Here is a 144179-nt window from a genome sequence, read left to right on the forward strand (position 1 = left end):
AAAGAAATAGGAGGAAATATTAAAAAGGTAGGCCAAAAACAAAGTGTATATATACAATGTATATATATATATATATATATATATATATATATATATATATATATATATATATATATATATATAAATATATATATATATATATATATATATATATATATATATATAATATATAAATTTACTCTTTTCGTATCTCCGTACTCTCTTTTGGTAGTCGTTTAACTTTTTACGTGATTAGTTATTATATTTTTTTAGTCTAATAAGATTAAATCAATACTAATTTAGATAAAATCAGTTATTTTTTGAGAATCTATGTGTATTATTAAATAATTAAAGTTCAAACACTTCATGCGTTAACGACGTGCCTTTCCTAATATATTCTAAGCGAAAATATGATATAAACAACTATCCGTATAGTATCTTTTGCATATTAAAACGGCGCTATTAACAACGATGAGACTAGGATCTGTTTATTCACATCAGATCCAGTTTACAGTGAAGTTCAAGGAAGTGCCCGGTATAAACCACTGCTATTTTAATACCACCGTGCGAATTTTCTAGCAACAAATAGCTTAGAATATAAGTATATGCGTGAGAGAAATTTTTATTAATGGTTATTTTACAATACGTGTCCTTAATATTATCATTAAGACTGGAATTATATTGGATATGATAATTTAGTCCTTCCGTCTTAGTATTGTCGTTTGGATAAGTGTGCTTAGAAAGCAAATTAAGTTAAAAAAAAGAAGAGTTTTTTTTCTTCTAAAAAACGTTGTGCATTTCTGCTTAGACATAGCAAATACAGTTCACCTACCTATTAGCTAAAATGTTCGATAGTTGGTATCAGATTACCCTCTTTCTGACGTTGCAAAACAGTTAACAGTTAACAGTTCAGTTTCCCTTTATTGACAAAAGATAAGCATTGACTTTTTTCTATCCGAGGCCTCGTTTACAAAGTATTTTTGTTTAAGGTATTATTCTTTGAAAAATATGGCATCCTTTCCGTTATACAGGGTGTTACAAAAAGGTATGTCATAAATTAAATCACGCATTCCGGGGACAAAAATAAATTGATCCATCCAACTTACCTTAGTAAAAAAGTGGACACAAAAAAAGTTACAGTCCTCCAATTACAAAATAAAAATTGTTTTTTTGCATTATCTTCTAAACTACTCAACATTTTGTAATAAAAATAGACACGTTACTTTCTTGTTCTGAAAGCATTTTTCGTACAAAAGAAACAACAAAATTTAAGCGCACAGAAAAAATTTAAGGGGGGTATGCAGCCCTAAATCCCCCCAAACATTTGAGTACGTTCAAATTAAATGAATTTTGTGGCATCATTAAACACACTATTAATAAAACTTTTTGCCTCCTATCACTTTTTCGAAAAACTAGTTTTTTCCCAGTTGGCCATAAAAATACAATTAGTTTCTACGGATACAATATTTACAAACAGTTCCATCAATAATAGTCAATAATTTGAAGCTATCATTTATTGTGTGTATTATATTAAATATCAATTAAATATTATATTATATTAAGTATCAATATTAAAAATTTTGATATTACAATGGCCTACACATTTCAGGAAATGGCCGATATGCATTTAAATCTGGGTAAGTTGGATCAGATTAAATTATGATTTCAATTAACCATCGGGAATATCGTAGGTAAATGTCAAGAAAATAGTGCAGCAGCCGTAAGTCGTTATGCAGTAAAATACCCAATCGAAATACACCCGATAGATGATTATTTCTGACCATTGATCGTCGTTTACGGGAAACGGGTACATTCCAACAGCAAGTTGCTGGCAATAGTGGTCGTCCAATAATGGAAGACATTTTAGAAATTATTGAAGAAGTCCCTAGAGCAAGTAGAAGGGTAATAGCTGCTAAACTAAATGTAAGGGTTTGGATGCGTTTGAAGGATCAGCTGCTTAAACCCTATCACTTAACAACGGTTCAAGAGTTATTGGTTGAAGATTATCCTAAAAGGATTGGATTTTGCGAGTGGTTGTAAATGGAAAACACTCGAAATGTTAATTTTAGTAGAAATATTTTGTTTACCGACGAGGCTACCTTCAGTAGAAATAAAATAACAAACCATTATAACGAGCACATTTGGGCCGACGAAAATCCTCACGCCAAAAAAACGACTCATTACCAAAGGACTTTCAAAGTTAATATTTGGGCAGGAATTGTATATAACAATCTAATAGGCCCAGTATTTCTTCCCAACAATTTAAATGGTGATAATTATTTGCAGTTCTTGGCAAACGATTTGGAAGAAGTGAATATTGCAATAGGGCAAAATATGTGGTTTCTACAAGATGACGCTCCACCGCATTACAGTAATGAAGTCCGGGAATACCTTTGCAGGTAGTATCCTGGTCGGTGGATTAAAAGGGGTCGTGACGCACCTATTTCTTGACCACCCAGAAGTCCAGGTCTTAACCTCATGGACTTTTTCTTTTGGGGGTTTATGAAAGAGAAAGTGTATTCTGTAACAATAGAGGACGAACAACAATTAAGGGTTAGAATAATTGAAGATGCAAATCAATTTCGTCAGAAAAATATGATTTTTCAGCGTATTCGGTTTTCCTTATTAAAACGATACCGAATATATATTAAAGAAAATGGGGGCCATTTTAAACATTTATTATAATATCATATTTATAGAGGTTATAGACATTTTTTGTACGTGTTAATTCATTTAAGCCATTTATTTAGTTGCACGTAATTTTAAAGGTTAATGAAAAGGGCCCTAACTCAATAACAGTAACTGCATGGTGTGCATTCAACCGTTCTCTACACAGCCCCAGTCTGGTATAAGGCGATGGAAACATCGCCTACCAGGAGCAGTTGGTACGCGTAAATAGGACCAGCCTACTACGCATAGCATGTGCCTATAGGACTGTGTCTACGGTGGCCCTGTGGGCGATCACAGGATGTGATTCCCTACACCTTATGGTGGTAGAAAGGGAACGCCTTCATCGGAGTCGCCCTGACGGAACCAAAGAGCGAGCCCACACGTTGCTCTTGTAACAGCGGGAGTGGGATGCAACGGTGGATGTTGCACAGTGGACGAAGTCTCTGATCCCAAACCTGAGCGGATGGGTGGCCTGTAAGCATCGGCGTTTAGATTATTATCTGACGCAGGTGATTACAGGACACGGTTGCTTCCGCAACTACCTGCGCAGGTTTGGGAGGGCAGCCTCTGAGGCCTGCCAGTACGGGGATGGCTCGGACAGTGTGTCGCACACACTGTTGCATTGCGCCCGTTTTACGCGGGACGCAATCGCCTGGAGCCTCCAGTCCGTAATCAGTCTTGTGGACAATATGCTCTTGGACTCGGGACTGTGGAACAGCATCCACAGGTTCGTCAGGGCGATTTTTCGGAAGAAAGAGGACGAGCGTTAAAGGTTACGTACACATGTGTGGTATTTATTTTATTTATTTGTTTTTATACTTTTATTTGTACACATAAATTTAGTATTTACATTATTTTTTAACATTTTATTTATAAAATTTTCTATATACACAAAATAAACAGTACCGAACCTGTAATTATTTTATTGTTTTATTTAAAAAATACATACTATTGACACTTTATAACATGTTCTAAATGAGCTCCTCCTCTCTCAAGTCAGACCTCATACCGATATTCCAGATTTCTCGTAATATTATGGAATAAAGGTTGTCTCAAGCCCACGAAGAAGGCTTTAACGGCATCCTTTAACTCGTTGATGATTTGTGGTGCACGTTTAAAAACGGCAGTTTTAGCAATGACCTAAATGTATGCGTCTGGAGATGTTGTGTCTGAAGAATGTGCAGGAGAGGGGAAGTCAGAGACAGAATTGACGTAGATAAAAGATAAAGCCTAATAAAATTTGTATGTACCTATGCTGATTAAGTGAGACTTGCCTACCATTTTCTTCTATAAAGTATGGACCAATGATTCCGTGTCCCAAAACTTCACACCAGACACTCACTTTTGCGCTATGTAAAGGAATTTCTTGAACTTCCTCTGGTCTGGCAAAGCCCAGAAATCGATTTGTGCGATGATTTACATGGCCTGACAAATAAAAATATGCTTCGTCTGAAAACCATACATTTTTGAAAAATTCAGTATTTTCATACTATAATGCAAGAATTCTGGAACAATATTCCACTCTACTGTGTTAATCCCTGGGATGTAATTGTTGATGTAACTGAATCACATACGAAAATGCACCCAGCTTCTTCAGGATTATGTGCAAGTAAGTTCGTTTTAAGCCAAGATGCAACGCTGTTCTGGTTTGGCTGGCTTTCGGATTTTCCAAGATTCGCTCAAAAACATGTTCATGGTTATCGTTGTTGTTAACTGTCCTGGGACACCCTCAGTTTCCTTTTCGTTGGCACAATACATTACCTGTACTTCTAAACTTTTTAACAACCTTTAAAATTACAGCATTACTTTTAGAACGTTTTTTAAACTAGGCTTTAAACTTTTTTAAATTAGACCTAAATAATTAATTGTTTAAGGATTACTTAACATGTCTATACTAGTCGCTTTGAATACGAACGCACAAAGAGACATCTATGTTTCAGTTTCATTAGTGTTTGTTTTGAGCAATACTGTATTTTACACCCATTTTTTACATTTTTACATTTTATTTTTACATTCTCTCTGTACACCAGTTACATTTATCTATTTATACAATATTTTATTTTACATTTATACATATACGTTGTCCTGTCCGTGTGTGTGTGCATGTGCATGTAACCAAAGAGAGGTATTGCCCAGTTAAATCTGCGCATATACCCAGAGTGTTTGTAGAGAGTAAGGACTTCGAGTGTTCGTGGTTTTTTCCAGAGCGTCGAGTGTTCATTCTATAGTAGAGAGTTGTGAATATGTACCTGTCAGGGGTACATCTTATTGATACCTTGCAGATTATTTGATAGAGCGAGGAAATTCCTGCAAAGAGGTGAGCGAATAAGTCTGGGAGGCCTCAAAGAGATGTAATATCCACACATGATGGTTCCATTTGGCGTTCTCTGGATAATACGGCGGTGGTGATTTTAGCTGGTAGAGAGCACTTTTGGCTCGAGTCCGGCACTGTTCTGCGGAGCCTTCAGCTCTGCAGTTGGGACATAAAGTCTTTCCACCACCGTAAGCAAGCAAAAAAAAAAGTTAGGTAAGGTTAGGTTATATTGGGTTAGGTTAGGTTAGGTTGGGTTAGGTTCCCTCCTGGAACTAATTTACCACAATGCTAGTGGGAGGGCCAAGCAACTGGTCTTGGTCCATAATATTGTGAAGGAAGCACAAACAGTGAAAAAAAGAAGGAAGCCCTCAGAGAGGATCACCCACGTGCGGATCTGGAAAAGCTTGAGAGAGATATGACCAAACTAAACGTGGCCCCATTTGAGTTGTTGAACCTTAAAAAGGTCCAAGTAAATACTAAATTGAAGATAAAGTCCGGTGTCAGAGGATTGATAAATCTAATGTATAGATTAAAAGGGGATATATTCCAGTATAAAGCGGCGTTGACGAAAGAACCCCGTAAGTCGGTCAATGTGTTCAAGACGACTATCGGCACACAGATCGACGTCACAATGATCAGACAAGTAACAAAAAACACGGATGTAGAGATGTTTCCCCTAGAGGATCCTGTGAAAATTGAACGCCGCGTCCAGAACAGTAGGATCCGAATGGCTAAAACAAAACCATGAGGAGATCGCTGATCTCCTAAGCAAGGATTGGCCTTGTTTACCCCGTATTCTATTATGGATGGCAGCCTGCTTGACTATCAGGCGGACGCGGCTGTGTATATGTCCGCCGACCAAGCTGATGAAAAGGTGCTGGGCCGTTTTAAAGAGAGGTATACAGACCTCCTGGTTACTCCTGAGGACGAAAAGGGTGAAGTTATCACAATATTGCAATATTGATGGTGATGGGCCAAGGGCTTGCTCCGAATGGTGCATTCACAAGCTCCTATCCAATAACCAAATGTACCTGAGGCGGTTAGCTTCTTAGCGGTGAGCTGTAAACTTTTGCATAAAATGGACGAGTTACGAAGAAAGAGAATTGGGCTCTTCGCTCCGACGTGCCTGGAGACAAACCTTACCTGAAAGCTGCTGGAATGGGTTTCTGACGGTAAGGAAGATAAGGCCGAGGTCTATGGACCAAGGAAGACCTGTGCAATGATGGTCAAGGGCAGAGAAAGCAAGGGAGTAGTGCTCACTAACTTGAAGGACAAGTCCTTCGATAAACTACTGTCGGAGGAAGAGATATGACGGAGACGGCGCAGGGCTTTGTCTCTGCTAGACAGGGCACCGTCACAATAGCAAAAAGTGAAAAAAGCGACCAAAGCAAAAAATGCACCACTGAGTCCGATGATTCAGTGGTGAAAAGTATTACAGCCAGACGGGCGCTTTTTGTAGATGAAGCACACGGCCTGACTAAAGATAGTGACATTGTTAGCGCAATTAACACTTTCGCGGGACGTAAGGGAGCATGTCAAGTCAGGAGACCTTTTCGGAAGGCATACGTCGGAGATCTCAACGCTCCAGTTAAGGTCGATAAAGATATTGCGGCGCGCCTTATACGAATAAGATGTCTTAGGATGAGATTCATATCTTGCACAATTAGTGAAAAAGTCCGCATCTCCAGGTGTTACAAGTATACAACACGTGGCGCAGTTAGAATTACTGGAGCAGTTAAATGCGTGGATGTCATTGGATGTGAGGGTAAATGCGACTGTGCGCATGTGTATGTGATATTAATGTCTTATGTATACAATAGCTACCAGAATGGAGAGACCGAATCTGAGAATACTCCAGACTAACTTGGGTTTGGCGAGATTAGCACATACTCTCGCTATGGCTTCCGCTTCAGAGGGAATTTCGACATACTTATCGTGGCGAATCCGAATACTTCGCTAGTCAGGAATCGGGAATTCATCACGCAGGGTCGCATACATTTACTACACTAGAGGTCAAATGCAGAGCAAATAAATTCGTACACTGAATCTTGTTGTATTCAACAGGGGTTCAGAACCCACGTTTGTCAGAAGAAATTCTGTGACAGGTTCGTCTATCAAATTTACAAGGTAAAAAATTTTAATGAAGTGTTTTGACGTGTACCCTTCGTACGATATATCGGTGGATAAGAAACTCTCGGTAACGCAAAAGCTCTTTAACTCTGGCGAATGGCGTGAAGTGAGGAGGGATGCATTTGCTGAACAAGATGAAGCCTTTTCTTTAGAAGAACTCACTGAAGCACTGGGGGCCCTTAAGTCCAGCAAAGCCCGCGGCTTAGATCGAATACCGCCTTAGACGTCTGGATCTACTGGAGGCGGCATAACTTCTGGGATATATGAACACTGTCTTCGTTGGACAGAGCTTTCCTGCAGACTGAAAAACATCGAAACCGATACTCCCACATAAAGAAGAGAAATAATATCCATTTGTAAACTGTTCCAGATAATGAGGAAGAATTGATAAAGCAATTAAGAGGTCTGGAGGTTTATCCCCCAGAGAGTATGAGTTTTCTAAAAATGTTAGCACTACTAATGCGATTAGCGATTTTTGCATTTTTAAAGAGTAGATCCTCAAGATATTTGTGATCCTGGCAAAATTTATCATACTGTTTTGTCCACGCACTGCCCGACTCGAACGATAAACTAAGAAAACAACAATCCTTTGTACACACTTAGTGAAGTCGCAGTAAAATTATAACTTTAAATATATCCCGATATCTGCATTTTGTGCCGATTGTAGTTTATTGTATCTATGTAGATGCATCCTATATATTTTCACGTTTCTTTCATTGGAAAATGGTTTCAATGATTTAAAATTTTCATTATGTAGCAACACAGCTTTTAAATTATAATAAGATGAGTTTATAAATAAGCACTGCGCACAAAGAGATTATTTAATAATTATTTTCTGCATAAATTCCTCGAATTAACTGCACGTTCATAACTATTTATCCTTAGTATGATGTACAGAAATGTAAGTAGCATTTCGTTGTCGAAGTAAAGTCGTAGATTTTGTTTCTTAAGCTAATAAAGTCTACTCTTTAAGATTGGAACCAAAATGTTTAAACTTTTCTGTTTATGCATGAAGTTCATTGCAAATCGGTCGTAATTTAACTATTTGGTTTATTGTACATCTTTCATTTAATCATGATTTATATAATATCATTACTCAAACAAGTCCCACTCTATACAGGTATGTCTTGACTGGCGCATGTCCAGAAGGAACCGTGTTATGACATTGAGCTGATTACTGCTTGTTTTTGCAGTACTTTAGCCCAATTTATACATCGTACGGTAAAATATATGGATTAATTCAACAATCATGATTGATATGAAATTTTAATTAATATTTTTAAATGCTACGTTTTTGCAAAAAATTGGGAGCTTTAGTGGAACGTATAGGCATTTTCACTCTAGTTTTATCCCAACTTGTATTGGGCTTTAATGCGTTTTTTAGCCAAAAGTCTTACTGACTGACTGGATTAGCGCATTTTCTATCTTTTTCATCTCTGGATAAACTGTACAACAAATTTCTTCCATTCCATTCTATTTCTTGCTCTATGTTTGACTTGTCTGGTTTTCCTCTCGGTTTCTAGCTCTGGTTAAAATTTAAGTGCTTGTCTTGCTATGTTGTTCTGATCTTTTCTCAAGATATGACTAATCCATTTACATTTTTTTTCTTGATTGTAGTAGATAGGTTAGTTTTTTTTGTTCTTTTCCATATATTTAACAAGATGGCTTTTGGCCTATTTCACTGTAACTTTTTGAGACCTGCTGAAGACCTCTAACCCTAAATTATATTCTTTAGCCTGGCACTTTTTAAAAGTCTACTAACTATAAGACTGACCTTCCATGTATTTCTTTGCCGGTGGCTATTCTTCACCTAATGCAAAGAATTGCACATTTGCCAAGCTGTCATACTGATTGTCGACTCATGGATGGATCTTCGATATGCCAGAAGGAAGGGCTGAATATAGTTGTTCCAGTTATTTTAATGTTCATTGACAATAAATTAAAGATGCTGAAGTAAAGCTCGGCTGAATCTTTCCACTATTCCATCCGATTGAGAAAGGTGTGGTTCTGGTCTTCACAACTTCCAGCATCTGACACATTTTCTCGAAGAGATTCGATGTAAAATTTCGACCTTGGTCGGAGCGTGTTTTTTCTTGAAACTCCAAAACGACAAAACAAATTGTTAACCAGTACTTTAGCGACTGTCGATGCCTCTTGATCATGAAGAGCATATGCCTCCGGCCATTTACTGAAATAATCCATGGCCACTAAAATGTACAAGTTACCAGATATTGTACAGGAAAATGGTTCAGTGATGTTCACAGCGACCCTTTCGAAAGGAGCTTTGACTGAATATTTCTCATCAGGCCTTTGCTTCTCGTCTTAAGGTGGGTACACATATGCTCCGAATACCGTCTTGAACCCCGTCGCGTACAGCGACGCGATCAACAGAAGTTCGCGACGTTGTTACAGGGGGCATTGAAATAAGTAACGAACCGAACACCGCTTCGTACTTTGTACTAAACATTTTAGCGTTCCAGCAGTAATTGAGTTGAATTTGCATGTGCAAGATGCAAGATTTTCTCTTCGTAATCCAGATAGAAGATTGTTCATTTTTTTACACTCATCCACTGTAATTTGCATTTTAGAAGCAATCTCTTCCCATGCATCGTTTTTATTTTTATTTTATTGTAGTATCTGGGATTATTTGTATCCCATAATATCTCTTTTTCCCGATAATTTTCGATTAAGAGTAAACTATTATCTTCCGTCCATTCCATCCTGATGCACTCAACTTTAAAAACACCTGTAACCTTCAAAATAACAGACTGACTATTTTAAATGACTGGAGATTCGATAAAAGATTCGCAAGCTAGTCCAAACATGAATTGTGCGACGGGGTTCGAGACGGCATTTGGAGCATATGTGTACCCACCTTTAGGACTTTTACTAGCCGCACATTCTGTAAATTCACTGAACCACCTTTTAACATCCGGACGACATGTCATCCAGTGGAACGACCATTCAGGACGACATTTTGCTTAAGTCTCCGGATACACTGCTGTGGCACTCCAAAAGTACTTCATTAACATGTTTTTTTTAGGATAATACGTTGAAATTTGTGCGTGTACAACACCATCTACTATTTCCAAGGAATCCCATTGTGCCCAATAACTTTTTAGTATCACAACCAGTCAGAAATCTCACTCCGGATTGGTCGATGGTATCTTTTTCTATCCTGCGTCCTTATACATTTGGCTATAACTAAGGTTTCCTTTGCTTTAACTTTGCCACAGCGGTTGCAGTCTTCGGGAAAAGGTCGTCTACGTAGGGTATCGGTATTATGATGTTGAATACATTTACGATGTTCAATATCGAAATCATATATCTGCAGTTTTTTCAGGTGTTCTTGAATTAAAGCATCCATTGAAGAGAGGCGTGATTATTTCGAATAAATAACTTACGTCTATATAAAAACTTATAGAAGTGTTTTAATGTCTTCACCTTAGCAAGTAATGCTCTTCGTGCTACATGTCTTTTGGCTTTAGAGAGGACTTTATTAAATTATCAAATAAATCGTTTTATCTCATCCATATTTTGCGAAAGAACGCCATCGAGGCTTACGTTGCTAGCATTAGTGTTGACTGTGAAACTTGCATTGGAATGTGGTGATGACAGTATTGGTGTAGTGGTGAGGGAGTTTCGAGTATATCAAAAGCTTTTTGGCACTGTTTATTCCAGTTAAACTGTTGGTCTGCTTCCATTTGCTTATGTTAAGGTTTTTTAATGTGAAGAAATCCTCTTACAAAGCGACGATAGTAACAAAAGCACAGAATGGATCACAATTAATGTTTGTCTACAGGGACTCGCCACGAATTTTATTTTCTTAGTATTGGTGCTGACTTCCCAAGATGAAATCACGTGTCCAAGGAAGGCCACTTGCTTTTGGAATAACTTACATTTGTTAGGAATAAATTTTAGATTTACACTTCTCAATTCTTTGAAAACAAGTTGTAGATATGTTTATCAAAAGTTTGACTAAAAACAATAAAGTTAACTAAATAACTTATAGATGAGACAAATCTTCAAATTAAATCCCCTTAATACCGTCTTTATCAAACGTTCAAAGGAGGCTGGGACATTAAAAAACAAAAGGGTAGGACAATAAATTGCCATAGGCCTTAAACAGTTAAAAATGCTGTCTTGGCTTTGTCTACTAAACCCATTTCACTTGGCAATATCCATTTTTCAAAATCTGATGTTGAAAATCATTTCGCTCCAGTCGCAGCATCCAAGGTGTCATCAATACGTAGCAATAGATAACTATCCTTGACCGTAATATCATTTAGTTATCTCCTGTAATACACACAGAATCTAGAAGAGCCATCCTGTTTTTGTTCTCACCAAGACAAGTGGGAAGATCCATGAACTTTGTCATGGTTCTATTACAGCTTGTTTCTACATTTTCTTTAACATTGTCTCGACTTCTTCTTGTTTTGCAAAAAGGAATCTTCTATGAGCTTGTTTTATGGAAGCAGCATTACTACTACTACTAAGGATTTCCACAGTTTTCACTGTCTTCCTTCACTCAACCGTTTTCTCCAATTTTCCCTGTCATTCCAGTCTTCATCTCGCAGGGTTCTTTTCTCCATAGCCTCGTCGATTTCATCTCTGAAAATACCTTTGGGGTTTTCCTCTCTTTCTTCTTCCAATCGGGCTCCATTCTGTGATTTTGTTTATCCAGCGTCCTCTGTCCGCTTTTCTGACGTGGCCGTACCAGGATAGTCTCTTCTCCTCTATATAGTCGATTATGTCTGATTGCACTCCCATTCTCCGCTTAATCTCTGCGTTTTCGATTCTTTCTCTTTTTGTAAGTCTACAGCTTTTCCTCAGGAACTCCATTTCTACTGCTCTTATTCTACCTCTATTTCTCTTGTTTATTGTCCAGTTTTCGGACCCATATGTCAGGATACTTCTTGTCAGGGTATTATATATTCTCTTTTTTGTCTTTATCGTAATGTTCTTATCCCACAACACTGAGTTTAGTTGTCTTATACAGTTTTTTGTTTGTCTCAGTCTGTTGTTTATATCTTCTTCTGTTGTTCCCTGGTTCGATATTATGGTTCCTAAATACTTGAATTTATCTGTTCCATTTATTTGTCTTCTCTCGTCTATCTCTAGGTTTCTCATATCCTTGTTTTCTGTTGTTAGGTATTCGGTTTTCTCTAAGTTTATTTCCATTCCGTAGTTTTTATATTCTTCTTCTAGTTTTCTGAGCATAAAGCTGAGATTTTCTTCATCTTGTGCGATGACTACTTGATCGTCGGCAAAACTTAAGGTGTATAGGTATTCGTCTCTTACTGGTATGCCCATTCCTTCGCACTTTCTCCTCTATGGTTTGAGTGTCTTTTCCAAGAATATTTTAAACAGAGTAGAGGACGTAGCACAGCCTTGTAGAAGTCCTTTTGTCGTCTTAAATGGATTGTAGGCTTTATTTACACATTTAATAGCTACTTTGTTTTCTTTGTATAGTGCTTTAACTGCTTTTATTAGTGTTTGTCGGATTCCGAGATCATTCATTGCTTTCCATAATTTGACTCTAGGTATTGAGTCATATGCTTTCTTTAGATCAACAAAGGCCAGATGGACCGGTCTACCTTTTGCCATTTTCTTCTCTATCAGTTGTTCTAATGTGTACGTATGATCTAGGCATGATTTTCCTACTGTGAACCCTGCTTGGTCTTCTCCAATTTTTCCTATTATTTCAGTTTCTAGTTTTTCCTTAATAATTTTTCCGTAAAGTCTACCTACCGACGATATTATACTAATTCCTCTATAGTTTTCACATTTTTTCCTGTTTCCTTTCTTATGTATGGATGTGATGTATGCTTGTGTCCATTCCGCAGGTATTTCTTCTCCATTTAGTCCTCTTTCGAACATTCTATGTAGCATGCGGAATCACTTTTCCGTTCCGTTTTTAATTAGTTCGTTTGGTATTCCTCCGGGTCCTTTGGCTTTTTTGTTCTCCAATGTCTTGATTGCTCTCTTAACTTCTGCCAGGCTTATTTCTATCTGGTCGTATGCCCCATTTCCTGCATGTTCTATATTCTCTTCCTGAAATTGGGGACGGTTTTCTGTAAGTAGTTCTACGTAGTATTCTTGCCACTCGTTTTCACTAATTTTGCCGATCTTCGTTTTCTCTGTCTTATTTCGTTGAAGTGCTTTTAATATTCGCCATGATTCTGAATTTCTCGTTCCTCCGATATGTCGTTCTATCTCTGTGCATGCTTGTTTCCATCGTTCGTTCTTTTCATTTGTTACTCTTTACTTTACCTCTCTGTTTTTCGCTCTATATAGGTCTAAGTCTTCCTGTTTTTTGGTGTTTAGGTATTTTATGTGTAGTTTTTTCTTTTCTTTTATGCGTTTCAATGTGTCTTCCCTTAATTTGATATTCTAATGGGTGTTCCTTTGGTCGTCTTCTCCAAGAGCTTCTAAGGCCGCTGAAATCAGGCAGGTTCAGGAAGCAGCATTTATAGTGTCTATTTAATGTTGGGTTACCTTCATTCGCTCGTAATCATTTGATGTCAAGGAGAATACATCTTCAGGTTTTACAGTTTGTCCTTCCGATTTTTTGTCGAGATGTTCACTAGAATTATGGTAGAGGAGGTTAAGTGGCGCTATTAATTTTGAAGCTATCGGGGATTTTTGTAGTTGCCCAATACAATTTTTGATATTCTGGTACAACTTCTGATTCAAAAGTTCACCCAGGCGAAAAGTTGTATAAATTTTAAAAAAAAAATTGTAACCCTAAGGTTTTCGTGACAGAAAAAATTTTTTAGGGTTTTTGGATCATTATAAACAAACAAGGTTTAATAAACAAATCACTTATTGTAAGTTTTTTATTAAGTTGGTCGTTTTGGAGTCATAAATAATTTAAAATTGAAAAAAATCAATACGCAAAATAATGATTTTCAAGTCTCAAAAATACGATTAAAAAATATTATTTTTATAATCATCTAGTGCATAAATTCAAATTCATCACTTGTTCTGTCGCCTTTGGATAAAATTTTGGACTAATAAAATCCACATTTTTTATTTAGATGACATAGAAAACTTGGATAATACTTGCGCTACTTGCGATTTTACTTTGACTTATATATTAACTATATATATATATATATATATATATATATATATATATATATATATATATATATATATATATATATATATATATATATATATATATATATATATATATATCTACGGCATAAAGTGGACTCCGCCCATGTTAAAATTCAGGTTTAATTGAGCTCCGTGGTCAAGTGGATACCGATATACGGAGCTCACTTGACCATTCCATAATATTGGTTCTGTCGATTCATCAACATGTAGAGTTTAATAATTTATAAAAATTTTTTGGAGCCCGTAAATACCCCTGTATCATAAATGTATATCGTTTAGTTCACGAGTATATATTATAGGGGTCGTTCAGATCTTTTTCATTGTATATTTGAACCATACGTTTATCGGTTTAAGTAAGCTCTGAGAGTTTGGCAACTGTGCGATTATACCGTATATTTTCAACATATACCCTGAACGGTTTATATGGGCTCCTTATTTTTATCTACTATTTGTAGACAGTGTAATGTCATATGCATTACACTGTGTAACAGAGGATATCTTATTACCTGGTATAACTACGTACTAAAAGGTAACTGGTTCTTTAAAAAACAGGTATATAGATACAAAAGGATTTCGGCTTATTATTTAATGGAATGTTCGCTTGCATAGAAAATTTTATTTTTTCTGCATTTTTAGAAATATTGTTTTTTTATTTAATATAATTTATTAGTTCAATGCCGAATTCGATGTTTTTTTTATTACAGAAATTTCGTAATGTATTTTGTTTACGTGAGTATGTCTTTGTACGTTTTATGTAAGCACCCGATTAATAAAAACTACTTTTATTTCATCTACTCTTCTGCGGTATCTTGTATAAAGCCTTTTTATTATTGTAGTTCTGGTCTTATTTGAATACTCGATATCTCGTATACTATATCTCGATAGAAGGTTATCTCAAAATAAATATGGTTAAGTGCTGCAATAGATATTTTTGTTAAAATGGGTAGTAGTGCACAAAACGAAAGAATGGTTAATTTGTCTATCAAGGTATATTCGGCAGCAGAAGCATATAGTGCAAGCGTCTATGTTTTAAAGGCGGAAGGACGTACGCCTCATTTTTAGCTGACAAGCTTGCGAAGAATATTATTTCTAGTCCTCAATTTACCTTTTAGTTTTAAACAATGATCTGTGACTGATCCCGTGGGATACAAACTATTTTCAAGAAATTTATAGGAAGTCTACAGTTCAACAATTTCATGACATTATTGGATGTTCAGTTTGTGAAAGCGTCTATGTTAGGGAAATTGAGGAGCGCACATGAGTTTTTCAGGGGTTTTGGCTGAAAATTGATTCATAGTTTATTTTTATTGTGCAATAATAGGTGTATCGTCTTTATAATATTAGTCCTATTATCTACTGGTATAAGTTGATCGTTTGGGTAAATGTTATACAGTGTAGGTGCTTTTATGCTACCCCAAGCGAGACCGTTCTTCATCTGCTATTCTTAACATTGAGTGATACAAAAAATATTCTCTTGTATAGGCATACGCAAATAATATAAGTGAGTTTGTTATCTAAGGGAATATCATATAGTTTTTCGAGAAATATTTGGTAATTTAAGGTGTCGTAAGCGGCATTTAGATTGAAAAATACCACCCCTGATACCCGATATTTTTCGTACCCGTCTTTGATGTGTTGGGTAAGATTTAGCATTTGTAATGTACATGATCTTCCCTATCTATAGCCACTTTTGTCTTTTAATTTGAGCTTTTCTTAAAATATCGGTGAAATCATATTAACGATCTTGTGCAAAAGTATTTTAAATAGCTGATAAAATAAAGATATTGGCCGATAGTTTTTGTGTTCGTTGGAGTTTTTGCCAGGTTTAAGCGAAGTAACAACTTTGGCTTGTCTCTAGATTTTGGGTGTTTCCATAATTTGAATACAGTTGTTCATCATCCGGATAAGCCATTGTGGTGTTTTTGGTCTAGATTTCGTAATAAGCTTTGTGCTCAGATCCTCAATGTCGGTAGTTGTATTATTTTTCATTAAATATGTAAATGGTGGATCCAAGTAAAGAGTAGGAAAAGACATGTTTATGCTTTTATTTTTTTTTTAAATCTATTCTATTTTCTTTCTAGAGTTCCGTCTTTTTTGAGCGACCTGTGGTCTTTTTTCAATTGGACACTAGTCTAAGGCTATGACAAATACTCTGTCCTCTGATATTCTACATTAATATGACTGATTCATTTTCTCTTTCTTGCAGCTATTTTATTGTTTATCCTGTCAATCCTGTGTATCTTTTTCTTCTTCTTCTTCTTCTTTTTATATAGACATGACTCTGTCTGTTTTTCAATGTGTCTCCAGTAAGTTGCCGTTCCATGGTTTTCGTGGTCTTCTTACTGATCGTCTTCCTATTGGGTAACCGTCTCTTGCCATGTCTACTACTCCATTTGTTGTCATTCGGCTTATATGATCTTTCCATTCTACTCTTCTATTTCTTAACCAGTTCTTGATGTTCTTCACCTTGTATCTACATCTTATATCTGTACTTCTAGCTCTGTCCCATAGTGTCTTACCATCAATTTTTCTAAGTGTTTTTATCTCTGTTGTTTCTAACATCCTTTTTGTTCTCTCTGTGTCAGGTATTGTTTCTGCTGCGTATGTCATTATTGGTCTGATAACTGTTTTGTAAATTCTGCCTTTGGTTTCTTTCCCGATATTTTTATTTCTTCATATTGTTTCATTTAGGCAGCCTGCGGCTCTGTTTGCTCTATTCAGTGGATCTTTCACTTAAGTTTCGAGCTTTCCGTAGCTAGATAATATGATATCTAGATATTAAAACTCCATCACTTGTTCTATTATCTGACCTTAAAACTCCAATTAACATATTAGTAAACTTGCTGTTGTAACCATGCATTTTGTCTCTTTTGAGGAAATTAACATGTTAAATGTTCTGGCGGTTATATGAAATTGGTGTAGCATACGTTGTAAATCATCTTCACTTTGAAAGAATAGTATTGCGTCGTCTGCATAGCAGATTATTTTAATTTGTTTTTCTCCCATTTGGTATCCTCTTTTATTTCTTACTTTTTTAATATTTCATCCATAATCCGGTTGAACAATAGAGGACTCATTAAATCTCCCTGTCTTATCCCATTACCAGCTTCAATAGGCTCGGTTAGTTCTTCTTCTACTTTTACTTTTATTGTGTTATTTTGGTATATATATTCGATTGTTTTGATTATTCAATGAAATTGACATTATTTTGATAGTTTTCATTTTATTAGTACTGATGGTATATAACTAGCATCTGTTGGTACTATATATCAATTTGAACATGTGGAAGTAAGAGAACTCTCTTGTTAGTAATTTCGGTGTAAATTATGATGAAACCAGAACTAACCCATAATATTATCCCACACCTCAAAGGTCTGCCTCGCGGTATCTGGGAGACGCAATAATTCGCTTTTGATAGATAAAAACAAAAACCCACTAAGACGAACACAACATAAATCAAAAAAATCCGTCAACCTGTCAATAGGGACATACAATATTAAAAGAAGAGGTTAGTCTTTGTATGTGGGTATATTTTATTTTATAAAAACCCTTAAAAGGGCAACATTACAAGCACGAACGTTTTCGGAACAACTGTTCCATCATCAGGTTAAAATGCAGGTTAACATGCCTGAGCCACCAAAATATTTGGGTAAAAACCCTTTAAAATGAAAAATGTTACCAAAGATTGTACATGATGTTTATAATATTATATGATGTTTAATATTTTAATTAGATTTTACTTCAGGTAACATACACCCATGCTTAAGTGAGTTCCAGTGTCCGGAGAGTAAACCTCTTCAAACGGACCCTTCAAACGGCAAGAGATGGTCCGTTTGAAGAGGTTTACTCTCCGGACACTGGAACTCACTTAAGCATGGGTGTATGTTACCTGAAGTAAAATCTAATTAAAATATTAAACATCATATAATATTATAAACATCATGTACAATCTTTGGTAACATTTTTCATTTTAAAGGGTTTTTACCCAAATATTTTGGTGGCTCAGGCATGTTAACCTGCATTTTAACCTGATGATGGAACAGTTGTTCCGAAAACGTTCGTGCTTGTAATGTTGCCCTTTTAAGGGTTTTTATAAAATAAAATATACCCACATACAAAGACTAACCTCTTTTGTTATACGTGGTATACAGCCAGCTACAGGAATTATTTTCCTTGTGGATTTTGATTTTATACAATATTAGATCAATGTCTACGGATGAAAAAGTACATGAATTGGAAGAAGAATTAACAAACATAAAATGAGATATCATAGGCCTATCAGAAACTCGACGAAAAGAAGAAACCCGAATACAGCCTATGTCATACTTAAAATAAGAAGAACATCAATTAAAATTATCCAGGTATATGCCCCCATGACAGCTTATGATGACGAAGATATCGAACTATTTTATGAAGATATATCAAAGGCTATGGAAGAACATAAAAATCGTCTTATACTAGTAATTCGAGATTTCAATGCCAAACTGGGTAGAAAACTAAACAAGGAAGAAACTAAAATAGGAGATTTCGGGTATGGTCAGAGAAATGATAGAGGTGCTACTTTGATGAACTACCTAGAAGAAAAGCATCTATACGCAATGAACTCCTTTTACAAAAAGAAGCCCCAACGAAAGTGGACATGGATCAGCCCTAATGGATCCACAAAAAATGAGATCGACTACATACTGTCCACGGAACGATATATCATTAAAGATGTAACAGTTCTTAACAGATTCACAACAGGTAGCGATCACTGGTTGGTCAGAGCAAAAATTAGTATTGACGGTAACTATGAAATGAAAAGAAAAATAATTAAAAACTGGGATCTAGTAGATAGAAACAAACTAGGGCAATAATATAAAGAGATATACAAAGACCTATTAAAAGAACAACTTACTTAAAAATTAGACAGTGATGACAAAGATATAGATGAAATAGACAACATACTTACAGCAACGATGATTACTTCAGGAAAAGAAATAGCAAAAAAGGATCTAAAAAAGAACAACTATATATCAACAGAAACAAAGAAGCTTACACCTACATTCCCTTTTTAACAAGATATTAAAAGAAAAAAGAATCCCAAACAACTGGAAGGAATCCGTAACCATTATCCTACACAAGAAAGGGGATAAAGCAGACATAAAAAACTACCGTCTCATAACACTCCTCAATGTAATGTATAAACTCCCAACAAAAATTTTAACCAATAGATTGACGACAAAATTCGATGGATACCCAACAAGCTGGTTTTAGAAAGGGATTCAGCAAAAGTGACCATTTACTAAGTATGAAAATACTTATAGAACGAGCAAATGAATACCATATTCCTTTATATATAGCGTTCATAGATTTCGAAAAGGCTTTCGACAGTGTCGAACATTGGGCAGTGAAAAGTTCTTTGATTAACAGCAGAATTGACCACAGATATACGGAAATAATAGCCAATATATATAAGGAAGCCAAAACAACAATTAAAGGATATGAATAAACAAAATCAATACAAATAAATAGAGGCGTGAGACACAATATCACCGAAACTTTTCAATCAGGCTCTGGAAGATATTTTTAAAAGATTAGAATGGGAAGAAAAAGGTATAAAAATTTGTGGACAACGCTTGAACCATCTAATATACGCTGATGACATCGCATTGATAACAGATAAATGAGAAGAATTATTTGAAATGATGAAAGAACTGGACGTAGAAGCTGGAAAGATAGGCCTTATTATGAATTACAGCAAGACCAAAATTATAACAAATACAGATGAAAACATCACAATGAGGATCGGACAAGATGAAGTAGAACAAGTTCAGGATTATATATATCTGGGTCAAAATATAAAACGTAACAAAGAAAACCAAACAGCAGAGATAAAAAGACGAGTTAGACTGGCATGGGCGGCATTTGGCAAACTAAGCTACATTCTTAAAAACAAAAGAGGCATCTTAAGACTAAAGTATACAATCAATGCGTACTCCCTGTTCTAAATTATGGTTCTCAAACGTGGACATTTACAAAAGCAAACATGGACATAACCATAAAAACCCGAAGAGCAATGGAAAGACAAATGTTGCACATAAGACTAATGGATAAAAAGAGAAACGAGTGGATAAGAGAGAAAACAAAAGTGAGGGATGTTAGACAAGAAGTTGCAAAATTGAAATGGAGATTTGCCGGGCACAATATAAGACAAAAAGAAGACCGATGGAACAAAATTCTTATAAGTTGGAGACCGTGGGAATATAAACGAAGCAGAGGAAGGCCCCAAATGAGATGGGCAGATGATATCAAGAAGCACGTGGGCTCTAGGTGGATGACTATACCGACAGACAGAGAAGAATGGAAAAGGATTGGGAAGGCCTATGTCCAAAGATGGACCGAAAAAGGCTAATTAGATAGGGACAGATTCTCCCCGTGTGATCTTAGTATTTCCGTTGATTGAATAGTATAGGGTATCCAATATTTTAATTAACGGTATGTCAGAGTTTTATTAATTTTTATATATATTTGCAAAATGAAGAAGAAAGTTCAGTACAGGCAGTTAAACAGCTGATCTGTCAATTTAGAAGTAAGAGCAAGTACCAACTTGCTGAAAAGCATACCATACACAAAAGGGATAATAAAATGTGCTGCACAAACTATAGCGATATAAGCTATATATCTATTAATTATTAGGATATACAATATTTTTTCTAATACACCTGGAACGGTTGAGTGAATAATCAATTATTGACTATTAGGCAGTTAATTAGAAATGTTGGGAATACAAAAAAAAAAACATTAAACTAGTTATTTATAGATTTTAAACAAACACTGATATAATCATAAGAATAAAACTATGAAATACCATGGCAGAACTTACTGTCGACTTATTTTCAAATGTATTGCAAAGAGCTTTAAAAAATGTGAACGAATTATTAACAGCTGTTTTGAAAACTAAATATTATGAGACGAATTGGGGATATTATATTACACAAACTAAACCGCTTGCCTACAAAAATATTAGGAAAATATGATACGACGCGAAAGACTAATGACTTTACAGCTAATTGCCACATAAGTATCAATGTAACTATAGCTCGCAAAATGGGTTCAATTACATTGGAATTTTTAAATTTTTCGTGATAAAATGAAGTGATTGATTGTTGTTTTGAAAAGGTAAGTTGTTTTTTATTTTTGTATTCCTATCATCTGATATTGTAATATCAACAACATTTTTCATAATATATTCTGAAATGCGCTTTCTCTTACTGATAACGAACAAAAGTTTTATAAACTTCTCGTTAATATAATTATGAAGGAATTTAGATTTTTATCTTGTTCTTACTATAGTTCTAAAGCACAAATGTAGTCATAGTTTACCGTATATTTTTCATAGTGGTCATAGTTTTTAATTGTAGTATAGCTTATGTGTTTATAATAACTAGCGCATAGAAAATAATAAAAATTTTTACCCTGTGCTTTATGTTTATTATCCTTTATTGTATCGGAACATCTAGAAGTATAGCAATACATTTTAATTGTTGAACAAAAGAGAAAATAAAAACACTTTTTGTGGTGTGCCACTTAACCATACACAAAATTGTACACAAATAGTCAAATGGTAGTAAAAGTTTCCGATATAGGCCGCCAGACGGCAGAGGCACCGCCGCGCTCTATGTCTATACTATGAGATGTTTTTCATACAGTTTTCGGATCAGATTTTTTCAAAACATCAAATTACATCTTCTTTTTGCCTTTCTTTATTTAGGCTAACCGCTACTGTTTTTTTCTTCAGCGTTTCTTCTTAATCTACATTAATGTTTATATTTACAATTCTTTCTGGAACGAGCTATAATTTTTCTCAAATAACCATTTTGTGTGGTTTAGTCGCCTTAAGGTTTAGCATGCTTTATCAGATGCTCTTTAAAGTCCCTTTTAATATTAATATCGTTTGAGAAATTTTTCCCAGATACTTATATTTCGTTTTGATTTTCAATCTTCTTTTAATGTTAGTTTAAATGGTCCAGTAGTGTGTTCGTACAGTTCAGTTATAAGCAAAATTAGGTGTTGTTGTACACCTAATTCTTTTAGTATCAGTCATAAGTGTATCCATTTGACTCTGTCGAACGCTTTACGATAATCTATAAAACAAATCCATAGTGGGATATTGAATTCCCTAGACTTTTATACTTTTTTTTGGACTATTAGAATAATAGCTTTAAAATTAAATGTTTAGTGAAAATCTCTACGCGACTTTAATGCATTAAATATTTTAATTAAAAATCGACATATCTATTGAAATTAGGCAGTAAAAAAAGTATGTTATTAAAGATAGATTTATAAATTATTGTAGTTTAAATTCAACTACGCTATAAAACAAACATTGCATGTCTTAAACTGCAGGAATCCAAAAATTACAAAGATCTTCCTGTTGTTTGAGTTTTCTTTAATTATATTAATAGGAAAACAAGCATTATAGTCCTACCGAAGGGGCTTCTACTTTCATAAACTGTTACACGATTACTCTATCCGATGTACGTACATTTATGAACTAAATGTTTTAATGACAATGCCTTTTAATAAAAAATACTAATTAATAAAAATGGAAACTTAACTTTTCCACGTTTATAATAGACACTTTCTTATGTTTAAAAATATATAAAACAAGTAATATAAATTACCGCCTTGTTTATTAAAACTAAAAAGTAAAATAAAGGTATATGTCGGTTAACAATTTATATTTAACTACATAAATTAGCCAAATAGTCCTCAAATTCCTCCATGATTAAATTAATGGATATTTAAATAAATTTCCAGTTCCAGAATGTACCTGCTGTAAAATTTGAAAATCTACTACTAATACAATTATTGGCAACATCGCAGGAGTTTAGAAGTATATGCAATATCGTAAATACGGATCCCACAAATGGTTTATCCTTTTGTGGAGTCCACTTAATCCTACGTGTTGGTCGGAGTCTACATAAAGCGCTACTCAGATAATAAAATACACGGTGTATATTCTACTGGAGTTAGTATAATACCGTTTTAGAACGGAGCTTACATTAACCGCTAGATGTATATATATATATATATATATATTTATATATATATATATATATACATCTAGCGGTTAATCTGAGCTCCGTTCTAAAACGGTATCATACTAACTCCAGTAGAATATACACCGTGTATAGTATTATCTAAGTAGCGCTTTATTTAGACTCCGACCAACATGTAGGATTAAGTGGACTCCACAACAGGATAAATCATTTGTGGGATCCGTATTTACCATTTTGCGTACACTTCTAATCTCCTGAGATGTTGCCAATAATTGTATTAGTAGTAGATTTTCAAATTTTACAGCGGTTTTAAACAAGGCGGTAATTTATATTACTTGTTTTATATATTTTTAAACATAAGAAAGTGTCTATTATAAACATGGAAAAGTTAAGTTTCCATTTTTATTAATTAGTATTTTTTATTAAAAGGCATTGTCACTAAAACATTTAGTTCATAAATGTACGTACATCGGATAGAGTAATCGTGTAACAGTTTATGAAAGTAGACGCCCCTTCGGTAGGATTATAATGCTTGTTACCCTATTAATATAATTAAAGAAAACTCAAACAACAGGGAGATCTTTGTATTTTTTGGATTACTGCAGTTTATGACATGCAATGTTTGTTTTATAGCGTAGTTGAATTTAAACTACAATAATTTATAAATCAATCTTTAATAACATACTTTTTTACTGCCTAATTTCAATGGATATGTCGATTTTTAATTAAAATATTTAATGCATTAAAGTCGCGTAGAGATTTTCACTAAACATTTAATTTTAAAGCTATTATTATAATAGTCCAAATAAAAAGTATAAAAGTCTAGGGAATTCAATATCCCACTATGGATTTGTTTTATAGATTATCGTAAAGCGTTCGACAGAGTCAAATGGATACACTTATGACTGATACTAAAAGAATAAGGTGTACAACAACACCTAATTTTGCTTATAACTGAACTGTACGAACACACTACTGGACCATTTAAACTAACATTAAAAGAAGATTGAAAATCAAAACGAAATATAAGTATCTGGGAAAAATTTCTCAAACGATATTAATATTAAAAGGGACTTTAAAGAGCATCTGACAAAGCATGCTAAACCTTAAGGCGACTAAACCACACAAAATGGTTATTTGAGAAAAATTATAGCTCGTTCCAGAAAGAATTGTAAATATAATAACATTAATGTAGATTAAGAAGAAACGCTGAAGAAAAAAACAGTAGCGGTTAGCCTAAATAAAGAAAGGCAAAAAGAAAATGTAATTTGATGTTTTGAAAAAATCTGATCCGAAAACTGTATGAAAAACATCTCATAGTATAGACATAGAGCGCGGCGGTGCCTCTACCGTCTGGCGGCCTATATCGGAAACTTTTACTACCATTTGACTATTTGTGTACAATTTTGTGTATGGTTAAGTGGCACACCACAAAAAGTGTTTTTATTTTCTCTTTTGTTCAACAATTAAAATGTATTGCTATATTTCTAGATGTTCCAATACAATAAAGGATAATAAACATAAAGCACAGGGTAAAATTTTTTATTATTTTCTCTGCACTAGTTATTATAAACACATAAGCTACACTACAATTAAAAACTATGACCACTATGAAAAAAATACGGTAGACTATGACTACATTTGTGCTTTAGCACTATAGTAAGAACAAGATAAAATTCTTAATTCCTACATAATTATATTAACGAGAAGTTAATAAAACTTTTGTTCGTTATCAGTAAGAGAAAGCGCATTTCAGAATATATTATGAAAAATGTTGTTGATATTACAATATCAGATGATAGGAATACAAAAATAAAAAACAACTTACCTTTTCAAAACAACAATCAATCACTTCATTTTATCACGAAAAATTTAAAAATTGCAATGTAATTGAACCCATTTTGCGAGCTATAGTTACATTGATACTTATGTGGCAATTAGCTGTAAAGTCATTAGTCTTTCGCGTCGTATCATATTTTCCTAATATTTTTTGTAGGCAAGCGGTTTAGTTTGTGTAATATAATATCCCCAATTCGTCTCATAATATTTAGTTTTCAAAACAGCTGTTAATAATTCGTTCACATTTTTTAAAGCTCTTTGCAGTACATTTGAAAATAAGTCGACAGTAAGATACTTTATTAATTAGTTTATTAGGTAAGCCTAGTTCTGCCATGGTATTTCATAGTTTTATTCTTATGATTATATCAGTGTTTGTTTAAAATCTATAAATAACTAGTTTAATGTTCTTTTTGTATTCCCAACATTTCTAATTAACTGCCTAATAGTCAATAATTGATTATTCACTCAATCGTTCCAGGTGTATTAGAAAAAATATTGTATATCCTAATAATTAATAGATATATAGCTTATATATAGCTCATATCGCTATAGTTTGTGTAGTACATTTTATTATCCCTTTTGTGTATGGTATGCTTTTCAGCAAATTGGTACTTGCTCTTACTTCTAAATTGACAGATCAGCTGTTTAACTGCCTGTGCTTAACTTTCTTCTTCATTTTACAAATATATATAAAATTTATAAAACTCTGACATACCATTAATTAAAATATTGGATACCCTATACTATTCAATCAACGGAAATACTAAGATCACACGGGGAGAATCTGTCTCTATCTAATTAGCCTTTTTCGGTCCATCTTTGGACATAGGCCTTCCCAATCCTTTTCCATTCTTCTCTGTCTGTCGGTATAGTTATCCACCTAGAGCCCACGTGCTTCTTGATATCATCTGCCCATCTCATTTGGGACCTTCCTCTGCTTCGTTTATATTCCCACGGTCTCCAACTTATAAGAATTTTGTTCCATTGGTCTTCTTTTTGTCTTATATTGTGCCCGGCAAATCTCCATTTCAATTTTGCAACTTCTTGTCTAACATCCCTCACTTTTGTTTTGTCTCTTATCCACTTGTTTCTCTTTTTATCCATTAGTCTTATGTGCAACATTTGTCTTTCCATTGCTCTTTGGGTTTTTATGGTTATGTCCATGTTTGCTTTTGTAAATGTCCACATTTGAGAACCATAATTTAGAACAGGGAGTACGCATTGATTGTATACTTTAGTCTTAAGATGCTGTGGATATCTTTTATTTTTAAGAATGTAGCTTAGTTTGCCAAATGCCGCCCATGCCAGTCTAACTCGTCTTTTTATCTCTGCTGTTTGGTTTTCTTTGTTACGTTTTATAGTTTGACCCAGATATATATAATCCTGAACTTGTTCTACTTCATCTTGTCCGAACCTCATTGTGATGTTTTCATCTGTATTTGTTATAATTTTGGTCTTGCTGTAATTCATAATAAGGCCTATCTTTCCAGCTTCTACGTCCAGTTCTTTCATCATTTCAAATAATTCTTCTCATTTATCTGTTATCAATGCGATGTCATCAGCGTATATTAGATGGTTCAAGTGTTGTCCACAAATTACGCTGATGACATCAATGCGATGTCATCAGCGTATATTAGATGGTTCAAGCATTGTTTAAATAGGACTAGTTAGACAATCCTTATGGAACAAACGTTTGATTTTTATTCTGCCGTCATATGGCGGCCTCTAGTCATAAATTTAAAAAAACTATTCACAGAAACTTAATTCTCAGCAGGATTCTATTCAAGTATATTTTTACCTGTCTGGTAACTTATGCAAACCTGTACACGGGTGCCAGATTGTGAAGAAAATATAAGATTTTAATAAAATGCTTATTGTTATTATAGTTGTATGCGTTTTGTGAAACATAACTTGACTATTTCGAGCGAATATTTCAAATTGTTTTTCTACTTTGAGACTTGATAAATCTAAACCGGTTAGTAATCTATTTAAATGAAGCAGTTAAATGCTGCCTTTTTTTAATTTTCATTAGTTTACCAGATATTTAATTTGGTTATATGATTTGTTAGAAAAGGATTAAATATTTAATTGGAATAGACTCGACTGCTATCGTCTTAGAACACTCATGCGGAGGTTTATTTTTTAGTCAAGACTTGAGTTTTATCATTGTTTAAAAAAATCTTTTTAAACAATGGTTTTATGTATGTTTTAGGAAAATTAAATTTTCAATCTTTTAATCGTTAAAATGACGTTTGAAAATATAGTAAATTTATGGGTATGGTTTTTTGATAATGGTTTTGAAACAAATAAACAGATCGATATGCCACAACAAGAGGCAACACATATTTAGGGACAAATTAATCTATGTGTTGGGATAAAAGGAATAATAATTAACAAAACTTTAATAAATAGTACCCTTTATTTTATTTATTTATGTATTTTATAATATACACACCATTTTTGTATTTCTGTTTACATAAATGAGAATGTTTTTTTCAATCAACTCGCCCGATATGACTGTTTATGCAAAAATTAAATTCGCGTTATTTTAATAGTTAGATAACACTTATGAAAATTCTAATATCTACACCATAGACAATATTAACAAAATAATAATTCAAGGTAAAAAAACAAAACAAAATTGTTTACATTAATAGTTATAGAAATCGATTGTAACATTGTTTGCATGAACTAAAATAAGCAATGTATGAGTTGGATCTATGTATGAACCAGCAATACTAGTTTAAAAATATTAGATCGATGTTTAACTACAATGGTATCAAGTCCAACAAACGTTATGACAGCAAAGTGTTCAAGAAAAACTGCAGCAGAAAACTGAGTTTGTGGCTTTCGTGCAGTTTGTACAGATTTTGTCCTAATCTTAACCAGTCTCTTTTTTTAGTGCTGTTATGCGAGTTTTAAGAAGATTAATCCGTATTCGAGATGCATGTAATCTCCTTTAAAGTGTGTGATAATTATGAAATCTTTTTTTCTTGACCAATGGTGATAACGGCATATCTAAAAAGCTCATCAACAAAATCGTCAAGTTCAGAATTATCACTGTGCGAAACAGTATTGGCACTGGTTGATGGTTGTTTTTCTATTGAATACGTATGAAAAACGCGTGGTGTCGTTAACGAACCTTCCTCTTCTACCTCACTATATTTTTTTGGTATAGCAGTACTGGGTAAATATTTTGCATTTAGATATTTTTGGTCAAAATGCTTACTGCATAGATTTTTTTTTTAAATCGGGTAGCTCCAGACTTTCCAATGCAGCATTACCTACAACAATATTAATATTAACACAACTGAAAAAAAGCAACTTTCTGCACAATAAATTAAAAAAATAAGTTCTGTATTTAAGATATAGATAACTTGGCAGTTATGCCAATATATGTTTATATCTATATATATATATATATATATATATATATATATATATATATATATATATATATATAGGTATGTATATATATATATAAATATATATATATATAAATATATATATATATATATATAAATATATAATATAAATATATATATATATATATATATATATTATATAAGAGTAAGAAAAAAAATTTTTAGATAGGAAAAAAAAGAAATTAATTACTATTTAAATGGGAATAAGCCACAATTAAAGGTTAAAATACGTTTATTGACGTTTCAATTTCCACTTCGGAAATCGTTCTCAAACATGTTTGTTTTTTAGAACGATTTCCGAAGTGGAAATTGAAACGTCAATAAACGTATTTTAACCTTTAATTATGGCTTATTCCCATTTAAATAGTAATTAATTTAAAATGCCACAAGAAAATAGCTTCAGAACAATATTAGGAAAAAAAGATCCCATATCACTACCAAAAACAAATTTTTGATAGTCCTATGGGATCTAGTCATGGATGATGTTATCAGTGATTGTATCAACAATTACACTTTTTTCATTCCTTTTATTAAAAGATATGTAGATGATTTAGTTTTGGCACTTCCTAAGCACAAAATTAATGAAATAGTCAACATTTTCAACAATCATAATCAACATATACAATTTACAGTTGAGGAAGAGGTAGATGATTCTCTAGTTCCTTAGAGAAGGTTTCAAGTCCAGTGCTTTATACAGGTTGGTGAAATGTTTGCAGTCGGTAAGTTTGGTATGGTTGATTCGTAGTCTTCTAATAGTCGATGCTTCTCTTCTAGTTATGAAGTCTAGGGAGAGATGACCAATAAAAGATTGAAGTTTATAAAAAGTTGTTTTGCTCTTTTGCTATAAGTTTTGTCAAATATCCTCTACTGACTTTTTAAAAACGAATTTCGAGATTCGTTAGCTAGTTGAATTGGGGTGACTTCAGTCACCCCATGGTTGGTAGCTTCTTTGGCAAAATTATCTGCTGTTTTATTACCAGTAGTTCCGGTGTGAGAAGGCAGCCATATGAGAGAGAATTACATCGTAAGCAGAGAGATTTTGGTATATGTCATGAATGTTTTGAACTAATAGGTGGTCAGTGAAAATTGTATTGACTAAATGGATATATAAAAGTTAATCTGAACAAATGGCAATATGTCTGTTTTGATGGGAGATGCATTTAAAAGCCAACAGAATACTATATAGTTCACCTGTGCAAACGTTGCATATTAAGGGTAACCGAGATGATCTTACAAATTCATGTTTAGTGGTTACTGCGCAACCAATACCAGTGGTAGTTTTAGAAGCATCTGTATAAAAAATTCAACTCTAAAAATGCTTTCTTTATAAGAAGGTTAGAAGATTCAAGTTTGTTAAAAATGGTGAGTGAGGTATATATTGAAGAGAGATCTTTAGCCCAGAGGGGAAGTAAAGTTAGAGGAAATGAACTAGTCTGAAAAAGGTCAATATTTTTAAGTAGTGGACAAATTAATTGAGGTATAGGTTTTATGATAAGGTGTTGGTTATTGTTAGTGGAAGAAGACGCCATTGTGGCAATTAGGGAATGAACGGGATTAAATGGATTTGCGGATGTTGATGCAGCATACGAAAGTAGAAGTGATTATCGTCTTAGGGTAGGAGAAAGTTCATTAGATTCACGGTATACACTCTCAATAGGACTAAAGCGAAAAGCGCTCAGACCTAGAAGAAGTTTTATCGGCACCCCATTGAAGATGACTGAGGGTTTTAAAACAAACAAACAAACTTTTAAAACAATTGGTTTTAAGTTCAGAGATTTGACTCTTTCAATTTAATCTGGAGTCAAACATAAAACCGAGAATTTTACATTAATTAACAGCAGAAAGTAGAGAATTGTTAAATAAAATTTTGGTTAAGGGAGTGAAAATTCTTCTGGAAAATTTTACTAATTTGGTTTTGTTCTCAGTGAGTGATAATCCTAGTTCGTTAGGTCTATCTTGAAGTAGATTTACTACACTTTGTATAAGTTTATATGAGGTTAAGACCTCACCAGGGTTGAGTTACCAGTGGATATGATAACATTTGCCATGTTATTATATCCACTGGTAGCTTTAACATCCTAATATATAAGACAAAATAATGTAAACTAAATTGTAACATATAACTTTTAACGGGTTTTTACCCAGATATTAGCGGCTCAAACCATGTTCACCTAGACACCGATGATGGAATATAGATTCCAAAAACCTTTTGTCTTCATGACATAGCCCATTTGGGTTTTTTAATTTCTATACCTTTTATTTAACGGATTTTAACAAAAATTTTTTTTGTAATGATTTTTCTTTTATATTAGTATAGATTAGGCAAGATCTTTCATTAACGATTGTCAGCGGTATGTCAGTGGTAAATTTACTGGCTTCATTTGGAGGGTCGTTGGTGCCTAAGGAATTTTCGAGAAATTTTTCAAGATAATTCTAGAAAACCCTAATTTTTGTAAATTTATAGGATTTGAGTGCAGCTTTTAGTTCGAAATAGTTTATAAAAGAGTTCGGATAATTGGTATCTTGTGAAACTAAGGATGAATAAGGAAAGGGTGAAGGAAGAAAAGAGTATATATGGTTAGGTCCAGATTTGTTCCAAAACTTTTATTTTATCAAGTATAACCTTTTGATTAAAAAAGGGATTGGATATTTTAAGGTTATTTTTTATTAACAATTTATTTTTTAAACTAGACTTGGGCTAGTATTTGAAGTACATAAAGTTTTCTTACTTAATTAAATATCGTGTCTAAATTTGGCAAAAGATGAAGTAAAAATATACAAAGAGCAGAAAACTCATGATATATGCCTATTGATCATCTGATGTTCCGTATTTCTTAGGGACTGTTCGATTAGTGAATGCGGGATGGAAGGAGATACATTTGAAATAAGGATTCTTTTGGTCGCAGAAAGAAGCCTGCAGATAAAGATGACGATGAAATTAATTATGACGTTCGGTGTATTAGTTGATCAACGATGTCAGTAGAAGTGAGGAAAATGTAGATTCGATTATTCGAAATGCGAGATTTAAAAGTAATATTTTTTGGATAAACTATTTTACCAATTTCTTTAATATATTCAAATAAAACAGTATTCAAAATGGAGTGCATGACAATAACTTGTCCCCTTTTAGAAAACGAACGGGAAGGAGGTCTAGAGACTGCGGCAACGACATATGATTTTGGGTTGAAACTGGAGTTGTTTTGTGTAAATGTAAATATTTAATTACTGTTCATGATGTGTAGTTCTGGTTACCCAGACCGTAACACAATACCTAAACGTGAGTACCTAAAGGACCCTCTCCCAAACTGGAAAGAAAGAAAAAAAGGATCTCACCTATTTCTTGGGATTTTCTCTGGTTTTCTTTAATTAAACCAATATAGCCACAATTAAATTCGACTATTGAAATATAAAACCAAATTTGATACTCGTCTTCTTATCACATTGTGATTAAAGAACTTCGCTTCGTATTGTTAACTCGTCGATGAATTTATCTGTTTAACACTGTTTAAATCTTTAAAATCCATTAGGAACTTTAACAAGGGTGTTTAACCTTTGACAGTTATTTGATGTTTTTTGAATCGATTATTTAAAGCTTTATTTATAAACTTCACCATTTTATTAAACTTATTATTAAAAAAACGGTTTGCAAAAGTGCTTTTTAGCTTCTAAACATTTATACTACTTTTGATATTTTTCATGTCATACGGCTGTACGATGTACGTAGGCTCAATGAAAAGCTGGCGTAAAAGCACAATTTAAAAAAAAACAGAACTTTCTATAACCACTAACAAGAAACAAGCTGAGATATTGCAGCGGACAGATCTCCCTTGCATTTTTCTGTGGCGATATTGTACGAGTACCATTATTTTTTTGTTTCAAAACTAATTTACTTCTTCACTGTGTATGCTATTGATAAATGGAATTATAAAAATTAGATATTCTTTTACAATGTTCAATTTTCAGCTCTTAATGTTAATAAACAATGAAAATATTTGCAATTTCTTAAACAAGAAAAAAAAATGCTATTTGATTTTCTCTGGGCCATAGAAGGTTTTGGTTCTTTTTTTAATGTTTTTTTTATTAGCTTTATATTGAGCCTACATACAAGTGTATGACATAAAAAAGTCAAAGTTATTAGAAATTTTTATATGCTAAAAATTTGTTACTCTTCAAACTGATTTTTAAAAACAAATTTATTATATTCTTGATGTATTTTTTTAAATAATTTAAAACGAAGCCATAAAAAATCGATTGCTATTTACAAAATATCCCTAGAGTGAGTTTGGACAAGTACAGTTGTTTAAATAATCGGTCTCCTGGATAAACAAACTGAATAACTCATAAACTGTATGGTCGTTCTGTATGACATTGAGCACACTTTAAAAACTCATTAACTGCCATAATTTAAAATAGTTGTATTACATATCGTTATGCAAAAAGAAAGTTATTAACATTTATAAATTATACTTTAAAAATAAGGGTTTTTAAATTATCTCGGTCAATTCTTTATGTATTTTAATTATAAAAATATCAATATTAGAGAACATTTTATGATCTATAACTTTTATTTTAACGTTTTATGCGCATAAACTTTTTTCACTTTTTACGATTGTTTAAAAAAAAAAGCAAAGCAAAATTAGCTAAAGTCTTCACATAATTGTCATCAGCTACCCCTCATATACCTTTTAGAGACTTTAAATATCTGTTTAAGATTTTTTTCAGCTTTTTTAGAGTTGTAGATCATAAAAAGTAATGTAACTTTTGAGAGTATCTAAATTAAAATACAAGAAACTATTAATCGAAATAGTTGCAAAAAACCTTATTTTTGCAGTTATTTATAAATTAAAATAACTCTTTTTTGTGCAAAAACATATAACATAGCTCCTTGAAATTATGGAAATTAATAAGTTATTACAGTGCGCTAAATGTCAATCAGAGCAAATAGTTTATAGGTTATTTAATCTGTTTATAAACATTTATATCTTTGATATCGTTTATGCCACAAACTTATATAGAGGCTAATGAAAAACTGATGAAAAACACACTTCCTAAAAAAAAAAAAGAATCTTCTATGACCATTACGAGCCAAGAGAGCATTTTATATTTAAAACCAAAGCATTTTATTCTTAAAATCATACTTCCATTGTCTATTAACAGTAAAAGATGAAAATTGAAGGGACTCTAAATAAAGATCTGAATTGTGCGATCCAGCTTACAGATGGCATATGCGGTAAAGAAGTAAAAATTTATAACCCGTTAAAATGATGGTACTCGTAAAATACCTCTTCGGAAAAGTAGAATGGAGAACCATCTGAGCTCCGTTTTTTTTTAGATTTGAACTTTTTTAAAATAAATCGCGCTTGTAAAATTTGCAATATCTTGGCTTCTGTGGCACGTAAAACATAATTTTTTTTAACTGGGGTAGCTCAACAAAAAGTTGTTTAAATAATCGCTTTCCATGATAAACAAATCGTCACTATTTTTATTAGTTACATTACATACCATTATGCAAAAACAAAGTTATTAAAATTAATAAATTTCTGCAAAATCAAGGGTTTTGCAACTATTTTGGTGAATTCTTTATATATTTTAATTTAGAAACTCACAAAAGGAAGAACTTTTTGAGATCTACAATTTTTATTTTAACTATTTTTCTCTAAACTGGATAAAAAACGTTTTATAAGCAAAAGAATGACCTCTCACTTTTTAAAATTGTTTAAACAAAAACAAACCAAAATACCTGTATGTCTTCACAGATTTATTATTAACTAACACTCGTATATCTTTTAGAACCTTCAAATATCTTTATAAGATTTTTACGTGTAATCAATGATTTTTTTACAGATGGACTGGTGTATAAATTAGTTCTCCGATAAAGATGAACTTATTTCTACTTTTCAGTACAATAACTAAAAATAGGTAGCTAAAGAAATACATATTTAAATATCTAATATTTTGTTTATATATGTTTATTAACTTGATATTTATTCACTTATTTGTTTTTCCGAAGTTTATTATATCATAATTATAATACCAACGAAAACGTAAAATTCAAATGATGAATGAAAAAAAAAAATAAACATTTTTTTAAGTTAATTACGTAACGGAAACGGTGTAAAATAAAAGAATATAAAAAAAGTTTCTATTTACTTACCAGAGTGTAATATCCATGTTTGACAAGCCGAAAGGTTTTTTGTCGGAAATCTGAACATTCTTAAACCATGAATTTTGTAAGATGATAAACCACATTTGTAATAACAACAAATATTTCCAGCCATCTGTAAAAAACGATTTATTTATTATGGAAGTAACATTATTTTAATTTAAAATCACTTTTTTTAAATATTATCGAATGTATGTATTATCCGCTAAAATTTATTTCTAAATACCTAATTTGTTCATTTCTCATACAAATGTTTTTTGTTTTAAACACACAGAATTAAAATGTTTTACTTACCTCGGACCAAATTTTTGTAATACACTTCCAAATAAAATAAAATATTTAAATTCTTTAAACTTATTTAGATATAGGAAGATTTAGAAGCCACAGTACGTTTATGTACAATTTTAGTTGACACGATATTTACTAGTTGATAGTAATAACTCTATTTTAAATGAATATCTTAAGTGATTCAAGGTCTGTTTTTTGTTACATGTTTATTTTGTAAATAAACCTGTTGCTACTATGTCAGTGAAATATTGCAACGCTGGTGAATTTAATTCAATGGATCAAAAATGGACGTTAAGTTTAGTCTTTAACTTTTTCACATAGCACCATCTAGTATAACGTATATCAAACAAACAATGGTATATTAAAATCTATTGAGACAGAAAGAGTGGTGACATCTAGTGACTGTCTCAATTAGAATCAAACAAATTTATACATTGCGTTGGCTAACTAGTTCTATTTAAACAATGGTTCAAGTGTTGTCCACAAATTTTTATACCTTTTTCTTCCCATTCTAATCTTTTAAAAATATCTTCCACAGCCTGATTGAAAAGTTTCGGTGATATTGTGTCACCCTGTCTCACGCCTCTATTTATTTGTATTGATTTTGTTTATTCATATACTTTAATTGTTGTTTTGGCTTCCTTATATATATTGGCTATTAGTTCCGTATATCTGTGGTAAATTCTGCTGTTAATCAAATAACTTTTCACTGCCCAATGTTCGACACTGTCGAAAGCCTTTTCGAAATGTATGAACGCTATATATAGAGGAATATGGTATTCATTTGCTCGTTCTATAAGTATTTTCATACTTAGTAAATGGTCACTTTTGCTGAATCCCTTTCTAAAACCAGCTTGTTGGGTTTCCATCGAATTTTGTCGTCAATCTATTGGTTAAAATTTTTGTTGGGAGTTTATACATTACATTGAGGAGTGTTATGGGACGGTAGTTTTTTATATCTGCTTTATCCCCTTTCTTGTGTAGGATAATGGTTACGGATTCCTTCGAGTTGATTGGGATTCTTTTTTCTTTTAATATCTTGTTAAAAAGGGAATGTAGAGTGTTAATTACCACTTTTCCACCATATTTCAGCATATCTGCAGATATTCCATCTTTTCCAGGCGATTTGTTGTTTTTCATTTCTTTCAATGCCTTCTTTATTTCTGATTTGCTTATTTCTGGCTGTAGCTCTGAGTTGACATTTTTTACTTTAGCTTTAAGTTGGTTTTTAATTGTTTCTGGTGGTTCCTTTTTTGTTTTATATAATTCTGAGTAGAAATGGTGGATAATATTTATAATGTCATCTTTAATGTTTGTTTCTAGTCCGTTTTCATCTTTTATTTTGTTTATTTCACACTTACCTAATTTCGGTCTTAAGCATTTCATATTTTTGTTGTTTTGTATTACTTTTTCTATTTTTATTTCTTGTTCTTTTCTCTTATTTTCTCTTATCATTCTGCTTATTGTTTTATTGATTTCTACATATTCTATAGCTTCCTTCTTTTATCCATAAGCTTCTTTGTTTCTGTTGATATATAGTTGTTCTTTTTTAGATCCTTTTTTGCTATTTCTTTTCCTGATGTAATCATCGTTGCTGTAAGTATGTTGTCTATTTCATCTATATCTTTGTCATCACTGTCTAATTTTTAAGTAAGTTGTTCTTTTAATAGGTCTTTGTATATCTCTTTATATTGCCCTAGTTTGTTTCTATCTACTAGATCCCAGGTTTTAATTATTTTTCTTTTCATTTCGTATTTACCGTCCTACACTAATTTTTGCTCTGACCATCCAGGGATCGCTACCTGTTGTGAATCTGTTAAGAACTGTTACAACTTTAATGATATATCGTTCCGTGGACAGTATGTAGTCGATCTCATTTTTTGTGGATCCATTAGGGCTGATCCATGTCCACTTTCGTTGGGGCTTCTTTTTGTAAAAGGAGTTCATTGCGTATAGATGCTTTTCTTCTAGGTAGTTCATCAAAGTAGCACCTCTATCATTTCTCTGACCATACCCGAAATCTCCTGTTTTAGTTTCTTCCTTGTTTAGTTTTCTACCCCGTTTGGCATTGAAATCTCGAATTAGTAGTATAAGACGATTTTTATGTTCTTCCATAGCCTTTGATATATCTTCATAAAATAGTTCGATATCTTCGTCATCATAGCTGTCGGGGGGGCATATACCTGGATAATTTTAATTGATGTTCTTCTTATTTTAAGTATGACATAGGCTGTATTCGGGTTTCTTCTTTTCGTCGAGTTTCTGATAGGCCTATGATATCTCATTTTATGTTTGTTAATTCTTCTTCCAATTCATGTACTTTTTCATCTGTAGACATTGATCTAATATTGTATGTCCCTATTGACAGGTTGACGGATTTTTTTGATTTATGTTGTGTTCGTCTTAGTGGGTTTTTGTTTTTATCTATCAAAAGCGAATTATTGCGTCTCCCAGATACCGCCAGGCAGACCTTTGAGGTGTGGGATAATATTATGGGTTATTTCTGGTTTCGTCATAATTTACACTGAAATTACTAACAAGAGAGTGCTCTTACTTATACATGTTCAAATTGATATATAGTACCAACAGATGCTAGTTATATACCATCAGTACTAATAAAATGAAAACTATCAAATTAATGTCAATTTCATTGAATAATCAAAACAATCGAAAATATATACCAAAACAACACAATAAAAGTAAAAGTAGAAGAAGAACTAACCGACCCTATTGAAGCTGGTAATGGGATAAGACAGGGAGATTTCCTGAGTCCTTTATTGTTCAACCGGATTATGGATGAAATAATAAAAAAGTAAGAAATAAAAGAGGATACCAAATGGGAGAAAAACAAATTAAAATAATCTGCTATGCAGACGACGCAATACTATTCCTTCAAAGTGAAAATTTAACATGTTAATTTCTTCAAAAGAGACAAAATGCATGGTTTCAACAGCAAGTTTACTAATATGTTAATTGGAGCTGGAAGGTCAGATAATAGAACAAGTGATGGAGTTTAAATATCTAGGTATCACATTATCTAGCTACGGAAATCTCGAAACTTAAGTGGAAGATCCACTGAATAGAGCAAACAGAGCCGCAGGCTGCTTAAATGAAACAATATGAAGAAATAAAAATATCGGGAAAGAAACCAAAGGCAGAATTTACAAAACAGTTATCAGACCAATAATGACATACGCAGCAGAAACAAGACCTGACACAGAGAGGACAAAAAGGATGTTAGAAACAACAGAGATAAAAACACTTAGAAAAATTGATTGTAAGACACTATGGGACAGAGCTAGAAGTACAGATATACGATGTAGATACAAGGTGAAGAACATTAAGAACTGGTTAAGAAATAGAAGAGTAGAATGGAACGATCATATAAGCCGAATGACAACAAATGGAGTAGTAGACATGGCAAGAGACGGTTACCCAATAGGAAGACGATCAGCAAGAAGACCACGAAAACCATGGAACGGCAACTTACTGGAGACACATTGAAAAACAGACAGAGTAATGTCTATATAAAAAGAAGAAGAAGAAGAAGAAAAAGATACACAGGATTGACAGGATAAACAATAAAATAGCTGCAAGAAAGAGAAAATGAATCAGTCATATTAATGTAGAATAGCAGAGGACAGAGTATTTGTCATAGCCTTAGACAAGTGCCCAATTGAAAAAAGACCACAGGTCGTTCAAAGAAGACGGAACTCTAGAAAGAAAACAGAATAGATTTAAAAAATAAATAAAAGCATAAACATGTCTTTTCCTACTCTTTTAATATTGAAAATACGCAAATAGAACCTTGAATTAAAATGTAACCTTTGATATCTGTGATAAACCCATCATCACCTGAACAATGGCGCCATGTATGAAGTTGAAATTTTTTACACCTATTTTAACTGTTTATTTTTTTATTATCTATATATGAGTTACGAACGATATCACAAACTTATTTATTTTCCACAAACAGGCTCTTTAATACCTTAAATTATTACTATACAAATCTGATTCGAAATATCGTCAAAAAGTAATACACGGCATGTAAAATTTAAATTTTCAATAAAAAGTAAAATATTAGGCATTACTTACGGGGTTCAAAGAACGAGCCTTTACGAAAATTTAAGTACTAAGAAGATCAGAACAATCGGGCATACCCAGGGTAATGATTAAATAATTAATCGGCTAATTCGTCAGTCACCCCTTTAATATGATTTTGTCAAATTGGTCCTTTTTAGGACCAACTATTCTAATAACATATGTATATAACTGTTAAGGGTATATCTCGAGATCAAGAAACTTTATTTTACTTAAACTTATCAGACATATGCGCTAAATACGAATCTGACTCATTTCTAGTGCAGGAAACACATATAGGGCCTAACGTAGGGTATTTGGTATAAAGCTTATCGCTGAAAACCACATTATAGATATAGACATGCTATCTCTGTCGGAAAAAAAGCAAAGAATAACTCAAAGTAAGAAAGGACAACACCAGTCAGCTTTCAGAGAACCTTTCAACGATGTTCAGCTTGGATCCACCATCTACATATTTAATTAAAAATAATACAACTACCTACATTGAGGATCTGAGCACTATTACGAAATCTGTAAACAAAAGTGGCTATAGATAGGGAAGATCATGTAGATTACAAATGGTAAATCTTACCCAACACATCAAAGACGGGTACGAAAAATATCGGGTATCAGGGGTGGTATTTTTCAATCTAAATGCCGCTTACAACACCTTAAATTACCAAATATTTCTCGAAAAACTATATGATATCCCCTTAGATAACAAACTCACTTATATTATTTGCGTATGCCTACACAAGAGAATATTTTTTGTATCACTCAATGTTAAGAATAGCAGATGAAAAACGGTCTTGCTTGGGGTAGCATAAAAGCACCTACACTGTATAACATTTACCCAAACGATCAACTCATACCGGTAGATAATAGGACTGATATTATAAAGACGATACACCTATTATTGCACAATAAAAATAAACTATGAATCAATTTTCAGCCAAAACCCCTGAAAAACTCATGTGCGCTCCTCAATTTCCCTAACATAGACGCTTTCACAAACTGAACATCCAATAATGTCATGAAATTGTTGAACTGTAGACTTCCTATAAATTTCTTGAAAATAGTTTGTATCCCACGGGATCAGTCACAGATCATTGTTTAAAACTAAAAGGTAAATTGAGGACCAGAAATAATATTCTTCGCAAGCTTGTCAGCTAAAAATAAGGCGTACTACGTCCTTCCGCCTTTAAAACATAGACGCTTGCACTATATGCTTCTGCTGCCGAATATACCTTGATAGACAAATTAACCATTCTTTTTTTTTGTGCACACTACTACCCATTTAAACACAAAAATATCTATTGCAGCACTTAACCATATTTATTTTGAGATAACCTTCTATCGAGATATCATATGAGTATACAAATAAGACCAGAACTAAAATAATAAAAAAGCTTTATACAAGATATCGCAGAAGAGTAGATGAAATAAAAGTAGTTTTTATTAATCGGGTGCTTACATAAAACGTACAAAGACATACTCACGTAAACAAAATACATTACGAAATTTCTGTAATAAAAAAAAACATCGAATTCGGCATTGAACTAATAAAATTATATTAAATAAAAAAACAACATTTCTAAAAATGCAGAAAAAATAAAATTTTCTATGCAAGCGAACATTCCATTAAATAATAAGCCGAAATCCTTTTGTATCTATATACCTGTTTTTTAAAGAACCAGTTACCTTTTAGTACGTAGTTATACCAGGTAATAAGATATCCTCTGTTACACAGTGTAATGCATATGACATTACACTGTCTACAAATAGTAGATAAAAATAAGGAGCCCATATAAACCGTTCAGGGTATATGTTGAAAATATACGGTATAATCGCACAGTTGCCAAACTCTCAGAGCTTACTTAAACCGATAAACGTATGGTTCAAATATACAATGAAAAAGATCTGAACGACCCCTATAATATATACACGTGAACTAAACGATATACATTTATGATACAGGGGTATTTACGGGCTCCAAAAAATTTTTATAAATTATTAAACTCTACATGTTAATGAATCGACTGAACCAATATTACGGAATTGTCAAGTGAGCTCCGTATATCGGTATCCACTTGACCACGGAGCTCAATTGAACCTGAATTTTAACATGGGCGGAGTTCACTTAATGCCGTAGATATATATATATATACATATACATATATATATATATATATATATATATATATATATATATAAATATATACATATATATATATATATATATATATATATATTTATATATATATATATATATATATATATATATATATGTATATATTTATATATATATATATATATATATATATATATATGTATATGTATATATATATATATCTACGGCATTAAGTGAACTCCGCCCATGTTAAAATTCAGGTTCAATTGAGCTCCGTGGTCAAGTGGATACCGATATACGGAGCTCACTTGACAATTCCGTAATATTGGTTCAGTCGATTCATTAACATGTAGAGTTTAATAATTTATAAAAATTTTTTGGAGCCCGTAAATACCCCTGTATCATAAATGTATATCGTTTAGTTCACGTGTATATATTATAGGGGTCGTTCAGATCTTTTTCATTGTATATTTGAACCATACGTTTATCGGTTTAAGTAAGCTCTGAGAGTTTGGCAACTGTGCGATTATACCGTATATTTTCAACATATACCCTGAACGGTTTATATGGGCTCCTTATTTTTATCTACTATTTGTAGACAGTGTAATGTCATATGCATTACACTGTGTAACAGAGGATATCTTATTACCTGGTATAACTACGTACTAAAAGGTAACTGGTTCTTTAAAAAACAGGTATATAGATACAAAAGGATTTCGGCTTATTATTTAATGGAATGTTCGCTTGCATAGAAAATTTTATTTTTTCTGCATTTTTAGAAATGTTGTTTTTTTATTTAATATAATTTTATTAGTTCAATGCCGAATTCGATGTTTTTTTTTATTACAGAAATTTCGTAATGTATTTTGTTTACGTGAGTATGTCTTTGTACGTTTTATGTAAGCACCCGATTAATAAAAACTACTTTTATTTCATCTACTCTTCTGCGATATCTTGTATAAAGCTTTTTTATTATTTTAGTTCTGGTCTTATTTGTATACTCATATGATATCTCGATAGAAGGTTATCTCAAAATAAATATGGTTAAGTGCTGCAATAGATATTTTTGTGTTTAAATGGGTAGTAGTGTGCACAAAAAAAAAGAATGGTTAATTTGTCTATCAAGGTATATTCGGCAGCAGAAGCATATAGTGCAAGCGTCTATGTTTTAAAGGCGGAAGGACGTAGTACGCCTTATTTTTAGCTGACAAGCTTGCGAAGAATATTATTTCTGGTCCTCAATTTACCTTTTAGTTTTAAACAATGATCTGTGACTGATCCCGTGGGATACAAACTATTTTCAAGAAATTTATAGGAAGTCTACAGTTCAACAATTTCATGACATTATTGGATGTTCAGTTTGTGAAAGCGTCTATGTTAGGGAAATTGAGGAGCGCACATGAGTTTTTCAGGGGTTTTGGCTGAAAATTGATTCATAGTTTATTTTTATTGTGCAATAATAGGTGTATCGTCTTTATAATATCAGTCCTATTATCTACCGGTATGAGTTGATCGTTTGGGTAAATGTTATACAGTGTAGGTGCTTTTATGCTACCCCAAGCAAGACCGTTTTTCATCTGCTATTCTTAACATTGAGTGATACAAAAAATATTCTCTTGTGTAGGCATACGCAAATAATATAAGTGAGTTTGTTATCTAAGGGGATATCATATAGTTTTTCGAGAAATATTTGGTAATTTAAGGTGTTGTAAGCGGCATTTAGATTGAAAAATACCACCCCTGATACCCGATATTTTTCGTACCCGTCTTTGATGTGTTGGGTAAGATTTACCATTTGTAATCTACATGATCTTCCCTATCTATAGCCACTTTTGTTTACAGATTTCGTAATAGTGCTCAGATCCTCAATGTAGGTAGTTGTATTATTTTTAATTAAATATGTAGATGGTGGATCCAAGCTGAACATCGTTGAAAGGTTCTCTGAAAGCTGACTGGTGTTGTCCTTTCTTACTTTGAGTTATTCTTTGCTTTTTTTCCGACAGAGATAGCATGTCTATATCTATAATGTGGTTTTCAGCGATAAGCTTTATACCAAATACCCTACGTTAGGCCCTATATGTGTTTCCTGCACTAGAAATGAGTCAGATTCGTATTTAGCGCATATGTCTGATAAGTTTAAGTAAAATAAAGTTTCTTGATCTCGAGATATACCCTTAACAGTTATATACATATGTTATTAGAATAGTTGGTCCTAAAAAGGACCAATTTGACAAAATCATATTAAAGGGGTGACTGACGAATTAGCCGATTAATTATTTAATCATTACCCTGGGTATGCCCGATTGTTCTGATCTTCTTAGTACTTAAATTTTCGTAAAGGCTCGTTCTTTGAACCCCGTAAGTAATGCCTAATATTTTACTTTTTATTGAAAATTTAAATTTTACATGCCGTGTATTACTTTTTGACGATATTTCGAATCAGATTTGTATAGTAATAATTTAAGGTATTAAAGAGCCTGTTTGTGGAAAATAAATAAGTTTGTGATATCGTTCGTAACTCATATATAGATAATAAAAAAATAAACAGTTAAAATAGGTGTAAAAAATTTCAACTTCATACATGGCGCCATTGTTCAGGTGATGATGGGTTTATCACAGATATCAAAGGTTACATTTTAATTCAAGGTTCTATTTGCGTATTTTCAATATTAAAAGAGTAGGAAAAGACATGTTTATGCTTTTATTTATTTTTTAAATCTATTCTGTTTTCTTTCTAGAGTTCCGTCTTCTTTGAACGACCTGTGGTCTTTTTTCAATTGGGCACTTGTCTAAGGCTATGACAAATACTCTGTCCTCTGCTATTCTACATTAATATGACTGATTCATTTTCTCTTTCTTGCAGCTATTTTATTGTTTATCCTGTCAATCCTGTGTATCTTTTTCTTCTTCTTCTTCTTCTTTTTATATAGACATTACTCTGTCTGTTTTTCAATGTGTCTCCAGTAAGTTGCCGTTCCATGGTTTTCGTGGTCTTCTTGCTGATCGTCTTCCTATTGGGTAACCGTCTCTTGCCATGTCTACTACTCCATTTGTTGTCATTCGGCTTATATGATCGTTCCATTCTACTCTTCTATTTCTTAACCAGTTCTTAATGTTCTTCACCTTGTATCTACATCGTATATCTGTACTTCTAGCTCTGTCCCATAGTGTCTTACAATCAATTTTTCTAAGTGTTTTTATCTCTGTTGTTTCTAACATCCTTTTTGTCCTCTCTGTGTCAGGTCTTGTTTCTGCTGCGTATGTCATTATTGGTCTGATAACTGTTTTGTAAATTCTGCCTTTGGTTTCTTTCCCGATATTTTTATTTCTTCATATTGTTTCATTTAAGCAGCCTGCGGCTCTGTTTGCTCTATTCAGTGGATCTTCCACTTAAGTTTCGAGATTTCCGTAGCTAGATAATGTGATACCTAGATATTTAAACTCCATCACTTGTTCTATTATCTGACCTTCCAGCTCCAATTAACATATTAGTAAACTTGCTGTTGAAACCATGCATTTTGTCTCTTTTGAAGAAATTAACATGTTAAATTTTCACTTTGAAGGAATAGTATTGCGTCGTCTGCATAGCAGATTATTTTAATTTGTTTTTCTCCCATTTGGTATCCTCTTTTATTTCTTACTTTTTTATTATTTCATCCATAATCCGGTTGAACAATAAAGGACTCAGGAAATCTCCCTGTCTTATCCCATTACCAGCTTCAATAGGGTCGGTTAGTTCTTCTTCTACTTTTACTTTTATTGTGTTGTTTTGGTATATATTTTCGATTGTTTTGATTATTCAATGAAATTGACATTAATTTGATAGTTTTCATTTTATTAGTACTGATGGTATATAAACGTATGGTTCAAATATACAATGAAAAAGATCTGAACGACCCCTATAATATATACACGTGAACTAAACGATATACATTTATGATACAGGGGTATTTACGGGCTCCAAAAAATTTTTATAAATTATTAAACTCTACATGTTAATGAATCGACTGAACCAATATTACGGAATTGTCAAGTGAGCTCCGTATATCGGTATCCACTTGACCACGGAGCTCAATTGAACCTGAATTTTAACATGGGCGGAGTTCACTTAATGCCGTAGATATATATATATATATACATATACATATATATATATATATATATATATATATATATAAATATATACATATATATATATATATATATATATATATATATATATTTATATATATATATATATATATATATATATATATATATATATATATATATATAAATATAGTAAACTCTTAAATATTGGGGAAATCTGCAAGAAATACTCTAATGTGTATCAATTGTTTCGCCGAACGTTTTCGCCAAAGAGAATTAATTTGGCTTCTTCAGGGCTGAAAGAGAATAAATTATAATTAGCTACCATATATTATCTATTAAAACATTATTGATCTTACCGTAACTTAGAATTGTAGAGTTAGAATATTAAAAAACTTTGCTAGTAACATAGTGGTGTTTTTTGTTACTATGTGCAAAAAAAAAGTTTTTTATAAGGATTGAAATGTATGGTAGCTTCGAACTTGACACGTAAAGGCTTACCCAAGGTTAATCGAAAAACCCAATGCAACTACATTTAAACGGAGGTATAATAATTCTTTGAATTGTCGGCAATAACTAAATTTTTGATTTTTATATAGTTAAAAGTGAGCCAGAACGCCAGCGCAGACAACTTCAGTAGGTCGTATGAATCTTTATGTCGTTAAGGTTCATTGGTAAAAAACGAATGAATTTAAGTCCCAGTAAAGGGAAATATTATTTTGATTTTCTTTATTTAATTATATTATATTGTTCATGTATTATTGAATCTTATTGAGACGTATCTAAGAAAAGCAAGGGAATGTTATATATTTTTTGTTAATGAAAATTAATTATAAAGGTATGTTAGTTGTTAATGGATATATCAGTCAAGTTAGTTATCTGTGATATAGTATTGTTCTTGGTATCTGATTTAAGTAAAAGGTGGTATATATCGCTTAGATTCTTGATGTCACTCTTAACATTAATGGAGAAATCGTTAAGGAAAATATAAGACATTTCAATGAACTCTCTTTTAGATTTATTGTTCTCACGGTGGAGAATTGTGGTGTTAGTATAGTCCATGAGATGACCAGTGGAATGGACATGTTTGGCTAATGCACAACGGTCAGGGTGAAGTCGAGAATCACTTTTGTGTAGTGTAATACGTGATTTCAATAATTGAGATGTTTGACCGATGTAGGAATTGTTGCAAGAGAGACATGGAATGTTGTAGACAATATTACTAAGCCTATCTATGGGAGTCTTATCTTTTATCTTATAGAGCTTCGGGAGTTATTATTATTGCCAAAGCTATTTTCAACACTTTTCAGAATCCTTGTTAACCCCGGAGTGATATCTCTGAAATATGGTAATGAAAAATATTTGTTTATAGGAGTATCCGAGACTGGGTTCCCACTTAAGACATCAGGATCAGCATTGTTAGTCGCGAAGGAAGGTGAAATATCTTCGTCATGGATAGTATTAAACAAAATCTTGTTAACTAATGGTGTTGGATAAGCGTTTGAAATAAAAAGTTTCTGTAGGATTTGTAGGTTTTTTGTATGAAAAGAAGGATCTGATAGTTTTGTTACTCTATTTTTCATCTGTTTGATTAAGTTGACTTTGGTAGAATTATTATGGTATGAGTTGTAGTTAAGGTATCTACCAGAATGGGTCGGTTTTTGATACCAATCTATTTTGATGTTGTTGGTTATCTATGTTGATGTTAATATATATATATATATATATATATATATATATATATATATATATATATATATATATATATATATATATTAATAGGATATTGTAATTTTGAAATATGATAAAACAATAATTAAATTAATTTTGATGCAATTACCTAATTGAGACGAAAAATTTATTTAATGAATTTTATTACGAATATGTGAATAAATTTAATAACGACGCCGTTTTTGACGATGTTTTCTTATCTCAGGGTTCCTATTTGAGTTCAAAAAATACCTTTACCTTCAATAGTGTAAGAAAAGGAGTAAAAGGAATGAATAAAAATACACTCAAATTTGTGAAATACAATTAAAATATAATAGTAAAATAAACTTTTTAAAACGGTTTATACAACTAATGAAATCCCTTAGAAATAAATGTTCCCAAATCATATAGCTTTCACATATAAAATTACAATAATAAAAATTTGTCCAATCTATTGTTTCATCTCAATAGATTTTTCTCTGCATTTTATGAACATGATTCACTTTTTTCAACTTTCTATCGAAAAACTGCTTCCCTGGTTCTGCTTATAAAAATAGTTCTGTCAGTCAAAAGAAACGTCCTGACTCCCGTTTCTATCTCCTTTTTGGATTGACCCTATCTGCTCAACTATGAATCTCTCCGGGAATAAAAATCTGTTTGTGCTTACAAATTTTGCACCTTTTTCATCCGGCAATTCAGCTTTCAAAACTTGCTGACACTAATATTTCACAAAATCTATACTTTTCTTTCAAGGTTTAAAAAAAACAGACACTTTTCAATTTGATCTGATCTTTCCTCATTTGCCGTCCAAAGGCGGATGCTCCCTTTTTCTCCTTCAAAATTATTCTCGTCTCTCAATCCCTTCCGTAATTTTCTGTTGAGCTATCAACATCCTCGGCTCAATCCACCAAATGCCAATACTTTCCAATGCCCATACTTGGGTACAAAAATATCATTCTGTAGGTGTGCCAATAGAGGCTAAAATGGGTCTAACAGAAAACATTGCTAACTACAGATATTTTAACGAATGCATATAATTGTAATAATGAATACTATATTAAAGACTCATTTTAAGTTAATCAATTATTTAATAACATACAATTGCCAGAAGGCTACGTGACTGCAAGCCTAGATGTAGTATCCTTATTTAGCAATGTTTATCTGGATATATGTACACTTGCCATTAGTAATAAATGGGAGATTATTGCTCAACATTGTAACATTGATAAGGACACATTTTTCAAACTGTTAACTTTTCTGTTCGAAAACAATTATTTTTCATTTAACAACAAATTTTACAAACAAACTTTTGGTACACCTATGGGGAACCCTATATCACCAATAATTTCCTGTTATGTAATGGACCACATATTAGACACCATCATCCTTGTCCTACCTTATAAATTACATTTTATAAAAAAATATATTAATGACATAATATTAGCATTACCAAGCAGAGGGATAAATGATATACTTTGGTATTTCAATAGTTACAACCCCTACATTCAATTCACATTAGAATGTGAGATACTACAGGTTCAGTACCTTTTTTAGATACCAAATTAATACGAAAAGGTACCCATTTACTGGTTGATTGGTATAGAAAACCTCTCAGTTCAGGCAGATATCTCAATTATTGGTCATACCATAAATATTCAATAAAACTTAATTTAGTTAAAGAAATGAAAAATCGTATCCTTAAAATCAGCAATACCGCTTTCCATACAAAAAATCTAAAAATCCTTTAGAACCTATTCATTGAAAACTCATACCGAAGTATACTACTAAAGAAAATTTTGTTTAACACTCCACAAAATTTAACTAGTCATTTAAGAAACGAAAAAAATCTGTCTGTATCACAAGATAGAATTGGACCTGTAGATCCTTTACCAAAACAAACTACAATTAGATATGTATATCTTCCATACATTAAGAACATTGGACAGAAACTAAGTAGAATATTTTCATCAATTAATAATATCAAAATTGCACATAAAACGGTACTAACAGTTAACAAAGTTTTTTCTAAACTTAAAGACCAATCCGCACTCTTGTCTTTAACGGATGTTGTTTACTGTATACCGTGCGGATCATGTGAACAAGTATACTATGGTCAAACATCAAGATGCCTTAAAGACCGCATTACATCCCACAAGTCAGATAATAGACTGCATCCTGAAAAAAGTGCTTTGGGTGAACATGTATTTAAAAATGGACATCAGATAGATTATAATAACATCAAAGTAGTAGAACAGGAAAGTAACATCACCAAAAGACTTTTTCTTGAAATGGCCTACATTTGCCAAAATAATAATGCAACGAATCATAGAACAGATATTGGTCATCTAAATGAAATGTTCTCCTATTTGTTACTACTAGATAAATGCAATAATAACACAAACAATAATTTATCAATTGACATTTAAAATAATTTTGTCAGAATAATGTCATGTATTTATTTAGAATAATTAAGTGTTTTTGGATGTACAGTAATTTTTAAAATTTTTAAACATAAAAATAGTTTTTATATATTAAAAAAGATGAGAGACTATGATAAATTTTATCAAGATTATAGTACATCTTGGTTGATACAACCTCATTAAGTTTGTAAGTACCTAGTGAATTTGTTAATTAATTATACCAACGCCAACAATTTATTCATCACATTTGTAGCTCCCCGATGAAGGACATAACCAATGTCCGAAAGCTTGGAATAAAAATTTAAAAGAGTACACGTTTCATTTTTTATTGCTGCAAACCCACTATTTAACGCTTACGTCCTTACGTTGTCAGCAAATACTTCTGGTTCATTTTATATATATATATATATATATATATATATATATATATATATACATATATATATATATATATATATATATATATATATATATATATATATTTATATATATATATATATATATATATATATATATATATATATATATATATATATATATATAGCTTAAGTCAGCTTTTTCTGTTTATATATTCAAAAAGATCATAATCTTTTAACTGTAGGATGTACTTCCACATAGATACTTACATTCTGAAGAATAAATTGTGCAGAAATATATTCGTACATTTTATGAAATGCCAGATTATAATCTTTACACCTTCTCCGCCTGCCACTGCACGAACCCATAATACTTTGCAACTCACTCTGGCCATGGTATTAATTGTTGAACTGCATAATATGCTGATGCATCGTCAAACGGCAGCAAAAAGAACCCTAGAAGATAAGAACAAGAGTGCGAGGAAGATGACGGAGCTATCCAACGTGCAAGGTCGTTTAGTCAACGACCGCATTTACTACTTCCTTGAACTTGGCAGCAAACTGGATCTTTCTCATTTTATTTATAAGTATAAATAATTGTTTTATTACGTAAAATGAAATTGTTACGGTTCGCTGAGATTTTAATAGTATGCGTTTCATGCAGAAATTGTAGAAGACGTCTTGTATTTTGTATGTCTATATTTCATCAGATGTAATTGAAATTAAAAAAATAAGTGCAAAAAGGGATATATAGCAATATTTCAAAATAATTAGACGTATAGATACCAGACGTTCTGTTTAAAAATATAAAAGGTTATGAAAACTCAACAAACCAGTATACTGTCCCGCAACAAGCAGATAACACAGTCTCATGTACTATAGATAACCATAAGAAAACAAAAATGACTGAATTAGAATAAAAGTATAATGACTAATAGAATCAGTTAAATTAAGACGTGGCTTAACACAATTAACACACAGGTATATTTTAAAAAATGACGGTTTTTCTGGGAGTAAAATTCCTATTTATAATAGTCTCTATGTAGCTGCGATATGGTTTTACTACTATCAGTCAAATAAATAAATTATTGACTAGTCTGAGTTCTAAAATACTGGTTATTCACTTGCATTAATGTTTTAATATGCTTTTAACACGATTTTTCAATTGTCACCAATTTTCAAACCACCAAGTCAGTCACTAGTCAGCAAACTTATCTGAAATAGAAGAACCTGATTTGCCCAAATAAAATTGTGTAACAACAGAGGTATTTCATTTTCTGGTTAGTTTAGTAGAAAAGTTAATTGAATACCATCTGCACCAGTAGCGGATTTTATTCTTACAAAAAGGAATGTACCATCATTTTATTACACAAATATTATGTTTACTTAATCTGAAAATTAACTTATGCAATAATATTAATTCTTTAACTAAACTACCCTTTGTTATTTTAACCTCCAGTTGTATTTAAACCCGTAGTTAACCATCGACTGAAATACCAGGTCACTGATATACGGGACAAACAAAAAATAACTGGCTTGTACTAAACTCAGATAAAAAACCTCTATAATTTATTAACCATACTTGACATTCTCGTTTATTTTAACTAAAAAATTTACCCTTTAATAATTATAATTTTCAATAAACGTTTTTTATCCTTATTATTTATGATCTAAAATTGTACCTATACTATTCTGGTTAATTGGGTGGTAGCCGTATTTAATGCTTTTGATGGTGGTATGTATAATAAATTATTCTCCTTGGAAAATAACGGCAAAAAGTGTCATAAAGAAAAAATAAAAGAAACAGATTTATTTCTACAGACTTGGGTAATTTTGATTTTAAAATATTTATATAAATATCTGTATAAAATATAATAAAATAAAATTGAGTAAAATGAAATATATTAAATTAAGTAAATTCGAATCGAATAAAATAAAATAATTTAAATTAAAAACCATGGCTCACTACGTAGACAAGAAAGCTGTGCTTCCACTCCCAGAATTACAACATATAGTATCAATTTTTGATTTTTTAAAGCCATTTTAATAAAATCATAGGGCACTATATATATATATATATATATATATAATATATATATATATATATATATAAATATATATATATATATACATATATATATATATACATATATATATATATATATATATATATATATATATATATATAAATATATATATATATACATATATATATATATATATATATATATATATATATATATATATATATATATATATATAGATTTACTATGACTTAAGACTGAAAACAAAATAAACAATAAGAGACTACACTAAAGGGCAACTACACATCGCCTTCGTTATTAATGAACGTATAGCGACATACGACATATCACATGAAACTATGGATGATAATAGACATACTTGCTCTATATATAAAGCATAAGATAAATATAAGCTAAATTTGTTTTACTGGCCTGAAAGGGGCCTATGACTGATTACAAAATAAACAACTAGCCTAATACTAGCATCTAAGATAGATAAAAACATCAGAACTCGATGATAAGGATATAAGAGTGATATCAAACTTAAATCTACAACAAAAAGCAACAGTACGATTAGAAAATGAACTGTCCGAGATCTTCACAGTCGAAAAAGGAGTTAGACAGGGTTGCATATTGTCACCGGCATTATTTAACATATACTCTGAAAAAATCTTTAGAGAAGCCTTGGACGAATCAAAAGATGAAATTGCTGTAAATGGCCAACTTATAAACAACATTAGATATGCAGACGATACAGTGTTGCTGGCAGATTTTTCTACCAGCAACACTGTATCGTTTTTTCTTCCTAACATTTTTCTTTAATTTTTTTTTATTTTATCAGTATTTGTTATTTTATTGCTTCATCCCTTATGTTTCGTATACCAAATTTAATTTTCTTTTCTGTTTGCTATGTCGTCTTTGTTTATGACCGTCATGTGTCCGAGGCTTTGTGCTGGGGATTTTTGAAAAACGCATTTTTCGAGTGCATGTTAAACAGACTCTACGCCACAAAACCCCTTCATATCTGTTCCGGTTTTAAGCACCGGTAACTCGTCTTTTAGTTCCATGGTGTAAACCTAGTCACACAATTGATTTCTTTATGGTCATGGGGAGTACGTGGAGGTAGGATTCGTTGGTTAGGCTTTGTTATGCATGTATATTTCTTAGTGTTTCAGTGAATTCAGTGCGTCGACTGCTCTGAACCCCAACATAACCCAATAACAGTTATTTAATCACCACGTCTTTTACATACATTGCTAACTCTTTTATCATTTGGATCATTTGTTGCCTTCCAATTGTTTTCTTTTGGTATAATTTTTATTATCTTCTCTGCTTCTTTTCCCTTAATTATTTAAATATTCATCTGAATATCTAAATCTAATCAATTTAATTTTCGCTCACTCTTGTGCTAGCTGTCTCCAATGATTCAATACTTTTATGCCTAAGTAGAAAACAGAACAACGCGAAGGCCCTGACTATATGTTTACATTCTTTCTAATAGAATTCTACAAAACTTTTTATACTTACTATTCTCCTCTTTTATTGTTTGTTTTATTATTAACTTTTTTCAGTAATCGATAAATAAGAAACTGTGCTTACTTTTTGTGTGTGAACGCGAATTTATTTTTGTCTCTGTTGTCGGACGCACGTCTTTTCCTCCGACTGCTTAAGCCAAACTCTCTCGATTAATGTTTATCAAAACATTGCCTCAAGGTATGGTAATTTTTATAGACTTTTATCTGCGCAAAGCGGTTTCAAATTGCATCTTATGTAGCAAAACCAGAGGAGATTGTCTTTGTCATATATACTTTTTGCCACATTTAACCCTCCATCACTCGCACCGTTAGAAAAATCTAACATTTTTAAATATTTCGCCATAATTTTCGAAATATTGCTTCTTTTGTATTCTGCAACCAGGAATACTCCTATGAAGACTCGTATAAGACTATGTTAAAAAATGGTGGGAGTACCTATTATCTTATAGCCGACAGGCAGTTGTTAGTTCAAATCTAACACGCGAGTGATCGCGTTCGTCGGAGCGTTAGAAAAAATCTAAGTACACGAGTGTTGGCATGTGTTGATTTTTAGAGAGATCACTTAAGAAAAGTTATAATATTATTATAAAAGGTAAGATTTTTAGTGAAATACCTATAGATTGTTGAACATCCGTTATTATAAGGCTTTTTTGGTTTATTGCAGGTAAATATGGACAAGAAAATGGAAAACTAGTTACTAAAATGGTATAAAGAGATATACAACGATGTGGAACCACTAGAGTCTGATAAGGACTTAAGTCATTTTCGTTCTGAACACAGTATCCACAATACAGATTCTGAGCAGTCCACACAAGATCTACCCAGTGATCCTGAAGATGCCATGGAAGAAAGTGGCCAAGATGATGGTTATCCAAGATTTTATGGCAAAGATAAAACACCATGGTTGAAACATAAGAAACACATTCCCAAAGGAAAAACCAAAGCTTGTAATACTGTTACGAACTTACCTGGGGTAAAAGTAAGTTTATCTGCATACACTCCTGGATTCTATGTGACCATAGATGTAATGTTGGAAGCGTTCCGTGGTCGATGCAAATTTAGGCAGTATAATATATTAAAGCCAATAAGCCAGCGTTATACAAAGTCAAGATTTCTGCCTTGGTAAACGCAGAACATTTTTCACACAAAATCTCGAAATTTACCCCGGCAAACAACCTGAAAGACCATATCAACTACCAAACGATGCATCTAGTATAGTAAAAAGACTTATACTACCCATAAGTGGAACCGGTCGAAATGTAACTACGGATAATTACTGTTCCTCTGTACCCTTAGCCAACTCTTTATTGAACGATCATTTCTTGACAACGATAAATACTTTGCGTAAAAACAAACAACAAATTCCCCCTTAGTTGACAAACGTAAAACGAAGAAATTTATGTAGTAACATGTTTGCATATGGTGACGATGAAAACAAGTGTGTACTTGTATCATATGTGCCAAAAAAAAATAAGAATGTACTACTACTTTCAACACTACACAGCGATGGTTTCATTGATGAAAACACCAAAGAGCATACTATGAAGCCAGAGATTATTACTGATTAGCAATCGCTGACCGTTTACTGTTTTTTGCAGCCTACTAAATATTTTAACTATAAACAGCCAAATAATTTACAACAATAACACTAATATTGTAACATCTCGAAAAAGCTACATTGCGGAGCTTGGCAAGCAACTGTTAATGTTTCATCTTCAACGACGTTGCAATATCCCAAATCTGCCTTTTCAGTTGAGACTCAGGATCCGAAATATAACCGGAGAAAAGCCATCAGTTTCTCAAGGGCCAACTCCAACTATAAAAACAAGATGTTCTTTTTGCCCTGTAAGGAAGAACAGGTTTACCCAACATTATTGTACTAACTGTATGTTGCCGATATTTATAAAGAATACACTGGTTTAACAAATTTCACTTTCCACCACTACCTAGAAGAGGAAGAAATCTAATTTTATGCGTAATACGTACATTTTTTGGAATAAATCCCCTTATTGGTTTTGTTCTAGGTAATGGGTATATTTTTTTAGTTTACCTAGTAGTTTTTTTTTGCAGTTTTGTTTTAAAAAAATTTAAGTTTACCGTTTTTTGTGAGTTAATAGCCAATAAACTTATGACTCATTTATTTGACCTATATCCATATGTTAGATAAAATCTAATACGCGAGTGATGGCGTAATTTTTTGAGGTACGAGTGACGGAGGGTTAATCTTAGCTATTGTAGAATAACTGTAAATACCAAAATATAGATTTCATTCTTGCTCTTCATATAAGTATAAAAAAAAGCTGTAGTCGCTATAGCATTAAAAATAATTTTTACAAATAAAAGTTAATATGAATAAATTGAATAATAATTACAATGAAATTAAAATTAATAGCACTTGACCAAAAATTACTGGGTATATACATTCCAACTGATCACGTCACAAAAAATATATAAGATAATATTTTTAAATAATAAGGTAAATTTCTTTTAAAAGTCGAAGAGATATACTCTTATTTCAATGGATCCGTTGGAAGGAAAAAAAGAGAGGGGCAATAATGAAAGAACTCGGAAAAGATATACTAATTAATAACAGTGAGCCTTTTATACAACTGTTATCAACAAAATTTCTTAAGGTTACAAAGATTATTTGTGAATCATAAATAAAACCATAAAAAATTCCTAATACACAATAAACATATATGAAAACAGAAAATAAAAGTTTTAAGTTATAATATTAATTTTAGCTACATTATAACAATATAACAGTTAAGAAACACATAAAAACAAAAAAAAAACATCTCGATACACTAATATACATATGATAAATAAATTAAAGATTCTGGGCTAAAGGTAATGCATTATTTTAGGGGGAAAGTGGTTTTCAGGAGTACTTTAGTTTAAAGAGCTTTCCTGTATACGATATGTTGTAGGTTTTAACTATATAAGACTAACGTACTGGGGCCCGAGGATGAGGCAAATATTGTAAGCCTTAAAACCGGTAGCCCAATAATTTACCATCATTAAACAATAAAAACTACTTAAGATTGTGAGTATCCATATACTGGTATTAATTTCTAATAAACCAGCTACGAGTATCAATCCACAAAAAAATAAATTTATACTACTGTGAAAAGAGGTGAAGTATGTAAATGAAACCATTCTTTATACATAGTAGTTTTCAAAATTTGTGGTTTACTTTAAAATTGCCTGTCATTAACACCCTGATTTTGATAAGATTAGTTGTGAGCGCCCGGGTAGAGGTATGAAAATTTAAATAGGTTTCTGTTTGTGGAAGTTATTAATACTACCTATATTTCACTAACATTTCAAACAAACTAAAAAAATTATTTAAAAAGGAAATTCCCAGTCATTGTTTGTATACCATACTTTAAAAAACTTACAATAAAGTAAAAACTTTTTTTTCTAAAATAATATAAAATTTTATTAATAAAATTTTTAAAAATTATCCAAAATGGATTTATAAATGATCAGAACGTTTTCGACCCTATAAGATCATCATCAGTGAAAAACATCCATACAGTAGTTGGAACTAGCCACATAACCAGGTCAGATGACCCTTAAATTACATAATTTAAGTAACAAACGTTAAAATTATTAAGACACTAAATCAATAATAATATATTGTTTAAAGAAACATACAATTTCCCAGCTCGAAAAAGGGAATTTTATGTTCTGAGAACTAACGACTAACTGTTGTTGGTCCTTAGCATTAAAACCTAGTGTCTTAATAATTATTGTAATGTTTGTTACTTAAATTATGTACTTTAAGTAACAAACCATCTGACCTCATTATTTGGCTAGTTTCAACTACTTTATTTACGTTTTTCACTAATGATGATCTGATAGGAACGAAAACGTTCTAAAAATTTATAAGTCCATTTTGGATAATTTTTTAAAAACTTTAATAATAAAATTTTATACCATTTTACAAATAGAAGCTTAAATTGTATTGTAAGTTTTTTACATCAAAAAGTATCTGTATGCTCGCGAGTCTCAAAAGAGGTGAAGCAAATCCTGTCTGACCTAACCTAACATAAACGTACGTAAGCTATCCTAAACTAGCTAACTCATACATCACTTTCTTATTATTTAATTTTCGTTTTTAATTTACCCAACTACAACTCCTCATCAACAAGTTTAACTTATCAAACGATAACTTCTTACAGATAAGGTCGATTCTCCTGTCCTTCAGACTTGCAAATTTCTTGATGATGTCTACATAAAATAGGTGTGAATTTATGAGTTCGTTCAGTATATTCTTTTCTATGCAACTTTTTGATAAGTTTGAAAGTTTATCTTCCATCAATGTATTTTGGAGGTACGTTTTTATTTCCTTAAGGCTCGAAAACTTCGTTATATCGACAGACTTAACAATGAAATGCTCGCAGTCAAGCACATTATTTTTAAGCTTCTTTGAAAATAGAACTAGTTTCATTTAATGTTTTTTGAATATTTTCTAATTCCATTAATACGTACTAATCGTCGTTGTATATAATCTGCAATTTATTCTTTAGCCGATACAAATCAGTAAACAAATCCCGGTAAAACATTTTTAAATTCCTGGTAATTCTTGGATGATGTATCCAATATTCAAATAATATGATTCTTTTTAAGATCCGGAGAACGTAGAGTTATTTGTTGATTCAGAGTATCTAGAATTTCATAATAAAATGGTTTATATCTATCGAAATTATTTTGCTTTCAGTACAATGTTCAGTAGGGACCCTTGCTGATAATGCAGATATGTCAAAAAAAAATTTGAATTCTTCTTAACAACGTTTGTCTCTTAGCAGTGTAATCGTATTTCTTATCTGGCCAGCACAAAAGATTATGTCTAAAGATTTTTTCTAGAGCAAATCGAATAATATATCCATCTAGCCAAAGATATTATTAAAAATGATCACCTAGAGATCAAACTCAAAATTTTCCAACTTACTCCAAAAACCACTGAAACAATTTCACTGGCCAAGTATTTTGGAATTAGATGTCCATTGCGTTACGGCGAATGTATTATTCCTCTTTCCAATAATAACGTCAGATTGTAACAAATTTTTGCAAAAAAAATTAGCAGTTACAATTACAGTCACAGCTTTTTTGAAGCACCAAATTCAAGCGATGTCCTAAGCAGTGTAGGAAGAAAAATGGCCTGCGGTCCAACTTTTTTTATTTTTACCTTTTTACCTGAAGACCGTTAAGATACCCTTAAATTACACTTTCTATATTAAAGCGCTAGTCAATGACTTTAGATATACAATAAAAATCTCTGAAGGCAATTGGACATGAGGTTAAATAAAGTATCTGCACTCAGATTTCGTCTGACGTCGACGAACCCCAAAAATCGTTTTACTACTTTTCCAATAATTTCTGTATGGTTTTTGAGTTACCTGCAAATAGGGGTGCTATTTTTTTTGTAATACCTGTAGGACTTAAAATTCCCACCGTTGCTAGCTCTGGTTTCTTCGTGATGTCTACGAAAATCTAACTCTTGTTTATCTATAAAGTTGCCCGAATTGGTAGTTGCACAAAGCTAATGTTTACTATTTTTATTAAAAATAAACCATAATTTTACTTTAAAATAACTTTATTTTGACGTTTCGATTTCCACTTGGAAATCATTCACAAAATACAAAACATTCAATTACATCTTCGGTTATTAGCTACGTTTCCGTTTAAGCAGGCAATAAAAGCCTTGAACTTTCTTACATTATCAATAGTTGTTAAATTTAACATGAAACTGATAAATGTTATATTTTGGTGACCCGTTGAGACAGCCGCTGAATTTGCTTTACGTGTTTGTTCTTGCTTCCACTTTTGGCATTATGCATCCTACGGCAAAAACTCACTATGCCTTACACTTATAAAAGATTTTACATTATAGTTAAGTAGAAATTGAAATAAGATACCTTAATAAGCCTCAAATAAAAATAAAACTATAAAGAAAAAAATGCATTCTGTCGAATTTTAGGTGGTTAAGCATCGCTTCTCGTTCCTTAACTGAAATCTGATTAAAATTAATATGATTTACGGAATTACATTCTATATGTTAAAAAATTTTCGTAAAAACTAGAATATAGGTACGTTTTCAGTTTAAATTTGTAGATACTCTTATAGACAAACGCAAACCCTCAAAAAGTGCCTTGGTTTTTAATAAACTCACTTTTTAATAAAGATCTTAACACTTTTTTTAAATAAAATTCTTTGTTTGAAGTTTGAAAGAACATTTTAATGCACAATTTTAATAAAATTTTATTTAACTTGCTATATCTCGGTTCAGTTAAAATATTTTGATTTCCAATTTTGACAGAATATAATATAGACATTTTCACAAAAAATAAAATTTATCGGGTATCCTATTTTAATTATTATTACTATTGCTATTTTTTTTTAAATCATTTGCCATTCTTAGGATATTTTATCTATCTAAAAATTCGTGTTACAAATTGTTGAATCTTCGTTCTTAACTAATTCTACATTAAAATATATTATTTAAAAAAGTTTTGACTAAAACTAAAACACACATACACACACAGTGATCAAACCTGCTCCTAGGAATATGTGTGTGTATACCATTGTAAAGTAGGATCCACATGTCCGAAGATCAAACCGGTCACACTTCGCCATTGAAGTGGTACCTATCTGACCCCCAGGCGTTTCCTCCACCCCTCCTCATCGTGTGACTTACGTGAGGAGGCTTATGATCTGAAAGTTACTTTGGGTGCCCTGGATAAGGGAACACCCTGTTTTTATTGACTGTGGTTAAGCCATCTAACTGTAGGGGTAGCACACATATCGGCTTTTCTCCCTGTTTACTTTACTGACTCTATAGACGTTAATCTTATTTGACATCGGGACTGGTATCCCTAAAAAAAGAAAAAAGTGTGTGTTCCGAATAGGGAGCCACCAGCCTAGGCTAATGACTCTCTGTCTGAAAAAAAGTGTGTGCTTGTCCACTCAGTCGCCGATTTGGCAAAATAAATTTTGTTCTCGTCGCCGGGCCGGCTGGGTGTCCGAGTGGGGTCTGGCCACCGAGCCATGTATGCCGCACATGACCTGGGTGCTCAGAATTCGCGTTCAGATCTACATACAATCTGCCTGAAGAACTTACTAATGAGCGAGACTACCATTCATTTTTAGCCGATGAAACATAGAAACAAAAAGAAAGAGATAAACAAGTAGCAAAAGAAAATGAAAATGTCCAATGTTTAACGTTGGATCTACAGCAGTGCTTAGCTACACCATTCCTGTCAAATACCATTGTCTTTTACAAACGCCAGCTTTGGACCTATAATTTAACAATTCACGACAATAAAAGTAACCAATCACATTGCTACATGTGGCATGAGTCTACTGCTGCTCGCGGGGCCAACAAAATAACTTCATGTATTTTTAAACATATCCAAAATCTTTCTGATGGAATTACTAATACTATATTGGGATACGTGCGAAGTACAAAACAAAAACTCGTATGTAGCGGCAATGCTAACGTTAGCTTTGCAAAAGTCTTCAAGAATTTGCACAATGGAACATAAATTCATATTGCCTGGACAATCACACATGGAAGTGGATGCTGATCATGCTGTAATTGAAAGAAAAAAAACAAAAAAGCAGTATTTTGATACCCCATCCCCATGATTGGTATCATCTTGTCCGATCGTGCGGTCCTAGATTTTTGGTTATCGAGATGATCCAGGACGACTTTTTAGACTTTTTAAATATGTTGAAAGGTCCTTTAGTAAAAAGAAAAAAGACGTTGCACAGGACAATTTTAACTGAAAACCTGTGCGTACCTGAATGTACAGCAAACGGTTTGGTATCATTCAATTTAAAACTAGCTTGGATGATTATTAACCATACCAGGAGGTGTCGTTTGTGGGACAGAAAACATCCGAAAAATGGTTAGCTGATAGTGGCAACGTTCAAAAAATAATAAACACGTTACTGTCAATATCAAAAGAAAAGAAGGCTGATCTATTGTCTCTACTATAATTAATTTCACCTGTTTTTCATCAGTTTTATAGGAGCTTACTTTCATCCGACTCAACTGTATCGACAGATCCAGATTTGAATGAAATCGATTCTGACAATAATCAAAATTGAAAAATTCCAAAAACTCCATCTTTTGACATTCTTAATTAAAAATTTGGAATTTTTGTTTAAGTCTTTTATTGTTTTAGTTCTTATCACTAAAATAACTTACTTGTTTTGTGGTTAATGTTAAGAAAAGTATAGGGCATTTTTGTTTCTTACTGTGTGGCAGATCACATAAGTCAATATTATGTATTTGTTTCTAGTGCCAAATGCAACAAAATCAATATTTATACTGTTTATTTTATTTTAATCTAGTGTATTCGGTAAAAAATTTAAAAATGTTTAGTTCATGATGGAGTGTTAGTTTTATGTTGTCTTATTTCTGAATAAACCAGTTTTTTCTTCCTCTTGAAAAGTAACTCTTTGTGACTTATGTGCTTATTCCCACTATATGAAGATATAAGAACTACACGCAATGGTGGCAGTAGCTTGAAATAATCAAAATATCATACGATTAACAGGTCTGGGATTTCTAGGAGACCTCACATGGGAGATTAAATGTTAAAAAAAATAAAGAAATTATCAGTAAATAAAATAGTTTAAAATAAACTAAAAATTGTTTAATTCTATGTACTACGCCTCTGATTTCAATCAATTTTGAAGAAATGAACTTTGTCATTAGAATGTAGTTGAAAACCGCTTTATCCGTCGTTAGTACTGAAAACGTTTTGCATTTGCGATTATAGAAATTGCATCCTGGCAATGGACTTAACCAAACACGGAAATTCACAAGGACAATTGTTCGATTATTTTTATTAGATAGTTTTACAGTTAACCTCTTTTTTAAGTACATCAGGAAACATGAAGAACACAGAATATTTTACAAGAATAAAGTAAACAAACGAGCAAAAGGAAGTGCTAAAAACTATATTTTTAGATTTTATTCGATTAACTGTTATTGCTGTGGGCATACTATTCGACGAATATGGACGTAATTATACTGTTCACAGTTTGACTAATAATTTGCTGTTTTATTAAATCCACAAAAGTAGTTTATACCCCTGTCAATGAAGAAAATAATCTGAAAAAATCTTAGACAGATATTTGCAGGTTCTAAAAAGTATATGAGGGGTAGCTGATGAAAAATCCCTGAAGGCGTACAGCTGATTTTGTTTTGTTTTGTCTTAGAAAATCTTAAAAAGTGTAAAACATAGTTTTTTGCTTACAACAAGTTTATTATACATTCTAGAGAAAATTATTTCAAATAAAATATGTAGATCATAAAAAGTTCTGTATTTTTAGAGTTTTCAAAATAAAATATATAAATAATTGACGGAGATAATTATAAAAAAAACTGATTTTTGTAGTAATTTATAAATGTTAATAACTTTGTTTTTTGCATAAACAGATATAATATAACTAATTAAATATGTGGTAGATAATAAATTATTAAAGTATTCCAAATTTCAAACAGATCGACCAAATAGTTTATAAGTTATTCAATTAGTTTATCCCGGAGAGCGATTACTTAAACAACTGTGCTTGCCCAAACAGTCACTCTTGAGGTATTTTATAAATCGCAATGGATTTTTTAAGGCTTTATCTATAAGGTTTAAAAAAAAACTAATGATTTATTAGATTTGTTATTAAAAAACAGTTTAAAAAGGGCTAAATTATTAGCTTCTAAACATTTATAATAACTTTTATATTTTTTTATACTACACGGTTGGATATAGGCTCAATGAAAGCTGGTGAAAAAGCACACGTTCCAAAAAAAAACAGTACAATTATGACCAATAAGAGGAAACAAATAAGATATGGCAGGGGCAGTTCTCCTTGCTTTTTAGTAGCGGTATTTTAAGAGTACCATCTGACAACAAATCGAGATTTGATTTCTTTTCACAATAACTGCCAGGTATGCCCCTAATAGCGGCAAAGTCTAACAAATCAAGTATTTTGTTTGGGTCTGTTTCCAGTAAGTCGTTTTACATATTGAAAGTTAATTTATGTTTTTCTAGTGTTGTATAACTCTAAGAATATCTCTCCCTTTAGGGGTGGTTAGTCTTAAAAAACAAACCTATGATACCAATCTCTTACTTCTAAGCAGGGCCGCCGCTAAGGTATTGGCCGCCCGTGTGCAACTTAATATTTGCCACCCCCCCTCCCTTCAACAAGTTAGACATACATACTATTATTTAAAGAAATGTGCAGAAGATGCATAATATAACAAGAATTTGTAAATAGATAAACACTTACTTGAACATTTAGACTAATCTCCATGATCCAAAGTCCATTCATTGTCCTAATATATATCCTAATATCCCATCCTAATATCTCAATTTAAACGTCCTTTATCCTAATTTAATAACCATGATCCAACGTCAAGAATATGTATATCCTAATATCCTAATTTAAACGTCCATTTAATTAAAATAAACCGTGAATAGAAATATAAACACATAAAAAAAAAAAACTAAAAACGCACTTTTCGGGCTTTCATCTCGGAAAACTTTTTGACAATATCTTTAATGTCCAATGTCGCACACACTTCATGTTCTATAGATAACATTGCTAAAGCAGAAAGTCTATCTTGCTTCATTGAGGATCGCAAATAGTTTTTAATAATCTTAAGTTTTGAAAACGACCGCTCATCCGTAGCTACAGTGACAGGTAGAGTTAGGAATATACGTACTATTATAGTTAAGTTGGGAAATGTTGATACACGATTATTTTCGAAAATATATTCAAGAATATCACTAGGACTTTTTTCTGCGGAAAAAAATGGTTGAATAGCTTTAATTTCTTCATATAAATCGGTTGCACTAATGTAGGTCTCTGAGCTGTTTATGTCTCTAAGAGCTTGATTCACTTTCTCATAATTGGTTTTAAGTTCATCATCGTTTTTAACTTTGGTTATGCCATATATTACACTAAAAATGTCTGTGTGCTGTTGAAGTAATTGGAACCGTTCTTCCATTGCTGTTAGGGCAGCATCCGAAATCTTAAAATAAAAATTTATTTTAAATGACAATTCCGGAGATAATATAGGTTCATCAGCTCCTTCATACTCAAAATGCACTTTTCTTCTTCTAATTCGTTGGGTAGAGGAGCTAGGGAAATCTTTTTCTATGTTAGCTTTTGTAAATATCTCTCTGGATTCGGTTACAAAACTTTGAAAATGTTCATCAGAACGTTTGGTTATGAAATATTTACAAAATCGGTTATCAAAAGCGTGTCTAAAATCATCGAATTCTCAACCAAGACTGAACATAAATCCCAAATAACTGAAGTCCGAAAGCCGCCAGCCAGATTGAAGTATTCCCGAAACTACTTTATGACTGTACCTGCAAAAGGGCGGTAGTTCATACAATAAATAATATTTTCTTAAATTTTTTTTTTTTAAGATTAGGATGAAAAAAAGAAGTACCTATACATGATAAATGAAACGCATTTGAGTATTATCACGTATTGAATAATTATTATGGTTTTGAATATCAGAGTTCGCAGAATTATCTGAATCATTACTATTTAATTATTTGAATTTATTTTTGTTTTAAAAAAGTATTATCATCAGTGGACTGCTTTTGGCCGCCCCTATTGTTGGCCGCCCGTGTGCGATGCACACTTGGCACACATGGTAACGGCGGCCCTGCTTCTAAGTATGAAACAATACTTTTAGCCCAGTGGAAAAAGATATTTATTATACTCTTCAAATCAATGTCTTGGTGGAGAGTAGATTTCCTTTGTTACCGGTCGGTGGTTTAGTTTTAGACTTACTTTGTATTTTATCTGTAGCATAAGGTGCAAGTGCAAAGTGTTCAAAATAGATTGTCTGATGATAATTTCTGTCCCATCGTGAGCGCCTTGATCTGGTCATTTGACGCATTTAAATGGGTTAAAAATGATAGATCTTTGAGTGCTGTCATTTTTCGTAAATGGTTTAACTCGAACTCTTGTATAATTCAGAAATTCAATACCAAATATTTTTCTGTTATTGGTAAGTATGATGAACTATGCTTTTAGCACGTAGATGTCTGATTAGTTTTCTTTATACTTGTGTATGCTAGGGTTTATTTTAATTGTATTTTTAGATAGCTCCTTTGTATGGTTAGATTTTTTTTATGTTATTGTTACGAGGTTATCAATCATGGCTTGGTAGTTAGTAAGTCTATATAAAAAAATTGGAAGTGGCTTAGGGTCTTTAGTTTTTATGTTTGGACTTTATAATCTTTATGTGTTGTTTCTTAACTACGTTTTTATTCTTTTTTAGTAAGGGCTTGTTAGAAATCTTTATGTAGTTATATTATCATCCATGAAGACATCGTCACTTATTGATCTTCTTCTTCGATTTTTATATGTTTGTTTTTAGTTAATAAAATTTGACGACTATTAAATGGGTTCTACATTATTTGAATGCTTTTGGTTGAAATCGTTTGGTTATCGTATATCTGCGCTGCTGGACTTATCACTACGACTATGTTTGGTTATTATTTTGTGGTTTTTAATCAAAGTTGTACATATTACTTGCTCTTGGACCATTCCTACTTAAAAACGACACCGAAAACTTTTAATTTTCGCCGAATAATTAAATAATTTTTGTAATAAACTTCCCTACTATTTGTTATTGTGAAAAAGTTGGCTTATAAAAACAAATATGTACGTGTAAATTACCTTATTCTTTTCTATATAATTTTTAACTCAATTAAAAACCTTACACTACAATAGTCCTTATAATACGATAGCTTAGCATCCAATGAATATTCGTATCTTCTAAATTCGGAGATTGGATTATTTTTTATTATTTTGTATCTAAAGAATTATAAAGAAATCATCAAAATTTATTTCTTTTTGTAAATGAGCTTATGGGTCTTAATGACCACACCCTTATCAGTATGTAATAATAATATTAATAATAATAATGGCTTGTGGAAGTTTTTTGTCAGTTCTTCTATCAGGTGCGGCCCGCTGCGAATAGGGGATGCTCTGTGGGTATTCTTAGAACCGATACTCAAAGGGTTGCAGGAATACCTGCCGTGGAACAAAAACTGACACCTGGCAGTAGGTATAAAATACACACACATGAAGATGGAGTTAAATAGTTTGTGTTTAAGGTCGCTGCCTGGGCATCGCCATGGCACGTCTGGTGCCATGTGGCACGTCTGGTGGCAGGGTGTAGAGGAGACGGGCCCCTGTCATACAATCAGCTACAGCCCAACAACAACAAGAACAACCACAAGCGCGCCAAACCAAATTTAAGAGTTCAAGGGCTCGAATCGCTGGACTTTTAAAGTGCTGCGCTGGAACATCAGCCGGCGCTCAACCGGGACGACCAGTGCAGCGCATAAAATAGACTGCGTCCATAAATAAAAATATTTTAAGCTTCTATTACCAGGTGACAAACCTCGGTTAATAAAACGAGCGGGTATTGTCAAAATCTTTATGCCGAATTTTGCAGGAAGTACCCAGAAATTCAAGTAACTGAAAAACGAGTTGCTAACCAATACCGGGTAATTATTAGAAAAAATCTTATCCCAGAGTAGACGCAATACCATCAGAAGCGAAGTCGAACGGGAAATTAATCACCAAGAGGTAAAAGTTGATTAAGTCCCTAATAAAATACCTGAGCAGAATCCTGAGCTTGCCGTACAAGAAACTCAACCTGATAATACACAACAGGACAACGAGTTATGCGATACCCTGGTAAGCGAAATGGCACGTGCTGTACAAGAGTTTAATTTAACAAATCCACTTAGCAGACCACCGCTACCAAAAATTAACTCTTTTAAAAAATTAGGTGCTCTGTTACAAATTATGAATACTGAAGTCCTACCCAATTACGTCGTAGAAGTCCATATGCTGGAATATTTGCACATGCTTATTTACTATGCAGCAACAGCAACAGCTAATGTAATGGGAATTAAGATCAGAACACGACGGGATACCATCGTCGGAAGGACAGATAACAGAGTTGCATCCTGGGAAAACGGCTTCTACGGCACAAGATTAAATTATTGCGTAGGGACATTGGTCAAATGACAGAATATATACGAGGAATTACAAGTAGAAAAGGCATTAAAAGAGCTGATCAAATAATGCTAAGCACTGCAAGATACTCGCAATATGATCCAGAAAACAACACAGCTCAACAGTGCCTGGATACATTAAAACAAAAACTCTTGTTTATTTTTATTTAGTTTTTATTTTAGTTTAATCATACCCAAGCCAAGAAGAAATTCAGGAGTTTTGGGGAAATCAACTTTCCACACTTGCTGCTCTTAACACCATTGCTGGATGGATAGAAGATATGACGCACAACTGTCAACACTACCGTACAACTGTCTATGAACCCTTTACCACAGAAGAAGTCTCTTATACCATCAGAGAGCTTCATAACTGGAAATCTCCTGGACCAGACGGAGGTCAAAACTTCTGGCTTAGGAAGTTTTCGAGTGCTCATGAACACTAATTAATCATGTTATTTCTAATCCGCAGGAAATACCATCATTCCTAATTCGGGGAACAACTTATTTAATACCGACCCTGTATAAATTGGTCACATCCTGTGTAGTCCTGCATATCTACCAACACTGCGCTTGTAAATAAGAACAACTTATTATCGACTCAGTCATTCCTAACCAGGCATACACCAAAAACAGGAACTCTTTCACCTCCTTCATTAATTATAAGAAAGCGTTTGACTCAGTGTCACATGAATGGTTGGTAGATATGTTAAGAATTTATAAAGTCGATCATAATATAGTGACCTTCTTAAGACATAATATAATGACAGATTAGGACACTAAAATTCACCTCCAAATACCTGGTGAAAACAATATCAAAATTGAAAATATCGCAATTAACCGAGGCCCATTTCAAGGAAACTTGCTGAGACCATAATGGCTCTGTCTTGCTATGAATTCACTATCTCAGATATTAAACTCCACTGACTCAGGTTTTAGCATTAAAAACAACAATACTGTAGTGGCGAAGCTTAATCATCTGTTGTGTATGGATTATGGAGGACGACGCAAAATATCCTGCTTAAGAAATTTGAAAGAGTGGTTCGGTTGCAGCTCATTAGAATTATTCAGAAGCGCGTCCAATAAAATTAAAATAGCGATGATGATTTCCAACCTCTGATAGGAGAAAAAACCTGAAGAAGAAGAAGATTTGAAACTAATGGCTTCCACTCGAAATCACTTAGATCAAATGCTAAAAACTGTAGAAACTTTTTCAAATGATATCAGTATGCACTTTGGGTTAGACAAAATGGCCAAAACATCAAGGCTATTGGTAAAAATGACATATATAAATATCTAGGTGTAAAGCAAGCGCGGAAAATTGACCATTAGCAAGTGAAAATCGAATTAGCATCAGAGTTCATACGAAGGGTAAAACAGCTACTCCGCTCACATCTTAATAATAAAAATCTGTTTAAGGCAATAAACACCTACGCATTTTCCGCACTTAGCTAATCATTTGGGATTATTAAGTGGACTGAAACGGATATAGAAACTCTTTAGCGAAAAGTGCGAACCCAACTCACAAAGGCACGAAGACACCATCCTCGAAGTGCAATAGAAAGAAAGACATTACCACGGCATTTAAGAGTACGAGGACTTATGGATATAAGCGAGCAATTGGAAAAACAGATTACTAATCTAAGAACTTATTTTTAGGTGCAGGCGGAGACATCTACTCTTCATAGCGCAATTTGTGCAGTAGATGACATAACACCAATCAAACTGAGGGAATAAGAAATGCGCATAAACCATCTTACTAAGAATGAAAAAATGCGTATCTGGATAGGCAAACCTCTTTACGGGCGATATCCGAATAAAGTCAGTCAAGACTATGTCGACAATATTGGCAGCGTCGAACTATTGGCCGACATCAGAAACGATGTTCCCTGAAACAGAAGGTTCATTATTTGCAATTCAGGATCAGGTTGTACCAACCAAAAATTTACTAAAATATATCGTTACAGATCCTCGGGTCCAAAACGACAAATGCCGATATGGATGCCAATCCTAAGAAACCATCAAACATCTTACAGTGGGCTGTCAGGCATTTGCAGCAACTGAATATAAGGAACGGCATGACTCAATGAGGAAGCTCCTCCATCAAGAGATAGCTTTTAAAATGGGACTAAAAACAAACTATCTCCCATATTATCAATAAGTTCCAGGAGGTATGCTTGAGAATGACAACTACAAGCTATACTGGGATCAGATCTCGTGCTTATTAATAAACTAACGAGACAAACAACACTTATCGATGTGGCAATACCTAACAACAATACTCTGCGTATATACAAGCAATACAGAGATTTGGAAATACAAATAAGGAGACAATGGAAAATGGTGAGTACTTAGACGATACCTATGATTCTTTCTACCACTGGAGTCATTCCGAAGAACCTCTTAGGAAACATAAAAAAGCTGGGTCTAAATGAATCATGCAGAAAGCTGTGCTACTTTCGACGTTTAGATGCATGCGAAAATTTTTGAGAGATACACCGACGAACCAAGTCACCTAGGACTCTATAACATGGAAAGAGTCCCACCAGTGCTCAATCCTTTTGATACCGTAGGTATCTGGGATAAGTGAATTTTCCCCTTAGAAGGAGTGTGAGCCGTATTGCTAAATCTGTTATAATAATAAAAATTACACTCAAAAAGTTTTATTACTAAAAATTTTAAGCATAATGCATTTACAAATCATAATGTAAAATAATATACCATATGGGACACATTTTATAATAGGGCTGCATTTCTTAAGGCACTATTATGGGGGTTGTGTAAATTTTGTACAATAATATTTTATAATTCTCGTTTAAATCTGAGATTATAACTTTATCATGTATATTTACATCTAAATATAAAATATAGACAAATACATGTTTGTTTGACTATTCTGTCTACAATATTTTTATTTTCAGTTTTTTGTTGTTCCGATGTGAAATTTCGTGTACTTAATTTAAAAGCCTTTAGTTGGATTTTATGAGGTCAAAACTTTCACAGACTTACCATTACGGGCTTAAGATTTTATCCAGGTTATATATCAGCTAATTAAAGAAGCTCATTCTCCAAGATAGTCAGTACTTAACCGTAAAATCGAATGATCTCAATGAATCTACAGATGCTAGAATAATTAGTTTTTTATTTTAGATTATTTTTCAAAATGTTCATATGGGACCGAATCCTTGATTCACATAAAATTTCAAATTTTGTATAAATTTAAAATTCATTCAAAAACTTAAAACATACCATATACCTACAGGCAAATGATTTTTAGCATTGATTAATTTTGTTTATAAGTTTTATTATATTACTGGTAATATGTCTCCTATTTATTATGTTAAACTAGTAATCTTCCATTTAAATGGGAATAAGCCACATTTAAAGGTTAAAATACGTTTATTGACGTTTCAATTTCCACTTCGGAAATCGTTCTCAAAATATGTATTTTGAGAACGATTTCCGAAGTGGAAATTGAAACGTCAATAAACGTATTTTAACCTTTAAATGTGGCTTATTCCCATTTAAATAGTAATTAATTTAAAATGCCACAAGAAAATAGCTTCAGAACAATAGTAATCTTCCATTTGCCACATCCTTTTGCCCTCTCAGGGGTCCGACTGGGTTACCGGTTTTTGTTTTACCCATTTTTCTATAGCTTTCTGTTTTTCGCCATCGTCTAAATTTTTCAATATTTTTCCCTGTATTTCTTCCGATTCATTCGATGTAGTCTATTTATTTCCTTCTGGGTCTTCCCATTCTCATTTTTATTCTACTTCCCAATCTTAATATTTGCCTTGTAATTCTTTCTTAATGTTTTTTTTTCTAAACAATTGTTTAGTTTTCGCTTGCATGTGTAATTATTAATACTATTATCGTTTTGAGAATTTTTCTCTTGACTGCCATGCCAATTTACATCTTTGTGTTTGAGTATTGTTATATTAATTGTGTAGTATAATCATGTAGACTTATTTCATCTGTTTGTTATTTCCGCGTCTATTTTGCCATCACCATTTACAATGCTGCCCAGATATAAGTACATTGCTATTTTTTATAATATTGTATTACATTTATCCTCTTTATTATTTTGGTCTTCTTTCTGAATAACCATAATCGTTTTTGTTTTATTGATATAAACCTCCATTTTCATTTTTATTATTGCTTCATTACAAGAACTCACTAGCCGTTGCATTTTATTTTTCTTGTTTCCTACTAGTTCAATATCAACTGCGTAGAGTAAACTCTGTCTAAGAAATTTCGTACAACAGTAGAAGGTTGTTGATTCAAAATTGGCTGTGGATTTTGCTGACAGATAAGTTGGTCCAGTTTGCATTTCTTGGTTCGGATTTTTTTTGTCAGAAATTTGTTGGGCTTTTTGGTGGGAAAGGCAATCAAAAGTATTCCATAATAATGGATGTATATTATAAGAGTGGATGTCATTGTAGGTTATTAATAGTTTGGAAATCGTTGTTTCTAAGTTGCGTAGGGTGGAATGAATTGAATTTCGAAGAAGCAAAAAGCCTTAAGAATTTTGTAAATGGATAACAATTTAGTCTGGTGTATAAATTGAAGGGATTTTGGAATGACTTATTGGTCACGACATAATTTAAGAAAAGCATGGTTACAGAAAAGACGGTATGATTTATAACGGTTTATGATCATAAATCCACCCATACTAACACGACTATACACAATTTATCATCCCATCCTACATAACATAAACTGACAGCCTATCGTAGCATGTTATATCGAGTAATAGAAATTCCGATGTCAAAATACAACTTTGAGACATAATTAAATATCATTAAGCAAATAGCAGTAAACAATGGGTACAACGAACCAACAATCAATAAAATTTTAAATCAAAAACTACACAAGGAAGTCCTGATATTAGTATTTCCACCACCAGAGAAAAAACCCAGTACCTTCTGCTTGATTACATATACAGGCAAAATAACAACAAAAATAGCCAAACACATAAAAAAGAAAGGAATAACACCAGCTTTTAGAACGAACAACAACTTAGGCAAATATATTAAAAATAACAAGAGCCAAAATGAAAAGCGCTTACACAGTGGTGTATACAAACTTGCTAAAATGTGGCGACTGCCCAAAAACTTACATCAGTCAAACTGGTAGAATCTTTAACAAACGTATAGCAGAACATAAAAGGACTTTCAATAATAGGAAAACAGATTCTACATACACACTTTGTAGCATTTGTAAATTCCTTGGTATATTTTGAAATATTTGCATCGCCGAGTTGTACGCGATGTACATGTACAGATGATACATGTACAGATGTGTATTTTCTCGGCATTCTTTTGATCGAAAGCCACTTTTAGGATATTCTGCGCGTCAAATAAATAGTAAATTAACCGTTTATATGTTTTGTTTATACCAAGTTAAGCTAATGATTTTTAAGAATTTACTCACTCTTGCTGAAGCCCTTTATGGGGCCACTTGCTTACAGTGTTAGTCCAAATTTTTTGTCGAATTTGTAATGTTTTCTGTTTTTCATCCTTTTTTCATTGGAAAATATGTAGCAGTCTAAAGTTATTAGTTAGTTGAAGCAGTCGTATTTAGTTGAGTCGGAAAAAAATTGGCAAATTTGTTAGAAAAGTGATTTTTACTCAAAGTAATGTTTCTGCTCAAATAAGAGTAATCACTGGCTTTTTTGTATGCCGTCTGTCATACGAGATATTTGTTACACGGCGATTACAACAATTTTGAAAAATACTTACGTATTCCAGTTTTTTTTAAGAAGCCAAGTCCAAGGTTTGCATTTATTGCCCCTTAAACCTCACTTTTGTTTGTCCCTGGTCGTCGTTCCAGACTATAGATGAAGTTTTGTTCGTGTGTCAGAGATTACCAGTCCAGTTCCTACCCCCAGAAATTTTAGTCCAGTTCAGTTTACATCTTAAGTGCATTTTAGTGAAATCCAGGTATTTTTTTTTGTTTGAACTTTTCAAGTAAAGATAGACATTTCTTTTTCTAATAATAATAATTACTTTCATAACAAAAGAAATTGTAATAATTATAACTGTAAATTTTATGCTGTGGCCATGGCTGTCATATAATTTATTCTCTAGTCTAGTTTTATTTTTTGACATTGGTGTGTTTTGTTTTTAGAAAAAGGTTAACCCCTATAAATAATATCATTTAAAAAGATAATTTTTTATTTGCAATGATTTGTTTCTGCCACAAATTATAGCCCAGTAACATTGTAAGTTTTTGTAGTATCTCTAACTACTAGAGTTTGTAAACGGATTGGACATAGTAAGTTTTTCTTCTTTGTTATTTTGGTATAAATCTTTGTAACTTTAGTATTTTTGTGTCATTTATATTTGTAACTATTTGTGGTGAGACAACAATAAATGTTTAATTTATTTCTCTAAACCATTTTGTCTATTTTTTTTTAAAGTTCCTAACCCCCTTTTGTGTTTTTAGGACGGAAGAACCCTTTCTTTCATCCAGTAGGTTTACTCGAAGCGGCGTCCTTATTTCAAATAGCTAGAGGGAACTCTTGTGTTTTGTTTGTTTGTTTATTCCAGGAGATTCATGTAAGTACCCCTTTGTTACATTTTTGTAGTTGCCCTAATCTAACCCCCTTGCCATGCAACTTATCCACGACCCAGTTCTCCAAATAAACTCTAAGAGCCGTTCGCATAAGTTTCGATTTGTTTTGCTTGCTTTATATCTGCCCCAATAATTTCTGTCCCAATTTTTTAACCCCTGTAGTAATATCCTATGTGGTAGGCAAAAAATTATTCGTTACAACTTCACCTTCTAGATCATAATTATTCTTTTAATGAAGAATTTCAAATTCTTCATATTTAAAATAAAGGCCTTAAGCTATTTTTATTAGAATCTATGAAAATTAACAAATTATAAAACAAAGACATAATTCTGAATGACCAACTTGAGACAAACAGTTCTCCGCTCCTTAACCTATTTCGAAAAGACTATAAATTGTAAACACATTCAAAAATAGATCACTTAAAAAAGAAAGGCACTCTGCCGAAACAGCTGTAGTGATAAAATATTATACTAAATTTTGTGAAAGTTTTAAAAACAAAGTTTTCAGTATTTTATTGTTGTATAAAATAAATTTCCATCAAGTAACGGTCGAATTCATTACTCAAATATTTATAGATTATTGATAATTCACTTTCCTTTTCTGTTATGTGATTCAGAGCCCAATGAGAGTACAAGTCAATTTACTACACATTGGATAATATACAGCGCCACACCACTCCTAATAAAAGTGACTTTTCACATTTCCATTGGTGTCTCATGAATGGTTGGGTTTCCATTAGTATTCCTTGTCAGTATCATCTTGCATATTATATGGGAGCGACCCGGCATATAAAATGGATCTGTTGTCGTTTAGATTAGCGCCGGGTTTGCCATATTTGTCGTGTTCGTACCCTTTCGTTTCCTTTACGGTGCTATGTGTGTTTTTTTATGGCAAATATAATCATCTTTCGTTATTATTCTAGTATGCACTTCGCGGAATTTATTAATTGTTAATGTGAGTGTGTTGGTTTTTTGTCAAAGGAATTTTTAATATATACTTCTTTATGAATGATACAGCGAATTAATAAAATTTTTACATTTCTATTTTTAGACTATAAATATACACTGCTCCACAAAATTAGCTGATTACATAAAACTCTAAAGTTTTGTACTTCTGGTTTTATTGAATTGTCTTGTGTTTGTGTTGTGTAACTAAATATAATTATCAAAAAATAAGTTAACTTCAAACAATCGGTTTTTAAACGTCTGTCATTTTTTTGGCTGAAAAGGAATTATTGGATATTGGACTTTACTATATAGACTTTACAGTCTGACCTATGTAGCAAGAATTATATTCAGCACAGGGAATATGTTAAATAACATTAATTTATAGGAAAATAAGTTCCTAACAGTTTTATTGCTAATTTATTGCTAAGTTTTTATTGCTAATTTAACTGGCATATTTTTAAATAGTTTATTAAGTTTATCTGTTACTTAGGAAAGTAGGGTAATTAAGAATAATGAAATATTGACGCAGTCAAAGGAGTCCCATGGGTTATCCCTGTTGTTTGCAGAGCTATATTATTAACAGTGTTATTTGAAATTGAACTTAATTGCTCACGATTTTTCAAGATCAAGACACCCTTGTCCCTCCTAAAACAAATTGATGTTGTTTATTACATTCCCCTACCAATTCTTGTTACATAGATAATACTGGCGGGCACTTAAATGTAGATTAACTCCCCACTGCAGTAATACCAATTTATCTAAGCGCACTTGTGCTCTAACAGAAGATGCTATCACTACTAAACATAAGGTAAATTAGGAATACGTTAAAATTCTTTGTAATGAAAGAAATTTTAATAAAAGACAGTTTCTTTAAATGTATTACATAATTAAACATCCGAATGCTCTCAATAAGAGAACTGGCATTAGTAACTTGAATAAAATCTGTCATTATTTAATTTTGCAGAACTGATTTTAAATTGTGATTCTTTATACAGATTTAACTAACTGACATTTAATAATTTTTATAGATTTCATACCTAGTCGATTACTTAAATAAATAATTAAATAAATTAATGAATAATAATAAATCAAAAATTAATTAAATATTAAATAATATTCAATACGTACTTGTTAACTGCATGGTTGTTTTGTTGGATATAATAAACCAGAAAAAAACGATTATGATTTTTTTCACTTAAATCGGTAGTGAGGCGATGGGCTAGCAACTCATCCCTCGTTAAAAGAAATAAATGCTAAAAATTTCGATCAAAAGCTTCGGAATACAAATGATGGATCAAAACAAAGACGACTAATGCAACGGAAAAGGAAAATGATATTGGTTTCATGAAACGTACAAGGACTTACAACCAAACAAGCAGAAGTATTCAACAAATTAGAGGAAAGAAAAATAGATATATGTATTCTCACCGAGACCAAGCAAAAGCGAAAAGGAAATGAAGAGATAGGAGATTCCTAAGAGAGGAGTCTCCATTGCCATTCAAAATAATCTTAAAAACAATATTAAATCGTGGACTGAAGTAAATGAACAACTGCTAATACTGGAAATAAAACAAAATGGGACAACATCGTAATTGTCGAAGTGTATGCCCCAAATGAAGATGCAGATCCAGAAAGTAAAGACGATTTCTATAACAATGAAATACTCTTTGAAGTTAAAGAAAACTGTAAAAGCTTTATACTACGAGATTTAAACGACAGAGTTGGGAGAGAAGAAAATATCAGAGTCGTAGGAAGATATGGGGAACAAATAGCCAATGACAATGGAATGCAACTTAGAGATTTTTGTGAAATAATGTCTCTCAAAAGTATGAATGGATTTTTTCAATATAGAGACATCCACAAAGTTACGTGGATACAACCTACTAGGAATCTGCGGTCGATAATCGACTATGTAATCCAACGTCAAACTTCCCAGATGAAAACAACTGTCGTAAGGGTATACCGTGGATCAGAATGTGGATCCGACCATTGTTTACTTATGGCCAATGTGATAGTTAATTATCGCAAAAACAATAATACTCAGATACAGAATATTGAAAAGGGACAAGAAGTAATATCCCCTAAATATAACCTAGAAAGCTTAAAAGAAGATTCAACGAAATTTCTTTACAAATTACGACTAGCCACAAAATTACAAAATGTAAATCGAGAAAATATATCAGCGGAAGAATTATACCAGCAACTTAAAAAATGCATTTATGAGACTGGAAGTGAAGCTTTGGGGTATAAAGACAAACATGAAACAAAAAATCAAGAATGGTGGTCGGAGAAAATGCAAAAGTTGAAGGTTATAAAATCTGTGTATGTAAATTCTAAGAGATCGAAATTGAAGAAATATCAAAACGTACACAAATAATTGAGATAACAACCGGAAAGTTAAGCGATGCCCTCAAAACATCGAAAAACGATCGAGTTGGTAAAGTATGCACCAAAAATATCACATGAGATATTGGTTCAACTATTTAACAAATGCTTAAAAGGACAAAATATCCCTAATGATTGGAATGTTGGATACATCAGCTCAATATTCAAGTAATGCACTCATGGTATATTCGTTTTGCAGCAGGTAATCGAAAAACGGAAGGCAAGGAACCTATCTACCGACCTATTGTTTGTAGATTTAGAGAAGGCATACGATACGGTATCTTTGAAAAAACTGTTTCAAACATTGACGAAAGTAGCTCTCAGTAGAAAGTATGTGGATGCTAGCGCAAATATATACAAAAATTCAAGAAGTGTCGTTAAAGAAGGAAACTTTATATCCGAATCATTTCCAATAACAAAGGAGCTTAAACAAGGATATTGTCTATCTCCGACCTTATTTAAAATATATATTCAGTCATCAGTAGAGCAGTGGAAGAAACCAGTATCCGCAATGGAAATAGAAATAGGCGATGATAAATGTCTAACAACTTTATTTTTCTTAGATGATCAGGTAGTCATAGCGAATGATGAGGAAAACATGGACTACATGCTTAAAAAACTAAAGAAGGAATATAAAAAATGAGGCCTCAATATGAATATGCCAAAGACAGAGTATCTTAAAATAGGAGATGATGAAGAAGATCCACAGTTAGAAATTAGAAACACAAAAACATGTAATGAATATAAATATCTCGGATCTATAATATCTAAAGAAGGCACTACCAAAAGAGATATCGAAAACAGAACGCAGCAGGGAAAAAAAGCGGTAAACATTCTAAATTCTCTAATTTGGTCTAAAGATATTAGACAACAAACAAAATTGACAATCTATCGAACCTTGGCAGAGCCTATTATGACTTATGTGGCAGAAGTTTGGCAGATCACGAAAAAAGATAGAAAAAGAATAGAAGTAGTAGAAATGGATTTTCTAAGGAGAGCGTGTGGTGTATCCAAAAAAGATTATATCAGGAATGAATATATTAGAAGAAGGACAAATACTATATATTCCAGTGTAGACAGAATTGAAACGAGACAACTAGTGTGGTATGGTCACGTGAAACGAATAAATGAAGATAGATGGCCAAAGAAAGGTTTAAATTACATACCACAACAAAGAAGAAGAAGGGGAAGGCCTTCAGTTGCCTGGGAAGAAAACATACGGCACATAATGAGAGATAGAGCCATCAAAGAAGACGAATGGATGAACAGAAAACAATGGCGGTCGAAATGCGAGAAGCGGCAGGGGCTGTAGGAACCTCGCTTATATATATAATATATATATATATATATATATATATATATATATATATATATATATATATATATATATATAGATATATATATATAGATATATATATATATATATATATATATATATATATATATATATATATATAGATATATATATATATATATATATATATATATATATATATTTATATATATATATAGATAGATATAGATATATATATATATATATATATATATATATATATACATATATATATATATATATATATATATATAAATATATATATATATATATATATATATATATATATATATATATATATGTATATATATATATTGAAAAAGTTGTATTTTATTAATTTTATTTTTATTTATAATAAATGTTGTAATTTTTAAAATATGTGGTTCGTTGTTTAATTTAATATATACCTCAGCTAGCTCAATTATGTGTTCTAAGCAATCTGTCACTGTGTGACGTCGACTCTGTAGTCTCCTGGTAGAGTTCAAAAAGAAATTAAACCAAAATTTACTTTAGACTTTTGATAAATTAACCCAAATGAAGCACGTTATTTATTAATATTGAATAAATTTAATATAAACAATAAAATTCGTCTGCAACTTGGGTTGCCTTTAAAAATTTACAAAAATAGGAATCGTATAAATCTTAATGTGGTTTAGTGTCGTGACAATAAAATTTATTACAAAATGTGGAGACTCTCTACAAGTACTTAAAAACTAAATCAATATTGCAACTTTATAAAGTGTTTAAATGAACTATAAAGAAAAAGAAAATAAACACTTTATTCAGCTGACTTTTAACTTGCATTCAAATATAATCAAAATTTCAAATGATCCCCAAAATTATTATCCAACCTCACTTTAAAACAGTTCTGATTTATTTAAAGAAAACTAACTACTCGCAAAATAATCGGTGAAACTGGAATATCAATCCTCTCTTCGGAAGTTAAGGTACGTACTATTCTATTTTTAATTTAATGATCATTAATATTTTCTTTTTAAGGCCTATCGCAATTATCTTAATTCATGAATTTTAATTTTCTCAATTTAAATGACGTTTCTGTACTCCAATAATAATTTATAAGTCAAATTGTTTCTCTTACTCTCTGGAACAAATTCTGGATATCTCTGCTGTGGAAACTGTGGAAAAACTAAAATTCTAATTAGACGAGTTAAAAAAAAACACTCCCGACCTATTCCACAGTTTCAGGGCTCCTCTTCGTCGAAAAATCCTCCTCGGCCTCCCCAAAAAACCTATTATCCGTGGCTAACAGTAACCAACGTTCTTTTTCTTTTCGTCTTCTATTTTTTTTAAACCATAAAACTGTCCTGTTCTGACACATTTGTCAATCCACATTAATTTCTCATAATCACTTTAATCACATCTAATTTGGGAATTTATAAAAAAAATGTTCAGATATAAAACTTATTCTATTACAATGCTAATACAATTTATTCTTTTCATCTCCACATCATTGTAATTTCTTATTTAACAAAACCCCTATTAATTTAGCTCCCACAGACTTGCTTGACAGTTTATTTTCTGACGTTTTTTTTTTAAATTTCTATCTTTAAATATTTTTTAAGAATTCTTCTTTTTTTGTTCTTTTTACGGTTTAGACAATTCACCTATACACTAGGCAACTATACTATTCAGAAATTATTAACACTATACCAGGTAAGTCAAAATTAATTTATTTAACAATTTACTAATCTTTTTCTCTCTTTGATGGCTTCATGAAATTCATGAACAACAAACTCATATAAAAATCCATTTTAGTATCCTTTTTAACATATTGAAATCATTTCAATATATATATATATATATATATATATATATATATATATATATATATATATATATATATATATATATATATATATATATATATATATATATATATCGAGAAAAGGAGTACGACCGTCAATCCAATATAAATTAAGAATTACTCAGAAGAGTGGTGGGTTTTTTCGGTTAAAAGGTGGAGAAAAAAGACAAAGTTGATGGCTACTTCCTCTATTTATTGAAGACGTTTCGCTTTCTTAATCAGAAAGCATCATCAGTTTATCTAAAAAGAACAATATGAAAAAACCACACAAGCATGGAAAAGTTGTTACATGTGTTACCTTAAAAAGATATCAGTCAGTGATATTAAAGTTGTAAAGACACTTAAGTAAATGGGCATTATACGATTACGATGTATAAACAATAAATTGAACTAAATAAGTTAACAATTTGTTCAAACTAGTGTTATGTAGTATTAGTGCTAAACTGAAACTTTGTTTGTCTTTCACCTTGGATAAATTTTTTGTGTTTTGTTACTTCACTAAAGTTTTTAACATTTCTGTTCTTTTAACATTTTTGTTAACTTTTAAAAAACTGACTTAGTTCTATTTTTGATAACTTAAACTGAACATTTTGTACTTTTTAATCGTCTTTTTCTTCTTCTATTTATTAAACACGGCTGTCCGTTTGTTAATGTGCCTCCAATAAGTTGTAGTTCCATCGTTTTTGTGGTCCTCCTACTGATCGTCTTCCTATTGAGGAACCGTCTCTTGCCGTCTTTACTACTCTTGTTGTTGTCATTTGGTTTATATGATCTTTCCATTATACTTTTCTATTTCTTACCCAGTTCTTGATGTTCTCCATCTTGCATCTGCATCGTACATCTGTACTTCTAGCTCTGTCCCATAGTGTCTTAGCGATACTGCTATTTCTAACATCCTTTTTGTCCTGTTTGTGTCAGGTCGTGTTTCTGCGGCGTATGTCATTATTGGTATGAAAACTTTTTTGTAAATTCTGCCTTTCATGTTTTCCCCGATATTTTTATTTCTGCATTTTATTTTTTTATTCAGGCAGCCTGCGGCTGTGTTTTCTCTATTCACTTGATCTTCCACTTTAGTTTAGAGCTTTCCTTAGCTAGATAATATGATGCTTACATATTTAAACTCCATCACGTGTTCTATTATCTGACCTTCCAGCTTCAATTTACGTCTTAGTAAATTTGCTGTTGTAACCATAGATTTTGTCTTTTTTGGGGAAATTAACATGTTAAATTTTCTGGCGGTTATATTAAATTGGTGCAGCATACGTTGTAAATCGTCTTCACTTTGAGAGAGTAGTATTGCGTCATCTGCTTAGCAGAATATTTTAAGTTATTTTTCTCCCATTTGGTATCCTTTTTTAAGTCTTACTTTTTTTGTTAATTTATTCATAATCAGGTAATCTATATGGTTAGATAATTAAGCCATTTTTTTCACTTATCCAGCATTCTTCACCATCGTATTATTGCTGCATATCTTTTCTAAGGTAAACCATGTGCAAATTTTTCTGTATATATGGATGTTCGCTTATTTAAATAAATATTTTCTGACTCTTTGTAAGCTCTGTTCACAAAATTGTACAATTTTTAATGACAATAAGGCATATTTCTATTCTATTCTATCATATTTTTCGAAACAGGTCTCTTGGTTTGTTGTTTTAATGAACAGGTTGTTTTGAACATATTTCTATATAATTTTCTTGCATATTGTTGTAATATTGTTGTTTGTTTATCAGCGTTGCATCGCCTTTTTATTTCTTTGTTGAAGTTTTTTAAACAACTTTTTTCACTTTGTATTTGCACACTAGTGTAACAAAAATTTATTTTATTCTCAATTATTTGAAATGTGTCATCTGTTATTCACGATATACAAATTAAAAAATACTGTTCTAGAGATTTTTGTGTATGACTCGGTTTTTTCTTTTTTAGAATGTTTTCTAACAGTAAAATACTAGGACAAAATTATTAATAAAAAAAATGATATACTACATTAAACATTATTATAATTAATTAAATACACGGTCACAAATGAGTCTGCTTCTGAATAATAGTACACTAGCAGTAATCCTTGTGTATACATATTTTTACACCAACTTCTACCTACTATAAAGGAACTAACCATATAATTATAACGAAAAGCAACTTAATGTAGTTTTTGGAGACAAGAAAAAATGATGATAATGAACAATACTGTTTTAGGCAAATTACAGGAAACAATGCAAAGCACGGTAGCGCACAATTTTAAGTAACGGCTTAAATTTGTTTAATTCGATTGTTGTTTATTCCATAAAATACAATCACACATGCGGTTGTTTACGGTATTTTAACCTATTTTTTTATTGTTGCGGTATGTCATACTTTTCTTAAAAAACATATTTTATTAAGATTTACATATGTAAACGTAGGTCCTACTATGATAAATCTCTTCACATACGCATTCACTCTGATAGCTGATTAAAATTATTACTTTTTAAAATATTTTTAACAGGAAAACGTACTCTCTTATACAGGGTGGCCAGAAACTTACCTGACAAACGAAGACTAGGGATTTCTCAGATAATTTTAAAACGATTTACTTTAATTCATCTAGTCCAAAAATTCTTCTTAAGTACCTACAATAAAATTCGAAATGTGGACATTTAATATTTATTGTAGTCTTGTACTTACCTTTATAAATGATTTTAGTCCGTCGTAAACTGCCTTCAACACATCCGGCAAGAATTTTGAAATGGTACTCTTCGGTACCCTATACATATGCTCTAAGCTGCTAAAAGAGTTCCTGGTTGCTAAAAACCTTAATGTGATTTGGAGTTTTACCCTAGCTGGTAGGGCAGGTCTCATTATAGTATCCTGCTTTGTTATATTAGGTTCAACAGCATTTAATAATTCTTGGAACTGAGCTGGGGTAAGCCTCAGATGATTTTTAAATGTATCTGGGTCTTCTAGCTCTACCTATTCCAAAAATGTTGTCGAGGCACCCAGTACATTTCGTCGATTAACCCACTTACGGACCCATACTCTTCGTTTTCGCCGTTTTCTTGAATGTTCTTGCAGTTCTAACCCCGCAATTAACATTTCAGCAACTACCGATACACACTTTCTCACAATTTCCTCCATCTTTACTGGCTTAACAAACTCGACTACGGAAGTATCGTGAAAATAGAACAAACATGCGAGCGCACTCGGACCGAGTTTTCTCGGCAGAGCCAACTAGCACTGTGTCAACCAGGCTTAAGGGAGCTAAAGCTCTTTGAAGATGGTGCCTTGTAATTAGTTTTTGTAAATACCTTTAGAACGCTTTTATTTAGAAAAACCAAAATTGGTATGATTATTTATCCTCCAGAGTTGAATCGATTTCATAAATTGCTAATTTCTAGTACTTGTCATAGGCATCCGTTTTGGGTAGGTCAATGGTTATTTTAACGCATAACTTTTTTGTCTTTACCTTTTAAGCATCCGTGATATTAGATTATTAGATCTTCGGGTATTTTATTACTAAAAGGTACACTTTCTCTAAGTGGATAAGATACACCGTTGTCCAGAAAAATAGATTTGAAAATTTTTCATTTTTTAGTCGTGAAAGTTAAATTAATATTTTTTGCACTAGTTGGCTTTGACCTGTCAACAAAAGTATAACTTAGTGTTTTATTGTCAAATTGTGGGCAGTTCGCGAAGTTTATATTTTAGTCCTTCACTTTGTGGGATTCAAATATAATAATTTTAGTTCAACAAAAATGGTTTTTACTAATGAGGAATACGCTGATATTCTTTAGTTTCTGGCGAAACGAGGTATACCGCTCGAGCAGCACAACGTAGACACCCTGAAAAATTTCCCAATCGTGATCACACTCACTCAATATTTACAGCTCTTCATCAACGAGTAAGAGAAACAGGTTCAGTGGTCTTAAAAAATAATTAAAGAGGAAGACATGATTATGAAACATCAGCACATGAAGATGTTATTTCAATGGAAGTTGAGGAAAATTCAGAAATTAGCGTTCGAAGACTATCTACCTATGTATCCCACAATTTTAAAATCTTTCATAACGATTATTTACTTGGGCATGTGGAATTGCCTGTTTGTTTAATCGGTGCTGATTACTTACCTTTCCTGCAAAATGTTTTACCCGATTCATTGTGCCTTTAAATATTCGGCAAAACTTATAGTTTCTACATGACTGCTGTAAGGCCCACTTTAGCAGGAATGTACGAGACTTTCTTGATAATAACTCGAAGACCACTTGATTGAAAGAGGCGGTCCAGTTGCTTGGCCAACAAGGCTACCAGATTGGAATATTTGCGATTATAATGTTTGACATAAATATAAAAGCACTTGTTTATTCCGTTCCAATACAAAATTGTGCACAACTCTGGCTTAGGATCCAAGATGCTTGCAACGAATTTAGAAATAACTTTGGAAGTTTTGCAAGAACTCGACTTTCTCTAAGTAAAAGGGCAAATTTATGCATAGAAACTAATGGTCATCACATAGAGTAACTTTTGTAACTATCTACCTTTGACACTTGTTCTTTTTTGTTAGTTTCGTGTCATCGTAATAAATACTGCTTTTAAAAACCTTTAAATAAAATTTTGTTTTAATTTGATCTTTTGCTTCTTTTCCCAAACTTTTTACGAATTTTGTAATGGATTTTGTGAAACAAAAGATAATTTATAAAATTAATTAAGGTACATATCTATTAATTTAACTTTCAAGATGAAAAAACAAAAAATTGTCAAATCGATTTTTCTTGAAAAGGGTGTATCCTACCGACTTCAAATAACAAAACCTCTTGGTAATAGAATACCTAAAAATTTAATAATCTAGTATAACGAATGCTTAAAAGTTAAAGACAAAAAGTTTATGCATTTAAATAACCGTTAATCTATCCAAAACGGACGCCTATGGCGGCTACTAGGAATTCGCAATTAATGGAATCGATTCAACTCTGGACGATAAAAATATTCTTACCAGTTTTAGTTTTTACAAATAGAAGCGTTGTGGAGGTATTTAAAAAAACAATTACAAGGCGCCATCTTCAAAGAGCTCTAGCTGCATTAGGAAGCATTTTCGAACTAGGTAAATTGGGTTAAATTGTCTTAAAATTATCTGAGGGATCTCCAGCCTTCGATTGCCAATAGAGTTTCTGGACACCCTGTATACAGTTTTAATTTCGTCTTCAAATGAGTAATCTATTGCGGGTGATTTAAGCTGGTGATTATCTTGCACATTAGCCTTTTGATTTTGATATCTTTAACAACTATTATACGATTTTAAATCTAAAAATTTACACTCCTACTTAAGAGTAGCCACAGTTATGTTTTCACAATAAAGGAAATATTCTCAAAGAATGGCTTAAATCAACATTTTAGACATTACGTAAAAAATTGAATTATTATCTCATGAGTCACAAACCTAAAATATTTCTATAAATTTTAAGTTGAAGAAGTTGGCTAGCAAGTTTATTTAATAGAATTATGGAAATGGGTAAATGCTAGACGAATGCAGAAGTAGGAGATTAGTAACTATTTACAAAATCAAGGGAGATATACAACAATGCATAAACTACAAGTCAATAAAACTATTTAGTTATACCATGAAATATGGAAGAGAGTATTTGATAAATGGATACGTGAATAAACCGAAATATCTAACAATCAGTTTGCTTTTAGTCAAAGCTGCTCAACAACAGATGCAATTTTTATTACAAGGTAGCTGATGGAAAAATATAGGCTTAAAGAAACAAACAATCATATGGTATTTATTGACCTTGAGAGATCATATGATATAACTACTCCAGGGATTCGGTGGTAGGCGAGCAATAACAAGAATTCTTGAGGAAGATTGTGAGTGACACGTATAGGGAAGGAACAACTAGTGGTAGAACAGGTTTGGAAAAGACACAAATTTCATGTGAAAGTTGGATTGCATCATAACTCGGTGCTTTATTTTTCTCATCAAGTGTTGGTTGGGTAATCTGGAACCTACAAGATAACATGCCGTAGATTTTATTGCATGTAGTTTTAGTAGGAAATACTGAAAGGAATCGAAACAAAAACTAGAACAGTGGAAATAAGATCTCGAGAAAAAAAAATTGTAAACTGAGTTTGTATGACAGTTTTTAGTATGTTCATTTCTTCTGCTTTCAATGCCATGTCTGCTTTTAGATGTGAGCTATCCTTATGTTATTTCGTTGAATTGGTCCTGTTCATTACTTCACGAAACAACTGCTCTATACCTTTTTCCGATCCAATGTCGTATGTTTCATAACCAAGTAGCTAACCTTTCTGGTGTTGATAATATTTTAAATTTCTTGATACTTGTGTAGCTGTCCGAAAACTTACTCATTACTTCTATAGCTGGTCCAACACATTTCAAAGGCTCCTTTTTTATTTATGGCATTAGTTTTAATCGTTTTGTGTTTCACATCCGTAAATAAGAGTGATACATTTATATTGTAACATCGGAGTGTTCGCAATTGCGTTTAAACCGAGGGGTTTTTATACTTAATGGTTGACATCCATTTGATGAAGTGAAGCGAGTAGTGTGTTGTGTAATAGGAAGATTCCAGTAAAACCTAAAGAAAAATTCTATAATACTATCATAAGATCAGGTATGATGTACGGAACTGAATATTAGGCAGTTAAAAAGAAAGAGATACAAGGAATCCACGTGGCGAAAATGAGAGTGCTTAGATGGATGATTATATAGTGACACAATATGGCAAAATTAAGAATGTTTATATTAGAGAAAGTCGAGGATGGCACCAATTAAGGCCAAGATGAGATAGCATAAGTTAAAATGATTCGGGCATATCCATGAATTCAAGAATTGCTAATCTAAAAGTTCCTGGGAGGAGTAGTAGAGAGACCTGTTGGACACACTTAGGCAGGATATGTTGATAAAATGGTTGATATTAGTTTGACCCAAAATAGAGACGTATAGAGAAACGTAAATAAGAAAGACGACCTCGCATATGGATATTGACAAAGAGAATAATAATAATGATGATGATTATAGCCAACAAGATGAGGAAAAACATTATCCCAAAAATCTATGTACTGCCTAGAGATTTAATAACAAACTAAAGGAGTAGATTGAGATTTTTAGCAGATACAGTTTTACATGGTTACTCGTTTGAAAAAAAATTTAATATTTTAAATTAAATATTTCGCATTTTTTGCATTTTATTCAAGCTCCACATAAAGTTCTGTGATGATCTTTTACGGTTCGGTCCATCAAGTGTACATCAATATCTATTTATATTTACCAAAAAACAATTTTGAGCTTACAGATATTTTTCTTCCAGATATTCTATACAAGTACTAAACACAGTCGGAGCCAACCCATTTTTTGGACTTGTGCTTCTATGTGACTCATGGTGACGAACTAATCTACCAATTTCCTTTCTATACTAAATTCTCACATAATTAACTATTTATTTCTATATATAAGTATACAGGTGACAAAAATTGAATTAGAAAACTTCAGAGCCATCACAGCACGTATACGATGGATGATAATAGGAGACTTCAACGCTAAGATCGGACAACGACTTAAAAAAACCAAAAACTATATAGGACAATTCGGCACTGAAGTTAAAAATGAGAGAGGAAAAACCTTGGTTAACTTCCTACAAGCTCACAAATTCTATGCAATGAACACATGCTACAACAAAAAACCTCAAAGAAAGTGGAAGTGGCTATCCCCAGATGGAAAAACTTGGAACAAAATGTATTACATACTGTGTAACAAAACAGATATCATACAGGACGTAACAGTAATAAATACGGCATTATTAAGTATCGATCACCGAATGGTTAGATCCAAATATAGACACAGATAAACTAAAATCTAATACAAAACAATATAAAAACAAGATAAAACCCACAAAATTTTAAATCTAGATAAAATTAGCTTAAATGAAATCAATGCAGTTATAACAAAAGAACTATTATCTGCAAGCTCAGAAGGGACCACCGCTAACAGAAAACGAAAATCCAAAATAAGTGTAGAATCACAAAATATGCTAAAACAAAGAAAATATCTTCTGAGACAAAACAAAAGAGATACTGCAGAATTTAAGATACTTAATTGCGTTATAAAAACAGATAAAAGAGGACATTAAAAAACATCAAGAAGACCGTATAGGACAAGGCATAGGGAAAAACCGAAGTCTCAAATGCACCAAACCGAAACTAGGAAAGAAAAACATGATAGCCATTAAAAATGAACAAGGACAACTAGAAAACAGTAAATCTGATGTAGCAAACTCAATTGAAAAGTTATACGTCGATCTGTATCGTTACAGAAACGATCCCCTAACTCCTCAAAGCAGAACTTGCTCAAAAATGCTGAAAGACGGCGGAGAAGAAGCCATCGCATATCTAAAAATACTATTTAATAAATGTCTATTCGAAGGCAACATACCCGAACAATGGAATACTGCTAAAACAATACTAATACACAAAAAGCGAGACATCACAGACCTGAAAAATTATCGACCAATTTCACTTATTTCACAACTTTACAAAACCTTTACAAAGATCATTACAAACAGGTTAACAATTTTTGACGTATATCAACCAGTAGAACAAGCCGGATTTCGAAAAGGGTACAGCACCTGTGACCATCTATATACTTTGAACAGCCCAATAGAAAAGACTAACGAATATAATATCCCATTATGTCTGGCTTTTATAGATTATGAAAAAGCTTTTGATAGCGTAAAACTGTGGGCAATAAAAGAAATATTAGTCAACAACCGGATCGACTCCAGGTACAGAATATTAATACATAATATTTACGAACAAGCTAAAATGATAGTGACGTTGGGTAATGGAATCGAAACAAGACCAGTTAAAATCAACCAAGGAGTAAGACAAGGAGACACAATATCTCCAAAATTATTTACAGGTACCCTAGAATATATCTTTAAGTCAATAGACTGGGAAAATAAAGGAATACCTATAAACGGAAAATAATTAAACCATCTTAGTTACGCAGATGATGTAGTACTAATAGCCGATACATGGAATGCATTAAATACGATTATTGAGGAGCTACACACAGAATCACTAAAAAAAGAACTGAAAACAAATTTTATCAAAACTAAACTAATGTCAAACAAAGATGACAAATCTATGATAAAGATCCAAGGGACAGAGATAGAACAAATATACATATCTGGGTCAAAATTTCAAGGTACGCAAAGAAAATCAGACTACCGAAATAAGCAGACGTGTAAAACTGGGATGGGCAGCATTCGGAAGACTGTCATATGTACTAAAAATAAAATATACCTCAAAGACTGCGAACCAAAGTGTTTAATTCCTGTATCCTACCTGTCCTTACATATGGAGCACAAACCTAGACATTCACTAAAATAAACATGGAGAAGATGAGAAAAACTCAGAGCGCTATGGAACGACAGATGATGGGTATCTCACTCAAAGACCATAAAACCAATGAAGACATTCATAATAAAACAAAAGTAAAATATGCTGTCAAACAGGCAGCTAAACTGAAATAGAAATGGGCTGGACATAACGAACGTCTTAAGGATGGCCGATGGAATAAAGAAATATGAAATTGGGGGCCATATGAAGCCAACAGATCACGAGAAAGACCACAAATGCGCTAAAGCGACGATATTAAAAGAACTGCAGGACCAATGTGGAAACATCTTACAAACAACAGAGATGAATGGAGAAATTTAGGAGAGGCCTATATTCGGCAATCCGAATGGAGAGAAGGGCTTAAAAAAAGCCATAGTCCCCATCCGCTTTTTTGTACCATTAATTATCCGAGAAGTCATAGAAGTTGAAAAATGGCCAAATTGTCTCAATAAAAAAAATGACAGCATCTGGTTAGCTTCGATATGAAGACCTCTGACAAATTAAATATCGTCCGCTCCACCCTTCAATTAAAATCCCGCCGTCAGAAATGTTCTTCCCAACATCAGTGCCAGCCCCCATGCAAACCACGTCACCATCGACGGTATAAGTCCGCTGTTCCCAGTAGTAGTAGTGCATTGATCAGTTTGGTAGTATCTAGATGCTCGGGAGACTAAGATCTTGGAAGTCCTAAAGAAGACATCAGAGGGGATGTTTGAAAGCTCGGCGCATTCACGTGCATTCACATTAAATCATTTTGGCTAGCACATTATATACATATATATATATATATATATATATATATATATATATATATATATATATATATATATATATATATATATATATCTATATATATATATATATAATATGACATATGTCTAAAGAAGAATCATTTTTTTTAATCAAACTTAAGCTAACGGTCCGAAGACGGCAGATTTTATCTCAATTTCTCGTCTGCAACATTGCAGTTTATATACAAAAAATATAAATATAAGTTTTAAAGTAATGTGACTTCTAGTCGTCTCTATAAATAAGGATTTTATATTCACTGTGGTATTTTTATGGTTGTTTTAAAATACCAGAATAGTGTAATGTTTGTAGACTGCTATTCACTGCAAGTAGTTTTAGTAAATACGCGGCTAGAATAACTATCACATGTTTTAAAATATGTGAATAATTTTAAAAGGAAGTTAAGATTTATTGTCGCTGGTAAAATATGTTAAACGGAATACAAAATCAAGTCAAATATATTTCGTAAGGAGTAAGCGATTAATAATGCGATTAAAATATTTAAAGAAAATCATAGTATCTACAAAAATTGACTAAAAGATGGAAAATAAGAGAAATAGACTACCTAAGTCTGACGTCACAATGGGCGGGGCTTAGAAGACTTTTCCAAACAAATCTCGTTTACATGTATTTCTCCCATAAGACTTTGAAAACATTGAATTTTTAATATTTAATAGAATAAATAAGGATTTTCGCTTCCATATATCCATGCTGTGCGATTAGTTTTATGGCTTGTTCGTGAATTTGTGAGGTAAGAGTATCAAAGTATTAAGATATTTACTGTCAAAGTTCATATTTTGAGGTTATATTGTGTTCTTTATTTCAAGGTATTTTGTTGCTATTTTATCAGGGTTATTTTATAATGTAAATCAATAAATCATTGAATTTATTTATGAAGTTAAGAAATATTTAAATTATTTTTTTATTCTTTTTAGGTGTTAGTCATTTTATCCAGTAAAAGACTAAAGATATTCGTTTTCTCCTAGTTTAAGTAGTGAATAAAAAACTTTCCATTAAATTGCAATGAGTACTTAAAAATTAGTGAGTTATTTTAGTAAATTTTAATTGTTATTATTTTTTTGACCTTTTGTAAGCTTTGTCCATAAAGTTGTACAATTTTCAGTGACAATAAAGCATATCTACAGCTAGGCCATATATTTGGCCATTTAATTCAACAAACGGACAGCAGCTTTTACTAATAGAGATTTACAGCAGAAATAGTCCTACTTCCGTTGAATATTCATAATTCACCTATCTCTTTTGAATTTCAGTGTAAATCATGTATTAACAACCCTCGACTGACTGGTGACACTTTTTATAGAAATTTCCATGCGATGAACATCCTTTCTTCTTATGGTGCCTATACGTTTCGGATGTTGGACACTAACACTATTCCTGACTTTGTTGACTGCTGCCCAGAAAAGTCCGGTTGTGGTTAAGTTAAACCATTTTCGCAGGTTATGAAGCCAGGATATTCTTCTTCATCCTGGGCCTCTTTTCCCATGCACTTTACCTTGAAGTATGGTTCTAAGTAGGTTGTATCGTTGTTCATTGCGCATTATATGGCCCAGGTATTCGAGTTTGCGACGTTTTATGGTTATGACTAGTTCGCGCTCTTTACCCATTCTATGTAGTACTTCTTCGTTGGTAGCTCTGTCTATCCAGGAAATCCTCAACATGCGTCTATAGCACCACATCTCAAATGCTTCGAGTCTCTTCAGTGATGTTTCAGTTAAGGTCCATGACTCCACGCCATATAAAAGAACAGAAAATACGTAGCATTTTAGTAAACGAACTTTTATTTCCAATTTTATATCGTGGCTGTTAAAGATCTTTTTCATTTTGACGAAAGCTGATCTTGCCTTCTCGATCCTTATCTTAATTTTCGTCGATTGGTCCCACTGTTCATTTAAGTTTGCACCTAGATAACAAAAGTTGGTGATTTGTGTTATAGGTTGTTGGTTAACTAGTATTTGACCAGGTAATATCCTATTTTTGCTTATAACATCCTAGAAGTTACAAGTTTTCTTTCTCAATTTAATTGCGATAATTTGTTTAAAAATAAGTCTCTTAATGATATTTTCAGTATTTTTACCATCTTGTATACTTAATAATTGATCTTTATGTCCCTATTAAAAAGCATCCAATAAACAAATTTCCGGTTTGGTTTTCTCCAGATCTCAAAGTTAAAATTATTCAGAAGCAGAAAGTTCACAAAGAATATCTTCGAACTCAATCCCCCACTCTCTGTAATGAGTTTTCTATATATCTAAATGTAAATTCTTACAATAACAATGTTATCGAGATTACATTGTATTAACTCAATCATCTCTCAGGGACACTATTAAAATTTGTTGGTAATAAAAATAATGGCAAACCTAATATACCATTAAATTATACTGTTCATTAGTGAGACCTTACTTGGTTTACTGTTCACGTGTCTGGTCTTCCCACTATAATGTTTATATTCAGGCTATTGAGAGAGTTCAACATAAATTCCTAAGATTTATTTCATTTAAGGATCACCATACAGCTGACGATCCGTGTGGATGTTGTCTGTCGCCCATCGGACGCGTCCCTAGGTGGTGGATAGGGGAACGCCCTAACCAGTCCTACGACTGGCGGGTAGGTGGGAAATAAAATACCACCCGTGAACCAAAACAGACTGGTATGGCCCTCCAGGTTGGGGGTTAGGCTAGAGGCTAACAACCTCTTCCTGTAAAAATCATATGTTACGGAACCTCAAGAATTATTAGCCGGACGGAACTTACGACGACGACACTGCAAACGAAAAATGGAATTAAGATTAGGAACATGGAACACCCGAACCCTGTACCGAGCTGAAGCACTCGCGTCTCTACTAGACATAGTGAACATGTACAGAGTAGATGTTTTGGCACCGCAGGAAATGCGATGGACAAGAACAGTCATTCTTGACAAGAGAACCCACTCCATATATTACAGCTGCAATGAAAACCAACACATAGATGGAGTGGGATTTATAGTAAACCAAAGAACAAAAGGCCTAGTTGTTGATTTTAAAGCCTACAGTCAAAGAATGTGTTATTTACGCTTAAAAGGTAAATTCTTTAATTACAGTTTAATTAATGCACATGCACCAACCGACGACAAACTAGAAGACATTAAAGAACAGTTTTTCGAAGACCTAGAACAAGCCTACAGAAGATGCCCCAGAAATGACATCAAGATAGTGCTAGGTGATATGAATGCAAGAATAGGACGAGGGCGAGTTTTTATGCCGACTATAGGAATGCATAGCCTACACAACATCAGTAGCGATAATGGATTACGACTGATAAACTTAGCAGCAGCACTGAACATGACCGTCGCTAGCACCTATTTTGCACACAAGAATATACACAAGGTAACCTGGACCTCCCCTGATGGAAGAACAACTAGTCAGATTGATCACATCTTAATAGATTTAAGACACGGAACGGACATAACAAACTTCAGAAGTTATAAAGGCGCAAACATAGACTCAAACCATTGTTTAGTGATCTCAACACTAAGGGCTAGAATTTCAAACTCCAACAAAGAAATAGAAATAGATAGAAAGAAATGGAATGTACAGAAGCTGAGAGATGCAACTGTTGCAAAAAGTACTGAGAAAATATTACCAACAGGTTAAGGAATCAAAGTCTAGGCGAAGAAGACCAGAGAGATATAGACTCCTACTGGAACAGGATAAAGGAAGATATTGAGTCAGCAGCACAAGATGAAATAGGAACAGAAACTTGTACCCGAAAAAATCACTGGTTTGACGATGAATGCAAAGACGCAACACAGAAAAAAATGAAGCCTATGCAAAAATGCTTACCCGCCGAACTAGAACAAGTATAGAGAATTACCAGACAAAGAGAAGAGAAGAAAAGAAAATACACAGAATGAAGAAACGAAACTACTTAAAAAAGGAACTTCAATATATCAAAAACCTCAACAGAGAGAAAGAATTCAGAACATTGTATAAGAAAGTTAACATCAACAGAAAAGAATTTAAGGCAAACACAAATCAATGTAGAAGTTTAAATGGCGATCTATTAACAACAAGAACAGACGTACTAAACCGATGGACGGAATATTTTAACCAGGTACTTAATATAGAGGAAGAAGAAGAAAACCCGGAAGACGAAAGCTGTGAGGTAAGCGGAGCGGACGAGAGGGAGGAGGATCCACCAACGATCTTGGAAGTTAAAGACGCTGTAAACAAACTAGCCAGAAACAAATCACCCGGAATAGATTGATAATCTCCCAGCGAAATTATATAAAGAAGGTGGCCACGATATCATAATAGCGCTACAGCAGCTTATAAAAGAAACATGGATACAGAAGTCCCTTCCCAATGATTGGAATATTGAAATACTTCTTTCTTTGAAATCTTTGAATGCTCTAACCATCGAGGAATTACGCTCCTAAATGCAGCGTATAAAATATTCTCCAATATACTATGCCATCGTATGTCACCATATGCAGAGCGAATAATAGGACAATACCAGGCTGGTTTCAGAGGTGGTAAATCAACAATTCATCAGATTTCAACCCTGAGCAAATTCTAGAGAAAACACTGGAATACGGTGTAGACACGCACCACATATTTAAAGACTACCATTCAGCTTACGACTCTGTAAATAGAAGAGAATTGTTTAGAGCAATGATGGACCTAGGAGTACCAAATCAGTTAATAAGTCTAACCAAACTAACCCTTGAAAAAGTTGAATGCAAAGTACGAATCCAGGAGGAACTCTCTGAACCTTTTAAAAAAAAATAACGGACTACGTCAGGGAGACCCACTCTCCTGTATACTATTCAATCTGGCTCTGGAAAAAGTAATACGTACGTCACAAATCACAACTACCGGTTCAATATATAACAAATCTGTGCAAATCCTAGCATATGCTTGTCATCAAGTGCCACCAATCACGCACTTCGATGTTCATCGCCCTTCCTTCTGGAACGTATAATTAAATTTAATTGGTTGAGAAATGAAAAAGATTCATATAAAAGTTAATTTATCTTTAAATATGGGACATTTTCGGATCGCAAGTCAGTTGTGATAGTAGTGTCTAACTCATGGTTTTACCCGTGTAGGGTAGCTCCCTAGAGCACTTTGCTCGAAGGGCTCTGTTTCTTTCTAAGACTCTGAAGCTGAGTTTTTTTCTTCTTAGAAAGAATGTGTTTTATTTCCACCACCTAATAAAACCATAAAGGCATTGTCTCCTCAAGATAATGCCACAATAAGAGCGTACCGGCCAACTACGCAATATTACACCATATTGCGCAATAGTTGGACAAATTAATAAACATGGAAACTTGCACCAAGTTGCAATCGGTTTTTCATACGTTTATTAATTATACCGGAGACGACATGGCGCCCAACCTTCAACGAACTCTACCACGACTCCGAGGTGTCAGAGTTCTCATGCTCCGCGATCGAAAATCGCAAACAGTTCCAACACGATGCCTGCATCAAAACCACTCAAGAAAACAGCGGTGAGAAGCATTGGATGTTAGTACACCAAACTAACATGCCGATATCCACCTTCTGCAGCCCTGAAACCGTCGATGTGCCATATCTCCGACGAACCAGCCTACTTGATGCTAAGTACCTGATGCAATGGATGTCTCCGCAGTAGCCAGTCACTGCCTGCCCTACCATTATGTGGTCCAGAGCACCACGGAGGCCCAGACAAACTCGCCTACGACACACCGGCGACATGCAGATGGGAAATGTACAGCTAGAGAGGACGAAGCCGCCGTAGAACGAGGGCACGTCGTCGAGGATGGACCTGCAGATACTGTCAACAACACCGACCACCGCCTGTGAGTGTTTTTGTGCACTGCAAGTGCGCGCTACGCGAGTGTACGCGAGTGTAGTGTGTGTTAGAGGACTGTAAGTAGATTTGACAATATAGACATATTCATTTTGATATATTTTATGATATATTTGATATATTTTTCCTTTTCTATATGTGATTTGTAAAAAAATTGTTTTCTTAAGTTTTTTTAATAAAATCATCTTTTTTTATCAGCCTCAGAGTTTCCAAAGCAGGGGGATGTCATCAAGTGCCACCAATCACGCACTTCGATGTTCATCGCCCTTCCTTCTGGAACGTATAATTAAATTTAATTGGTTGAGAAATGAAAAAGATTCATATAAAAGTTAATTTATCTTTAAATATGGGACATTTTCGGATCGCAAGTCAGTTGTGATAGTAGTGTCTAACTCATGGTTTTACCCGTGTAGGGTAGCTCCCTAGAGCACTTTGCTCGAAGGGCTCTGTTTCTTTCTAAGACTCTGAAGCTGAGTTTTTTTCTTCTTAGAAAAAATGTGTTTTATTTCCACCACCTAATAAAACCATAAAGGGTCTCCTCAAGATAATGCCACAATAAGAGCGTACCGGCCAACTACGCAATATTACACTATATTGCGCAATAGTTGGACAAATTAATAAACATGGAAACTTGCACCAAGTTGCAATCAGATTTTCATACGTTTATTAATTACACCGGAAACGACATGCTGATGATATCAATATTATTGGGAGAACGGGAAACGCAGCACGAGAGGCGCACGTAGCACTAAAGGAAGCGGCTTCAAAAATAGGTTTAATAATAAACACCAATAAAACAAAATACATGAAAATAGGTACGCAACCACAAATACGACGGCCACTTGTAATAGAAAACGACGTCATCGAAGCAGTTAACGAATTTGTATACCTGGAAACGCTCGTCAATACTGAAAATGACACTACCGCAGAGATAAACCGCAGAACTTGCACTGCTAATAGATGCTATTTTGGGCTTAATCTGCTTTTTAAATCTACAGTTATATTAAGAAATACAAAAGTAAAACTCTACAAAACAATAATACGCCCACTCCTAACATATGGTTCAGAAACCTGGACTTTAACAAAAATCAATGAAAACATGTTAGGATGTTTCGAAAGAAAAATACTAAGGCGAATCTATGGAGCGGTACATGAAAATGGTGTCTGGAAAAGACGATACAACTTCGAACTCTATAGAATATACCAGGAACCAGATATCGTACAACACATTAAGATAGGACGTCTGAGGTGGGTAGGCCATGTATTGTCCTGTCCTCATTTATTAGACTCCCATAGTTTCAGTCCACAATTGTTATCCTCCATGTCCCTTTTAGTCAAACCAAGCTTATTAAACTTTTTCAAATTACCCACCATTGACCAAACTATGTATATAAATATTATCTATCCAGGTTTGCAAATGAGTATACAGATAGGATTGCTTTGAAAAGCAAAGTATTTTTTAAAGTGCAATTAATATCTTGCACATGATTTTTTGTTGTAATGCTACTAGCTGTGTAATTTAGTTTATTAAATTTTAAATTGTTTTTTTTTTGTTTATTTCTTTTTATCTATGTTATTTGTAAATTTTATGACATGTCATCAATTACGGTTTTAAAGTTGTTTAATTTAGTATTATAATATTGTATTTATATTGGGCAATTGCTTGTTGACAAATAAATAAATAGCATTGAGTAAGGTCTCATTGTCCAAAGACTTTTGTATTGTTGCATTTTCTATTTATTATTACATATAAATTTTAATAGCAAAACTTGATTATGTTTTCTATACTATTAAATGTAAATTTTGATCCACTGAATCAACCGGCTGGTCCATTGTATTTCATTTTTTTTTTATTTAACCATGAATGTATAGTTGTGTGGACATTTTTGCTGTAATATTATTTCTTTTGATGCTTATATTGATTTTTATTGATAAATTGTGAGAAAATAAATTTATTTTTATATATAAATTTTATAACATTAATAAACTTTTCTAAAAGTAGTGTTTCATTAAATATATACAAGGGTTTGCGCTGTGAAAAAAACACAGGATGAATTTAAAAAATATATTTAATATACCAAAAATTTTAATAATTCATTATTGTTGTAAACAATGTAATTATCTTCTCTACAGAAGAAGTAACCGCAGTAGCATAGAAATAGTTAGAATTTTAAAATTTTATCCGTCGTTTGGAGACAATTTATTGGAATAAGTGACAATATTTCATGTTAAAAGAGATCAAATGAAAAAATTTCATAAAAAATATTAGGAATTGATCATCCAATAATTTTTCATATTACAACAAAACTAGCATGTCCTAAATTTGTTTAACCGTTGATTTGTAAAGATATATTTATACCTTCAAGAGTTAAAGCTATAAGCAACATAAAAGATTCAAAACCAAGTTAAAAAGAAACATATTTGTTGTTAACTATAAAGCAATTTTTAAAGATTGCAGCAGGAGTAGCCGAAGTATGAAAAAATTAATATTAATATTATTATTATACATAAGCAAGGGCAGAGGGACAAGTCCCTCCCTATTATGCCCAAAAAGAAAAAAAATTCATTAGTAGGTAACCTACTAGTAAATTACAAAATTACAAAAAAAAATTACAAAATTACAATTTGTGGTTTAAAAGAAAAACAATATTTTAACTATAATACAAAACGGTAAAGTCTGTTTTTGAACGAATTGTTAGAAGGAGCAGAGACAATGTTATTAGTGTTATTCCAGCACTCAAAAATTCTATTTGGTAGAAAGTTCTGTCTTGATCTTGTAGAAAAGTTTTCTTTTTTTAGTTTAAACTGATGACCTATGAGGCGTTTATCTTGATTTCAGGTTCAGAAGAAAGAAGTTAGGTTAGGCATACTAAGTCTTCTCGGTCCCAAAGGAATTCGAGTGGCTTTTCTTTGAACGTCTTCCAACAAAGTCTTGTCTCGAACAAAATCAGGATACCACGTTGGTCCAGCGTATTCAAGTATCGGTCTTACGTAAAGAGTTTACAGAATGATTGCATTGAAACTCTTGAAAAACACCTCCGAATAAGAAACAGTCTGGAGTTTAAACGTTTACAAACAAAGGTAAAATTTTTTTCGGACCAAGTTAGGCTGCTGTTTACGATAACACCAAGGTACGATACACACACGGATACGAGAACACAGATTTTAATGGCTGTCTAATGTAAAGTGGGTTATTTTTACCAATTCAAAGCACTACACATTTTTCCGCATTTAAGGGTAGTAACCACTGAAAACACCAAATTAAAATAGAGTCCAAGTCCATTTGGAGGATTGGTTGTTTAGTGATTGGATTGGCTTATATTTTTGTGTCATCAGCGAAGAGCGATATTTTAATTGAAACATAATAAGAAACATCGCTGGTTTAAACCGTACAAAGCAGAGGTCCAGATAGCACAAAGAAAGCCCTAGTGGTGGGATGAACATATCGAAGTAAAAATAAAAATCAATGAATAATGTAATGAATACAACACATTTCTGAACGTAAAAATGGATTAAAGTAAATAAGAATACCAAACAGCTCAAAGGGAGGTACGAACGGCAATAACCAAAAAAAAAAACGAACGCTGGAAGAAAAACTCCTCAGGAATTAACACTTAACTGGAAAGTAGCTCCATTAACGGAGGTTGGCGACCACATTTCTAACAGTTTCTCTGTCTTTTGCAACGTGGAATAATTCGTCTACAGTCATGTTTGTCCAGTGTCGAACATTTCGCAGCCATGCCTTCCTCCTTTTACCTATTCCCTTTTTGCCATCGACTTTACCCTGCATGATAACCTGCAGAAGAATATATTTATCATTCCTTAGTAGCAGAAAGTAGCACAAGTACCAAAAGCTATAAAGTACTTTATTCTCTTTAAAAAACACAAGACTGAAGATATCATCTCTCCTATTAACCTACGTAAATGGGACGAATACTTTGGAGAACTGCTGATGAAGGAAAGGACAGAATATCTATAAACACCACAAACACATCCTTCTGTACAAATAAATACAATAGCATACCCACTTAAGATTCACAGTAGAGAAGAAAAACAAGTATGTCAAATGTTAAAAAACGAAAAATCATTAGGGAACAGTAATATCCCACCAGAACTACCAAAATACGGAACCAACAAACTATACAGGCATCTAACCAGGATGTATGATGCAGTATGATTTGGTTATATCAACCATACATAAAAAGGGAGCTAAAGATATACAATTTGTATGTGACAACTACCGAGGAATAGCCGTGCTAAGCACTATCTCGAGAGTTTACGGAAAATTATTAAAAAACAGAATAGAAGGAGAATACAGTGATATGGATGCAGAAGAACAAGCCGGATTTAAAGCAGCTAGATCGACTATTGACCATGTATTTACAGTTACTCAACCTAGAGAAAAAGGAAATGGCACGAAACCAAGCAATACACCCTCTATACGCAGATCTTCGAAAAGCATACGATAAACATCAATGTAACTTTAATCAAGGCAGTGCAAGAACTCTATAAAAATATACGAGTAAAATATATATATTATAGGCCAAGAGATATACAAAAGGTTTGTGATGGACAAAGGACTCCAACAAGGTTGCCAACTGTCCCCGACTTTGTTGAAGATCTACTTGAAGTAGGCGCTGAATACGTGGGAAAGAAACGTAGTGAGAGCGGCCGGTAAATCAAAATTAGATAGAGTAAGTAACAAAAGAATTTAAGAAATCATGGGCGTTAAACATACTCAAAGAACCTTCTGAATGACCGAGACCAATGGAATCTGAATATCAAAAAACGGCAAAGAACGTTATAGCTGATTGTATATATGAAAGCTAGACGCTCACTTAGTATTTATTAAAAAAACTGCAAGCTTTCAAAATGTGTGATTGTTTCAAGTGACAAAATTGTAGTAATTTACCGATATTATGCGACACCCAGAACGATATGGAGTCTTCCATTTTATAATTGGCAAAATATGATTGTGGAAAGACAGGTCTTGGTCGAAGCAGAACACCATGGATTCGTAACCTACGTGACTGATTTAATCAGTCTCTGTCACTCTTCAGATCTGCGGTGAATAAAATTGTGATAGCCAATATTACAGCCAAAGTTTAGTGATGGACATAATACGGAGAGAAAATGAATGAAACATCTCTAGAAATGGAAGAAGTCAAGATATATTATGATTTTTATCCTTTTAAAAATCTTTCATACTTACTAATTAAATGAATATACTGTCCCTTATTTGTTAAAACTGGGTATTTGGTTTCAGCTTTTACAGGACAAACTGTATTTGTTAAAATTATATTTGTATTTTGTGGTTTTATATTTTTATTCGGTTATATTGTTTTCGTTTATCTTCTCGGTCTTTATTATGTTTGTTGTGTATGCATTGTTTTGCAGGTAAGAGAATTATAGCATTATTTTGAGATTATACCTGTATTTCTTAAATTCGTTATACTTTTCTTTCCTTTCCTTAATAACAGCAATAGAGACTTAAAGGAAAAATAAAGTTTTCTCAACGTAGTTGTTTCAAAAATGTCAAAGGAAATAAATATATTTTTTATTATTACCTTTTTACTATCTTTTTCGACTTCTATTCAGATCTTTGTGTAACAAACCGTAATATTTCATTTTGTTCGTTGAGTATTCTTTTTCAAATGCCTAAAAAGTCCAATGCAATAATTGTAACTTTTCAGCACTTTACCTAAAAATAAAAGTTGGAAATGGTCGCAAGTGCTCGTAATTGATTCTGTGTCAAACTGAATAAAAGTTACGAATCATCGAGCAAAAACTTTTAGCCTTTAATTAGTTGTAAAAGCAGGTCGTCCAACTCAATCTATATCTGTCGGTTATGGTCCTTCTGAAAAGTATATTAAGTTTGGTGTGGAAAAGAAATGGAATTTTAAAGATTTTTACAATGTAGAAATTACTAGTTGTGCTAGTGTGGTGTCAGTAATAGAAAGTGACTCTAGTTTTTCCTATGTGATAATTCACATTCTATTTTTATTTACTATCTATGATGTAAATAAATCAAAATTTTAATTAAGAATACTATTATTTTGACGACTCGATTTCCACTTCGAAAATTAAGTCCACGACTTAGTACCTACATTTAATATAGTATTTATAGTGTGTTTATTTTGTCCAGCAGTTAAGATATTCAGTAGTTAGAAATAAAACAATCTTAATTTTTTTAAATGTCGAAATTCTTTTCTGCCAAGTGCCATTCAAAAATCCCACCGAGTGTCATATTGTCACAGTTACTGTCCAATTCTTTCAAATCTGATAAAATTCTTCCGGTAAGACGTCTCGCGATGTCATTGAATCGCAGTCACCGAGTCAACGAGTGATGTCAGTGTCTTATAGTGGTTTTTTTACGGTTACACAATTACTTCGGTGCTTGACTATGACAGAACAGAACAGCGTGCGCACATGCCACACGTGCCCACCAGGAAGTTATAAGATTTCAATTGGATTCGACCATAACGAGCAAATCGGGTAGTCAATTATGCATTTGAAACTTTCTTTATCTGATATTTGTAGCTCTCGGTTGCCTATTGGAAGTCATGTCGGATTATTATTATTTTTTATTAACAAGATCGTATTAGTTGAGGATACTACGGGAGTGATTGTTTTTTTAGATATGTGAATATACATTAGAACAATTCTACGGCTAGACAACAAACCTTCACATAATTGAAAAAAGGGAAAATCTTAAAAATTTTAATTTAATATTATTTTAATTAATTTTTAACAACGGTATACTTACAAAAATATTAACAAAACTTAGAACTTAAATAAACAGAACGATTTTTAATATATAATAATAATTGTTATTAGCCATAACCTTCTTCTGTGGTATTTTCTAATTTCTCTGGAATGACAATGCATTAGTGACCTTTAGGAAGATTTAGAATTGCAATGGTCTACTAAGATATGGTTCTATGAGTGATATCTTTAAACAAAATGAATCTTTTCGTTGTCAGATTTTGACGGTAACACAAATATAATATGAAATGGTTGACACAAATTGAATTGACTAGATCGTAAAATATGACTACTGGCCATCTCCTGGTTCTTTGTTAGATTAATATAAAGCGGTTTTGATATCTAAAAGGTCTGCTTTACCTTTTGTTCTATTATACAGATATATACATGTACATTGTTTCTTTGAGCAATATTTATTTTTACTATTGGTAGGTTGCTAACCTTGCCAATTACCCTCCACATTTTATCCGGCTTGGGAGCGGCTGTGGTAACCGCAGAGTTACTCAATCCACCCACAATCACCCCAGGCAGTGTTAACATCCCAAATGATGTTAGAAACAGCAGAGATGAAAACACATAAAAATTGATAGTAAGACACTATGGGGCAGAGCTAGAAGTACAGATATACGACGTAGATGCAAGGTGGAGAACATCAAGAACTAGGTAAGAAATAGAAAAGTAGAATGGAACGATCATATAAGCCGAATGACAACAAATAGAGTAGTAAAGACGGCTAGAGACAGTTCCCCAATAGGAAGACGATCAGTAGGGAGACCACGAAAACGATTGAATGACAACTTACTGGAGGCACATTGAATAATAGACAGATCCATGTGTATATAAAAAGAAGAAAAAGACATACATACATAATCGTTCCTCTTCTACCGTTAGGTATCGAGGGAGGTAATTCTAGCTTTTGATAAATTTTCTCTTCTGTTTTTCGCCAATTGTGTTGCTTCCTGCCAATATTTGCCGTTATTTTGTAATATCTCTGCTATCTCGCTATTTCATTCTTTTACTGGTCGACGGCTTCTTTTTTTGCCCCTATTGGTTTAGCTTCCCATACTCTTTTTATTGGTCTCTTATTGTCCATTCGTGTTATATGACCTATTAATTCTAATTTTTTTTCTTTATTGTGTCAAAGTGTCAAGTAACGGTTTAATTTTAAGTTTGTAATTTATTTCTAAATTTTTAAGTCTATCTGTTCTTCTTGCCCCTATCGTTCTTATAAAGTATTCCATCCCTTCTGCTTGCATCCTACTAATTACGGTGCAGTAACCACGGAGGTAAGCAATCCCCATTAGCAGCTTTGTCAGCATTTAATTTTTATAAAAAAGAAATACCATTGTAATTAAATTCAGTTATTTTCAATCAATAAAGCAGTGCAGTATAGTTGTAAAAGTTATTAAAGGGTCTTTTTAAAAAGTACCTTTGTGAGTAAAAAACCTTTAAGTTATTCTAGTATCTTCTGTTTAAGATCCAGTTTTTTGCGTCTTTGCGTTTTTTACGTTATGTCAGCGATGTCCTTTATATTGTTTCATATTTATATTGTCATCTTCTTTTTTCTTAATATTCCTGTGTTGTTGAGAAATCCTCTATTTAAAGCCTGGAATAGTTTTCCTGTAGGGGAGATCCTTGTACTTTGAAACGTTCGGACTTTTACAGCATACTAGCGATTCAGGTGCATTAACTAGTTAATTAACGTTCCTATGCGCTCACAGAGGGCAGAACACGTAATATGAAGCAGATCGTTTTAAAAACTCGACAGTTAAATTTGTTTGTTTGTGGCGTGACCATTGTTGTATTTTCGTATCCTCTGCCATCGAATAAAATAACTGTAAGTATATTAACCCTTCATTAGTCGGGTATAGGTCCAGTGGACTTAGACCCCAGTTTTTTGCCTGTAATTTAAAATAAAATTAATATATATGATTGAGCCTAAATGACATCTAATGATGATCAGTCTTCTTTTACCTGCCGAAGTAACATTCCAATAACCGCCGAGATTTTCCGGAAATTTGCGAACAAATTCGACCGTACACAGAATAGGTCCGCCGGCCGGACCTAGCCAGCTCAACCACGTCAGTGCTATTTGGTACGTCTGCTGTGGCGTATGAGAGTTATATACTAGTGCTTATTGTCTTTTACTGACGCTGAATAGTGTATTTTGTGAATAATCGACCTTAATTATTTTGTGACAATTACGTAAAAAAGTATTTTATCATAATTTGGCGACACTTTTGAGAAAATGAGTAATCGTATTTACAAACTTGAGAATCCGGCAGACGTAGAAGATGTTAATCGTCTTGTTCTCGAAGAAGGTGAATGTGACACAAATACTTTACCCCAAGAAGATTTCGACGAAGCAGATGAATCGTCAACAGAGGATTATCTGGAGACAAGGTCGATTGATTCTGATACCGACAGTGTTTCATGTGCCACTTCATTTTTTTTGAAATTCCTCTCGAATTTATATAATACATATAAAGTGTGACAATCGTGCAGTATATTTTTTATCTAAATACAATTACAAAATATTAAAAAAAAATGTTAACAATAAGTTATTCTATTATTGCAGGTCGAGATGGAACAAAATGGAGGAAGAGGCCCTGGGCAATAACTCAAACTCCTCCGCATAATATTTTAGTAAAATTGCCAGGTGTTGTAAGCCAAATCGCAAAAGGCGCCAGAAGTGAATTGGATTGTTGGCGATTATTTTTTGATGACAGAATATTGTCTATACTGGTGCAGAAAACAAATATTTATATAAATGGTTTGAAAGAAAAGTTTGCGCGTATAAGCGACTGTAGAAAAACAGATAGGAGGGAAATGGAGGCATTTCTAGGCCTTCTGTATTTGTTAGAGCTTTTTAAAGGTGGTCACCAAAACCTTTCAGATTATTTTTCAGCTGATGACTTTAGTATAAATATTTTTAGAATGACAATGTCTGAAAAAAGATTTATATTTCTTATAAGATGTGTCCGTTTCGATGAAAAAACCACACGGCCTCAAAGACAAGCAACAGATAAATTAGCTTCAGTGAGAGATATTTGTAACTATTTTTTGGAAAATTGCAAGACATATTATAGCCTTGGACAAAACACAACAATTGATGAAATGCTGCCAGGATTCCGAGGACATTGCGGATTTAGACAGTACATACCATCCAAACCGAGCAAGTACGGAATCAAGATATTCTCTTTATGTGATGCAAAACTTTTTTATACTTATAATATGGAAATTTATTGCGGGCAACAACCGGAAGGACCTTACAGGCAGAGTAATTCTGCGGATGCAATTGTATGCAGGTTGGCAGAACCAATTTTTGGCACAGGCAGGAATATTACTGCCGATAATTGGTTTACGAGTCTGAACCTTGTAAAAGAACTGGAAAAACAAAAATTGTCCTTCGTAGGAACCGTGAGGAAAAATCGACGAGAAATTCCGGCAGATTTTGCAGTGCCCAAAAATCGCAATGAATATGATAGCTTATTTGGTTATACTAAACATGAGACACTTGTATTATATGTACCAAAAAAAAAAAACAAGACAGTTATATTGTTGTCTAGTTACCACACGTCAAGTTCAGTTGTATCGTCTGAAACCGATAAGAAACCGGAGATAATACAATTTTACAATGAAACAAAATCAGGCGTGGATGTTGTGGATAAATTATGTGCCACTTATGATACAGCACGAGCTACGAGAAGATGGCCTATGGTGATATTTTACCGCTTGTTAAATGTAGCCGGAATTAACTCCATGATTATTTTTTTTGGAAATGGGGCAGAGTAAGGTAACTGAATACAATATGCCCATGTTAAGGGAATTTTGAATTTATTGCTACAAAAATATATTTTTCATATATTTTTTAACACTATACCAATGTTTAGGTGTTTAAACATCGCTAGTTTTTTTATTGTTTGGCAATTATTTTTTTTTTTTTCATATCGAATTTTTTTTTTAAACCCCTCAATCTGGGCATATTGCCAACCCCTGAAGGTAATATGCCCAGTCGAGTGAAGGTAATATGCGCTTACCTAAAACACTAAATGATGTGGAAATAAATATTAAAAAACATCATATACTTACAAAATTTTATATTTATTGACACTATAAAAAACATTTAACCAAACAAAGATATTAAACAATCCTTTTTGTAAAAACTAAAATGTCAACATAAAGAATTTTTAACTGAAATAACTTAAAATTAAGGAACATTATTGTGGGGTACAATCAGGACAGGTAAAGGATTCCTTATCGAATTTTGTCAGCCCTACACATTCTTCATGAACGTACTGTACACATATAAAGCATAGTCGCATGTCTTTTATTTCAGCTTTGTCGCAAATTTTGCAAAACCATTTTGCTACGTCTTCTGATTTTTTGTTTTTCTTTACCAAACACCTGGTAGAGTTTGTTTCGTGCCTTTATTTATATCTGTTCGTGGACCTGTGCTAGTGGTAGAAAATACATTTTTTTTTACCACTATAGCTCTGCTATTTATTGCCTTCTTTCTATTTTGTGTATTTTTTTTCTCAATTTTTGCCGGAGTCTCAAGCATTTCCGTAAACGATGTGTCCAAAGTTTTGCCCTGGCAAGTTTTTATTTCTTCAGTATTACTTTTTTCTTCTCGAAGATTGTTATTCTCTTTGTTATAAATCTCCAAATAATTTTTTTTAGAATTCATAAGGAAAGTTTCCTTTTTTTTATGAAACTGATTTATTGCCAATTCAACTTCTTCGCCGCTGTCTTCTGATTCCGAAGTATAACTGCCAGAACTCTCACTTGATGAAGTTTGTGTTTTAGACTTCTTTTTCATGTGAATTGGCGTCTTTTGGTATTGCGGCAAACAGTTTTGTTGGGAAGAGCTTTTTGAATAGCCTGCAGTTGGTGGTGGAGTTTTCTGGCGCAGATTAATGGGTCCGCTATCACTATCACTTGATGATGATTCAGTTCAAGGTTTCTTTTTTTTGTAATCTTGGGTCTTTTGATATTTTGGTACACTTTTTTGTTGAGAGGAATTATATGAACAGCCTGGAGTAGGAGATGGTGTTTTCTGGCGTAAATTAATGGGTCCGCTATCACTATCACTTGATGATGTTTCAGTTCTAGATTTCTTTTTTTTTGTAATCTTGGGTCTTTTGATAGTTTGGTACCCTTTTTTGTTGAGAGGAGTTATATGAACAGCCTGGAGTAGGAGATGGTGTTTTCTGGCGTACATTAATGGGAGTGGGATCAATGTTCTCAATTTCTGATAAAATACTTGGGGCAAAAGCAACTTCAGGTATAGCATCGGGGTTATAAGGAAATATTCCTGTTGTAGCAAAGCCTGATTTAATGTTAGAAGGTGTCAATGCCTTGTCCCACACTATCGAAAATATTTCCCCCAAATCGCTGCTTTGTTAAATCACGTTCTTTGTATTTGGTCTAATACAACAACACTTGTTCGTCCCAGTGGTGTTCAAAGGAACGAAACACAGCTTTGTCCATCGGCTGGAGTTCATGAGTTGTGTTGCTAGGCAAACACAGAAGGGTTATTTGATATTTCTCGGCAGCTTCGACAATTGAAATGTCTAAGTGACATGAGGCTCCATCAAATATTAAAAGACACTTTCCCTCCAATTTATATTTTGCTAAATGCTCCAACCAAATAATGAAGGTTTCCACATTCATACTGCCTTTAGGGGTCATCAACGCCAACGTGCCATGAGGCAAATTATCTTTCCATTCGTGCTTCATGCGCCGTCCTTTAAACAAAACGGCAGGAGGAATAGCGGTACCATTGGCGTTAGCACAGCTAACAATAGTTACATTTTCCCCATGTTCCGGAGCAACCAAATGTACGCGTTTCGCGCCTTTCTTTGCTAGACCGGTCTGTTGATGATGCAGACTGAGTCTGCAGCCTTTCTCGTCCACATTGTAAATGCTTTCAGGTTTGTCGATTAAATCTAATTCTTGAAGTACACCCCTTAATTTGTCAAAATAGTCTTTTACTATGAACTTGTTCAATTTTTGAGCCCGAGCAGGATTCATGTTTTGTGCTTTCCTTATCGATATTTCAGGGTGTCTTTGCAAAAATCCTTTTAACCAATAACGTCCAGCCGTTTTGGTTCCTTGTGAAAAAAAGTGTGGCAAATTGTTTTATTCACAATAAGTAAACACACATTTTTTTAAAGTTTTATTGCTGAGGGGATACCCAACTTCTGCCAATCTAACAATTCGTCGAGACAATTCGTTTTCTTGATCTATATTCAAAATAGTCTTTCTCCCCATTTTTGCCTTTTTGGTACTATTTTTTTCTACATAGCGTTTCAAAGTGCGTCTAGAAATATTATACCTTTGACTTGCCGCATTGTATGACATTCCATTCATTACTGCTGCAATTGCGGATTCTAGCTGTTGATTGCTCCATTGCGACCGTATTTCCTTATTTCTGACACGAGGCATGTTATCTAAAACAAAAAAAATCAATAAATTATCTGTTATAATTAGCTGGCAATATGCCCAATTGAGCAAATTGTCAGCATACACTATGGGCATATTGTTGACACATGATGATTAATACATTTTCTTAAATTATAAAAACATTTTGAATAATAATATATTTTATTTTTACTTACATTTTAAGTACTCTATGGCAGACTAAAATCACTTAATGTCGTAGACAAATTAAAACGTTTAAGTGCAAAACAGAGGTGAAAACTGACGTCAATTTTTATAAACACGCTCTTAAAAACTACGTACAACTTGACTGCACCACGGCAAGCTCACAACTAACCTTGAGGTCGGTCACGGGCTTAGTTATATTAGGCGTTCAGTGTGTCCAGCGCCTCCTTCCCCGAATATCAAATATTAAAGCAAAACATGGAAATGGGCATATTACCAACATGGGCATATTGTATTCAGGTACCTTATATTACGAGGAGGATCTTTTTGAAAAATTTGGCAAAAAGTTTAGTAACTCCACATTTACAGAGGAGATCAACAATACAAAGTTTACCAACTAAACTGAAAACTCTTTTAGAACCTCATAAACCTGAACAAGAAGAGACACATGAAAGGGATCGAGCAGCAAATAGTTCAAACCGAAGTAAAAGAAAACACTGTGCAGCTTGCTACAAAGAAACGAAGAAACAATGCAAGACCCAATATTCTTGTGAAAGGTGTAGCAAATTTTTATGTTTGAGTATCCATACTAAAAAAATGTGTGAGTAAATAATAATGAGATATATATTAAATCTGTAAATAAATATAATACACATATCTATGTTGTTTTTTTCACTTATTAAATATATTTTTATTAATTCCATAAATAGTTTTGTTTTTTTTTGTTTTTCTCCATATATGGACAATATTACGCATTCAAAATCTGTTTAATTATTTACTTCCTTATAATAGTATATTACTTTATGAGGCGGAGAAGCATGACTTTTCTTGACGCGCCCTATATTACTCGCCGAACGAAGTGAGGCGCGTAATAGAGGGCAAGTCAAGAAAAGTCGCTTCTTTGCCGAATAAAGTATTCTATTTTTTCTTCAAACGTAGCAATTTTCAACCATAAATAGTACAATTCATACGCTATTTTTACTCGAAATTAACTGTGACAACTATCAAAGTCGTCTAGATGTTAGAAATTAAAATAATTAAGTCGTCGCACAGTGTACGATTTGACTAATCTAAGTGGACAAAAGGTATTTAAATTTTATTGTTAAAACTACGTTTAATCACTTCCATTTCACTTTTAAATACATACTTTAACTGATGATACAAAACAAAGATCCCAGCAGATTGCAGATCTTTTAGAAACAATGGCCGAAACTACCTGCACCTTTTTCAGGTAGACGATCGGCCGCTCAGTATGACCGTTAACGCTAACTTGTGTACACGTGTCTTGGTTTTCAGTGCAATTTTAAGTGCTTTTTTATAATGGATTCGACATCTACAGGTAATTATGCATTTACTTAATGAACCAGATATAAACAAATATGCATTTGAAAATATATAATACCCAATACAAAATAGGTCATCAATTTTTTTTATTCATTTGTCATACGTAACATTCATTTAGATATATATTATGTTGTCAAGTGTAGTAAAGCTGTAGGTATGATCTTAAAGTACTCTCTATTTAGTACACTTTCATAATATAATTACTGTTTTTTGCGATTTTTTGCGATTTTTAACATATTTAGTAAATAAAATATAAACAGATATGTATTTTTAAATACTATACTTGTCTTAATACTCAATACAAAATAGGTCATCAAAATTATTTATTCATTTGCCATACGTATCTTTCATTTAGATATGCTATGTTGTCAAGTGTAGTAAAGCTGTATGTACTTATTGTCTTAAACTACTTTCTATTTCGTACACGTTCACGGGCGCCCATATTAAAAATTTAAGAGGGGGCTACACGTAAAGATGTTTCACATTATATTTTGTAAACTTTGGATAACCATATAGTTTAAAGCATCCGAAAAGCTAGAAGGGGTCCATGGTCTCCCCTGCTCATAGGTATGGGCGCCTATGTACACTTTCATAATACATTGTATAATTAATATTTCTTGCGTTTTTTAACATATTTTATGTTTGTGTTTACAGGTGCCCAAATGAAGCGGAAATTATTATTTGAATTTTGGCGTTCTATACCGGCTAATGGTCGATTAAATGCAGTAATCAACTTTGTGAAGATGAGTTTTGATGATCTGGATATTGATCAAGAACAAGAGAAGCAGTTAAAGGTGTTCTTAAAAAATGAATGCGAAAAAATTCGAGTCAAATGGGTTCAGAAGCAAAGACGACTGGATTGTTTTTAAGTGAATACGAACAATGGTTAAATAATGATTTAACTTTCGATATGCTGATATTAGCAAATCAATCTCCAAAACCAAGTACTAGTGGTGGTAGACCTCAAAAAACTTTTATGGATAGCTCCAAAAAGACAAAAAAGAGGAAAATTCAACATTTACTTAGCGACTACAGTAAAGACCAATTATCGTTTGCTGCACAATTAAGTGTCCGAGCGAGTGGCAAACGTAATGCTGCTATGTTGATGGAAGAAGTATCGTCAGCCTCACCAAAACGTGCTTCCACATATAAGAAAGCAAGAAAAAATTTAGATGTCCAAATGAAACAAAGACCCTATACACCTGAAGAAGCTTTGGCCTTTTTTATAGCAAACAATTTTACTGTCCAATCTTATAAGAATGTACAACAAGAGGCAAAAGAAAGAGGTTTTAATGCGTATCCATGTTATGATTACGTAGCAAAGGTAAAAGAGCAGTGTTATCCTCGAGTTGAAAATATTACAGTGACTGATATATCGGCGGAAGTAAGACTGTATGCTCTACTTAATCATACCGCACAGAGAATATGTAAGAACATTCTAGGAGAAAGGTTAGACACCAACATGCAAAATTATTCTTTAATATATAAGTGGGGGTGTGATGGTTCATCAGGACATAGTTTATATAAGCAACCGTTTGAGGATCCAGAGAGCACAGATGAATATATGTTTATAATCTCATTAGTTCCAATAAAACTCGTAAACAATCTACAAGAGACCATATGGCAAAATCCTCGGCCATCATCACCAAGATTCTGTAGAGTACTCAAATTTATTTATAAGAAAGAAAGCGAAGCACTGATAAAAGATGAATGTAGAGCGATTGAAAGTCAAATTCAAGAGTTAGTTCCAACTCTTATAGAAGTCCGAGGCGTTACCATCTCGGTCACGCATCAAATGATTCTGACAATGATTGATGGTAAAGTGTGTAATGTGTTAAGTGATAATAGATCAACTCAAAGGTGTTTTATCTGTAAGGCAACATCTAAAGAAATGAATACAGCATTAATAACGAAAGAGCCAGACGATTATATGTACCAGTTTGGAATATCTAGCTTACATGCTTACATTCGTACGATGGAATGCCTTTTAAATATTAGTTATCGTCAAGATTTTTGTGAGTGGCAAGTAAGAGGAGACAATAAAAAAGAAATGTTTAAAACAAGGAAAGACGAAATCAAGAAAAAATTTAAAGAAGTGGGTCTCATTATCGACAAAGTAAAACCAGGATTTGGTACCAGTAACGATGGGAATACCGCAAGAGCATTTTTTTATAATTATACGACCACAGCACGCATCATCAACCTTAATGAAGGGCTCATTCACAATTTTGGGACGATTCTTGCAGCTGTTGCGTCTGGTTATGAGATTGACTCTGTTAAATTTCAGAACTACTGTATAAAGACTAGGAAACTATATTTAAGTTTGTACCCATGGTATAACATGCCTGTGACTGTTCACAAAATATTGGTACATGGAGCAGACATAATCAAAAATTCACTAATACCGGTAGGGCAAATGTCTGAAGAAGCATCCGAGGCTAAAAATAAAGAAATAAGAAGAGTCAGACTGGGACATACAATGAAAATTTCAAGACAGCGAAGCAATTATGACTTAATTAAATATTTATTAATATCATCTGATCCATATATATCGTTGTTGCGAAAACTTCCACTAAAACAATTTTCTAGACATGATAGAGATATAAAATTTCTATTAAAACAATAAAAACTATTTAAAATTTGGTCATGCCTTTTATTTACCACAATTAACTATGATTTTATCATAAAATGTAATTTAGAATCACTTAAGAGAGTTTCAGAGTTTTGTCCACCTAGATTAGTCAAATCGTACACTGTGCGTCGGTGGGATTTGCGTCTCCCTGGTTACAGTTGTTTGCAATTATTAAAGACAGCTTATTGTTGTTGCAAGCGCAAATTTAGTGCAAAAATGGAAAACCTAAACGAAATTGAGTCCGCGGCTAATGATGCAGTAGCACGTTTGGGGTCCTCCAAGTCCGATAAGAACGATAATGCTCAAAAAATTTTAAACCCTCATGATTCCCAACATTGGGAATGATTGCTGAAAGTTGTTCTCGACCATCAGTATCATCAACAATTACCAATGCGTATCAAGAGTCGGGAACATTTTTGCACGGTTTCAATTTTGAAAATGCCTCATTAACTAATTGTAATTTTAATATTACTATAAATAAAAATGATGTTTAATTGTTGTTAATGACATTTGTATTGTTGCTTTGTGACATGTTTCATATTGTTGCCATGACAACATTTTTCCCTCCGCCGTAAAGAAATGGGAAAAAAAACTGCCGCCGGCGGAGACATCAAACTTTGACAGGATCAAGTTAGATAAGTAATGTCATCATTATTTGACGTTTTTGAAGAAAAAATATATTGATTTATGTTGTATCATTAAAATAATAAGGAAAATATTTTAAAAAATCCGCTAGTAATTAAATAGTTAATCATAGGTCCATTGGACCTACCCCGACTAACGGCGTTCGGGCAGGTCGCGCGCCTAATGAAGGGTTAATATTCTTATATTTTGTCAATGTTTACACAAATAAAGAAGTTTCAAGCAATATATTTTCTTAGTTTTTGCAGAGAATTGTGTTTATTTTGAGTAATAAAAAGCGAATATTTTAAACATGCGATTATCGTGTACTTTGAAACCTCGTCTGAATTGTACTTCGGACCATGTTCCAAAGTACACGGACGTAGTCCAAAGTACAAGTTGTATGGACTGTAGACGGCTATAAAAATTTAAACGCTTATTTTTTAGCTTACAGATGCCGAGAAGCAAAACAGACGTTAAAAGAATAAAACCTGTAGCCGAAAACGTCGAGAATGCTGCTGCAAATGCTGTATTGCAAAAAAAGCTCAGTCTAAGACAAGCCAGCGCAGACTTTAAAGTATCTAAAGCATCCTTATGCAGACATCTCAAGAAACACAGAGAATCTGGACAAGAACATTTTGTATATAGTGCATCACAAGACGTGAAGTTAGTCTTTACGAAACAGCAAGAGGAAGAGCTACTAAAGTATGTTCCCATTTGTGCCAAGATGCATTACGGCCTCTCAACTATCGAATTACGAAAGTTAGCATATAATTACGCACGTGTAAATAATATTAATTGTCCCTCTTCCTGGGATACAAACCAAAAAGCAGGAAAGGGGTTGTAAAGGTAAAAAAAGTTTTGCATTTTTTAGGTCATAAGGGTAAATAATTTTTTTTACAGGTTCTATCTGCAAAGACATCCGTCTGTATCATTACGTAAACTACAAGCAACAAGTCTAGCCAGATCGACAGCATTTAATAAAACAAATGTTAATTTATTTTTTGATAAAATGGAGAAACTTATGGTAAGATACACATTTAGTCTGGATAGAATTTATAATTTAGACGAAACCGGACTAACCACGGTGCATACCCCGATTCGTGTTATTGCAACGAAAGGAGTTAAACAAGTCGGCAGCATCACATCGGCTGAAAGAGGTGTAAATGTGACTCTAATTTGTTGTATCAATGCTTTTGGTAATTGTGTAACTCCTTTATTCGTATTTCCGCGTGTGTTTTTTAAGGAACACATGCTGAAAGGGTCTCCAATAGGTAATGTTGGCAGCGCGAATCATAGTAGATGATCTAACTCTACGATTTTTGTTGAATATTTAAACCACTATATAAAACATACAAATTCAAGTACTGACAACAAATCACTACTGATTGTCGACAATCATGAGAGTCACATTTCATTGGAAGCTTTAAATTTAGCAAAATCATAGGGAGTCGTCACGCTAACCTTTTCACCCCACACCAGCCACAAGCTACAACCGTTAGATAGGTCGGTTTTCGGGTCTCTAAAGAAATATTATAATACAGCTTGTTCTTACTGGCTAATTGCAAATCCTGCCAAAAATGTTACAATCTATGATATTGCTGAGTGTGTTGGGAATGAATATCCACAGGCATTTACACAGAATAATATCCAGTCTGGTTTTACCGTTTCTGGAATTTTTCCATTCAACAGAAACATTTTTGAGGAGCACGAATTACTCAGTTAATATGTTAAGGATAGACCACCAGTTGCCAAAAAGTCAAGAAATAATCAAAATACCTCCGAAACTAATAGTTCGTCGAATATTTCTGTAGAGGGTCTAGAAATGCCTTTAGGAACAACTAGTATGTTTAATAATCCCAGTTCTTTCTTAGTATCCAATGAATTAAATCAACATAAAAGCCCCGAACAAATTCGCCTGTTTTTCAAGGCAACTGCGAGGAAATTTACGAAGAAAGAAGGTAAGAAACTAAAGCGCTGTAGAATAGTTACAGATACCCCAGAGAAGAACGAGATTTAAATGATGGCGCTCCTTAAAACCAGGAAGAATTTTGTAGAAGTAACTTTGCCGCCAAATTTCTTTTCGAAAATGACACTGTCTATGACTTGCCTGACGAAGATATGGGGATGAAACTAGGAACACCTTCAGTAGTGGGGGGCACTGCCAGAAGAAATGCTGAGATGATATTTTCTATCGATTTATCTGCATTTAACGTCCAATAAATAAGCGTTTCAAAGTACACATACTTATGTTCCAAAGTACCAACCACGGTGTGTACTTTGAGACCTTTAGGATATGGTGAAGTTTTCTGTATTCAAAAGCATATTTGCCATTAGAATTAATATTTTATTTTTTTTTATTTACTTAAAGATACTCTATTAAAAAAAATCTCAGTTCGAAATAAAATTTTAAAACTCTCTCTATTCTATTGTTGAGATCGTCCTTGATGCTTCATCGGTTATTTATTACTGTTCTTAGGTATTTGTATGTTTTGCATATATGTTTATATATGTTTGTTTGAATTATTTTTTGTTGATTTATCACCACTTCGATCTGGTCACCAGTTTATTATCTGTGTCTTCTGTTTATTTACATTTAGGTTGTAGTTTTTTGCTTTAAAGTTTAATTTTTCGTAATTGTGCTTCAGTTTTCTTGCTGTTCCGGCGAAAAATACTATGTCATCTACAAACACTCATTTATCATTTTTTAAAGGTTTGCTTACATTCTTTTAATATCTTATCTATGCATTTTTTCATGTCTATTAAACTTATGCATATTTCTTTATTTTTCTTTAAGTCTTTTTCTATTATCTATTGCATAGTGAATATATGGTCTGGTGTGTTATGTCCTGTTTTGAATAAATATTTCTTTTTGTCGCATGATATTTTCGACTGATTAGTTGATTGTAGCATAGGAACATTTGTTTTACATAAATAATATAAACTTTATGTGGATGTGGAGATTATAAAGATATGGTCAACAATTTTTTTTAATGACTGGATAAAACTTTTAACTAGGTATTAGAATATTAAACAATGATTTATTTATTTCTGGTTTTTACGAAAAGTGGTAACATTCGCTAACATGACAATCATCATCATGACGTCATTTTCGTTTGCCGTTTAAGAATCATTCTGATTTGCTAAAAAAGTATAGCTCATACTGTTTTGGAATGTAGATAAATTTTGGAAATTTTTAAATAAAATAAGTGAATATTGTTCTGAAGCTATTTTCTGGTGGCATCTTAATACAATGTACTATTTTAATTGAGAATAAGCCAGAATTTTAGTTTAAAAATACAAAATAATAATGTTATTGGTATTATTTTGTAAATTGATATGTCAATATAAATTTATTTTAAAGTAAAATTGTGGTTTATTTTCGCTAAAAAATGTTAATTAAAATAAGTTGCTTTTACACTTCAATAAAAAAATTGACATCTAATATTTTTTCTCATTTGAGCATTAAATATCCCTATCCTCTAATTTCTCTATTATTCCCTATTCCCCTATTCCCTATTAAAGATATCATTATCATTAGTAAAGTGCTCCTTATTATAAATAAACATTATTTATTTTTGATTGTACTATTTTTTTTGCTTATTTCCTCAACCATTTAAACATTTTCCTTTCTATAACATGCATTTGTTGTTCTTCTTCCTTTTTAGCTTCTATTTTTTGTTCATGATTGGTAAAACAACTGTCAAATGTAGACCACAACATTAAAATTGATGCTACGTTATTTTTATTGTACAATACTTTAATATTTTTTCCATGTGAAAGGATATAAAGATAAACATTACCTAGACCTACAGAGATAATTTTGGCGTCTATTATACACCGCTTAGCTTAACTGCGACAAACACAAAATGTTTTCTAATCTAAGGAACAGGCATTCAAATTCGCATGATTCCCACGTACATCTTATCAACATCTCGTATCTATAAAACAGTTTGCTTTCAAATTAAATACCTTAAATTTAAATTTTTATTACAGTTTGCATAAAAGATATTGCCTAAATAAAAAACATGACGTGTTAGAAGAGCTTGTCATGCAACACGATTTTGGTACTTACAAATACCTTAGGGCTATCAAAAATTGATTTAAATATTGGTCTTAGTAACAAAATAGCTAGAAACTGGTGGGAAATACTAGGAATTTAATTAAATCCCAAAGGGAAAAACTAACTCAACTTTTCACTAATTTGACGATATTGCTAAAGTATATAGTTTGATAATACCAACGAGGTATTATCAAATTAATAATAAATTAAATAAATATAGTCAAAGATATACGTAAAAATAGATGTCGAGTAAGCATTAAGGCAATACAATTTCAGCGTTAGAATAATAGTTGATTTAACAGATGGGTATAAAATATTTGTTCATAAAATATTAAATAGTGAGAATGTTTAATAATTTTTACTAAATTAGAATGACGAAATTTGATTTAAACCGAAAAATATATTTTTAATGTCCATACATCTCTTGCCCCATAAAAAATCCGAGATATCTCGTGACTTACAATTGTGAATAAAATAATGAACCTGAGATATTTCGTCCTGTGCTATTTATTTAATATTTCAACGATTTCTCTCGTATTTTAACCCTCGAATAGGGGACAGTTCTTCTTCTTCTTCTTCTTCTTCTTGATCTGCCTATCCGTTGTGAATGTTGGCGATCAATATGGCAATATTTATCTTATCTGCAGCAGCGCGGAAAAGCTGCACAGATGTTGTGTTAAACCAGATTCTGAGGTTCTTTAACCAAGATCTTCTTCGTCTTCCTGGACCTCTCCAAATATTTTCCATGCAGGATGAGTTGCAGTTATTACCAAACGTAAATAGGGGACTATCCTAAATTTTACTACTCCATAGTAAAATTTAGGATAGTCCCCTATTTACGTTTGGTAAAATGAAAAAAATTTTCATTTTGAATTTTTTATTCAATACATCCTCGGTATTCTACGCAAATTGACTTCATGAACTCTTTGCAATAGTTGGTGGTCATGCGCCTGTTTTTGCTTGGATAGTAGAAACAAGTCTTTCTCTTCTTTTTCTGGATCATATCTGCATCATCTTCTTTAGTTATATTAAGGATTTTAGCTATGTCTTGGCGAATTTCTCGACGTAAACTTGCGGTGTTGTATCTGTTTAGCATCCATGGTTTTGCAAGACAAAGGCTTAACTAAATCATATATTAACATCTGGAGATAGGTTTTTCGCTTTTCTTAAACATATTCAAATTATAAATAACGTAACAGTTTTTGCTGTCCATATTTTTACCATTCCATAGAATACGCATAATGTCCACCTCCATGTTTTTCTGCTGAAACTCCTATTAGAACACATTTAACCAAAGGTGAATACACCTGCTTTGATTTTATTATAATTATAAATTATGGATATCTTTCCGGTTTCTTCTACTATTTTTGCTCCCTCATGCAGTGTTGCAAGTAACAAAACTACTTTGTTTCTCTTTGGCATGTAAAGCACTAACGTCTGTTTTCGATCGAAACAAATTACTGACGTATTACAGTTTCGGTCTTTTACTTTTAAGAACTCCTCTAAATCTTTTTATTTTTAAGCATGGTTCCTATCATGGGTAATTTGTAGCGATATTGTAACAATTGGTCAGCAAGAGAAACCGATGTGAACCAGTTACGTTGCGATGCCTACTGTGAATTGATTTAGTCAACCCTTTTACATAAAATTCAGCTAGAGACAAACCGTTGGGTTTTGTTTCTTTCCAAATAAGGACTTGCATCTCCCATATGGGTGTTCCAAACTTAAGCAATACCTGCATTTTTGTGATAATGAATATTTCAATACAAATACTTACCTAAGTCCGAAATTGTACAAGATCTGGATCAGTTATGAGTACCTGAATGCTAAGTATAAATCCTTGTATGACCAAGTGAGAGATATAGTGATTGACGAAACTTGCTTCTTTACAAAAAAGACTGGATTTGGTTCAATACTTACTCAACAAAAGAGCACGCGCTCGTATAAAGAATTATACGGTGTATAAATCGTCCTCCGAATATATTTTGCACGATATAATTTACCCGGTGAAAGACACGAAATGTGATAAACAATGTAAAGATCTATCAGCGTGAACACGTATTATATATATATATATATATATATATATATATATATATATATATATATATATATATATATATATATATATATAACGAAATCTTTGCTAGTGTTACTGTACTGTTTGACCACCACAACTTAAATACTTCACCGGTGTTAAATGTTTTTTTGATAGCAGCTCGCAAAGATACATACATAAGCATTTCAGAGGGGACAGTAGTAGGAAAATAAAAAGATAACCCGGAGGTTTGCGTTCTGTCGACAGTTCATAATTCGGACATTATTACAAAGGAAAAGACAAAAAAGAATGTAAATAAACCTAACATTCTTAAAGATTACGACATTACTATTGGAGTGTTGACAGGGTTGATCAATATCTTATTATCCTGGTACCAGGAAGCGTGGCAAGGAATATTACAAAAAATATTCTTCTGTTTTCTCAAAAACGCTGAGTGAAATGAATTCGTACTGTAGAAGAAAAAAGGAGAGACTGGAATCCATTTAGAATTTTAAACGGGCTTGGTCATATTTCCAGAAATATGATACGTAAGTTAATTTTTAGTACCTTTTTTACTTTCAGTTTTACTATCATACCTTATTGTGTAACCTTTTTAATAAATATTTCTGAATAACACTAAACTACTTATTTACAAACATCATTTTCCATATTTCTAGTACTAAACGACGTATCTCGAGATAATTCTTATTTGTAGTCATCCAAAAGATTTAGATAACTCAAAAATAAACGTTGACGCAAAAAGAAGTGTAAAAGCAAATATATTGTTTTTACATATAGGTATATTGTATGTTTTGTGACAATTTATGGAAACATAAATGATTTGTTTAGGGTTTAGGAAGTCAAGGTTAGGTTAACGAATAAGTGACAGCTCATAAGAGCAGTTGCCATAACCAGTTTTAAGTTTCCCCAGATTTTTAGGCACCTAATTCTTAATAATCCGTGCGAAGTAGGATGTATTAAGCAAATTAATGAGAGTGTTACTACAAAAAGGCAATGTAATACTAGAACCTTTTCTAAAGGAACAACAACTTTTCCAATTATACGATGTTATTGAAAAAAGGTTTCAAGTAACAAAGATGAAGATTTGGTTAAGAGGTAGGACCATTAGGGAAGACGTTAGAGAAGGGTCATAAATATAAACTGGTGGGTGGTGGCGATATGCGTCAAGCAGCGATAAGAGAACAATAGGACTTTCATGGTGCTTATCAGCACCCTGTGTATGTAAGCACAGATAGTGATTGTCATTTGTTTTCGAACAAAGAAGAACAGCGAATGAGCCGTTGTTATCAGTAAACCGTTGGAGACTGTTGAATTTATTGGCGCCTCCACGGATACCGGTAATAGCGGTAATTTCTGAAAAATACACGGGTTAACCACAGTGGGTCCGCAAGGGATGACACTGCGAGGCTTGGAATAGTAGCAATTCAAGTCGAGCAGCAACAGCCCCCTGCCCCTGTGGTATAGAGAACTGCAAGTGGAACCCTTCCTGTCAACACAGGGAGTGAACCTCCGAGTAGGCTCCTGGGACGGCACCCAGAATCCGGACTGGCAGCGGCCAGCACGGACGAAAAAAACAGAGTCTTCAAAGTAAGATACTTATCTTTCGTTTGAACTATTGTTCACTGCCGTAAGGCTACATGGCACGAGTAAACTCCCCCCCAGACAGTCCCGACACGTACGTGTCGGAACAGGAAGAAGAAGCCAGCGACAATCCCCTGTCGCCCACCCCTGAGGTCGTTGTATCCGAAACATACGAAATGCTAAATAATGAATTATCAGCACTAAGATCTGAAATTAGTAAACCGCTAGAATACGCACAAACATCAGAGGACATCATGGACGATGGTACCCAGAAAAAAAGAGCCCTCCCTGTCGATTCGGACGAAGACTCCGACGAAATGAAAAGAGTGAAAAAAGCAGACCTGGAAACAATGGAGAAGATGGATTTGTTCCAAGCCATCGAGAGACTAAACAGGATTATAGAAGTGCAGCACAAGTGTTACAGGAAAACACAAGAGGAACTGCAAGCCCAAATTAAGGAACTACAAAAAACAATAAAAGAAAAAGACGCTGACAACAGACGCCTAACAGACAAAATAATGGCCCTTCTCGAAACGAGAGAAAAAAATGAAAAGGTCGAAACCGTGAAGAATACAGAAAAATCAAAGAAGACGGAGATCCCGGTGAAAAAAACGGAATCCAAAACAACCAAAGCAACAAAACAACCCGCTAAGGAAACTGAGAAGAAAAAAACCGAAGAAAAACCAAAAACTGAAATAAAGAAGGTTAAAAACCACGAACCGGAAGAAAACAACGAAATGGACACTACCAAACAGGATGAATGGCAAAAGAATGCGGTTCAAGAAAATGACTGGCAATCGCCCAAATGCAAACGACCAAGGACAGTTGTCAGCGTAGCTGAACAACAGACAGAAATAATAAAAAGGAGAAATGAAAAGGAAATGGATTCCAACATTAAACAAATCCATGAAAAACGTCAAGATAAAGAAAAAAGGATGCAACCAGGCACCAGTAAAATACAAAACACCGAAGAAAATACAGAAAAGACTACAAAACCTGCGCCAAAACCACCGGCCATTATTTTGAAGTCCGTTAATGAACACCAGCGAGTTTTTCAAAAAGCCGCTGAGAAGAAAATCAGCTCCATGAATAAGTTTGCCAGATCGGGAAGGACGATCGTTATACAAACGAAAGCACGAGAAGACTACTTAGGAATGGTCAAGATCCTTGAAAATCATGAACCAAAATTAGAATTCGTCGCCTACCCAATAGATGGCGACATATTGAAAAGAGTAGTAGTCAGAGGGCTGGCCGCCACTACTGACCCAAAAATTATACAAAATGAACTACAGGGACAAGGCATAGAAGCCACTAGGGTGATAAACATCATCTCCAAGAAGGAAGACAAAAAGCCGCTACCTATGTTCTTGGTCACCATCCGTGAGGAAGATGATCAAAAAATTAAATCTTTAACTAACATTTGCTACATGAAAATTCATGTAGAGGATGAGATCAAGAACACTAGAGAAACCATGCAGTGCTACAACTGCCAAGGTTACTATCATAGCTCCAAGGCGTGCCATTGTGGAGCTAAGTGTGTCAAGTGTGGAAAAAACCACATCAGCAGCGAATGTGATATGGAAGGTGAATTCACTCCTAAATGCGCCAATTGCAACGGTGAACACACCGCCAACTACCGCGGATGCACAAAGGCACCGAAAAGAAGAGTCCCAGTCAGGACACAACAAAAAAGTAAACCCATAAACAGCAAACCCACCAGTAACGGAGTCAGCTATGCACAAGCAACAAAGAACCAAAAAGAAAGCGAATCCACAACTGCAGTTACAGAAGCTGCAGCACTCATCGCAAATTTTAACAACGACATCAACGCCAAAATGGCACACTTCTCCACAATGCTGGAGCAGCTTACACAAGTTATGACAGTAATAAGCTCCTTCGGTAAGCAATGTTAGTACACCAATCGGGAGATCTACGCATTGGGTCTTGGAACTCAGGTGGATTATATACAAAAATAAATCTTCTGGACGAAATCGCAAATCGATTAGAATTAGATATCATAGCCCTACAAGAAACCAAACTGGTGGAGAGGAAGAAAACAAAATTCCCAGGCTATGATATCTACAGGACAGATCACCGAGCGAACTCGGGGGGAACAGCCATTATGGTCAAAAAAGGAATAGAGCACCAAAACATACCTACACCTGATGGTTTGGTCACAATGGAAGCCACGATAATACGACTAATCGCTGGAAACGAGACACTAAAAATCGTCTCAATATACGTTAGGCCTAATGAACCGATCCTAGACGAGGACCTCAACAAAATCTTGAATTCAGAAGAACCCACGATAATCATAGGAGACTTAAATGCGAGATCACCGAACTGGTACGACAGAAGGACAAATCCGAATGGCAGACGGCTCTGTGCCTATCTCGAGACAAAGAATAACACTTACGCAGTCGGACCAACGGATCCAACATGCTACAACGGAGTAGCAGAACCTACTCATCTCGATATTGCAATCCTACACAACGTGGGTCAACAATATGAAATACACTCATTAAATGAAGGCGATTCCACTCATAATCTAATCGTCCTGACCCTAGGTGCTATTGATATCAATCAATTGCAGCCTCACAAGAGAAGCACAGTAAACTGGCCAAACTACAGAAGAATAGTGAGCGAAAACATCGGTGCGATACCCACTATAAACAACATCGCCGAACTAGAGGATAGTGTGGTTAAATTAGAAAACACAATTAAAAAAGCCATCGATGCCAGCTCAAAAGAAATTGTAGTTAACACGATAAGCGGAAGATTCAGGGACATCAGTACCGAACTAAAGGACCTGATCAAAGAAAAAAACAGAAAAAGACGTAGAGCCTACCGAACAAGAAACCAAGAAGACAAGAGGATTGCAAACGAGCTAGACAGAGAAGTCAAGAGGCAACTGCAAAACCACAGAAACGAAAGCTGGGATAACTATATTCAAGAGCTAAATCCAAATAAATCCGGTTTCTGGAAACTGTCAAAAGTCCTACGAAAAGATAAAAAACCGATTCCACCGCTACACGGAGAAAATGGAATCGTCTACACAGAAGATGACAAAGCCGAAGTACTAAAAGACGAATTGGAAAAGGCATGTCAAAACAACGAACACCCGCACGAAGACATCGACTTTACCATCCAAGTCGAAAACTACGCTAGGAGATTAAAAAAGAGAAAAGGAAGAATAGGACTAGACCACACGTCCCCCGAAGAAATCAAAAATCTGATTAAAATGACAAATGCGAAAAAAGCACCAGGACCGGATAACATTACCAACAAGGCCCTCAAGAATCTACCGACGAAAGCAGTAGTATACATCACGAATATCGTGAATGGCATACTAAAACTGCGATACTTCCCGGACAGATGGAAGGAAGCCCACGTAATGATGATTGCTAAACCGGGAAAAGACGGCACTTTTCCACAAAACTACAGACCGATAAGCTTACTCTCATCAGTAAGTAAAATCACAGAGAGAGTCATTTTAAAAAGACTCAATGATGAATCTCTAGCTTTGGGATCTATACCAGAATCTTAGTTCGGATTCAGATCCGAACATTCATGCGAACTTCAGGTACTGAGACTAACAGAACACATCACTAAAGGCTTCAACGAAAAGTTGTACACAGCAACTGCGTTCCTCGACGTGAGTAAAGCGTTCGATAGGGTATGGCATCTGGGTCTACTCTATAAAATGAGTAACCTAGGTTACAGTGAGGCGATGACATGTCTTCTTGCATCATAACTGGCCAACAGAAGGTTCAGAGTTAAGATAGGACCAACACTATCTAAGCTCGGGACTCTGGAGGCGGGTGTGCCCCAGGGGGCGGTGCTGTCGCCTTACCTGTACACTATCTACACTGCTGACACTCCGACAGACCCCAGAACACTGGTTAGTCTGTACGCGGACGATACAGCCATAGCAGCCAGTAGCAGAGACCCAAACCTGGCTGCAAACCACCTGCAAAGTGCTCTGAATAGATTCCAAAGATGGTGTATAAAGTGGAAAATTGCACTAAACCCCGACAAGACACAAGCCGTTATGTACAAACACAGAAAAAAGAGACCAGATAGGGAGATCACGGTAGGAAACACCCCTGTAGAATGGATGAACGAGGCTAAATACCTCGGAGTCACACTAGACAGTAAACTCAACTTTACAAACCATGTCAAACAAACTGTCTACAAAGCAAAAGCACTAAGAAGTCAACTCTCACCGCTAATAGGCAGAAAGAGCAAACTTCGCTTTAAAACAAAAATGAGAGTAGCTAACAGCATAATACTACCCTCCTTAACTTATGCATCTACCGCCTGGGGACACACATGCAAATCCAACAGAAAGAAAATCCAAACAACACAAAATTGGATAATAAGAGAAGCTTTGAACCTACCAAGCTACGTACCGCTAAGATACCTCTACAGGGACTCAGGAGAGAAAAGAATATTAAGAATCATGGACGAAAGAGCCCATAAGATCTTTAACGAAGCCAGAAACCATCCTAATACAAAATTAAGAGAGTTGACTAACTACGATATAAACCACAGACTGGTACATAAACGGCCAATGCAACAGCTCATATGATATAGGAATTAATAAACATGAAGAAAAGAGATAGCCACAGAGTAAACTGAAAGAAAAAGGTAGACAGTGAGCAACAAAAAAAAAATCTAGCCTTTAAGCACAATATACACCGAGGTGTGTGCAGGCACTATACACCCGGAAATGCACACCTCAAACACACCCACACATAGCAGGTAGAATAGAATTAAGTTAGATATAGGTATATACACGGAGTGTGTGAGAGCGTTATACACTTGGGAATGCACACTCCATAGTTAGGTTAGCATAGGTAGACAATAAAACAATAAAATGCTCACTGGCTAATAAAGCCACGCCAATAAAAAATAAAAAATTAAAAAACGCACCTTTCTTAACACCATCGTTAAAAACCGGGAAAAAGCTCACGAACTAACAACGACGGAAATTAGCATAACCCGCGAAACCGGGAATTATATCATCTGATTCTGTGGCTAACCGCCATATAGAACGGAGATAATTAATAAACCGATGAAAAAATGTTTGAAAAAAATAAAAAAAAATTTTTTTTGAAAAAACTGTATATCGATTTCATACAGTTACGAATTTAAAAATGATAAGCAATATAAAAATATAGTCATAGCCAATAGGCACAGGCCCTTCAGGCATAATAAATCGCGAACTCCGAGCATTGAGACCATGTGCGGCAAGCATGAGCTTGATGGCCGGACAATCCCATCGAGCGCCCAGCCGACGAGGAGAACAAAATCCATTTTTGTCAAATCGTCGGCTGAGCGAACGAGCACACACAAAACACTTCTGATCAGAGAGCCGCTAGTCACGACTGGGGACTCTCTGATCAGAACACACGAAATTTTTAGGGACTCCAGTCCCGACGTTAAGATAAATAAAAAGAAACAGTAAAGTAAATAGGGAGAAAAGCCGACATTTAGGCTACCCCTACAGTAAGGTGGCATAACCACAATTATTAAAAACGGAAGGTACTTCATTACCCAAAGTACCTTAGTAAATTCTAAGATCATAAGCCTCCTCACGTTATTAACACGCTGAGGAGGGGTGGAGGAAAAGCCTGGGGGTCAGATAGGTACCAACTCGACTAGCGAGGTGTGACCGGTTTGATCTTCGAGCATGTGGATCCCTCTCTTATATTGGTATACACATGCTCCTAGAGGTAGGGTTGATCACCTCGTGTGTTAATGTGTGTGTGTGTGTGTGGCGATATGCAAATTCGGAGCAATCTGGTTATATTTATAAAACAGTTTACCACAGTAAATATGTTTTTTTTTTTTTTTTTTTTTGGGAGGTGGAATCTTCTAAAGACCGTCTGGGATCGGGTGTTAGCCCTTTACCCAGGTGTGTCGGATTCAATCTCTTACGCTTCACCGCGTGACGAGACCGCCTACCGACTAAACCACCCCCTCTTTCTCCGACCGACGGGCCCGGAACCGCTCTTAGCGAGCATATCTGGCCCATCAGCCTTACTCTTAACTTCCTACTGGCACTTTTCGCGTGCATTACATGGATTTGACGGCCTCCCGGCCTCCCTCACCAGCACAAGGCTCGGGCGAGACTGGTCGGTGAAGCTACCGTCCTGCTCAATCCTCATTCTGGCGAGACAGCCTGGTTGCCACCCCTTCCACATTGAAACTAACGAGTAGAACCAGTTGGCAATTAACAGTAACACCATTCATTCGTACTTTCATCAATTCAGTTCCGCATTCATACCCTCATTCACTAATTTTCGGGGTATCGGGACATCCGACGGGATTGGATGTAAAAAGTCTTTTCCCGTCCCATGTCCCGCGGCCCCGACAATGAAATAAAATAAATAAATTAATAAATAAAAATAGATAAAAAATAAGTTAAAAGTAATGTAGATAAAATAAAAATAAAAACAACAGCTAAAATTGGTATAGATAAGATATAGTAAAAACGAAAGTAACTTGAATAAATAAAATGCAATAAAATAAGTAAATAAATAACACATTTTTTAAAACAGTAAATAAATATAGCGGTCAATCCATCTGCAGCCGCCTCTCTTTCTCTTCCTTGTGCTTTATGGTTTTTGTAACAAAGGCAATGATCAGTTCGAAATCGTGCTTGCTGTCGATGGCTTTATCGATCAGCTCGTGAGGCTCGCCTAGTGGAGATCCCAGGCTCAGCTGCAGTTCGTTTCGCCCCGTGTGGTATGCAGGGCAGTCGAAAACAACATGCTGCGCATCGTCCACCACTCCACACTCAGGACATAGATCGTCTCCGGACCTACCGATTCTGTGGGTGTATTTCCGAAACGATCCGTGCCCCGTCAGAAACTGCGTGAAGTAGTAGTTGACGCGCCGATGCCGACACCCGTACCATCTCACTACATCCGGGACCAGGGACCTCGTCCAGGCCGCCTTTTCGACTTCGGCTGCCCATTCCCTCTGCCACATCTCCAAGCTTCTGGCTCTTTCTTGTGTCCCTGAACCAACCGCCCCGTTGCTCCTCTGATACATTCGAGCTCTTTCCCTGGCCAGGATGTGCACGGGTACAGAACCAGCCACTACCTGTAAGGCAATGGTAGATACAGTTCTGTACGCGCTGCACACCCTGATCAGAGGTTTCCTTTGAGCCCTAAGGAGCATGTCCTTATATTTCTTCATCTGGAGGACCTCGTGCCACACGGGGGCCCCGTATAAGATGATCGATAATATTGATTGTAACATAACTGATCTCTTCTGAGATCCGGGCCCCCCTATGTTTGGCAATAATTTGTTCAATGCTGAGGTCCTCCCTTCCGCCTTTCGACATGCTTCTTGTATGTGCTGCCCAAAGGTAAGTCGGTCGTCGAAAGTAATACCGAGATACTTGACTGTCCTTTGGGGTCTTATTTCGGAGCCTTGATATTTGAAAACCAAGTCATCCCTTTTCCTTGGTCCTCTCAGAATTATTATCTCTGTTTTGTCTACTGCTAATTTTAAGTCGTTCTTCTCGATCCACGCCGCGGTCGTGTTTATTGCTTTATTTACCTTTTCTGTTATGCCCCAATTCTTATCATCCTCAACCAATAAGGCTAGATCGTCTGCGTATGCTATCGCTTTGACTCCTTGTCTCTGCTTGTGAATTTCTAGTACCCCATTGTATAACATGTTCCAGAGTAAGGGTCCCAGGACTGACCCCTGGGGTACTCCCGCGGTCATTTGTTTCTTTTTCTTCTTGGATATGCATACGGATCGTTCCGAAAGGTAGTCCTTTATTATATTGGACATATATTCCGGAGCCCCGCTTTCGACTATTCGGTCTACTATGAGGCCCCAGTTTGCTGAATTAAAAGCATTTTTTATGTCCAACAGAACAAGAACTACCCATCTTTTCTTGCTTGATTTGGCCGCGTTCCTTATCCAGGTCGCGGCGTCGATTGTCGATCTGCCTTTCCTAAATCCGTACTGTTGGTTGGATAAGACTCTCTCATCTTCCAACATGCCTTCCAGCCTCTTCTTGATAAGTCTTTCGTAAAACTTACCAAGGCAGTCCAGAAGGCATATTGGACGATAAGAGGTCGGTGAATCAGGGGGTTTCCCGGGCTTTAGGAGTAGAACTAAGTTTGCCTCCTTCAAGTCCTTGGGAAACTCTTGTTTCTGCAGTAGATCATTAAATATTCTTCTGATCAAACCTGGTTTCTCAGTTGCTATTATCTTTATTGCCTCTGGTGGCAGCCCGTCAGGGCCGGGAGCTTTCCCTGTCTTCGTATCCTGACCAGCGGTTTTCACCTCTTCTTCTGTGAACTCCTCTATCATGGTTGGGAAAACCTTGGTGAAATCTGGCATGTCCTTGGTGGGAAAGAGGAGTTCAGCTGATCTCATCCGCTGGTCTTCGTCGAGTCTATATGGGGCCATTATCTTTAAGGTCTTCATTGTGATTTTGTATGCATCACCCCATATATCCTCGTCGAGTGCTTTTATCAGGGTCTGCCACTTTTCTTTTTTCTCTTTTTTTATTGTATTATTTAATCTTTTCTTCAAATCCTTGTATGTATCTTTAAGCTCGAGGTTGCCCTGGCTTCTCGTATAATTCCTTCGAGATCTGAGGCATCTCTCCCGTAGATCTTCTATCTCATCTGTCCACCAATAGGGGGATTTTTTTCCATGTTTCTTCTTCTCGGTAGCCAATTTTGCCGCATTTTGTAGAGCTGTTCGAAGTTGGCCGAGGTCAGAAATCTCATCTTCATTTATTTTTCTGACCTCCGATAGGTACTTGTTTTTGTTGAAATATGATTTTGCTGTACCTATCGACCGCTTTATCCCCCCTTTAACCTTTACCTCAAATTGTATATATCGGTGGTAGGTGAAGAGCTGATCGTCGAGTACATCCCACCCGTACACATTCCTGGATAGCCCTTCGCTCGCGAATGTGATGTCAATGTGTGATTGGCTGGCCCCCCGTACGAAGGTTGGCTTATTGTTGTTCAGCACTTGGAGGCCAGCCTGGGCTATCCATTCATTCCAGAGTTCCCCCTTTTTGTCGTTTATGGGGGAACCCCATTGTCTGGACTTCGCATTTATGTCCCCGGCGATCAGTATTTTTTTTTCGTTTATAGCGGCACCCATTATTTCATTAACGATTGTTTCGTATCTCATCATAGGGATGTTTGGAGATACATAGCATGCCAGGAGGCTGAAATCCCTCAACCTAATGAGTAAATGATTTCCTCCCCTGACAATGCTCTGCACTCCGACATCCCTATTTTTAATGAGCACCGCTACATTTTTCCCCTCGTCTTGTATCCACCCACCGCCTGTCGTTATCTTTTTGTTAGGTTCGGGTACGATGAGCAGATCTATATTTAGCTTGCAGGCTTTTGCGTAGATGAGGTCGTGCGCTCGGCGCGCCCTGCCTACGTTCACCTGCAAAATCCTTATACCAGGTTGATCTTTGGGGTTCATTATGGTTCAGTTCCCTGAGGTCGCTTCTGCAGTGGATTCGCGTCTTATATTAAAAATAAAATTCTTATAGACTAGGATAAAAAAATAAATAAGTATAGATAAAATTAGTGTATAAATAAAAAGTTTATAAATATAATATGTATAAATAAAATAAGATAGATAAAATATATAAATAAAATAAGAAATGTGTGTATATATAAAATTTTTAAATAAATAAAGTATATAAATATGTAAATATAATAGATGGCATTTATTAAATAACATGGATATAATGTTGTAGTACTTGGATGCCTTTATCCATGAAAAGCTGAGAGAGATGGCTTCCTGTCCCGCCGGTGGGCTGTATAGGGGCCCACTCGCGTTCTCCAGGGAACCATCTCTCGCTTTTTCGTTTTCCTTGTTACATTTACCCACCCTTTGGGGGTTCCCTGTCTCCTCCCCTGCCATACACCCACCTTCTATAGGCTGGGCACTGCATCCTATCCATTCTATGGCCTTCCTCGTTACAGGTGAGGCAGTATGAAGTGCTGTCGCACTGCACTGCTGTGTGCCCTGATTTTAAGCAGTTGTAGCAGCACGCTGCCCTGCTCTCACCTTTGCACTCATATGTGCTGTGGCCATAGTGAAGGCACTTGTAGCACCTTGTTGGGGTATATCTTTCAATGATAGGACATGATACCCAGCCTATAATTATGGAGCTGTATCTTCTCAATTCTTCAGCTGTTGAGGGGCGTACGGCTACGGTCGCCACCTGCTCCCCATGTTTATTTGTTCGTAGCGTCTTTATGTCAATTTCTTTTTTCGGTATTCCTGTGTACATTTTTATGGCACTTTGGAGTCGTTCCTCCGTCACCCCTGGGTCCAAACCTGTTATGTTAAAAAAACATTCTTTGCGTCGGATTGCCATATTTAACCCTGTCATCCTTGTATCCATTTCTTTTCGTAATTTCTCTGCGGCCCCTTTGCCCTTTAGTTTTACTAGGATATCCCCCCCTTCTGTTTTTTTGAGTCTATCTACTTTAACCCCTATCTTTCCGATGTTAATTTTTTGGTTCATTTCCTTCAGTACTTCCGTATACGATTTGCCCCCTGTTTTGATTAGGAGGGCTTCCTCTTGCTCGTTCTTTACTCCTTTATCCATTTCTTTACCTCTTACTTGGATTTCCCATACGATGTTTTCTGCCCGGCCTACAAACTTCAGGGCTTTCCGTACCTCATCTTTATTTATCTCATTATTGATAACCACCCTTATTGTTTCAGGTGGCTCTTTCCTTTCCCTTATCCGTTTGATGGCCTTCTCGGCCATTTCGTACATACCTTGTTTTTTTGGTTTTGCCACATATGTGTACCATTCCCTTCTCTGGCTGGCTATGGAACTTTCGTTCCCGTTTTTTATATATTCTACATTTCCTTCTTCGCAGACCTCTATTAGTTCATGAACTTCCTCCCTGAGAGTACGTATCACGTCTTCTACCCCCCCGTCTTTTATATCCTTTTTAGTTATTATAAGGCATTCTTTTTTAGTTATCGTCTCCTGTAAGCTCACCTGTTCCCATTTTGTCTTTTCAAATACTTTTTCTTCCCATTTCTTTTTTGTATTTGATTGAAGTTATTTATATCTCCCCCTTTTTTTAAAGCGCTTATTATTTTTTCTGTTTCTTTTCTTTGCCTTTCTTGCAATAGTTTTATTTTACATTGCTCACACTTAGTTTCTTCGTCCTCCCCTTTTGCCGTTTTTATTTTACTTTGGCTGGTCTTAATCTGAATTGTGTTAATTTCTCCTATTAGTTTGCTTGCTTTGGCTTTTTGTTCCCCCTCGATGGGTCCTTTTCCATTTAGGATATCCATTACTTCTTTTAGTTTCCTCTGTATTCTTTCACATTCTGTCTCCTCTTGGTATCTCTCGTTTTCTCTTTCTTCTTTCTTTTCTTTCTTGAGTTTTTTATTTATCTCAAAACTGTCTCTTTTCCTCTTTTTCTTTTCTTTTATCTCTTCTTGGTCATCATCGTCGAACAACGAGGCTGTCAGGATACTTTCCTCCAAGTTCTGCCAGTTTGTGGTTCCTTGCTCTTCATTTTTTTCTTCTTCCTCTATGTCCACCACATCTGTGATTTCTATTGATGATTCCTCCCCCCCTGAATTTTCTTCTTTCCCTTTGTCTTTTTTGTTCATTGCTCTTAAAATGTCCTCTCCCACCAACGTTGAATGTTTTGGAGGACCTGACCTATTCATCTTCGGCTGACTCTTATGCCAGTTTAGCATCTCTTCTTCGAATTTCTTTTGTTCTTCCGCTTCGCTCAATCTGCCGTCTTGCGGCTGTTCTACCCCATTCTCGTTTTCATTCATCTTCATTTCTTCCTTGTTCGTTTGCTTGTGTTCGTCATTGTCTTTTCCGTCCTTCTTTTTGTGTGTAAAGTCCATGCAGTTCCCACGAGTGGGGACGTGCTATATGTCCGGCGCGGCAGTGCGCCCTTACCGCGCTAAGGCTAAGTTACTTCGGGAGGTCGCCAGGTATCCCGAAGGGATCGTTTGTGATGCTCTAACCCTCGCATCTCTCATATCTTTGGCACGATGCCTTTCACCGTGATAGTGGGGATTTTTTATCGAGCTTTACTCCTCTAGGCTTTGTTTTTTCACGGTTGCCTCCGGACGCAGTGGCAGTCTGTATGAGCAGGCTGCTTGGAGTTTCCACGTTACTGCTGCCTCCCCTGTTACGTGGGAATTGGAACAGGACGTGTGACGGAAAAGGTGACAGGTGGGGTAAACATGTAGACTACTCTTATGAGATTTGTTGGGGGGTTGGAAGAAATTTTTTTTTTTTTTTTTGGATGGGCGAGATTGAAAATTGGGATTAAGTAGCCCTAGGAGAGTTGGTAGGTAGTTGTATTGCTGAAGGCAGAAGGCGTCTCAGCTGCTCGCCTCGGTTGCGGCGCCTTTTTAGCGTCCAGCGGCGGTGTCCGGCGCCAACTCGGTGCACAGTCGCTGGACGCTGGGACTGTTCTTGGTTTCACCGGTCGTGCTCCCCTCACAATTTTAGGGACCACGACCCGTTACTCGGCTCTCCCACCGTCGTCGAGGTAAAAATACAGTCCCAGGGAGAGACAGTAAATATGTTAGGAATTTGGTAACTAATTAAAACGATTCTGGGTAACTAATGGAAACTTCGTGAATACATAGACCAAGTCGTGTAAAATTCAGTAGGTGAAAAAGTGTTCTAAACCTATTTTCCAAGAAATTTTAATCAATGAGTTAATTATTTTACAGAAAAAGATGTTTTAATATATGGATATGTGAAGCAAGTTATATTAGGTTTTATTTGAAAAAATATTTAATAAACCGGTCATACGACAGTCTATTGACTTTTGTACATGTATTTATACCTGACAGCCACTGAAAAACCCTAATTTTCAAAAAGTAATTATCGCCTACGATCTACTTCTCGCATTTATGCAAAATATGATTTTGCACAAGAAAAACACTATTTTTTTTAGTAAGAGTTATATTGTGTTCGGATCAAGGCTTTTTTCGTGTTGCGGAGATTGTTTCTGTTCACACCTAAGACCGACTCTGATCCAACGTATTTTGTAGATGTAGAGTATTTGTTGTGGAGCTTTTTTCGATGCCTCATACCAGTGTTACTTTTTAATATTTCACCAGTTTTTCAAGTTCTTCCTTAGCATTCCCATACCATCCTAGATACTACCTTAGGTGTCCCGCAAGTCCCCATAGCCACTTGAATATATTTATCCACTTAAGTTTAGAAGTTCACATGTTTATTTCTCTTGTGCAATGCAAGATTGTATAAATCTCCGCCTGGAATAAAAAAGTTTGTTCTTCTAGTGGAATGGAAATATTTTCATTATTACCATATCTAACACTCCATCCTGTGTTGTGTCTTCTCTCTATCCCATTTTGGACGTTCACTTGGAAAGGTACTTTAAGCCTGATCAGAGTACTATATATATTTGAAAGGCCAATATATTTGAAAGTCATCTTCCATACAGCATCCCTAATTTGATATAATGCTACTAACCTATAATATATAATTCTCGCCTACAGCTAATAACAATGTAGAGAGGAGTGAAGAGACCCAATGGCTTTTCTTGGTTTGTCCCTTAATGCCCCTTTAATTTCAAGGCTATCAGGTGAATACAGGTTGTTTAATGACGGCACTTTGTGCTGCACCACTGGTGCATATATTATTGTTGATTTTACCACCGTTATAAATTAAATTAAACATGTTTAGTTTTAAACCCCATATTTTTACCAGGGTACCTCTGGCTATAATTACAGCTGTCACCGCAATATATTCAATATTTTCCCATTTTTGTATATAGGGACTATTAAAGACTTGATCCAATGTTTGGACATATTTGACTCTCTTTGGAAAAAAACTTTTTTTCCTCTTTTATTTCTTTTTCTTCATAAGATAATATAATGAACAATTTGTGAGAAAAATACTAATCCCAACAATATCTCTAAAACAACCAAAATAACCAAAATGCAATACCTTTTTTTGCATAATGGTTTTGTATTAACTAAAAATTTGATTTAAAATAAATAAATTTCCATAGGATTCATATAAAAATTCAAGTATGCTATTTTACGACAATAATTTTATTCTAAAAACAAACGATAAAATTCTCACTGCCGACCCAACTCTGTACCCGTAAAGATATCCCTGTAATTTTAGGCAAAAGATGTCCACTTTTTGTCCATTAAGATATTCCGTGTAGGGTTAACCTAATTTGAAAGTGTCGGTCGAGCCATTTGGATTGAAAGCTTGGAGACCTTTAAAGTGATGCTTGTAATTTACATTAGATAAAAAGAAGACCAATGTCTATTTCATATTTTTAAAAAAATTATAATTCAACTTCATTTGAAGTGATATTATTTCAATTAACTGTGTATTTGCTTTAATATTGCGATCTTAGATTTCTCCTTACAATTTTTATACGGTAACTGGTACTACATAGGTTGCTATTATTATTCTCTTATTGTATATTAACTGTTTAGAAAACCTCTTATAGAAAGTAAATGAGTAAAATGATTTTAAAACAACTTTGCCACAATCTGTGCAAAATTTAAGTCTATTATTGACCGAAATATAAATTCCCTAAAAACCTTAATAAAGATAGAAGAGTAAAACCACGGATTCAGGTTAGAACTTCCTGTGAAGACTGTAACTACACGTAAACACATAACCTGTTCTATTGCCAATAAACCTATACTTGCTAAAAAAAAATTATGCGTACCTTTATTGCCAATTAAAATTTTCCAAAAATATAGTTACTGCTAAAGAAGAATTATTCAAAATTTAACTAAATTTTAATAATAAAATTTAATTGGTTATTACAAAGTAATGAAGTAAGCAGTACTACGATTTTATAATGCCTAAGTTGTTCCGTTTTGACAATCTGCATTTGGTTTATTGTGGGGGTTTTAATTTTTAGTCTAAGTCCAATGGTCGATGCCAAAGATAACAGTTCCTTTAAATCACGAGCTTGTCATACCGAAACCAATCCGCATTTATGCTATGTCACAGAAGACACTGAGGACCAATTTCAACACAAGTGCTTAATATTTTTCCACATTTCCACAAGGCCAACACCGCCTCATTATTACAAAAGTTACACATCTTAATTATTTACTCCACTCCTAGATTAAGATAAAACTTCAAAAATGCAAATAATTGTGTCAAGTAAACTAATAAACTGGGCAGAATTATGAGATCCATCTGCGTTCTAATTACTACAGATTTACCAACGCCATCATAGGAATTACCAAAAAACATTAACTCGTGGGATAGGAAGGAATACCGGGAAGGAATCGCAACCAAGTGCAACTCTACTAAGAATTTTAAAAGAGTGGTGATTCTGAAAAGGCTGATAAACTTCTTAAGAAGTTAGGCGACGCCGCAAGAAATGGGAAGAAATGACCAGAGGTATAGATTTCAAAAAATTAGGCAAAAAAGCGTGGAGTCTCCTAAAAAATTAGGCAGCTAATTCTTGAACAGCGGACCAAATAGCTGAGTGGGTGGTGAAGCGCTCCAAAGCATTAAAAGGTAAATAACAGCATACATACGGTAATTAAAAAGGAACGTAGAAACAATCGCCGAATAATCGAAGCGCACCCTCAATACTCCAAATCCTCTAAATAAAGTAAAGCATATCAAATCTGACAAAGCAACAGGATGTTACGAGTTTCACCCAGAATATCCAAACTCTTATGGAAGATATGCAATAATGTGGCTAATTAAAATAATTATCTCTACGAATAAAAACCTAATATTCTTACAACGGGTTGTCTGGCAGCGGGTTTCTTAGTGGGAGAGTATACTTTAAACATTTTATTATTATATCTATGTGCTCTAGATATATTGCCGACATTTAAAAAAATAGGACAGGCCAACATTTAAAAAGATCTATAAGAAACCATCTCTACTCTAATCTACAAAATATACATAAACTATATAACCAAAAAAATAAAGAGGGAACGAAGAATGCTTCTAATGAGGTCTAATAAAGGTTCTTGATAAGCAAATCTCCGACTTTTGTGTTTTCAAAATGCTAACAATTTTGCATTAATTTAAATTCATTGTATTTTACAGAAATTTGATTAAGATACATTAAAAAATTCATCAATGCCTGATTCATTCGTAATCTCATCCGACAACATACATATCGACTACTACATTTGCATAGACAGTATGAATTGCTCCAGATATAAGATAGTCGGATGGTTGGTGTGAATATACATAACCTTTACAAAGATAAACAAACTATCTAGAAAATTAGTGCATATAAGCAGCTGGCAGAATAATAAAAAAAGAAATACCAAGAATGTACAAAAACATTAATGGATCCGAAACCCAACACCATACGTATTCACAAATTAACATCAGCTATAAAGGACCAAACTACCTTCTTACAAACAAACAAAGAATCGCAGACTTCGTCGCAACCAAAAATACGCATAAAGCATTCTTTAATAATTGTAAGCAATAAAAAAAAATTCAGGAATCACCTCATGTTACTAAAAGACAAATTTCTACCTATCCCAAAATCCTTGAAAATGACCTACCTCCTACATTCCAAATGTTCTTCATAAAATTCAAGAACAAATCGGAAATGAAGACAAGTACTTCAAAACGTCACTCTACAATGATCTACTCTAATTGTATACTCTATTTACTAGCCTATATGCACATAACTTTATCTAAAAATTTAAAATTCCTTTATCTAAAAACAAACAATGTAACTCTGGGATCACATAGATTACCAACAGTCTTTCACACAACTGAAAGCTGGTCTCAAAACACGGGTTTTAAATTCTATGGTGAAAAGACATGTTATTTAATTTTTAGCAAAAGAAAAAACTGTTCTTATATTCAATTAACAATAAATGGATCTATCTTGAAACACATTGAAGAAATAAATTTTTTAGGCCTCTTTTGAACTACTTACAATGAGAGAGTCATATAACCAATCTGCTAATTGTTAGCTAATGCAACAACCTTACTTACTCTATACAGATCAATAATACGAATCATACGATCAGTAAATTATAATGCGATCAGTAAATTAGACTACGGTTCATAAGAGCCAGTTCAATAAATAGCTTACAAGTTCTAGCTACTAAACTCTCCTTAAGCCAACGGAGGCTACTTCTTCTTTTTCTACGGTACTTCAGCCCAAATTGAGCCTTGGCCTATTTTAGTTTTTGCCTCCACCCTTGTTTGTTTGTGGCTGATCTTCTCCATACACGGACTCCTAAAAGGACCTGTGCGTCGCTGTTTACTGTGTCTTCCCAGCGCTATCTTGGCTTTCCAACCGGTCTCTTTCCCTGTATTCTAGCATTCAGTGCTCTTTTTGGTAGCCTATCCTCTCCCATTGTTATCAAATATCCGGCCCATTTCAATCTCTGTTTTCTAATGAAGTCTGACAGTGGTGATTCCTTATAAAGTTCATTAAGCTCGTTGTTGTATCGACTTGTGAAGATTCCATTTTCTCTCACAAATCCTATTATTCTCCTCAGTACTTTCCTCTCGAATGTATCGAGTTTGCTTTTGGATGTTTTTTTAGGACCCATGCTTCACTGCCATAGCATGCTATTGGTCAAATTAACCCTACAGCAGGCGCGCCGACTACCGTTTCATAACCGGGCGCGCTGTGTATTTTTTACACAAAACACATTTTAGTTGATTTTACCAAATTTATTGCGTTTTAACAAAATGACAACCACGATTTACAAAAATAGTTTATTGTTACATAAAATAATAAACATAAAACATGTACCTACGGGTTACTTCACTCGATTTCTTCTGATTGCTGCCGTTCATTGTTCTTACATTTTACGCAGGTAATTGTGGTTTCTGAATGCATTTTACATACAAATATTCTACATAGCCCACATCTAACTGTTGTGCTGGAATTTTTTGAGCCTGGACATATTGCACAACGTTCACGTTTTCTAGATCTTTGCACTTCTATTCAAGTAGGTTCTTCACATGATTTATATTTCATTAGAAAACCTTGAATATCCTGAGGAAGATATCGCATTGTCGCTCTTTCTGAAAGATGTACTTTCATTAAACTCAAGCTTAAATTCTTTATAAAAATTCGGCTACACATTTTGGGATTTGTTTTATTGGCACAAAACAACACCTGCGCGTTGATACCCGCCATATCCATTAGAGAAAAAAATATAATTAGTGGCCATCTTCTGGTTATTCTTTTTACAGAATATGATGCACACATTTGGTCAATAGTATCCACTCCGCCTTTTGTGGCATTATAATCTAGAATAATTTCTGGTTTTTTAGTTTCGACGTCTACGGTGGCAGTGTCATGCATCGTGGATAAAAGTATGACCGACTTACTTTTTTTTGGAACAAATGAGACCAAAGTGACATTTTTCTGGAATCCAAAGAGTGACGTTCCCACTTCTTTTTGTTTTTGGGGTAAAAATTCAATAGGTATTTCCCTTTTGTTTTTTCTCAAAGTGCCAATTGTAGCTATTTTATTTTCCAAAAGGGAAATTGCTAAAAGATAACTGGTATACCAATTATCGGTTGTCAAATTGCGATTTGAACCTTTTATATAATCAATAAGCCTATCTACAATATCACTAGGAGAGTTTGATACAGCATAAGGCCCCTCAGGTTGCCGTCCACAATAAACCTCTAAATTTCCAACAAAGTAAGTTTGTGCATCGCCCAAAATGAACAGCTTGATACCGTATTTTGCTGGTTTATTTGGTAAATACTGGATGAAACTACAACGTCCTCTGACTCCCTCTAGTTTTTCGTCTATTGCAACAAATTCACCAAGATTATAGGAATTTTTACAGTTACTAACAAATGCGTCCAATATTTTTCTAATTGGTGCAAGTTTGTCATATATTTTCCGTTCATGTCTTGTGGTTTTGTCATCAAAGCGCATTGAACGTAACAAAAATAAAAATCTTTTGTAACTCATTACAGCTCTAAGAATTTCTATACCTGTTCCATCAGATGTCCAAAGTTCAAGTGCGTTAGTATGGTTAGCCTTTTTAGTACCTAGGAGGTAAAGCACTCCCAGTAACGCCATTATTTCACTTTTTGAAGTATGTTTCATATTTTGTTCTCTTTTATATTGAACAGATTCTTTTTTACTATCAATGTACAAATTAGTAAATTGTACGATGTTCTCTAATATATAAGAATCTGTAATTTTTTCAAAAGCTGAAAGTTCTGAGGTCACTTTTGAAGCCACTGCCTTTGGTCCTGGAAGGACCATTTTGATAATATTTTTCTTTTTAATTTTTGATTGCGACGACAGCGGAGTCTTACGCCATGCAGTTTTTTTATCTTTACCTTGAAAATATTCGAAAGCAGTCGTACTTACTGCAGTATTATCCTCGAAGTTACTGGCTCTGTCGTGGTCATTCTGTTCTTGTTCAGATTCAGAATTGTGGTCATCATGGTGTATTATTACTTCATCTGTCTCAGATTTATCGGAATATTCTATTTCACTAGTTTCTGTTTCTGGGTTTTCATTAAGAATTTTATATAACTCAGCCTCAGTTAAAAACTTCTTTCTAGCCCTGCAAAAATAAAAAAAAGTAACACACAAATAATATAACAATGCAACTAAATTCTTACATGATATTCTCTCAGCGTAGCTGTTATATTCCTTAACAATTATGTTACAATAGCCTGTTCAACCTAAAATAAAGTAAAACTAAAGTTAATTTAACTTTAATTTCGAATTACAACTTTTTATAAAGTAAAATAATTAATGGATAAAATACTTACACTAGAAGGCGCGCCGTGTATTATGTACACAAAATCGTCACACTCTCGTATTTTTAAGAACTCTCACAAAACTCAGCTGCAACAAAAAATATTACTCAACTATTCGAACGACAGATCTCTACTGGACGAATAGACGCGACGATATCGCCAGATTGACGACACTTCTATTTTTAGACGACTTTTTCTATTGGACGTGTACAAAATACACAGCTCGAGGTTAAGGTTTTATAGGTTTTCATTTTTGTATTTGAGTGAACATTTTTAGACTGAAATATATAGGAGAGGGCAAAATCAGCTCTGTTTGCCTGCGTTATTTTCTTCCGTATTTCTCTATCTTCTGATCTGTCGGCATATATTTCTACTCTCAGGTATGTAAACTTTCCAACCGTTTCCATGTCATTTTCGTCTGTATCATTATTTTTGTTTTTCTGTGTTAATTCCCAAACCTAGCCTTTTTGTTTGCGTTTTTAACTCTGCGTATGTTTCCTGTGCTCCTGTTGAGGTTCTACTCATAATATTAATATCATTGGCATAAGCGGTCAGTTGAACCGTTCGGTTGGTCAGTAGGTTTCCTCGTCCAGTTTGCATATGCCTAACTGCATACTCTAGTGCCAGGTTGAACAAAGTTGAGGCCAGCCCATCTCCCTGTTTTAGTCCCTGCGAAATTTAAAAAAAGACTGTGTGGTGGTTTTGTATTCGTACTTATGCCTGAGTTGCATCCATTGTGGCTTTAATAAGTTTAATTAGCTTGTGTGGTATTGCCAATTCAGCCAATATATTGTAAAGTTTGTTTCTTTTGACTGAGTCGTATGCCTGTTTGAAGTCTACAAACAAGTTTTGAACATCAATGTCATGTTCCGATGATTTCCTCAAGATCAGTTTGACTGTAAATATTTGATCCAGTGTCGATCTTCTTCGTCGGAAGCCCGTCTGATACTCTCCAATAATATTTTCTGATAGTGGTTGGAGCCGCTGGTTTATAATATAGGTGAGGACTTTATATGCTCTACATAGTAGAGAAATTCCACAGTAGTTATTGCACTAGAGTTTGTCTGCTTGTTGATAGATCGGGCATACTATACTTTTTTTCCAGTCGTCAAGTATTTTCTATTTTTGCCATATATTATGTCTTTGATAAGCGCGTAAATATGACTTGCTAGGTGGTCGCCACCTACCTTACACAATTCTGCTGGTATTTCGTCCCTCCCGGGACTTAATTGTTTTTCTCGGCCTTAATAGCTTCGAAAACTTCCTCTATGGTTAGAGCTTCTACTCCATTCTCTACTTTATTCTCTTTTACGTAGTTCGTACCCATTTCATCTTCCATGTCTACTTGTGTACCAAGTAGGGTCTGAAAATAGTGCTTTCAGGTTTCTGTGACTTTTGTTGATCACTGATTATTTGCTCACTTTCATCTTTACATAGACTTGTTTGAGGTTTATACCCATTTTTTATCTTTTGTAGATATTCGTCAGCCCATCTAATTCCGTTGTTTTTGAAATTTTCTTCCATTTTTTCTATTTGTCTATTTTCATAGGCTCTTTTTTTATTTCTACACATCTGGTCTGCTTTCCGTCTTGCAACTTCAAATGATGTTCATCTTTGCCGTATTCTTCTTGTTACATACATTTTGTGTGCTTCATCTCTTTCCTCTATTGCCTGTCTTCACTCTTCATTGAAAGAATGAAGCTCCTCTTCTCGCCTTTTTATTGTTTCCCAAGGTGGACGCTGCCACTGTAAGTACTGCTGAACGAATACAACTCCTGTCACAAAATTATGTTGCCAGAATTTCAGCAAACAAAACCAACATAGCCTACTCAGCAATGTTTTGCAGAACAAATGTATCTTCTGATCATTACAGAAACATTGAAAGAAAGGTGCTATGCTACCATTTTTTAAGCGAATAAAACGTATTAATCTTAATTTTAAACAATTCACTCTTACTATCCTTATTCGCAAAAATTTCTCTCCCTGGATAATCAAACTTCCAAAAATTTATACGTCTCTAAAAGAGCTGCCTAAGGATTCCACACATCTTTTCCCTGTCCAGTAAGCTTTTAATAATCTAATATCCAAATACCCAACAACCCTTTAAATCTTCACTGATACTTTTAAATATGATGAAGGTCATGCTGCAGTTTATATCAAGTTTACAGTACGAATTTCAATAAATTATGGTATACATACCGAAGAATTCACCAGACTATGAAAAAAGTAGTTTCATCCA

At 33.7% G+C, this 144179-nt stretch overlaps 1 protein-coding gene across 1 annotated transcript; it reads right to left on the reverse strand.

Moving 5' to 3' along the window:
* Positions 1-108687: 108687 nt before the first annotated feature.
* Positions 108688-109293, reverse strand: LOC140432550 (uncharacterized). The gene has a single exon (XM_072520517.1). It carries the CDS (start codon positions 109291-109293, stop codon positions 108688-108690), a length of 606 nt encoding a protein of 201 aa, XP_072376618.1.
* Between the last annotated feature and the right edge of the window lie 34886 nt (positions 109294-144179).

The sequence above is a fragment of the Diabrotica undecimpunctata genome, chromosome 1 (genome assembly GCF_040954645.1).
Source record: "Diabrotica undecimpunctata isolate CICGRU chromosome 1, icDiaUnde3, whole genome shotgun sequence".
Taxonomy (NCBI): domain Eukaryota; kingdom Metazoa; phylum Arthropoda; class Insecta; order Coleoptera; family Chrysomelidae; genus Diabrotica; species Diabrotica undecimpunctata.

What these genes read in the sequence shown, in the direction of transcription:
- LOC140432550 (XM_072520517.1), bottom strand. Translation starts at nt 109,293, where the DNA reads ATGAATCCTGCTCGGGCTCAAAAATTGAACAAGTTCATAGTAAAAGAC.